The 144,179-nt window shown below is 38.1% G+C and overlaps 6 protein-coding genes across 7 annotated transcripts; 4 read left to right on the top strand and 2 right to left on the bottom strand.

The window, feature by feature from the left end:
• The first annotated feature begins 19,170 nt into the window (after positions 1-19,170).
• LOC104216616 (transcription factor MYB15-like) lies at positions 19,171-21,943 on the top strand. Its single transcript, XM_009766712.2, has 3 exons — positions 19,171-19,527; positions 20,013-20,142; positions 21,035-21,943. Exons 1-3 carry the CDS (start codon positions 19,395-19,397, stop codon positions 21,543-21,545), a joined length of 774 nt encoding a protein of 257 aa, XP_009765014.1. The 5' UTR covers positions 19,171-19,394; the 3' UTR covers positions 21,546-21,943.
• Positions 21,944-31,527: 9,584 nt separating this feature from the next.
• On the bottom strand, positions 31,528-34,722 carry LOC104216615 (cocosin 1-like). Its single transcript, XM_070158438.1, has 5 exons — positions 34,376-34,722; positions 33,737-34,007; positions 32,899-32,926; positions 32,438-32,862; positions 31,528-31,920 (listed from the first exon to the last, which is right to left on the bottom strand). The coding sequence occupies exons 1-5, from the start codon at positions 34,720-34,722 to the stop codon at positions 31,528-31,530; spliced, it is 1,464 nt and encodes a 487-aa protein (XP_070014539.1).
• A 39,411-nt stretch (positions 34,723-74,133) lies between these two features.
• Positions 74,134-82,451, top strand: LOC104216614 (PH, RCC1 and FYVE domains-containing protein 1). Its single transcript, XM_009766710.2, has 9 exons — positions 74,134-74,560; positions 76,356-76,442; positions 76,590-76,679; positions 76,770-76,856; positions 76,966-77,073; positions 77,199-79,265; positions 79,368-79,514; positions 80,084-80,505; positions 81,845-82,451. Exons 1-9 carry the CDS (start codon positions 74,513-74,515, stop codon positions 82,011-82,013), a joined length of 3,225 nt encoding a protein of 1,074 aa, XP_009765012.1. The 5' UTR covers positions 74,134-74,512; the 3' UTR covers positions 82,014-82,451.
• A 1,050-nt stretch (positions 82,452-83,501) lies between these two features.
• Positions 83,502-84,029, bottom strand: LOC104216619 (probable WRKY transcription factor 7). The gene has a single exon (XM_009766714.1). It carries the CDS (start codon positions 84,027-84,029, stop codon positions 83,502-83,504), a length of 528 nt encoding a protein of 175 aa, XP_009765016.1.
• A 13,881-nt stretch (positions 84,030-97,910) lies between these two features.
• LOC104216613 (11S globulin seed storage protein Ana o 2.0101-like) lies at positions 97,911-100,920 on the top strand. Its single transcript, XM_070158437.1, has 5 exons — positions 97,911-98,257; positions 98,797-99,067; positions 99,778-99,805; positions 99,842-100,266; positions 100,528-100,920. The coding sequence occupies exons 1-5, from the start codon at positions 97,911-97,913 to the stop codon at positions 100,918-100,920; spliced, it is 1,464 nt and encodes a 487-aa protein (XP_070014538.1).
• Positions 100,921-116,629: 15,709 nt separating this feature from the next.
• LOC104216612 (probable methyltransferase PMT3) lies at positions 116,630-124,118 on the top strand. Of its 2 annotated transcripts, none has more exons than XM_070155881.1 (8): positions 116,630-116,767; positions 118,300-118,727; positions 118,830-118,994; positions 119,098-119,280; positions 119,374-119,968; positions 120,553-120,665; positions 120,792-121,012; positions 123,522-124,118. In XM_070155881.1, exons 2-8 carry the CDS (start codon positions 118,467-118,469, stop codon positions 123,841-123,843), a joined length of 1,860 nt encoding a protein of 619 aa, XP_070011982.1. In that variant the 5' UTR covers positions 116,630-116,767; positions 118,300-118,466; the 3' UTR covers positions 123,844-124,118. The 2 variants fall into 2 exon arrangements, with proteins under 2 accessions (XP_070011982.1, XP_070011983.1); XM_070155882.1 differs by having other exon boundaries at positions 116,641-116,767; positions 118,397-118,727.
• Positions 124,119-144,179: the final 20,061 nt, after the last annotated feature.

Below are 144,179 nucleotides of genomic sequence, written 5' to 3'. Positions count from 1 at the left end.
ATTTTAACAGTTACTCATGGCCACTGAGGCGACTGCAAGTGTAATCATGGATTAATCATCAGTAATCAAACAAACATATTCAAACTATCAAGGAAATATTAACAATCAACAAGAGCAAAAACAGTAGAATTCATTGATAGAAAATATGATTCTGCCACAATCCACAAAAAGAAAGCAAAAATATTCAAAACATGAGCAAAAGAAAGAGAAATCCCTAATCTTGGTCACTGGAGGTACTAGACAAGGTCATGAAATGAATTCTAGAAGACCTAAGGCTTGGGAGACCTAGAGGGTTGGTTTTGGGCTTGGAGAAGGGTCAACATATTTTGAAGAATGACATCATTCTTCTCCTTTTCCTTGGTGAGCTCAGTTTTGAGAGCATCCCTTTCAGATTCAACCTCTGCTAAACAAGCCTTCAACCTTGCTATCTCAACATCTTTTACTCTACTCTCCTACACTAGGGCTCTAACTTTGCTGTTTATAGGTGTCTTCCTGGATGAACCAAGTTCATTGGGAATGACAGTGATCTCATAATCATAAGCAATCAAAGTGTTGATTCCAAAATGATCTTTATAGTCAGAATAAACCCATAAGGAGTGGCATGAGCCTTGGAGCCATTGATAACCCTGTCCAGTAGCTTGATAATAAATGCAGGCCAATTGATCTTCCTTCCACTTTCAAGACATTCCATCAGCACCAAGTCCATGTAATTAGCAGTGTGCCTTCTTTCCTATCTAGGCAGCAAACACTTGTTGACAAATTCAAACAAGACTTTGTGGTATGGCTTCATTTCACTCTTCTGCACAGCCTTAGCCTCATTCACTTCTGCAACATCACAGAATCTCCTAGTGATTGCAAAGGCAGTAGGGAGGGAGTCCAGACATGACCATCTTTGCCTTGTGTAGTCATCATACCCTTCAGAAGGGATGTCAAGGATCTCACTCAGCTCTTTTGCATCAAAGGTCACTTGAACTCCTTTCACTTGGCTGGTAACTCTGCCATCCTTGACCTCTGCATTTTTCATGAATTCAATGATCTCATTCTTGGCTAGCCTTCCGTCCATCTGAAGGACCATGTCCTTCCAGCCCTGAGCAGCTAGTGCATCCACCAATCGAACCATTCCTGGTTCCACCAAGTCTTTCAGCAATCTATCCTTCAAAAATTTTCTTTTGCCAATCTTGGCCAGCTTGTCTTATTTACCATCAGACTCACTCTATTCTTTACCACTCCATTCTTTATTCTCAACAATTCTAACCTATTTGTTTTTCATTGCAGACCTTGTCCTCTTGGCCAATGAAGGTTCAGCAGCCATAGACACAGATGAAGACTTCTTGGAAGAAGTCTTGGTATTTTTGGGCTTGGGGGTCTGAACCTCCACAGTTGTGGGTTCCTCCTGATGGACCTGTTCCATCTCCTTAACTTCAACAGCCTCAGAGGGCTCTGCAACCTTAGCTTTTCCTTTATCTATCCTTTTCTTTTTTCTTTCAGCTAAAGCATTTTGTAATTCACTCTCATTCTGTTTCACCATACTTCTTGTGGCTCTCCCCTTTGGCAAGGGAATTTCAGCAGTTGTTGGGGAATTGGCCTTTCTTTTCTTGGTATTCTTTGTAGTGCTTGGAACCTTAGGTGTTGGAGTTCTCCTTTTCTTAGGATTATAACTGGCACCTACTTTCTTCAGAAGGTCTGCTAGGGTTTCTTCAATAGATGAGCCGGGTTCATCCATATGAGAACTCAAATTTACCAAACCCTCAGCAGCCTCCCTTGATCCACTTCCCCATGTTTTCTTGCCACTTTCTCCTACAATTTTACCCCCAGTCCCACAAATTGCTGGTCTAATCATCTCAGAGGTGGGTGACAAGTCAACCACTTCTACCCTTGTTCCCCTCACATCACAGCTTGCACCCTCTCACTCTTTTCTTTTTCTTTTTTATTTTTTACCTCATCTCCTTCTCAACTCAGGCATTTTCACATCCCTGATAGACCCAACAAGAATAAACCTATTTTCTACACTTTCAACCAAAATAGAACGTACCTCAGAAGGGGAACTCTAAATCTTCTCAGAATCATAAGACCCAATTCTTTCCCCCTCACTTGCAGACTTGAAGGAATCATTTGAGTGTTCAGATTCTTGGGCTTGGCTAGCCTTCAATTGTGTGTTCAATCTTTTTTGACAGTGCACCTGTAGCCACAATTTTACGAGCGATCATCTTAACACATTTCATCCTATGCTGGGGGGTTGTACTGTCACGCCCCGAACCTGAGGAGCGAGACTGGCACCCAGTACCTCACCTATTTTGTCGTACCAACTTGCAAATAAGGGGCTCTGAACATATGATGTCATACTTTGGCCATGGACCACATTGTAAGATGACTGCGAATGCTGACTAAATGTCAATATAAAACTGGGTCGACAAGGCTGTCATATTTATTACAGCTGACAAACCAACCAAATATAGATACAAGGCCTGGAAGCCCAACATATTACACTAACTGACAGGATATGTCTACAAGTCAATACTGATGGACATACTGTGATCGGGACAACTGCCTGACCTATTCATAACATATATACATATATACACAAGATATACATAAAGCTCTAGACCCGACAACTCCGAAAGGCATGTAGCTTACCGATTAAGCTGAACGCAAAAAACACTTGATGAGGAAGTCTACCCGTCTGTCTGTCTGAACCTGCACGCATGAAATGCAGCACCCCCAGAAAAGGGACGTCAGTACGAAATAATGTACTGAGTATGTAAGGCAGTATACTGAAAGCTGAAACTGAACTGATAATATAATAACTGCAAGTAGTTGGAAGTCAAAGATAATCTGAAGATAAGCTTACCTGCTGATACTGACTCAACCCTCTCAATATAGTAAGTAAAATAGTTGTTCGGCCCTATAAGGCTCGGTATATATATATCTGCTCTGCCGTAGTAGGCTCGTTCATAAGCGCTCGGCCATACTAGGCTCTGTATCTCGACCAACTGGGCTCGCTCATAAGCGCTCGGCCACAGTAGGCTCGGTATATATATAACTGCTATGCCATAGTAGGCTCGCTCATAAGCGCTCGGCCATAGTAGGCTCTGTATCTCGACCAACTGGGCTCGCTCATAAGCGCTCGGCCACAGTAGGATCGTCATATAACTTACCATCTGATCAGAGGTTGCCCAATAGGGGCCTGCCCTTCGATTATAGCTCGATGGTAATGAAAATACTTTTAATACTATATATATGTAACTTCTCTGCTCTCTTGACTGGAAGAAAGAAATACTCAACTGAATATGAAGTCCCGTAGGAAAATATTATAACTTACAACACTAGGAAAATATACGCAATTTGCGAGACTAGCAAAATATACGTAAATTCCGGAATATGAATGTAATGATGAGATCATGCCAAATGAAAGAAGAGCTTAGCGTTAATATACCTGAAGTAGGGAAAAATCCGTATGATATTCTTGAAAAAGGTTGCACCATACTTCTTTAGAACCGCAAAATTTAATATTGCTATGATCCTAAAAATTCTCGCAAGAATTTCGTTGAAACTTTTTGCAAATCTCTTCAAATTTTGCCATCAAATAGAAGATGGCAACACTGTCTATGAATTGGTCTTGCTCTCCCTTAACCTCCTCCAAATTTAGGCTAGTCAACCGGTGAGTTTCATCTTTTTTTCTATATCAAATTCCATTCCTTCTTTTAATTATAGTTTTTGGTATTATTTTCTTCTTTCATTTCACCCAAATTTTCTGATCCCAACTAGTGATTGATTCTTCAAAAACACAACTTTTTTGCTTTGTAAGTCTTTAAAATGCAATCTTTTTAAGAGAGTGTTTCTGTGTTTGTCGAGAAAGTGGTTGAATTAACGGGTTGCTAATTGTAGGGAATGAATAATGCTTTGATCTTTGTCTTTTATATTCAAGACATTGTTATAAAAGTGGCTAAGTCTAGTTTTGCCACCTAGAAACGTATGAATGTTAGTCATTTCTTATAATGTCATTTCTTATAATGTGGCTAGTTGCCATGTTTCTTTTTTTTGGGGTAATTATTAATTTTTATCCACTTATTAGTTAATCGGGTAATGTCTCGTTACCCGATAATTAACCAATTACCCAAAAAATTGAGAATTATTCCCACTTACTTAAAATATTACTCACTTTTCACGTACCTTATACTCCTTTCTAGCATGGGCATGTAGTACCTTGCATGTCACTAGTCCATAAATACCAGGTATTTTAGCTCGGGCCGTATTTTATCCCAATATGCCAAACTTGGACGAAAAATTCATTTTCTTTGACTTGCTTCCCCTTTCACCTTTACGAATTTATTCATCACTCGTGAAATAGCATAATCCTTATAATCTCCAAATAATCTTTTACTTGGACTGATGTCAATTACCTTACGACAAATCCAACGTACAATACTACATGGTGCAACATCGTCGTAACTTAATACTGCGAAGCGTAGCATCACTGTAGTATAATACTGCAGGATGTAATATCATCGTAATATACTACTGCAGAGGGTAACATCATCGTAATATATTACTGCAGAGCATAACATCAACGTAATACTGCGGGGCGTAACATGTACTAGGTTGAGGAGATGTGGAGGAATCAGAAGAGGTGGGTTGTGGATGAGTGCCTGAGTTATCTTGAGTATTCGACATTGTAACTGATTTCATGAAAGAATTTGGGAGTATGACTTTTTGGAGAGAGAACAATTTAGTGTGAAAGAATTTTTGACAGTTTGGAATAATGACGATGGCAGAAGGTGATGATGAGATTTTAAAGAGAGAAACTTAGTGAATGACTAACGGTAGCTTTTGCAGTCAATTAGAAGTCCAATCAACTTGAAATTTCAGGTTGAATGAGCGGTTAAGCTTCCCTTGATTTTAGGCATTTTTTGTGGTGAGAATTCTAGTAGAGACGGAACTGGTTAAAAAATAAACGGATAGGATTTTCTGATGTTTTTGAACATAGGTAGGACTTTGCTCATGATTTCAATATTTATATTTCTAGTTGTGCAGAGTATAGAAAACATACCTCGTTATTCAGATGAACCAATACTGATGAACCATGTTCTTCATTTAGAATCCTCTTGATCATGCCTCAATTTACCAAAATAGAGAAAATTTTGTTAAAGATTGGTGAGTCATATCAACACATGTCACATGAGTATACTATTTTTAGTATGAAACTGAGTAAGAATTAATGTAGATATTTACACAAGTTCTAGATTTCCTAGCCAATTGTTTTTCCATTGTGCATTCTGAGCTGGTCCCATTAGGTGAGCTTAATCATCCATAATTCTAACTTGTTCCTTTCAAAGCTTTCTCTACTCAGTGCTTTAGTAAAGATGTCAACAATTTGTTTATCAATAGCATAGAATTCTATGCTAATTAATCCTTTCTCATAGTTGTCCCTTAAGAAGTGATGTCTATCATCTATGTGCTTAGTCCTCTTATGATGAACTAGGTTCTTAGTCATACTAATAGCACTAGTGTTATCACAAAATATGGAGATGCAACCAACTTCAATGCCAAAATCCATCAGCTGTTGTTTGATCCACATCAGTTGAGCACAACAAGAGGCAATAACAACATACTCAGCCTCAATAGTGGATAAGGCCACTGAATTATGCTTTTTAGTGGCCCATGATACCAGACATGACCCAAGGAAGTGTGCCATACATGAGGTGCTCTTCCTATCCACCAGAAAACCTGCATAGTCAGCATCAACATATCCTACTAGGTTAAAGTTACCACCTTTTGGATACCAAAGACAAAGATCAGTAGTGCCTTTCAAGTATCTCAATATTCTCTTGACAACAGTCAAGTGGGATTCCTTTGGATTTTCTTGAAATCGAGCACAAAGCCCTACACTGAAAATAATGTCAATTCTGCTAGTAGTAAGATACAAAAGTGAACCAATCATACCCCTATACAACTTCTAATCAACAGATGAACCAGGTTCATCTATGTCCAATTTTGTGGCTGTTGCAATAGGAGTGTCTATTTCTTTTGATTCTTCCATTTTAAACTTCTTAATCAACTCTTTTGCATATTTCTGCTGATGGATCATGGTTCCATTTGAGTTTTGTTTAATTTGCAAGCCTAAGACAAAATTAAGCTCACCCATCATACTCATTTCAAATTCACTCCCCATAAGTTTTGCAAATTCCTTACTTAAATTTTCAGTGGTTGCCCCAAAAATTATGTCATCAACATATATTTGTACTATAAGCAGGTCCTTACCTTTTTCCCTCAAAAATAGAGTACTGTCAATTTTACCTCTCTTGTAGCCACGTTCAAGCAGGAATTTGGACAGTCGTTCATACCATGCTCTAGGAGCCTTGTCTAATTTGTACATATGTTCCAGACACTCCTTGCTCTCAAACCCTGGAGGTTATTTGACAAACACTTCTTCCTTTAGGTAGCCATTTAGGAAAGCGCTTTTGACATCCATCTGATGAAGAGTAAATTCCATGTGTGCTGCAAAGGCTATGAGAAGTCTAATTGCTTCCAATCTTGCAACTGTAGCAAATGTCTCATCATAGTCTATGCCTTCCTCCTAACTGTAACCTTGAACCACCAACCTTGCCTTGTTCCTTGTAACAGTTACATCTTCATTAAGATTGTTTCTGAAGACCCATTTAGTGCCAATTACTGATCTGTCCTTGGGTATTGGAACCAGATGCCAAACTTGACTTCTTAAAAATTAATTGAGTTCATCTTGCATTGTATTTATCCAGTCTATATCCTACAAAGCCTCAGCAATATTTTTAGGTTCAATAAGAGATAAGAAAGCATAAAAAGCACACAGATTCTTTAACTGTGATCTAGTTTTAACTCCAGAGGTTGGATTAGTAATTATGTTCTCAATGAGATGAGAACTTTGATACCTGTAAGGTTTCACAACCAACTAGTTTCTGTTTGATGTTTCTCCCATGTTCTGTTGCTGAGAAACAGGCTCATGGATAGGTTCCATTTGGGTATTAGTTTCAATTCTTCTTTGTCAGTTCCCCCTGTCAGGTTGTCCTGGATGGAAGAACCTGTTCCATCATATGTTCCTTCTTTTGGTGCAGTTTCAGCTTAAGCTGTGCCTTCACCTAATTCTTTTACCAGCCCAATAGCTTCATTTTCATGTTCTTGTCTTTCAGAAAGAATTTTAGTTTCATAAAAAACAGCATGTACACTTTCTTCTATACACATAGTTCTTTTATTGCACACTTTATAAGCTTTTCTATGTGAAGAATATCCCAAGAATACTTCCTCATTACTTCTAGGATCAAACTTACCTAAGTAGTCCTTTCCATTATTGTGCACAAAGCACTTGCATCCAAATGCCCTAAGATGGGATATATTTTGTTTTCTCCCTTTAAGTAACTCATAGGGAGTCTTCTCTACAAGAGGTCTAGTCATGCACCTATTGATGATGTACCATACAATATTTACAGTCTCTGCCCAGAAGCTATGGGGCAGTTTACTAGAAAGAAGCATAGTCCTAGCCATATATTCAAGGGTCCTATTCTTTCTTTCAACTACTCCATTTTGTTGAGGAGTCCTAGGGGTAGAAAAATTATGATCTATACCATGATCATCACAAAATTCAACAAACTTAGCATTTTCAAATTCAGTTCCATGATCAGACCTAATTGATGCAAGTAGATTACCTAGTTGTTTTTGAGTTTTTCTAACAAAGGCAGTAAACATGTCAAATGCTTCATCCTTAGATGTTAGAAATAATGTCCAAGTAAACCTAGAGTATTCATCAACAAGCACCAGCACATATTTCTTACCACCTCTGTTTAATGTTCTCATCGGACCACAGAAATCCATATGAACCAATTCAATCGACATGGTCGTGCTTACTACTTTCTTGCTTTTAAAAGATGATCTTACCTGCTTCCCCCTTGCACAAGCCTCACAAACTTTGTCTTCCTTAAACTTGATGTTAGGCAGCCCTATCACTAGGTCCTTGAAGACTAATTTGTTGAGTTGAATTAGACTTGCATGTTCAAGTCTTTTGTGCCAAATGAGGTGATCATTGCCCAACACAATTAGACAAGTGAGTTCATTTTCTAAAAGAGTGGACAGATCTACAATGTATATATTGTTTACTTTTTTTTTCCTGCAAAACAATCTTGATAGTGGTAATATTTATCATAAAATATTTGGTAGAGGTGAATGCTACCAAGTTACCTCTGTCACACAGTTGTGATACACTGATTAGGTTATATTTTAAGCCATCTATCAAGTAGACCTTCTCAATGGAGTGTGAGTCTGTCTTACCTACCTTTCCAACCTCAATGATCTCACCTTTCTTATCATTTCCAAAGGAGACATTTCCTACTTTGAGGTCCTCAAGTGAAAGGAACTGGTTCTTGCTACCAGTCATATTCTTTGAGCAGCCATTGTCCATGTTCTATATTTGGCTGCTTCCCTTTACTTTGACCCGCAAGAGAAAATCAGGGGTTAGTCTTAGGAACCTAAACTAGTTTGGGTCCCTTTCTATAGGCAAAAGGGTGAATTAAATTCTTTTTAGCCCATCTTGGCAGCCTATTTTTCCCTTGAACAAAGGTTTTGTTCTTCTGACTGGCCTTTTCTTTTGCATTATATTCACTTTTAAAGTGACCAGTCTTTCCACAGTGTGTGCAAATTTTGTTTTCAGGAAGTGTGATATACTTGCTTTTGGGATCCCACTTAGGTGCTGGGGTCCCATAACCAAGTCCTCTTTTATTTCTACTGTGATGCTCTTGTAGATAGGATAGTGCGTCAGAGGACTTATTTCATTTGCAAGTTTTGTCTAGTTCATGCTTCACCTTGCCTAGATCTTCTTTTAGGACTCTTATCTGCTCATCTCTCTTGTACAACTCATCCTTCATTTTCCTAGATTTTCTTCTAAGGTAGGGTGTGTGTGATCAACTTTCTTTTTACCTGTTCCTAATTTTAGTTTTAAATTTTCAGATCTAAGTTCTAAGACTGTGGTGTCAAGTTCAAGAATCTGGTTCTTCAACTCAGTATTTTTACTATCATTTTTCACTAGCCTTGAGTTACAGATTTGTGCATTTAGCTTCTAGAATCACATATTCCCTAGAAAGCTGTTCCTTCTCATTGTTTATGACCTCAGACTCATCAATGAAATCTAGTAGTAACTCAGATAGCCTTTCTTTAGACAAAAATTTAATCTTGTCTTTGAGATGAGTCATACTTGCCTCTTGTTCATCATCTGATTCTCCAATGGCCATAAGTGCTTGTTCATCTCCATCTTCATCTTCTGAATCCTCATCTGAGCTTTCTCCCCAGCAACCATAGCCTTTGTTGATCCTTTGTTCTTTTTGGGTTGAACCTGTTCCTTCTTCCTGTTTTTTTCGTTCAGTCCTTTCTTTCTTCCATTCAATTTCCCACTAAGGACAATTCTTGACCATGTGGTTAGTCTTACCACATTTGTAGTAGCCCTCGTTGGTCTGTATTTCAAGAGCCCTTGGTTTGTTGAAGGTTGCACCTCTTGAAGACCCCTTTCCTCTCATTAGGTACTTCTTGAAATCCCTTGTGATCATAGCCATTTCATCATCCTCTAAGTTTGCACCTTCAGCTATTCTGAGACCCAGGCTTCTTTCCTTCTTGGGTGCATCCATCTTCATGGTTTGCCTTCTCAGTTCATAGGTTGTGAGATTTCCAATCAGCTCATCTATCTTAAGAGTAGAAATATTCTTTGATTCCTGAATAGCAGTGATTTTGCTTTCCCAAGTTACTGGCAAGACCCTTGTCAAGATTTTCTCAACCTTGTCTTCCTCAAGGATAAATCTTCCAAGAGACTTAAGTTCATTTGTTAGTTTTATGAACCTTGTGTACATCTCTTGGATGGTTTCTCCTTCCTTCATGGTGAAATTCTCATATTGAGAATACAACAGTGTTCCTCTTGATCTCTTTACTTGAGGAGTTCCTTCATGGGCCACTTGTAGAGTGTCCCAGATCTCCTTAGCAGTAGTACAACTTTTAATTCTGTTGTACTCGTCTGGACCTAGACCACACACAAGTCATTCTTGGCCTTAGAATTATTTTCCCACTTCTTCAAATCTTCAGTAGTACAGTCAGCTCTAGTCTTTGACACATCCACTCCTTCAGCATTCTTCTTTGTAGTAGCCAAGGGACCATCGGTAACAATGTCCCAAAGTTCATAGTCTTCTCCTATGATGTGGTCTCACATCCTGTTCTTCCACCAGGAATAATACTGGCCATTAAAGAGTGGAGGCCTAGTAGTGGATTGTCCTTCCCAGTTTCCAGCTGGTGCACTCATCTTAATCTGTTCCTAAGGTGTTAGCCTCTTCAAGGATAACCCACTCTGATACCAATTGTTGTTTTATACTTCAATACCACACAGGGGGGTGATTTGTATGGTACCTAATTTTCGCTTAGCTTGATTATAGAAGGACCTGGTTCTTCTATGTGTTCCAACTACTACTGTTGCGGAATAATAAATACAGAAAATAAAGAACACAGAGATTTTACGTGGAAAACACCTGGCTCAAAAGATGAAAAACCCACGACCTACTTTCTAGTAGGATTTTTCCAAACTCTCCACTAACATCATTGAGCCAAAAAACTGCATTTACAAAAACTCTTTTGTAAACCTAGGATTAACTTTAACCTCGTTGTGACACACAGCCTCAACTGTTGCAACAACTTCAAGTTAACTCTAATTTGAAAACTCTAAGTACCTAATACAATTACTTCTAAATAAGCTGAAAGGTACAGTGTAAGATCACCTACTACAATTGAACTAGAATAAAAAGACAGACGCTTGGAACTGGTTCTTTTATCTGGTTCAAGTAGCTTCAGGTTTGCATACTTGAATCACAGATAAATTGCTTGCAAAATTGCCTTGCTATTTTGCTCTCAATTCACGTTTAACTTCTGCTTATGTGAATTACCTATAAAAGAGAACAACACTGATATTTATGGAGTTAGTAAAAGAGATTGACTAGAATACAGATACTACTCTTCCTTGGTGGAAGAATTCTAGTTGGTCTGATCCTCTAACTCTATCCATTTCTTAAGCCATGTTTTTCTTTGTGTAGGGAGTCTTTCTCCTTGTCCAATATGCAACCTTTTCGATCATGATCAGGAGATATCACTTCTGATAAGTTAGGTTTATCTCCTTCACGTGTATCTCATATGTTTGAGCTTATCCATAACTGTGCTTCACAAGATGGACCTGGTCCATGTCTGAGTTCGTTTGTCAGTCTTCAAAACTTCACCTTTACTTGGGCCAACAACACGACATCACCCTTCATGCTTTTACTTTCAAATGATATGGCACGGCATCACCCTTCGTGCTTTTACTCTCAAAATGATATGGCACGACATCACCCTTCGTGCTTTTACTCCCAAATGATATGGCACAGTATCACCCTTCGTGCTTTACACTCTTCCTCACATGATAATATATATACAATGGCACGTCATCACTCTTCGTGCTTTACACTCTTCCTTACCAAGCATATGAATACCAATGAAAAACAAGGCAGGAAGCAAAAATAACATCAAGGGGAGTATTTTTAACGGATATTCCAAACAAATCCTAATCACAACTTTCCAAGCCAACTATGGTTAAATAAACCCTCAACAACTGTATTATTCAAATACTTCCACCAATCTCACAAATGATCCATAACACAAGTATAGAATCTGGTATCTCAAGAAGATCGGTTGTAGCAATATATTAATGATTACGCATAGGGATAACCGAATTAGATACATCAATGTATTCTCATAATCCCATCAAATTTGATCAAGTTATAATAGGCTAAGTCTTGATTTCTAACATTTAATACTATGTTCTTAATATCTAGAAGTCAAGTGAGGCATGAATCAAGAAGATCACGTAGTTCTACAAGGCATAATTATAACATAATTTACCCCCGAGCATGATTAACCTCGGCACATACATATACGCTCGTCACCACATATATGTATCACCCCTTCATGTAGAAAATAATGTCAAAGAGGAGGAAAAATTTCCTCAACAAAGTTAGGCAAAACACTTACCTCGAACGAGCCAATTACAATATCGAGCAAGCCAAGCGATGCTCCAAAAATACCATCACGCGAGTAGTGACCTCCGAACGGCTCAAAACTAGCTAAAAACAACTCAAATACATTAAATAAAGCCCATGGAAATAATTCCAAATGATAAAGATCGAATCCTAAATCAAATCCCAAATTCAGCCAAAAATCACACCCGGATCCATGCCTCAGAACCCGACAAAACTCACAAAATCCGACAATCCATTCAATTACGAGTCCGACCATACTAGTTTTACTCAATTCCGACTCCAAATCGATATTCAAAACTCAAAAATTCATATTATGAAACTTTAGGCCAGAACCCCCAATTTTCTCTTTAAAATTCATCAACTAAAAGCTAAAATCGAAGATAGATTCATGGAATATAACCAAAACTGAGTAGAGAATACTTACCACAATTCATATGGTGAAAAGTACCTCAAAAATTGCACAATACCGAGTTCCCCAACTCAAAATATATTAAATGAACAAAACCCTCATTTTAACACTATTTGCCTCGTTTCTTGTGCCAAATGATCTCAAAACTCACTTTTGATGCCTCCAATAAATTCCTTGTGAAATTCTAGTCAAGTTAGGCTCTTGAATTACTTAATTTGACCTTATATTGAAGGAGATATGTTTGTTTCAATATTTGGAAATAGTACAGATTTTTAAATACGAAGTCAGTGGCAATTTTCTCTCTACCCTTCGAGGTAGGGGTAAGGTCTGCGTACATATTACCCTCCCCAGACCTCACGTGTGGGATTATACTGGGTTGTTGTTGTTGTTGTTGTTGTTGAAGTCAGTGGCAATTTTGTAATTAATCTGAAAAATTTGGCAACCTAATTCTTACTAAAATGATCATAAACTCCTCATGATGTCCAAATTCGACGATTCTTTTTGCTATGGCTCCGTAATTACGACACAGATCTAATGCCTAAAAAGAAATTGGAGCTCATTTGCTTTATGTAGTACCATTTATGCTTGAAGAAATAACGTCGTAACATAATAAAAAATGAGTGCAACACAACCCAAATCTATCCGAAACTCACTCGAGCCCCTCGGGAATACGTCCAAACATACCAACAAGTCCCATAATATAACATGAACTTACTCGAGGCTTCAAAACACACATGACAACATCGAAACGACGAATCACACCTCAATCAAAAAATCAATGAACTTGAAACTTCAAACTTCTACAACCGATGTCGAAACCTATCAAATCACGTCCGATTGCCCTCAAATTTTGCACACAAGTTACATTTGAAATTACGGTCCTGCTCCAACTTCCGGAATTGATATCCGACCCCGATATCTAAAAGTCCTCTCTCGGTCAAACTTTCCAAAAATCCAACTTTCGCCATTTCGAGCCAAATTCAACTACGGACCTCCAAATCACAACCCGGACGCGCTCCTAAGTCCAAAATCACCCAACAGAGCTAACATAACTATCAAAATTTAATTCCGAGGTCAAATACTAAAAAGTCAAACTCGGTCAACTCTTTCAAATTTAAAGCTCCAGAGTTGAGAATCATTCTTCCAAATCAATCCCGAATAACCTGAAAACCAAAATCGACGATTCACATAAGTCAAACTACATCATACGGAGCTACTCACGCCCCTAAACTACCGAGCGAAGTGCAAATGCTCAAAACGACCAGTTGGGTCGTTACACCATAATTGTTGTTGATTCTTTTCTTTACAAAGAATTTTTTTTATTTTTCATCTTTTGAAAAAAAAAATCAAGGGTATTTTAGTCATTTTAACAAAAGAATAGCTTATCAGTATTTTTTTATGAAACACATTAACTGCTTATTATCAGTTTCAACACTTCTATCCAAACACATAAATGCTTATTTTAAAAATCAGATTCAACACTTAATTTTTTTTCCAGCACTTCAAACTTATCAGTTAATCCAAACGAGCTCTAAGTACAACTAATAAGTATTATTATTTACATGACTAAAAACTAAAAGAAAAATAAGTTATACATTTTATCTAAACCACGAAAAAACTAAAAAATAAATAGCCAACACTATTTTCATTCATAGTACAATTGAATTGAATGTCTTTTATTAGCATTAGTACTGATTTGATATTGGTTTAGGATTTATTTGAGTTACTAACATTTATGAACTATAAAACTTATTGGAGCATCCAAAAATTATAAGTCCAAGCTTGAAATAATACGTGAAAAGTTAAAACTATGAAAAAGCTTAAAAAATTATTTATAAACTACACTACAATAAATATTTTTATGTATTAAATATATTTAAAACTTCTATACATATAATATCGGGTTGGTTTGGTTTCGGTTTGATTTTTTTTTATTTAAAACCAAACCAAATATGGTCGGGTTTTTTTTACCAACACCAAACCAAATCAAACCAAGTCATAGTCGGGTTTTTTTTCTCGTTTTAACTCGGATTATCGGGTTGATGCGATTTGTCGGTTTCATTTGTACACCCTTAGTCCTATTTGTACAAATACCCTAGGCTAAATTCGAAGAGGAATCTTGGAACAATAGTAAAGCTTTCTCAGTATGACCTATAAGTCATGGATCTAAGTCGTGGAACCTGCGTGAATACGAAATGTCTTGTGTACCGAATTGCCCACCTAGGCTAAATGCATCACTTTCTTGAATCTTGACATATTACTTGGTTTATATTTTATTGCACCAAATAGAAAAAAAGGAATAACAAGATTAAACAAAAGCAAAACGGGAAGTACACAAGCAAACTTACCTTTTGTGTGCAACTGTAAAAGCTGTCGCCCCAAAATGTTGACTTTGACTAATTGGGTCAAAGTCGTCTCTTAGTGCTCTTTTTGCTGGCACCCTAAGTTCAGTTAGTAATAAGTACTAGTAATATTCAACATTTTGACCTGTATTTTAAAAAAAAAACAAAAAAAAATAAATACATCACATCAGACCAATGATTAAAAAGGCAATACATTCTTGCCCTGGTTTTTTATTTCAAAAGTCTTAGGCCTTATTTGTCCATAAATTGTTTTTCCTTTTTTTTTTTCAAAAAAAAAAAATATTAAAAATGCTTTTGTCCATAAAATTTTGCAAGTTTTTGGAAAAATTTCAAAAATGAGTTTTTCAAAAATCAAAAGTTGTTTTGACAATTTTTTAAAAATTTTCAGAAAAACTTTTCCCCACTCACAAAACTGCAATATTTTTTCAAGTGAAATGCATGTCCAAACATAATTTCAAAAATCCAAATACCATTTTTAACTTAACTCCAAATACTATATTTTTTTCAAAAATTACAATTATTATGTCCAAATGCCTATTTATAATGGAAAAATACACATTATAGTCGTCCCAAAAATAATAACCGATAAAATATATATTAATGTATACTATACATATTTTTATATATATATTTTTCTAGGGAATGTAATTATTTTGACTAGTCAACCAAATATGTAACTTACCTTTTTAAATTCACTTCATATTCAAGCAAAATATTTAGTAGATCGTCAACTAGTGATCCATTCAAAATTAGTGCGACAGTGTGTCCAGCGATAAACATTTTTAAAAAAATGAATTCTTGTATATATTGCTATAACGTGTTATTGACTATATTTTTAGTTACTAAAATAAAAGTACTACAATTACATGGGCATTAGTTCATCAAATTTATCCTTATAATACTATCCGAAATTATTTAATTTTGTTTTCCATTGCATTTTAAGTCTATTTATACTTTTGACGTTAGCAAAATTATCTCGTATTTGCTCTTGTCATTAACAAATTTCATTTCAAGTGCAAAACGGATGAATTCCACGTTTCTAAACTTTTTAAGAAAAAAAGGTCTACATTTACCTATTAACTTTTGACTATAGTTTAAAATTACTTTTAAGTTACAGTTTCATTAGGCGTCAAAGGCAAAAGGCAAACTTTTTTTCTTAACAGTGACTTATATCAGACAAAAAATTAAACGAGGGGGAAAAATTACTCAATTCTATTTTTTTTTGTAATTAATTTTTATTACCAGGAAAACTATTTACAAGTATAACAAAAACCTTATCACTATCCGCCTAGGTTTGGACATGGAGCAGTATATCTAGAATAAAACATGCGCGAAATAATCAATTATTGATCTAGAAATATATGGTGAGTGGACAAACTGTTATATAGGTGTAATTAGAGGCAGAGCTAGCTTATTAGGTACGAGTTCAGTCATATTCTATCGCTTTTGCTTAAACTTTGTAATTATATTAGAAAATTTATTAAATATGTAAGAATATTTAACTGTGAATCCAGTAATTAAAACGAATTATGAATTTTGTGACAAATTAATTCAGATCCTATAAACTTTAAATTCTAGATAGTATAATATAAACATATGACACGTGACTAATTACCACGTTGAGCTTTGATTAAAATTCAAGATCACTAAACTTTGATGAAATAAAAATTTATGCGAGTTGGTCTAGAATTCCAAAAAAGGTACCAAATGGAAAAGTATTTGTCCGAAAGGGAAATTCAAATTTAAACATTTTTATTGCTTTAGCTAGATTGGTGATAAAATAGATGAGTAACGATGTTTATATTGCATTTATCAAACTTTTAAACCTTTATATATATTTTAATTTATTATGCATAATTAATTTAGCGGATTTAATAGAAATGTAAACCACTCCATCCGGTCTACAATAAATAATTATTTTACCTATGGTACACCTATTAAGGAAATACGAACTCCTAAAAAAAGATGTATTGACTAAATTAATCTTAATTAATTCTTACCTTGACACACTGGGATATATAAATAAGGCAAATTTTAAAAAAAATAAAATTAATTCCTTCTTGATTATGTAAATGGACACTTATTTTAGACCAAAATAAAAAGGTAAAATAGTCACTTATTATGGATCGGACGGAGTAATTAGATATAAAATAGTTGTGTTACTACCTCCGGTCTACTTTAATTGATTTTTTTTTGGATATTTTCACACATTAAGGAATCTACCTTTTAGTATTAATTAACAATAAAATTGATCATATTAATCTTAATGCATTGATTGAAAATACAACAAATACTCCTAGGCTCTTTACTTTAAGAACAACGGTAGAAAAAAGTTAATTTTCTTTTAATATCAGAGAAAATCAAATATTATGGATCACAATAAAAGACTAAATTTTTTATTTAAAGTGGACCGAGGGAGTAGTAGGAAAGAATAAAGCAAGACTCTACAGACAAACATTGTTTTAAGACATTTAACTTCTCAGCAAGTCAAAGCAAATCAACATGCTGGTAGCTTTACATCAACTGATTGAGACATTTGAGTGGAAGTTGAAGTGAATCGCCATTGATTTCTCATAGGTTTCATTTACCATGCACTCGTAGGTTAGGGGGAAGTTTATGAATATTACTACAGCGCACTAGAGGGAGACTAGCAATTTAGGAGTTAGACTTAGGATGTTACTGATCAGCTACTGATGTAGGGCTGTATCTGTTGGATATTAGTATACCTTACATCATTTTCGTATTTCTTATATTTCTTATATTGTTGTTATTTTGTTATTTTATGTTATGTATTTTATGTTATTTACTATGAGTCTATTGATAGTACTAATATATTGTCTCTTGTTGCTCTCTTGAGCCGAGGGTCTCCTGGAAACAGCCTCTCTGCCCCTTGGAGTAGGGGTAAGGTCTGCGTACGTATTACCCTCTCCAGACCCCACTTGTGGAATTATACTAGGATGTTGTTGTTGTTGTTGTTGTTGTAGAGAATATTATTCAATTATTTAATGGGCCGTTTGGTTTAGAAGTAATTAAGTTATGCATGAAATAATAATCCATAGATTGTAATATTATGTAGAGATTGTAAAGGTTTGTAATCCGAGATTATAATGTAAGAATTAGTAATATAGGTGTCATAATGCAGGGTTATGATATAGGAATTGTAATGTAGCACGGGTGAAGCTACGTTGTCTTAAGGGTGGTCACTTTGTTGAAAAAGTACAATATATATATGTAAAATATTACTCTCTCTGTTTCAATTCAGATAACACACTTTTCTTATTAGTCCGTTCAAAAGAAAAATGACATATTTCTAGAATTGAAAATAATTCAACTTTAAACTATTTGTTTTATCCTTAATGAAAAGCTTTTATAACAACACAAATATCACGACCCCGCAAAGATTTTATACCCCTTAAGCTTTTAAGACTACAAATTTCAAAAGTCTTTTTTCTTAAACTCCGTGCCGAGTCAAACTACCTCATCTAAATTGAAACGGAGGGAGTAGGTTTTAGAGGTATATAATAGTGGTGTAGCCAGGAATTCCGTTAAGGGTGTTCAAACTTTAAATAAGTCAATAATTTATTTTTTTTGTCGATGACTAGTGTACACTTTTGTAGAGCTTGACTTTTAAATTATAAAATATATTTAAGAAATAACTTTTAGTTAAAAAATTACTTTTAAGATTAGTTGTTTATAAGTTTAAGTTTTGAGAGTTATTTTATTAGAATTTTTTTGGATTGCAAAAGAATCAAATAGACTATACATGGTGGTCTCCGTTTAGTTTTGACAAACAAAACGGGCAGAACTTTGAACTTGTGAACAACACGTCACTTTGAACTCCCTGAGTTGCTGGACTGCCTCACTCAATTGTATTAACGGTGTGCAAACTATAATATATAACCATATAAAGTAGTATTTAACTTATATATGCAGTGTAATTTTTCCGCGAATGGTGTGCGCTTGACCATCCTTAGCATATGGTGCTTACGCCACTATTATATAACATGTATTGAACATCCTTAATTAGGGAATCTTCTTCATTTTTTTTCAAGTTTGAACACGTTAAAAGGGAAATTCCTGGCTCGCCACTAAAAATATATAATTATATATAGTAAGCTTGGTCGTACACATGCTGGGATGTAAAATATGTAAACATGTAATTTACTTGAGGAGAATGAAAGAGATCCAACTTCCTGGAAATTGCAAGTAAAGACTTTTTGAATGCAAGGCTAACCTTTGACTATTCCTTTATTTTGTGTTTATAAATATGTAAAATAATCTCTAAAGAGGATAAATAAATACCCACTCGTGGCCTTTAATTTACTACACTCTTGACCCTAGCCTTTCAATATTTCACTCTTTCCTTTAGCACTGAAGAACCAGAGCTCTAATAGTTTGTCAAACACACACACACCCCACAAAAGAAGTAAACAAAAACCAATTGGTTGGTATCCATAGATTAAAAAAAAAAGAATCAAATTTTCTGCTACGTCCCGTCAATTGATCAGAGCACCGCCCTGTTAAGGCAAAAAAAAGGAAGATATTGATAAAAGAAAAAAAATGGTGAGGGCTCCTTGTTGTGAGAAAATGGGTTTAAAGAAAGGACCATGGTCACCCGAAGAAGACGAAATTCTCATCTCTTACATTCAAAGAAATGGCCATGGCAATTGGCGAGCGCTTCCTAAACAAGCCGGTGAGACCATGGTCCTTGTTGCAGTTTATGTAACTCTATTTCCTTTTGTAGTTTGTTCAAAAAACTTTCGAAATTTGAAAACAATTTAATTTACAATTTTTATTTTTTTCTTAATGATAAACTCGTATAGCCGGGATACATGTTATGTTGCGTTTAGAATCAAAAATTTCAAAAGTCTTCTAACTATACAAATGTTATGACATGTTTAACATTATAATTTTTTTAAATTTTTTTTTTTAAATTCCGTGCCGAGTCAAATATGATTAAATAAAATGAAACGGAGGGAGTAACTATTTCTTGGGCATTATATTCACCAAATTTTTATGAAGAAATTAATAGAAATATATGGTGGAAGGTGAAGAAAAATGATGTATTTAATGGATTTTGTTAAAGGATCAAAACCCCAGTTTTGGATTATATTTTTCTTGGGATTTTGACAAGTAAAGCTCATTTTTGGTCTAATTTTCGTTTTTTGGTTATTTTAGGACTATTAAGATGTGGGAAGAGTTGCAGGCTGAGGTGGATGAATTACTTGAGTCCAGATATAAAGAGGGGAAATTTCACCAAAGAAGAAGAAGATACCATCATTCATTTACATGAAAAGTTTGGCAATAGGTAAGTTTTACATTAAACTTCTCATATCAACATTTTTTTCAAACTCTTTTCTTTCTCCTAGTTTCTATTTCCTCGTTTGCTTTGATATGCCGTTGTTTGACTAGATACGAAATTTTTTAAAAAAATTAATTTTTTTCATACATATGTCATGACAAATCTGTAACTATTAAGGCATATTCAAAGGCATATTCAAAATTTTAAGTTTATGTGTTCTGGATTTTAATCGTTTGAAGTTATCGAGTTCTAGATTAATAATTTATACATATTCAATGAGCTTTTTAAGACAAATATAGAGTTCGAACAAAAGCTATTGGGTTCGGCAAAACCCGCTCCCTACACTCTAGCTCCCGTCCTGATGAGCATATCAATTAAGAATAATCGCATGCACACTTTGAAGGGAAGCCTTGGTGCAACAGTAAAATTATCTCTGTGTGACCTATAGGTCGCGAGCTTGAGCCATAAAATTAATTACTCATGCTTGAATCAGGATATGCTGCCTACATTACATCCTTTGGGATACGACCATTACCTGAATCTGCGTGAATGTGAGATACTCCGGCCTACTTTTTTTACATGCTCAATTCCACATCTCTGTTCTTGTTAACAATGTTTTTTTTTTCTTTTTTGGTTTCTTGGGAGTATTAATCTAAGTAGATGTGAAAAGATTCGATTAGATAAGTTGGTAAATAGAATATTAATTAATTCCTCTGGCAAATCTACTCAAATCAATGCATAAAGTATTAAAATAAATAAATGCACGTGACATGATCCCCATCTCCTTGGTTTGACACTATGATTTCATTTAATATCAAATCTCAACGCACTGTTTAAATTATAAAGAAATTATACTCTATATAATAATAATAATTAATTTCTTGATTTTTTCCCCCAGATGGTCTGCAATAGCATCAAGATTACCAGGAAGAACAGACAATGAAATTAAAAATATTTGGCATACCCACTTGAAGAAAAGGCTCAAAAATTATCAGCCTCCTCAAAACTCCAAAGGACACTACAAGAAAATCAATTCAGATTTCAGCACTTCTATTCAACACGAAATAAATAGTTTTGTGCATACTCCTAACTCGCCACAAATATCGACTACCGAAATATCAACCGTGACGGATGATTCATTGTCGGTCATCATACCTGTGACAACCGACAATCGAATAATGATTAAATTGGAAGAAATTATGGACTCATTAGAGTATTTTACCGAGATGCAAGAGAGTTTATGGACAGATGAATTTGCAATGAACAACGATATTTCCAATTTTGTTACTATGGCTAGTGAAGAATTTCAAAGTTTGGACATGTTTAATACAACAATGGAGGATGATATGGACTTTTTGTTCAACTTTTTCATAAGGACTGAGGATTTGCAAGAATTACCAGAACTTTGAGGGGTCGATTTTGGGTTTTATCATAAATTTGAGGTGGTGCTTTTCTTGCTAAAAGGTGGCCATTTTGGGGAAGACGGCAAGTTTGAAATTTCATATTTATTTCTTGACCATTTAAATATAGAGAGGACCACAAGAAAACTGAAGTTAGTGCTTTTCAGCTAGGATATTCTTTTATATTTTGTTACTTTTCTGTTGTCAAAATAGGATATTCTTTTATTCTTTTGTTACTATATTTTTAGTTTTGAACTTCTTTGTCTTTAGTTTTAGCATGGAGTATAAAGTTGATAGTGATGGGAAAAGAAAGTGGAAACTATTATATTGGCATAGGAAATTGTTCCTTATACAAATAGACATATTGGGGGACATTATGTAGGGGCAAAAACAAAAAAAGATTTTAGATTAAATGAAAATCTTAGAAGAAGTTTAATCAACATTCTCATATTGAGCTAACGTTTCTCTTTTCTACTCTTATTGAGTTCTTTTTTTTGTCAAGAGGATACTATATTATAATATTAGAATTAGTGTACGTGCGTTGCACGTGTATTATGCGTTATGCACAAAAGAGCGCATTTTAATAGGTAGAATAAGAAAGAATTAAGTATGAAGGTAATTGATGATGCAACAAACATTTAAATGGTAAGCTGCCAAAATAATGTATATGAAATTGAATAAGAATGAATTAAGTTTAATAGCAATTGATGATGCAAAAAAGTTATTACATTAACGAAATAGTTGTATTCAACGTGTAGACACTAAATTGAGTGTTACAACGAAGCTTGGATGTGGTGATGTTACTGGACCCATTAGCCGGACTGTTGCTTATCCTCTGTCATCTGTCGAAGAATATTGATGTGCGCTAGGAAGAATGTTGCTTTAATTGTTACTGGTAAGAGGAAGGCACCTCTAATATAAAACGGTATTGTCGACGCATTTAACGAAACAGTTAGAACCTATAAAATAAATATAATATATAGTTATAATATATGTAGAATTCATATATAATATGTATACTTAATTTGTGTATAGTTGAGGAGATTTCGTAAAAAAAAAAAAATATATTAACATATTATTATAGCTTTTCTATCAACCCTGAAATTTATAATTAAATATATTAATTACGAAGAAATATTTAACATTTTAAACTAAAACTTCTAACTTACATCTCGTTGATAAGCACTATCTCCCTTCATTTTTTTGCATCTTCTCCCATTGAGGGTTTAACATCCACTAAAATTCCAACTATATCTAAAAAGAATATTAAAACAAATATATGTATGTTACTAAAAAATTAATAAGGCGAATAGAAGTAAAATATTATTTATATATTTAGTGAAAGATTACTGGATGAAATTTAAAGAACTTACCAAAAATTGTTCCATTGGTGCAGTTTGATGCATCATCGAATGAAATAAAATTATTTGAAAAACCAATGGTCGAAAAGCGATTGTTGCTTTCTTCAACAAAAGTATTCTCCTTAAATCCAATCTCAAGCTCCTTGTGCACTGATTGAAAATTAGGATTAACACTATTAATGCCTCCGTTTATGATGTAACCGATCTTGTTTTGTGTAAATGTTCTTTCCACTTCTCAATATAACCACTAAAAGTGTAGCGTAAATTTTTGTTCCCCGTAAAAAGTTCCACTTTAAGTTTAATCCGATGGTTAAAACTAATATCAAAAGACATGAAATAAATTACTGATATAAAATAATATTTACCTCTTTATCAACTAATGTCACAATTTTTTCGGGTGCCTTGATTTATCTTATTGTTGAACTTTGTTACTATTCCACTCCTAAACACTAAGACTCGTATTACCCAATATAAAGAAGATACTCTTACACTATTAATTGGGACATATTGGTCTAACAATTCTTTTTCACTGGCCATTACAGGTGTACTTAAAATAAAACATGCGTAAGAGTTTTATAAGTTATCAAAGTGACTAAATCCATAATTGATTTTTTTAATGATATAAGGAAGATTGTTTACCTGAACGGATGTAATTGGTGAAACCTGAGTGAATCAAGCATGGAAATTGCAAATAACACAATTATAAATCATGTAGTATTAATATTACACAAAATTAAATGAGATAGTCTAATTTTTAATATTTTTTAAAACAAGCAACTTGAGATGGCATAACAATAAGTATTATTAATTATACAACAAAGAAAAAAATTACTAATATTTAAGTAATAAAACTTAGGTCAAATGTCTAACCAATCTCTGCGATGAATTGCAATTATTCAATAACCAGTATTAAATTTGTAAATTATGTGAGAGGTGAAATTAGCCACGTCTAAAACATGAAACAAAAAATTATATAGTAAAAATTTCTTCATGCAACACTAAAGATAAATTCTCGATGCAACATTAACAATTGATGCATGTAAATGTGCTTGCAAAATACGAAGTAGCAAAAGATGTTGATATTAGTAAAAGAAACAAAACCTGCAATCACGATGTTGGAATATGGCAAAGTTTGATGATTAAATTGTGACATTATAGCTTCTTTTATAGACACAATTTGACACATGACAGGAATAATATGCTCGTGGAGAATCTAATACTACTAAATTTTCTAGTTTAGATAATTTAACAAATAATGTCATTTGTTGAGGTTAGAACGAAGCACTAATAGTTTATGAAAAAAAGTTATTAACTTTTCTAGTGTACAAGAAAATTACCAATTATTTACTACTCCAAAAAATAAAGGGAATTTAACCAACTCCAATAGACATACGGTTATTTAATGAAAGTGAACCAAGTATATCTTTCCGTTTTTTTTTTAAAAAAAAACAAGTAGCGAAAGTTAAGATTTTTTATTTATTTATTAACTTTCCTTGTTTAAGAAACTTGAAGAAAAATTGATTTATTAACTTTCCTTTTGTGAGAAACGTGAAGAAAAATTATACCAAATAATTAAGGCAAAATTTACTAACAATTAATTCTAGCAAAATATACCAAAATAATACAAAATTAAGTAAATGAATATTTTTAAGTATTAATGAATAACTTAAATTACTATATTGTCCCATGTGAATTGTATATTTTAAAGGGTATAAAAGGCGAACGACATTTCGCTAAGGGCCTTCGTGCTTTTAATATAATATAGATTAATTTAAACTTGTTCTTATATTGGGTTGTTGAGGAGTTGCGCCCATTGTACCAAACAGTGAGTGGTCCAAAGCTACATTTACAATATTACAAATGTTACTGAGATAACAATACTATACTTGGGGGTTTTCCCTTCTATTGCTATGTGCAAGAATTCTTGGGGGTTTTCCCTTCTATTGCTATGTACAAGAATTCTGTAGTCTTGTTAATGGCCACTTTAAAGAGGACATGATCCTTTCTATGATTGAAACTATTGGTGTTCTTGATCAACCAAATTTGCCATAGACAAAAAGGGATTAGATGGCCCCATTTAATAAAGTCATTGAAAGGTTGGTGTTTAACTTTGTTAAAGGTGTACACCCAATTTGCTTGGTTGGTGACAATGTTTAGAATATTGAGGTTAGAGAGGCTTTGTTCATCTAGCTTCTGCCACAATTGGGTAGCATTGTCACATTTGAATAGCATGTGTTCTATAGTTTTTGTCCTCCTTGTTACAGAAGAAGCACATAGGATTTAGGTTCATACCCCTTAAGTGGAGGTATTGGTTTGTGGGAAGCCTGTCATGGGTTACTAGCCAAAGAAAAAATTTAATCTTGTTGGAAAGCTTTTGGCAACATGTCCAGTTGAAGTCTTTAACCGGGTTTTGGACATGATGATGGTTCAAAACCTTCCAATGAGAGTACATACTATTTTGATTGAGAAGATGCCACTATCAGTCAGGTTCTAGACCATCTTATCCTGGTTGCAGAGTTGGGATTAACAAAGATAGACTTTATAGTAGACACAACATCCTCAGATAGGTCAAAGGAGATATTAGTGATGTCCAAGTGGCCCTCATTGTAGTAAGTGCCTACCTTCAAACTCTTCTCCTCTTGGTTGAGGGGGGACATTGATAAAGCTTATAATGGACTCAATTCTATGGATCTATCTGTCACCATAAAAGTTGATTCTATTCCCCTTATGAACTACCCACCTAGTGGCCTTACTACAGATTTGCCAACCATTTTTTATTTGCCAAGTTCTAGAGGTAATGTGCTTAGAAGAGTTTCTGCTAGTACAATGCTTGTGGAATAGCACTCTGACCCACATATCATTTGTATTGTTGTACATCCTCCAGGCCAGGCCAGTGTGGGTGGCTTTGTTTATGTTTTCATTTGTCTGCACACCCAAACCCCCTTCCTTAGGCTTTGTTACAGTTTTCTACCAAACTAGGTGCATTTTCCTTTTTGCTATAGTGGTACCCCATATGAAGTTCCCCTGAATTCTGCTAATTTGGTTGAACACCTGAGCTGAGAGCTTTATATATTATATAATATGGCCAGGAATGCACCCAAGGGAAGATTTAGCTAGTATGGTTCTTCCAGCCATATTCATGAACTGGGTTTTTCAGCCTGCCAACTTAGTCTGCATGATGTCGATTATAAACTGGTAGTTTCTGTTGGTGGGTCTTTTGTAGAAGATGGAAAAATCCAGTTACTTTCCAAAAGATAGGCTGGGCTTAATTGCCAAAATCCTGGCTAGCCTATCTACTTCCTCTTTGTTACAGTTTGTGGAGAATATGACTTTGGATTTGTGGTTATTAACCTTTTGGCAAGATTTACAACTAAACTCCTGGAGAGTTGGTATTGTAATTCTTGGTGTTTGCTCTAGCAAAAAAGGTAAGATCATCAACAAAGAAAAGATGGGAGATTTTTGGGCCAGTTTGGCTGATTTTAATAGGGAACCATTTTCCATTTTGTACTTTAGCGTCAATGCTTCTGGAGAGTCTCTCCATACATATTATCAAGATGTAGGGAGATATAGGATCTCCCTGTCTGATGACCCTACTAGGTTTGAAATACTCAGTCCTGCTCCACTGACAAGCACTGAGATAGAAGATGTGGAAATACAGGACATAATCAGCTTAGTGGTATTGCTAGGGAAACCAAAGGAAAGCAAAGTGTCTCTGATGAAGGACATTCTAACCTATCAAAGGCCTTTTCTAGGTCAATCTTTAGGGTCAAGTTGGTATTTCTTCCTTTTATTTTCTTAAAGTGGCTAATGTATTCTTTCACAATAATGGCATTATTACAGGCCCATTTATTTGATAGGAAGCTGGATTGGCTAAGTCCTATGATCGAGGGCAACATAGGCTTCATTCTGTTGACAATGATTTTAATAATCAGTTTGTACATTGTATTACAAAGCCCAATTAGCCTAAATTTTTTCAACACAGTTGTGTTGGCGCACCTGGGGATCAGGCACATGTGGGTGGTGTTGACCTCAGGTTTCATTTCAAGCTTGTGGAATACTTGCTTATAGTAGTTTTTTTATTTTTCCCTCAAGAACAGACCAGTGCTTTTAGTAGAATATTGGGTGGAGGCCTATAGGAAGGCTTTGGAGGGTTTGAATAAGAATAAAGTAGTCTTTATCTCACTATTCCTCATAGGAGCACTAATAATGTTTTGATATCTATGGGAAAGGGTGTGAGAGACATGGGGGTAGTATCTCTACCCTTGATTGAGGATTGGTGATCAGTGGTGAACAAGGATGAGTAGAATTGGAAAATGGTATCTTCAATTCCTTTATGGTCATCTACCCATTCCACTACCTCATTTTGTAGGGCCAAAATCATATTCATTTCTTCTCCTATTGAGAATGGAGGTGTGAAAGAATTTAGTATTGGCACCCCCTTCCATAAGCCAGTTTATCCTAGACTTAGTTTTCCAGAGTTCCTCTTCACTTCTCAAAATGATTGAATAGTCTTCCTGGAGATGACCTTCTAATTGCTGGAGGTAAAGGTTGAAGGGATAAGCGGTGGATTTCTGGATACCTCCTAGTCTAGCTAGCAGATGCTTCTTTTTGTGGAAGATGTTACCAAAAAATAGTCCTGTTACAAGAGGTAACTTGGTGTTGGAATTTGGTAGTTCCCTCTAGGAGGCTACAACTTCCCTCATAGGCCTGCTGCACCACATTAGCGAGGAAGGGATGGCTAAACTACATGGACTCAAATCAAAAAGGTTCAGTGGGGTTACTGTGCCTAAACCAAAGATTAATGAGCATAGGGCAGTGATCAAAGTGAGTTCTATGGAGGTAACTAATTGTGCTTGAGGGGAACTCTTGGATCCATTCCTCATTAGCAAAACACTTGTCTAGTCTTTCTAAGATTAACTGACTCTTATTCTATATCTCATGTTAGTCTAGGTGTATTTTCTACCTTTGAAGCCAAGGTCAATTAGCTTATACTGATTAATGCAATGCCAGAAAAGATTTTCCTTTGGAGCAAAGATACAGTCCCCCCCCAACACATATATCTCTAGCTCTCAGGACTTCATTGAAGCCCCCTACTAGCTTGCTCCCCTGATAGTTGTATAGTTCTAAGTTGCTGCCAGAGATTCCTTCTAAGAGCATAAGTGTTACTAGCATAAACAACAGTAAAAAGCCAGGGATTGGAGGATGGGATTACCTGATCATGACATTAATGCCCTGGGATGTGGTGGATACTTCATCAATTTTGAGTATATCATCCTTCCACATAATGACAATGCCCCCAAACAGGCCAATAACTGGGCTTTGGATCTGCCTAGAGAAATCCAGCTCCTGAATCAGGTGCTTATGCTCTATCATCCTAGTTCTAAGAGGACTAGCACAGCTAGCTTGTGCATCTTGACCATTTCAGCACAGTACCTCCTAAACTCACTACTGTTGGCACCCCTAGCATTCCAAATGATGAAATTTATTAACAACTTGGGTTATGATGGGGACTTTCTTTTCATGCATTTTGTCTTCCCTTTTGCAGCGTTGGCCTTAAGGTTCTCTTGTACAGGTCTAATCTGTTTGGTCTCCAGGATCAGAACTGGGTTTAGCCTTATCGCTGAGTCTCTTGAGTTTGGATTTGAGGCTAACTTAGGCTTACCCCGCACAGTCTCATGCTCTTTGAGCATAGTGCGATAAGCATTTCTCCCCTGGACCTCTGAACTCTATTAACTCCTCCTGTTGTAGGAGCATTGCCTTTGTTTTTGGTACTCCCAGTTTTGGAATCAGTACCTCCAGCTCTGTATTGGAGGCTTGCAGGTGTTCGTGGACCTGTTCTGATCCTGCCTGGGTTTCCCTGGATGGTGGTGTCTTGGTCAACGTTGGAGTCCATTGGGAGAAGGGGGCTTGCAATCTCCTCCCCTGATGCCACTAGGGGGAAGAAGGGTAAGGAGTGGCTGATCTAGTCCATCAAAGCACTCAGTTGGTTTGGTGTCATTGTTTGTTGGTTGAGTGCTACCTGGGCTTGTACCAAGGTTGCCAGCCACAGTTGATGCCCATAGTCCAATATGGCATAGTTGAGGCATGTAGTGGCTACTTTGGCTAGGAAGTTTGGATTCTGGATCAATACAGTGATTGAAAGTGACCCTATTAAGAGGGTCAATGGAAAAGTTGTTCCCTGTAGTGCTATTTCCATCTAAGAGGTGGGGAGATGGTTTGGTGGCAATGGTGTTGCGGTCACCATTAGAGCTGCTTGTTCCTCCCCTGGTTTCATGGTCTAGGGGTAGTAGTTTGCATGTTGTTCTGGTTCTGGCTATTTTCTATCGGAGTGGAGTGGTGTGGAAGAGTAATGTATTATAGATAGCATTTCTGTATTAGTTCTTAAGCCATCCACTGCCTTAGTTGGGTTTTGTGCACAAGATTCCCCATCATTACAAATCTTTTGGGGATGCTGGAAACTGTCAGTCAATAGAAGAGTCAACGTGGGAGGGGAGAGATGAGTGAGGGTTGTTACCGTGTAGCTCTCTCAGAGAGAGACGCTCTCTTTCCCCTTTCTCAACTTTGAGGCTATCACCTATGGATTTGACCCCCTTTGTAGACCCCATGAAATGACCCTTAGAGAAGGTGATAGTTATCATTTTGGGGTTAGTAGCAGGTAAGTCTAACTTACCTCTATTAGCTGTTAATTCTTTCCCTTGGGTCACGTGGTTTTCTAGAAAAGAGTGTGTTTGGTTTTGGCTTGTGAGCTTCACGTGCCCATGATGGGGGTTGGGTTTGGGCACGTGTTCTGATTTTGGACCTGTTGTTTTAGTGTCAATAGGACTTGGTTTTTGTTCTGTATTCTTTTGACCATCTCATTGCAAACCCACTTTCGTTTGCCCATCTGTGCATAGGGTCTCAATATTGCAGTGCCATTCTCCTATCCATCTGTCTTCCCGCCTGTGAGTTTTCTTAGTGGTTTGTACATTCTTGATTTCTTTCTTGATCGTCTTGGGAAATCCATTATGATCCAATCACTCCCTCCCTTTAATTGTGGTTCCGCCGCCATGGATGATTTCGGCCCCCCCATTTGTTCAAGCATTAGTGTACTTGCGCATTTTCCCATTATGTGGCCTATCCTCCCGCACCCCTTACATAATATGCCCTCTCCCTCATATTCGATTTGTTGTCTATGCTCACCAATGACGACAGAAGTTCTAAGAGGAACATTTACAGGAACTTAGATGGAGATCTTTGAATACCTACCTCTGAGAGTGGCTGATGTGCAGGTGTCAATTTTCAGTAATTTCCCCACTTTCCTTCCCACTCGTTCTAGAATCTCCTCATCGTAGAATTCTATGGGCAGTTGGGGAAGCCTGATCCATATGGCAGTGGATTGGATCTTAGACTTTTAGGGTACAAAATTAGGTTCCCAATTTCGGACTGAGAGAAGTGGCCCATAACGAACCATGGGTCTTTGTGTAGGGCCTTTTTCATATTGATTTTTTTCTTGAAACTTCACAATTAAGAAGTCCCAACCCAAATCAATGATTGTTAGGTGCTCACTGGGGCACCATAGTTGTTGTAGTTTAGGTTTGAGAAGTTGATGGGAGATTTTCTTCCCAAAAACCTTGATGATAACTGAGAACCTCCACGGATAGTAGATTTTCATTTTTTGGTTATGGGTTTAGGAGGATTTCCTCCGCACTATCATCTTCCAATAGGGCTTTCAGGGCTGCCTCCACTTGGTGGTAACTTGTGAGATAGACGTTTGACTTCGTCAAGTGGTTGTCTTCCAGAATTTCTTTGAAGGAAGTCTTCGTTGAAGGAGCTTCGATATCCATTGGAGCTACCGTGAAATCCGGTGGATCGGGCGGTTTACGTAGCGTTGAGGGAAGTGGGTCCTAAGAAGGGGGTGGGGGGGGGGGGACTTAAAATAATTGAAGAGAGAAGTTAGAGTCTCTCTCTCCTCATCGCATACCTAATAAGAAAATTACTCTTATTCTTATTGAGTTTTACTTTATGTATATCGATAATGTAAATAAATATTTTATACATTATCCAGCACTTGCTTGTTTTATTTTTAAAATTACCAAAATTTCAGTTTCATAGAGAGTTACCTTTTATAGATATTTTTTGGATAATTTGGTCATAAATTTTTTTACACTGTCTATATTAAAGTTTGACAATAAATCCAATTGTTATTGGGTATTTATATTGAAACAACTCATAAACTTTAAATCCTGAATCTTTTTATAGAGAGTTACCTTTTATAGATATTTTGTGGATAACTTGATCATAAACATTTTTACACTATCTATATAAAAATTTGACTATAAACCCAATTGTTATTGGATATTTATATTGTAACGATTCATAAACTTTAAATTCTGAAACTCGTCTCTCAATACCACAATACAGACAGCCAACACGGAACACAATGAGGGTAAAGAAAAAGAAAATAGCAGTTGATTATAGTACATTTTTATTCACTCGAAGTTTAAACGCCACAATTCCAGCTTACAAAGTACTTAAAAGCCAAGATTCTAGAGATATTTTTTATTCTCTCAACATTACAAATCTTACTATTACTTCACATAGCATAAAACATAGGATTTGAGCACATTACATTACATTTGATTTTACATTTCTTAGGCATATTGTTGCCTACCAGATCTAGCTCCTGGTCCAAAAACATTCAACTCATCCCTATTATACTTCAAACTCCTTGCCTCTTGTCTCGAAATCTGGTACGAGTTCATCAGAACTTCCACGGGCATGGCTCGGATGGCGGACAACCTCCCGGCTAACGGGCTGGTCATGGCGTTGTCGTTGGTCTTGAACGTGATGTACTCGAGCCCTTGTTCGCCTGCCCTCTTCACCAACGCGAAGTTCTGAGGCACGACGAGTAGCTGGCCCTGCCTTACCTCGTCGTCAAACACGGATCGCCCGGCGTTTCCTACCACCTGAATTCGGCCGCTTCCTCGGATAATATAGATGATTGCGTGTGCGTTCATGTTCCAGTGTGGTGCCACTATAGCATTCTGCAAAACCATGCAACAATGTCACACATGACTTATATATATACACTGACTATATAAGTGTAGGTAAAATATTTGTACATTATTAGCAAAGTTTAAACTAGTTTGTAATAGTATGATCGAAAATAGAGGGCTTGAGCAACATACATTTAAATCTTGACCAATTGAATTAAGGTATTAGTGCTAGCTCTATAATAATTAATACAACAAAAATCCCTTTGTTTTTCTACCTTGTTCAAATAATATAGTTGTACTAGTAACAAATTGCATAGTTTAAAATTGCAATATATATAGTTTAACTTGTCGTAACAAATTGCTTTACGTATAGACAATAGCGCCAATTATCTTTTTAGAAAGTTTTGTGTTGTTATCCTTTCAGGGATCGTCACATGTTATACATGATTATAATATAAAGATTAATAATACAGGGATAAGAAATTAATATTTTTTATCGAGTTTTTGGTTCGTTATATTAAACTCTTGATATAATTTTCACGTTAAAGGATAATTAATGAATTACCCGGTAGAGGGTTCCTCTTTCAGCACTGAGTTGGAGGAAGTTAAGGACAGGGAGAGTCAAACCGTTGACCGTGCTAATGCGACCGCCACGTGGATTGTACACGTCAGCTCTAGTAGGATGGCCAATGTTTTCCCTCAACTTCATTGTGCAAAAAGTTTCCTCCAACCCATTCAAAGGCCAGCTTCCTCCTCTTCTACCTTGTTGCCATTGTTGTTGTTGTTGTTCTTCTTCTGATTCTTCGGGTTGGAGAAACCGAAGGTTCTCCGCCCGAACGATGACTCCCCTTTCCGGGGCTTGTTCTTGTAGTCTCCTAATTATTTCAGGATCGACGTTGAAAGCGTCGGACAAAAGCTGAGCGTCGAATCCGCTCAAGATGTTGCCTCCTCTCTCTTGTTCACCTCTTCTTCCTAGGCCAGCAGCTCCCTCTTGTTGTCTTCCTAACATTTGTTGTTGTACACCACGTTGAGGGTTTCCAGCAAGGAAGAATTTCTGCAAATTGAAATTCAGTCAAACAATTACCATGACTTTGTTACAATTTATGTCTAAAAAGTTAAAATTAGATCGGAGCATCTCATAGTCTACTTTAACATTAAAAATGATACTACTAAAAACATTGAATGGTTCTAGTGAAGGCCTTGTTATTGGTACCAAATAGTGTTACTCGAACTCTCTAAAACTGTTGTCACATTCATATCTTATATCGGATCCTCTAACTATGCATTCTTTTGGATAATCCGAAATACACTGGATGTTGCTCGAACTTCTCAAAAATAAGTCACACCTGATAAATTCTCCGAAAATGTACTTCCAAAAATATAATGCACCACTTTTGAGGATCCGACACACATTAGACGTTGCCCCGAAGAGGCGGATCCAGAATTTAAACTTTACGGGTTGATCAGATTCATAATTTTACCATATCTCATCTAATTTAATGAGTTCAAAATTTATTATTTATACATATTTAATGATTTTTTGGGCACAATATAGGGTATGAGCAAAAGTTATGGGTTCAACCCATAACATTTACAATTCATACGCCTCTGGTTGCTCAGCCTCTTCAAAAATGCTGCCAAATTAAATCCTTCCAAAATACACTACTTTACACGAATCAAATCCTTTCAAAATACACTACTTTTGGAAGATCCGACGCACGGGCATTTTAAGTGTCCCAGCATAACCATTTCAGTTTTCAGTGTTCTCTTTTAGTAATATTATTCTTCATTTTGTCTTCCTTAAAACACAAACTGAGTATAGAAAATGAATATTAAGACAATTCAAGAATCAGCAGTTACTTACCCTGAAGGTGAGATCAAGTTGATTAGCCTGGTTAGAAGTGTCAATAAGTGAGACACTAATAATTGGTTCTTCACCATCATTGTAAGTCCAATGAGTAACACCAGCAGGTAAAGCAAGAATATCACCAGCTCTAAAACGTCTAACTTTCTGGTGACGGTCATTGAATCTCTGTCCAGCTTCTCCTCTTTCTCCCCTTTCTCCCCTCCTCGATTGTGCCGACTCTGTCTCGAATGTCTCAGCACAACCCGGGAACACAGTCGAATGCACTCCACTTCCTGCATTCGATCAGATTTTTTAGTCACATAAATATTATAACATATTTATGACCACAAGTACTAACTAAACCCATAACACACATACTCCCTCTGTCCAATAATACAAACAATGGAAGATACAGGATTTCCACTAAGGAAGTTTAAAAAAAAATTAAAAAATTAAAAGAGATTGTAGTTAATGTGAGAACTCCCTCGACCACTAAACTTATGTTTTTAGGTTGTTACAGAGAGATTGAAAATATAATATATAGAGACACAAAACGAGTTTTGCGTTATATCTGCATTATATCTAAAGTGTAATTTTCGGGTGAAAGAGTTCGGATGAATTATGTCACATAAAATAAAACAGATAAAGCATATATACTGGCCTTGAATTATGTAAATGAGCTGGGGAGTGTTGCTGTAGTAAGGCAACAAAAGCCCGTTTCGTCGGATTTCATGCCTAAGGGCTTGAACTCCCGCGCACTCAAATTGTTCCTGAGTATGATCCCAGAACTCAGTGACACCCGCCTCAGACTCGAACCTACGAGTAGGTTCCTGAGCATTCAGGCGCTCGATCCGACATTCAGTTCTGGACCTGAGCGCCCGATGTTGCTGCTGCTGTTGAAGCCTCTGCCAGACTTGCTGGTGCTCAAAGATCTGAGCAAAAGTACCATGAAAAAGAAAGAGAAAACAAAGGCTAAAACAAATGAGAGAGGAGTTAGAAGCCATTGCTTTTTCTTGTTAATTACACTTACTCTTTGTGGGAAATGGAGAAGAGAAAGGTTGAGAATATATAGGGAAGGAATTCAAGATTAAGGTTTGACACGTACTTGTTTGCATGGATAAAAGGGTTGATTGCTTTACACATACGTAGAGGATTTGTGGAAATGTGGCGAATGGTTTCTGCATGTTTTTATCAAAACTTATGAAAGAGAGAACTAAAATTCACTTTGTAAAAAGTTTAAATTTTTTTTGAAGTAAAATGGAGTTTAATAAGAATAGCTTTTATTGGATTTAAGCAAAGAAAAGAAATCATAAAAAAGAATATGAAAACAAATAAAAAACAACAAAGCTAACAATATTTACGAGTATACATGATCTCTCAATTGTGTTTAGATTACACGTTTAGCAGAAGCGATTTGAACTTGTGACCGTAGCTACATCTGGTACTCACTTGGCCGTTGCTCTGCAACTTTTTTTTTTTTATGTCAAGTGAGTTCAGGTACTTTTATATATACGTATTTTATATTTTTCTGATAAAATTTGCATGTAAAAGTATATATATCGTGGGCCCAGGTCATCGAATCCGGACCGCCTAAAATTTTTTCGAACCATAAAAAACGACCTAAGGAAAAATAGACACCGCTCCGCTATGATCGTTCCTCATTTTGGGCGTTTTAGGGCCATAAAACGAGGATTCGGCCCCATTCCCAGATTTTCGTGTGCTATAACCCACCCCTTCCGTGTGGGTCTGGGCCACCTGATCTGGACTGCCTAAAGTTATTCCTGAACATAAAAAAACCAGCTAAGGAACAATAGTTATCGCCTCGCCATGACCGTTCCTCGGTTTTTGGCGTGTTAGGGCCATAAAACTGGAATTACGCCCGATTCCCAAATTTCGTAAGCTATAGCCCAAAATTCAAAAATAGCCAGATTTACAACTGGTCGTAAAAAATAGCCCAGTTTCAAAAGTAATCGAAATTTCGCCATTTTTCATGTAAAGATAAATCTGAGCGAAAACTGTTCAAAACCCGAAAAATACGCCAGTATATTATGCTGGAGTTCTAGCATAAGTATACTTGAACTCCAGCATATTATACTGGAGTTCCAAGATAAGTAAGCTGGAACTCCAGCATAATATGATGGAGTTCCGGCATAAGTACACTAGAACTCCAGCATAATATACTGGAGTTCCAGCAAGTATACCGGTCCAGCATAATATACTGGAGTTTGGAGCACTGGTGCTCCAGTCCCCAGTATATTATACTGGAGTCAGCAAAGTATACCGGTCTAGCATAATATGCTGGAGTTCATATACAGGTGCACCGAACTCCAGTATATTATGCTAGACCAGTCTCTACTACAACAAAATAGTGGCTATTATTCATTAACTTGGTAAACGCTGGCTATTTTTGAATGACCTGTCCGAAAACTGGCTATACCGTGCTATTTTTACCGCTTTTCGCGTGGGGCTGCGCCACCAGGCATTTACCGCCTAAAATTTTTTCGGACCATCAAAAACAAACTAAGGAACAATAGTCACCGCCTCGTTATGACAGTTCCTTGTTTTTCGGCGTTTTAAGGCCAAAAAAACGAGAATTCGGCCCAATTTCAAGATTTTTGTGTACTATAGCCCACGCCTACCGCATGTGTCTAGGTGCCCCGACCAGACCGCCAAATTTTTTTTTGGACTATCAAAAATGACCTAAGGAACATTATCCATCGTCCCGCGTGTTATAGCCTACGCCTTCCGCGTGGGTCTGGGCCACCGGACCCGGACCGCCTAAAATTTTTTCGGACCATAAAAAACAACCTAAGGAACAATAGTGACCGCCTCGCCAAGACCGTTACTCATTTTTGGCGTCTTAGGGCCATAAAATGAGAATTCGGTCTGATTCTCATATTTTCGTGTGCCCACGCCTTCCGCGTGGCCCGGGCAGCCGGAATCGGACCGTATCAAATTTTTTCAGATCATCAAAAATGACCTAAGGAACATTAGTCATGACACCGCTATGAACGTTCCTCGTTTTTTGGCGTTTTAGAGCCATAGAACTAAAATGACGCCTGATTCCCAGATTTTGGTGTGCTATTGCCCACACCTTCCGCATAGGCCCGGGCCACCAGACTTGGACCGCTTAAAATTTTTCGGAACATCAAAAATGACCTTTGGAACATTAGTTACTGCCCCGCCATGACCATTGCTCTTTTTGGCATTTTTGGACGATAAAACGAGAATTCGGCCCGATTTTTACATTTTCGTGTGCTATATCCCACGCCTTGTCCGTAGGTCCAGCCCACCCGACCTGGACCGCCTAAATTTTTTTCGAACCATCAAAAATAACCTAAGTAATATTAGTCACTGTCCCGTCATGAGCGTTCCTCATTTTTTAACATTTTAAGGCCATAAAATTGGAAATACTCCTGATTTCCTAATTTTCGTGTGTTATAACCCACGTCTTCCGTGTGGCTCGGGCCACCAGACCTGGATCACCTAAAACTTTTTAGGACCATGAAAAATGACCTATGGAACATGAGTCACTTCCCCGCCATGATCGTACTTCATTTATTTAGCATTTTAAGGACATAAAACTGGAATTATGCCCAATTCGCAAAAAGTTTTCGTGTTCTACAAGCCATCGAACCCGGACTACCTAAATGTTTTTCGGACTATATGAAATGATCTAAGGAATAATAGTCACCGCTCCTCCATGTCTGTTATTCGTTTTTTGGCATTTTAGGGCCATAAAACGAGAATTCGGCCCTATTCCCAGATTTTCGAGTACTATACCTAGGCCTTCCGCGTTGCCTCGGCCCACCGGACCCAGACTGCCTCAAGTTTTTGTGAACCATTAAAAATGACTTAAGGAACATTAGTCATCTCTCCGCCATGATCGTTCCTTGATTTTTGGCGTGTTAGGGCCATAAAACTTGAATTACGTCCGATTTCAATATTTTCGTGTGCTATAGCCCACACCTTTTGCGTAGGCCCGTGCCACCGGACCTGGACCGCTAAAAAACATCTTAAGGAATAATAGTCACCTCCATCTATAACCATTCCTCATTTTTGGTGTTTTATGGTCATAATACGATAATTCAGCCCAATTCCCAAATTTTCGCGTGCTATACTAGGACTCAATTCCCTTAAAAAAAATTCGGACCATCAAAAATGACCTAAGAAACATTAATAACAGCCGCGCCATGGCCTAAAAATATTTTGGACCATAATGACCTAAGGAACAATATGCACCGCCCCACCATAATCGTTCCTTATTTTTTGGTGTTTTAGGGCCATAAGACGAGAATTCGGCCCGATTATCATATTTTCGTGTGCTATGTCTCATGCATTTTGCGTGGGCCAGGAGCCGGATCGCCTAAAAACTTTTCGGACCATAAAAAACTACCTAAGGTACATTAGTCACTTCCCGCCATGACCATTCCTCATTTTTTGGCGTTTTAGGACTAGAATCTTGCCTGATTATCATTTTCTTGTGTGTTATAGCCCAAGCCTTCCGCGTGGGCCCGGGCCACCGGACCAGGACCACCAAAAGTTTTTTCGGATCATAGAAAATGACCTAAGGAATAATTGTCATCGCCCCGCCATGACCGTTCCTCATTTTTGGCGTTTTAGGGCCATACAACGAGAATTCATCCTGATTCTTAGATTTTCATGTGTTATAGCCCACGCCTTCTGTATGGGCCATGCCGCCGGACCCCGACTGCCTAGAAATTTTTCCAGACTATCAAAAATGACTTAAGGAACATTAGTGAACATCCTGTCATGACCATTTTTCTTTTTTGGCGTTTTAGGGTCATAAAACTTGCATTACGCCCAATTCCTAGAGTTTCATGTGTAATAGCCTATACATTTCGCGTGGGCTCAGGACCATGATTGTATAAAAAAATTTCGGACCACTCAAAATAACCTAAGAGACGTTAGTCACCACCTCGCCATGATTGTTCCTCGTTTGTTGGTGTTTTTGGGCCATAAAACGAGAATTCAGCCTGTTTCCCAAATTTTCGTGTGTTATAGCCCACGCCTTCCGCGTGGGCTCGGGCTAGCGGGACCGAACCACATAAATTTTTTTGGACCATCAAAAATACCTAAAGAACATTAGTCACAGTGTCGCCATGACGGTCCCTCATTTTTTGGCATTTTTGGGCAAGAAAACGTGAATTAAACATGATTCCCAGATTTTTCATATACTCCCACGCCTTCTGCATGGGCCAAGGCCACAAGACCCGGACTACCTAAAATTTTTCGGGCCATAAAAAATGACCTAAGTAACATTAGTCATCGTCTCGCCAAGACATTTCCTCAATTTTTGGCGTTTTAGGGAAAACGAGAATTTGGCTCGATTCCCATAATTTCATGTGCTATAGCCCACGTCTTCCACGTGCGCTCATGCTACCGGACCCGGCCACCTAAAATTTTTGTGTTCCATAAAAAAATGACATAAGAAACACTAGTCACCGCCCCGCCATGACCGTTCCTCGTTTTTGGACATTCTAGGGTCATAAAACTTGCATTACGTCCGATTCCTAGATTTTCGTATGTTATAGCCAATACGTTCCGCATGGGCCTGGGACCATGATTGCATAAAGAAATTTTGGACCATTAAAATGACCTAAGAAACATTAGTCACCGCCTCGCCATGACTGTTCCTCATTTTTTTTAGTTTTTGGGCAATAAAATGAGAATTTTGCCCGATTTTCAGATTTTCGTGTGCTATAGCCTACGCCTTCTGTGTGGGCCTGGGCCAACGGACCCGGACAACCTAAAGTTTTTTGAACCATAAAAAACAACCTAAGGAATATTAGCCACAGCCTCACCATGACCGTCCCTTGTTTTTTGGTGTTTCGGGCCAGAAAACATGAATTACACCCGATTTCCACATTTTCGTATTCTCCCACACCTTCTGACCGTCAAAATTTTTTCGTGAAATCAAAAATGACCTAAGGAACTTTAGTCACCATCCCGCCATGACATTTCCTCATTTTTTTGTATTTTAGGGCCATAAAATTGGAATTATGCCCGATTCTCAGATTTTCGTGTGCTATAGCCTATGCCTTCTGCGTGGGCCCGGACCACTGGATCCAGACATCTTAAATTTTTTTTGGACCATAAAAAATGACCTATGGAACAATAGTCATTGCCCCGCCATGACTGTTCCTCATTTGTTGGCATTTTAAGGCCATAAAATAAGAATTCAGCCCGATTCATCGATTTTCATATGCCATAGCCTATGCCTTCCGCGTGGGCCCACGCTAAGGAACCCGGGCTGCCTAAAAAAAATTTGTATCATCAAAAATAACCTAAGAAATATTATTCACTGCCCGCCTTGACCGTTTCTCATTTTTTGACGTTTTAGGGCCATAAAACTGGAACTATGCCCGATTCCTAGATTTTCATGTGTTATAGCCTACGCCTTTCGCGTGGGCCCAGACCACCGAACCTGAATAACCTAAATTTTTCTGAACCATCAATAATGACCTAAGGAACATTATTCATAGCTCCGCTATAACCGGTCATCGTTTTTTGGCGTTTTAGGGCCATACAACTGAAATTATGCCTGATTCCTAGTATTTTGTGTGCAATAACCCACACTATACACATGGGCCAGGGCTACGTGATCCGGACCGCCTAAATTTTTTCGGACCATAAAAAATGACTTAAGGAACAATAGTCACTGCCCTTTCATGATCGTTCCTCGTTTTAGGCTTTTTTGGGCTATAAAACGAGAATTCAGCCTGATTCCCAAATTTTATTGTCCTATAGCTAATGCCTTCTGTGTGGGCCTAGGCCACCGGAACCGGACTACTTAAAATTTTTTCGGGCCATCAAAAACTACCTAAGAAATAATAGTCACCGCCCGCCATTATCGTTCCGCATTTTTTGATGTTTTAGGGTTATAAAACAAAAATATTGCCTGGTTCCTAGATTTTCGTGTGCTTTAGCCCACACCTTTCGCGTGGGGCTGGGCCACTGGACCTGTACCGCCTAAAAATTTTCTTGACCCTCAAAAACAACATAAGGAACAATAGTTACCACCCTACAATGATCGTTCCTCGTTTTTTGTCGTTTTTGGACCATAAAACGAGAATTCGGTCCGATTCTCATATTTTCGTGTACTATAGCCTATGCCTTTCGCTTGTGCCCAGGCATCCGGATCCGGACCGCCTAAAATTTTTTTGGACAATCAAAAACTACCTAAAGAACATTATTCAGCGCCCCGCTATGACGATTCCTAATTTTTTGGCATTTTAAGGCCATAAGACTGGAATTACGCCCGATTACCATATTTTCGTGTCTATAGCTCACGCCTTCCACGTGGACCAGTGCCACCGAACCTAGACCACCTAATATTTATTCGAACCATCAAAAATGACTTAAGTAAAAATAGTCACCGCCTTGCCATGACCGTTCCTCATTTTGTTTTGGCGTTTTAGGGCCATAAAACTAGAATTATGCTTGATTCCCAATTTTTTGTGTACAATAGCCCACACTATATGTGTGGGCAATGCCTACCTGACCCGGACCGCCTAAAATTTTTTTGGACCATCAAAAATGACTTAAGGAATAATAGTCACTGCCCTGCCATGACCGTTCCTCGTTTTTTGTCCTTTTAGGGCCATAAAACGAGAATTCAACCTGATTCCTTGATTTTAATGTCCTACTTCTGCGTGGGCCTAGGCCACCGAACCCGGAATGCCTAAAAATTTTTTGGATCATCAAAAACAACCTATGGAACAATAGTCATTACCCCGGCATGACTGTTCCGCATTTTTTGGCGTTTTAGGGCCATAAAACAAAAATAAAGCCCGATTCTTAAATTTTCGCGTGTTATAGACCACGCCTTTATCGAGGGCCCAAGCCACCGGATCCGGAACGATAAAATTTTTCCTAACCATAAAAATTACCTAAGGAACATTAGTTACCGCCCTGCCATGACCGTTCTGAGTTTTTTGGCATTTTAGGGCCATAAAACTTGAATTACGCCTGATTCCCAGATTTTCGTATGCTATAGCCCATGCCTTTTGCGTAGGGCCGGGACACCGGACCTTTACTGCCTAAAATTTTTCTGTACAATGAAAAACAACATAAGGAGCAATATTTACTGTCCTGCGATGACCGTTCCTCGTTTTTTGTCGTTTTTGGGCCATAAAACGAGAATTCAGCCCGATTCCCATATTTTCGTGTACTGTAGTCTACGCCTTCCGCTTGTGCCCTGGCATCCAGATCCGGACAGCCTAAAAAAGTTTTTGGACAATCAAAAACGACCTAGGGAACATTATTCACTGCCCCGCTATGACAGTTCTTCATTTTTGGTATTTTAGGGCCATAAAACCGGAATTACGCCTGATTACTAGATTTTCATGTCTATAGCCCACGCCTTCTGTGTGGGCCTGTGCCACCGGACCCGAACCACCTAAAATATTTTCAAACCATCAAAACAACCTAAAGAAAAATAGTCACCGCCTAGCCATGACCATTCCTCCTATTTTGGCATTTTAGGGAATTTCCATATTTTCATGTGCTATTGCCCACCCCTTCCGCGTGGATCTAGGCGCCCAGAATCGGACCGTCTAAAATTTTTTGGACCATAAAAAATGACCCAAGGAATATTAGTTACCACCTCGCCATGACCGTTCCACGTTTTATGGCGTTTTAGGGCCATTGAACGGGAATTGCGCCCAATTCCCTAATTTTGGTGTGCCGCCTTCTGCGTGGCCCAGGGTCATTGGACCCGGACAACCTAAAATTTTTTTTGGACCATAAAAAATAACCCTATGAACAATAGGCAGCGCCCAGCCATGACCATTCCTCATTTTTTGGCGTTTTAGGGCCATAAAACAGGAATTTAGCCTGATTCTCAGATTTTCACGTGCTATAGCATGTGCCTTCCGTGTGGGCTCGGGCCACCGGATACGGACTGCCTAAAATTTTTTCGGACCATAAAAAATGACCTAAGGAACAATAGTTACCACACCTCCATGAGCGTTCATCGTATTTTGGCGTTTTTGGGTTATAAAGCGAGAATCTGGCTTGATTCCCAGATTGCATGTGCTATAACCCTCGCCTTTCACGTGGCCCCGGGCCACCTGACCCGGACAGCCTAAAAAATTTTCAGACCATCAAAAACGACCTAAGGAATATTAGTCATCGCCTCTCCATGAACGTTCCTCACTTTTTGGCATTTTAGGACCATAAGATAGGAATTACGCCTGATTTTTGGATTTTCGTGTGCTATAGCCGACGCCTTCCGTAGGGGCCCGGGCTACCGTACCCGGATCGCCTAAAGTTTTTTCAAATCATTAGAAATGACTGAAGGAACATTAGTCACCACCCCGCCATGACCGTTCTTCGTGTTTTAGCAATTTAGGGCCATAAAACTGGAATTTTGCTCGATTCCTAAATTTTCTTGTGCTATAGCCCATGCCTTCCATGTGGGCTAGGGCCACCGGACCGGAACGCCTAAAATTGTTTCGGTCCATCAAAAATGACCTAAGAAATAATAGTTATCGTCCTACCATGATCGTTCCTTGATTTTGGCCTTTTGGGCCATAAAACGAGAATTCAGTCTGATTCCCAGATTCTCGTTTGCTATAGCTCACGCCTTCCGCATGGGCCTAGGCCACCAGACCTGGATCGCCTAAAATTTTTTCGGACAATCAAAAATAACCAAAGTAATATTTGTCACCACCTCGCCATGATCGTTCCTTGCTTTTTGGCATTTTAGGGCTATAAAACTTGAATTATGCTAGATTATCTAACATTCGTATCCTATAGCCCACGCCTTCTGCCCGGCCACCGAACCCGAATCGATTAAATTTTTTTTTGAACCATTATAAACGACCTAAGGAACATTAGTCACCGCATCGCTATGACCGTTCCTCGTTTTTAGCATTATAGGGCCATATAAGTTGAATTATGCTTGATTCCCAAATTTTCATGTGTTATATCCCACGCCTTCCGTGTGGGACTGGGCCGCCGGACACTGACCGTCTAAAATTTTTTCGGGCCATCAACAATGACCTAAGGAATAATATGCATCGCCCTGTCATTACCGTTCCTCGTGTTTTGGCATTTTAGGGTCATAAAACGAGAATTCGACCTTATTCCCAGATTTTCATGTGCTATAGCTCACACCTTCTGCGTGGGCCCAGGCCACTGGACCTGGACCGCTTAAAATTTTTTAGACCATCAAAATGGAGCTAAGGAACATTAGTCACTACCTCGCCATAACCGTTCCTTATTTTTTGGCATCTTTAGGCCATAATAACCGGAATTAAGCACGATTCTGAGATTTTCGTATGCTATAGCCCACGCCTTCCGTGTGCGCCCAGGCTATCAGACCCGGACCATTTAGAATTTTCGGTATCATCGACAATGACCTAAGGAATATTAGTCACCGCCTAGTCATGATTGTTCCTCATTTTTTGGCGTTTTAGGACCATATAACGAGAATTCGGCCAGATTCCCATATTTTTGTATGCTATAGCCCACACCTTGTGTGTGGGCCCAGGCCACCGGACCTGGACTGCCTAAAATGTTTTACGATCATAAAAAATGGCCTAAGGAACATTACTCTCCGCCCCGTCATGACCATCCTTGTTTTTTGGCATTTTAGGGTCATAAAACAAGAATTCGCTGATTCCTGGATATTCGTGTGCGATAGCCCACCCCTTACGCGTAGACCCGGGCCACCAACACCGGACCGCCTAAAATTTTTTCGGACCATCAAAAATAACCTAATTAACAATAGTCACTGCCCTGCCATTATCGTTCCTCATTTTTTGGTGTTTTAGGGCCATAAAATGAGAATTTGGCCCAATTCCCAACTTTTCGTGTGCTGCAACTCATGCCTTCCATATGGGCCCAGTCCGTCAGACCCAAAATGCCTAAAATTTTTGGGACCATAAAAATGACATAAGGAACATTAGTCACCTCAATGCCATGACCGTTCCTCATTTTTTTGGTATTTTTGCAGCATAAAACTAGAATTACGCCTGATTCCCAAATTTTCGTGTGCTAGCCCACGCTTTCAACATGGGCCCCGACCACCGGACCAGGACTGCCTAAAACATTTTCGGACCATAAAACGACCTAAAGAACAATAATCACCGCCCTGACATGACTGTTCCTCGTTGTTTTGGCATTTTAGGACCATAAATCGAGAATTTGGCTCGATTCCCAGATTTTCGTGTACTATAGCCCACGCCTTCCGGTGGCCCCAGGCGACTAGACCCAGTTAACCTAAAATATTTTTGGACCATCAAAGATGACCTAAGGAACATTAGTCATCGCCCTGCCATAACCATTCCTTTTTTTGGGTATTTTAGGGGCATAAAACTAGAATTACGCCCGATTCCCAGATATTCGTAGGCTATAGCCAATGCCTTCCACATGGGCCCGATCCACAGGATTTGGACCGCCTAAAATTTTTTTGGACCATAAAAACGACTTAAGGAACAATATTCATCGCCCCGCCATGACCGTTCCTCGGACCATCTAAAATTTTCGTGTGTTATATCCCATGCATTCCGCGTGGAATATTACTCATCGCCCCGCCATGATCGTTCCTTATCTTTTTGCGTTTAGGACCATAAAAGTGTAATTACGTCCGTTTACCAAATTTCATGTACTATAGCTTATGCCTTTTGTGTGAGCCTGAGCCACTGGACCCGGATTGCCTAAAATTTTTCTGGACCATCAAAATGGCCATATCAACAATAGTCACCGCCCTCCCATGACTGTTCCTCATTTTTGGTATTATAGGGCCATAAAACTGGAATTATGCCCAATTCCTAGATTTACGTGTGTTATAACCCATGTCTTCCGCTTGGGCCCAGGCCATTGGACCCACGCTGCCTAAAAAAAATTTAGATCATCGAAAATGACATTAGGAACAATAGCTACCGCTCCGGCATGACCGTTCCTCGTGTTTTTGCATTTTATGGCTATAAAATGAGAATTCAGCCCGATTCCCAGATTTTCGTATGTTATAGCTCACGCCTTCTGCGTAGACATGTACCCCGATCTGGACCGCTTGAAATTTTCTCGTACTATTAAAAACGACCTTAGGAACATTAGTCACCCCCCCATTCATGACCGTTTCTCATTTTTGACGTTTTAGGGCCATAAAACTGAAATTACGCCCAATTCCTAGATTTTCATGTGTTATAGCCCATGCCTTCTGTGTGGGCCTAGGCAACAGGACCCTGACCACTTAATATTTTTCAGGACCATAAAAAATGACCTAAGGAACAATAGTCACCGCCACGCCATAACCTCCTGGTTTTTTGACGTTTTAGGACCATAAAACACGAATTTGACCCGATTTTCAAATTTTCGTGTGCTATAGCCCACGTCTTTTGTGTGGGCCGGGCCACCGGACCCAAACCACCTAAAATATTTGCGTACCATAACAAACTACCTAAGGAACATTAACTACCATCCCACCATGGCCGTTCCTTGTTTGTTGGCGTTTTAGGGCCATAAAACTGGAATTACGCCCTATTCCTAGATTTTCATGTGCTATAGCCCACGCTTTCCGCGTAGGCCCCGACGACTGTACTCGGACCACCTAAAATATTTTTCGAACTTTGAAAAATGACCTAAGGAACAATAATCGTTGCCCCTCTATGACCGTTCCTCATTTTTGGCGTTTTAGGGCCATAACAAGATTTCAACCCGATTCCTAGATTTTTGCTTGAAACAACCTATGCCTTCCACGTGGGCTCGGACCACCAGACCCGTACTGCCTAAAATTTTTTCGGGCTATCAAAAATGACCTAAGGAATATTAGTCACCACCACGCCATAACCGTTCCTCATTTTTTGGCATTTTAAGGCCATAAAATCGAAAATATGCCTGATTCCTAGTTTTTGTGTGGTATAGCCCACACGTTTCGCGTGGTCCCGGGCCACAGAACTGGACAGCCTAAAACTTTTTCGGACCATCAAAAATGGCTCAAGAAACAATAGTCACCGCCCCGAAATGACCGATCCTCATTTTTGGCAGTTTAGGCCATAAAACAAAAATTCATCCGGATTCCCAAATTTTTGTTTGAAATAGACAATGCCTTCTGCTTGGGCTGGGGCCACTGGACCCGGACTGCCTAAAATTCTTTTAGACCATCACAAATGACCTAACGAACATTAGTCATCGCACTACCATGACCGTTCCTCGTTTTTGGTGTCTTAGGGCCATAAAACTAGAATTACACCCAATTCCTAGATTTTTGTGTGCAATAACCCATGTCTTCCACGTGGGCTTGAGCCACTAGATCCGGACCGCCTAAATTTTTTTTGGACTACCAAAAAGGACCTAAGGATCATTAGTCACTGCCCCGCGGTGACCATTCCTCGTTTTTGGCGTTTAGGGCCATAAACTAGAATTATGCCTAATTCCTAGATTTTGTGTGCGATAAACCACGCCTTCTGCGTGGGCTCAGGCCACCGAACCCGGACCGCCTATATTTTTTCCAAATAACTAAAAAAGAATCTAAGGAATAATAGTCACTATCTCGCCATGATCGTTCCTTATTTTTTGGCGTTTTAAATCTATAAAACGAGTGTTCAGCCCGATTCTCAGATTTTTGTTTCCTATAGATAATGCCTTCTGTGTTAGCCCAGGCCACGCCACTGGACCTAGACTGCCTAAAAAAAATTTGGACTATAAAAATGACCTAAGAAACATTAGTCACTGCCCTGCCATGATCGTTCCTCGTTTTTTGGTATTTTAGGGCCATAAAACTGGAATTAAGCTCGATTCTAGATTTTCGTGTGCTATAGCCTACACCTTTCGTGTGGTCCTGGGCAACCAATCCCGGACTGCCTAAAAAAATTTTTGGACCATCAATAATGACCTAAGGAACAATAGTTACTGCTCCGCCATGATCGTTCCTCATTTTTAGGGGCCATAAAACAAAAATTCAGCCAAATTCTACAATTTTTGTATGCTATAGCCCACGCCTTCCGCGTGGGACCGAGCCACAAGACTCGAACTGCTTAATTTTTTTTTGGACCATCAAAAATGACCTAAGTAACATTGGTCACCATCCTGCCATAACTGTTCCTTGTCTTTTGGCGTTTTATGGCCATAAAACTGTAATTATGCCCGATTCCTAAATTTTCACGTGTTATAGCCCATGCCTTCTGCGCGGGCCTGAGCCACCAGATCCGAATTGCCTAAATTTTTTTCGAACCATCTAAATAGCCCAATGAACAACAGTCAAAGCTCTGCCATGAATGTTCCTGATTTTTTGGCATTTTAGGGCTATGAAACTAAAATATGCCCGATTCCCAAATTTTTCGTGTGCTATAACTCACGCCTTCCGCTTGGGCCCAGGCCATCGTACCCAGACCGCCTAAAATATTTTTGGACCATCAAAACGATCTAAGTAACATTACTCACCGCCCCTCCATGAACGTTTCTCGTTTTTGATGTTTATGGCCATAAAACTGAAATTATGCCCGATTCCAGATTTTCGTTATCTATAGCCCACACCTTCATCGAGTGCCCGGACCACCGGACCTGGACCGCCTAAAATTTTTTCGGACCGTAAAAAATGAACTAAGGAACATTAGTCACCGCCCTTTCACGACTGTTTCTCGTTTCTTAGCGTGTTAGGGCATAAACTAGAATTACACATGATTCTCATATTTTTGTGTGGTATAGCCCACGCCTTCTGCTTGGGCCCTATCCACCGGATCTGGACAACCTAAAATTTTCAGGCCCATTTAAAATGACCTAAGGAACAATAGTCTCCACCCCGCCATGACCGCTACTCATTTTTTGGTATTTTAGGGCCATAAAACGAGAATTCGCCAGATTTTCAGATTTTTTGGTGCTACAGCCTACGCCTTTCGCGTGGTCAGGGCCACCGACCCCGTATCAAGTAAAATGTTTACGGACCATTAAAAACGATCTAAGGCACATTAGTCACAGTTCCTCCATGTACGTTTCTCGTTTTCTGTCGTTTTAGGTCCATAAAATAGGAATTACGCCCGATTCCCAGATTTTTCGTGTCCTATAGCACCCACCTTCTGTGTGGGTCTGGGCCACCAAACCCGGACCGCCTAAAATTTTTCGGACCATCATAAATAATATAAGGAACAATAGTCATTGTCCTACCATGTCCGTTCCTCATTTTTTAGCGTTTTAGGGCCATAAAATGAGAATTCGGCTCGATTCCAAAGTTTCCGTGTGCTATAGCCGGTGGCTTCTACGTGGGCTCGGGCCACCGGATCCGGACCGTCTAAAATTTTTCGGACAATCAAATATGACCTAAGGAACATTAGTCACTGCTCCGCCATGATTGATCCCATTTTTTGGCATTTTAGGGCCACAAAACTGGAATTACGCCCGATTCACAGATTTTCGTATGCTATAGCCCATGCCTTCCACGTGGGCCTGGGCCACTGGACCCAAACCATCTAAATTTTTTGGTAACACTGTGAACTACCATTAATAACAACAATGAAGTATACAAACTAAAGAGCACCTAGCCACTCAACAAAAGTGATCTAGGTCTCAGAAACCAATCTACTATTTACGCAATAAGTCTCTGTATGAACCTTCTACTGCTATGCATCTTCCTGGATTCGCTAAGTTTTTCTATTCTTCCTAAAATTTCTATTTTAATCTGTGCAATTACCAACAATTTTGTATAATTTGCCCTCTAAATATTCTCTAGTTCCTAGCCCTCCATATGTGGTATATAATCACTTCGCAGCTACCACTTCTTTTTTACCTTACTTCTAGTGCTTCCTTTTTATATTGGCCGATACTTGCTGATAGTTACCAATCGAGATATAAATACTAGTCCATTAGAACAAGGAATTTCGAACTTTTGTTGCCTAATTACAGTCCATAAATTAGTTTTGATGACATTCCTCGACGTTATCATCACATAAACAGCAATTAGTATCTGCCACTGGAATATGTAGCTTGATTAATCTCTTCTTCAACTACAATTTACCTTGTAAAGCAAGCCAAGCTATGAACATGTGCTTAGGTTGAGCTACAACAGTCCAAAGAAGTCCTGTTGTCTCCACATTGTGATGTTGAAGAGTAATTCTCTCAAAAATCATCAAGATCCACATGAGAGAGGAGAACTGCCTTGTGATATCCAAAATATTAAACCTTAAATGGCTTTTGTGAATATATTATTGCTTTAATACAATTGAGTTCAGCCTAGTCATGCTTGATAAATGGTTTGGTTAATCTTCTTGGTCGTATTTAATGAATTAAAATTTAATTACTTATAAAAAATTACCAACTTTCTCAAACCAAACCCGACACATATTGTGGTTTGCTAATCATCTAATAGAGAGGGTACGATGGAGTTATGTTGGCCTAAGTGAACTTTGTTTTGATGATTGACAAAGGAACTCAAGCATGAACTAAGTTCATACACAATATGTACACAGACATGGGCAGGTTCGAGCACAAGGCATGTACGTGAAGGAGATAAGCTTAAGTGGTTATATATGATATCTCCTAAATGAAAAGTGCATAAGTGATAAGGAGAAGGATTCCTTACTCAAAGAGAACTCTATCATAGATACGAGAGGAGTTAGAAGTTGAAGATAACTTGAACTCTTCCACCATGAAAGATTAAAGCATTAGAATTCTAGTTATTTCCTATTCTACTAACTCTATATATTGCAGGATGTTCTCATTGTACAGGTACGCACACTGAAGTTAAATGTGAGTTGATAGCAAAATAGCAAGGCATTTTGCAAGTAATTCCTGTTTGATTCAAGTGTGCGAACCTGAAGCTACATAAACTAGATATAAGAACCAGTTCCAAGTGTCCATATTTATTCTAGTTTCATTATAGTATGGCTTTTGAGTTGCACCTTTCATCTTTATCTAGAAGCAATTGTACTAGATACTCTGAGTGTGGTATTCAAGTTAGAGTTTACTTGAAGTTGTCGCAACAGCTAAAGGCTGGTTGCCATAAAGGGTTAGAGGTAATCCTTAGGTTTACAACGAATTTTGTAAATATTATTTTTTGCTCAGTGATTAGTGAAGTGTTGGGAAAAATCCTACTGGATAGTAGGTCGTAGTTTTTTTACCTTTTGAGCTGGGTGTTTTCTACATAAAATACTTGTATCATTTACTTTTCGCATTTATTATTCTACAATAGTAGTGTAAGGAACACATAGAAGAACCAGGTCTTTCTATAATCTGTGCATGCGAAAAATTAGACACCACACAAATCACTCCTCCCTCCTCCGTGTGGTATTGAGGTATAAAACATCAATTGGTATCAGAGCGGGTTATCCTTGAAGATGATAACACCTTAGGAGAAGATCAAGATGAGTATACCACCTGGAAACTAGGAAGGGCGATCCACTGCTAGGCCACCACTTTCTAATGGCCAGTACTATTCTTAGGGTAAGAACAGAATGAGAGATCACATTCAAGGAGAGGACTATAAGCTATGGGATATTGTCATTGATGATCCACTGGTTACCTTGAAGAAAAATGCTGAAGGAGTAGATGTGCCAAAGACAAGAGCGGATTGCACTGTTGAGGACTTGAAGAAGTGGGAGAAGAATGCTAAAGCCAAGAAATGAATTGTTTCTAGACTTGGTCCATATGAGCACAACAGTATCCAAGGTTGTGCCACTGCTAAGCAAATTTGGGACACACTACAGGTGGCTCACGAAGGAACAACTCATGTGAAGATATCTAGAGGAACTCTACTGTACTCTCAATATGAGAATTTTGCTATGAATGATGGATAAACCATTCAAGATATGTACACAAGATTCATCACACTAACAAATGAGCTAAAATCTCTTGGAAGGATTATTCCTGAAGAAGAAAGAGTCGACAAGATACTTTCTAGGGTTTTGCCTATCACTTAGGAGAGCAAGATCATTTCCATCTAGGAATCAAAAAATATTGCCACTCTCCCACTAGATGAATTTAACGGAAATCTTACTGCCTATAAACATAGGAGACAACCCATGAAGATGGATGTGCCTAAGAAGGAAAGGAGAGGCTATGATCAAATGGCTATGAAATGGCTATGATCATGAAATGGCTTCAAGAAGTACCCGAGGAGAGGAAATGGTTCTTTAAGAAGTAGAAGCTACAGCAAGTCAAAAGCTCCTGAGAAGCAAACCAATGATGGATGGTACAAGTGTAGAAAGACTGATCACCACATCAAGAACTATCTTTTGTAGGAAATTGAATGGAAGAAGGAACGAGTTGAAGATGATGAAATGGCTATGATCTGGAAGTAGAAGGACAACCCATGGAGACAACCCATTTCTGATCTGGAAGATGATGAAATGGCTATGATCATCAAAGACTTCAAGAAGTACCTGAGGAGAGGAAATGGTTCTTCAAGAAGTAGAAGCTACAGCAAGTCAAAAGCTCCTGAGAAGCAAACCAATGATGGATGCTACAAGTGTAGAAAGACTGATCACCACATCAAAAACTATCTTTTGTAGGAAGTTGAATGGAAGAAGGAACAAGTTGAACGAAGAAACATGTTCAACCCAAGAAAAGCAACAACAAAGGATCAACCAAGGCTATGGTCGCTACTTTAGGAGAAAGCTCATATGAAAGCTCAGATGATGATGATGACAATGAACAAGCACTTATGGCCATTGGAGAATTTGATGAAGAAACTGAGGTAAGTGTCTTTCATCTCAAAGACAAGATTAAATTTTTATCTAAAGAAAGGTTATCTGAGATGCTACTAGAGTTAATTGATGAATTGGAGGATGTAAATAATGAAAAGGAACAGATGTCAAAAGAATGTGTGATTTTGAAAGCTAAGTGCAAAAACCTGAAACTTAGGGCTAGTGAACTGAAAGTGAAAATATTGTGTTGAAGAACCAGGTTCATCCACTTGCACAACCATCATAGAGCTTAGATCTGAAAATCTAAAATTGAAATTAGGAACAGGAAAAAAATACAGCTGACCACACACAACTCACTTTAGAAGAAAATGTAGGAAAAATAAAAGATGAGTTGTACAAGAAAGATGAACAAGTAAGAATCCTAAATGAGGATCTTAGCAAGGTCAAGCATGAGCTAGACAGAACTTGGAAGTGGAATAGGTCCTCTGATGCACTTTCATAGCTACAAGAATACCATAGTAGTAATAGAAAAAGACTTGGCTTTGGGAACCCTACACCTATGTGGGATCCCAAAAGCAAGTATCTCACACTTACTGAGAACAAGATTTGCACACATTGTGGTAACACTGGTCACTATAAAAGTGAATGCACAACAAAAGAAAAGGCAAGTCAAAAGAATAAAGATTTTGTTCAAGGGGAAAATAGGCTGCCAACTTGGGCTAAAAAGAATTTGATTTATCCTTTTACCTATAGAAAGGTACCCAAACTATCTTCGATTCCTAAGACTAATCCCTGATTTCCTTTTGCAGGTCCAAGTAAAGGGAAGCAACCAAGTATAGTACATGGATAATGGCTTCTCAAAGCATATGACAGGAAGAAAGAACCAATTTCTTTCATTTGAGGACCTTAAATGAGGTAATGTCTACTTTAGAAATGAGAAGAAATGTGAGATCATTGGGGTTGGAAAGGTAGGTAAGACTGATTCTCACTCTATTAATAATGTCTACTTGATAGATGGACTGAAGTACAATCTAATAAGTGTATCACAATTGTGTGATAGAGGTAACATGGTAGCATTCACCTCTACGAAATGCTTTGTGATTAATCTTACCACTGACAAGATAGTTTTATAGGGAAAAAGAGTGAACAACATATATGTGTGGATCTATCAACACTTTCAAATAATGAACTCACTTGCTTAAGTGTATTGGATAATGATCCCTTCCTTTGGCACAAAAGACTTGGACATACCAGTCTAAGCCAAGTCAACAAACTAGTCTCCAAGGACTTGGTGATAGGGCTGCCTAACATTAAGTTCAAGGAAGATAAAAGTTTATGAGGCTTGTGCAAGGAGGAAGCAGGTAAGATCCTCTTTCAAAAGAAAGAAAATGGTAAGCACCCCCAGGACGATGGAACTGGTCCATATGGATCATTGTGGACTAATGAGAACATTGAGCAGATGTGGTGTTATGGTGCTTTTAGATGATTACTCTAGGTTTACTTGGACATTATTTTTAACATATAAAGATGAAGCATTTGACATGTTCACTTCTTTTGTTAGAAAAACTCATAAACAACTAGGTAATCTACTTACATCAATTTGGTCTGATCATTGTACTGAATTGGAGAATGCTAAAATTTTCTAAATTTTGTGATGAGCATGGTATAAATAATAATTTTTCTGCTCTTAGGACTCCACAACAAAATGGAGCAGTTGAAAGAAATAATAGGGCATTGGAAGAAATGGCTAGGACTATGCTTCTTTCTAGTAAACTTCCCCATAAGTTCTGGGCAGAAGCTATGAACACTGTATGCTACATCATAAATAGGTGCATGACTAGACCTCTTGTTGAGAAGACTCCCTATGAGTTACTTAAAGGGAGAAAGCCAAATATTTCTCACAATCTTCTCTCCTCTTTTTAACATCAATTATTCCTTCTACCATCATCAATGGCTAACCTCTCTGAAAAACCCTCATCACCATCTAAAGAATTCACACCCACACCTTCAACCAACCTTACACCCAAGAAAGGACGAGTGAAGGCTATTGCTCGTAAGCCAGTGGCATGGAGTGAATTATCAAAAAGTTAGATGAAAAATTGAAAGCAAGCTAGGCACAAGAACCCCAAAAATCTGAAGAATCATTTAAGTCTGATACTGAGGAAGAAGAAACTGTTTCTTCTGAAACGGAACAAGTAACATCTTGTCCTAAAATTACATATGAAATTATCTCAGATGAATCTGGAAAATAGGTGGGTTGAAACCAATGACTCTTGGAAAATTAGTGGTAAAGATAAAAAGAAAAAAAAGTGAGGGGAATGAGCAAAGAAGTGGCTGAATCTTCACCCACTGCTGTTGGTTTGACTGAAGAAACAAGAGCTATGGTAGTGTGGAGTGAGAAATCTGATAGAGAGGAAGAAAGTTTGAGATAAAAAGGGGGTAGTGGGTCTGAAGGGTTGGTTAGGTTGGGGGAGAATGTTCAAGAACCCCTCAAAGACCTACTAAAATGCGTCTCTAATAGCTATAATCCAAAAAGAAAGAATAGTTCAGGAGTTAGAATCCCTAGAACTGCTATGGCAAACAAGAAAAGAAAGGCTGCCTCTTCTATCCCTATAGAGACTCCTCCCACAAGAGGAAGAGCTACAAGGAGTCAGAAGAAGCAGAGTGGGGCTAAACTTGAAAAGGCCTTGAAAGAAAGTAAAAGAAAAGATGCTGCGAAGGGAAAAAAAAGTGAGTGAGCCAGTTGAGGCAATTGTAATGGAGGAGATGGATCTGGTCCTTCGTGATGAAGAGGAGGTAGAAGAGGTGGAGGTTGTGACTCCAAAGGCAAAGAAAATAAAGACTTCCAAAAAGAAGTCTCCTTCAAAAACAAAGTCTGCAGAACATTCTACCTTGGCAAAAAGAACCAGGTCTGCCATGAAGTCTAGAAAAGTGAAAATAGTGGAGAAATAAGAGAGTGAACTAGAAGAAGAAGAAGAAGAAGAAGAAGAAGAAGAAGAAGAAGAAGAAGAAGAAGAAGAAGAAGAATCTGATAAAGAGCAAGACAAGATGATTAAGTTTGGTAAAAGAACCATCTTGAAGGGTAGACTCCTCTGGGACTTGGAGGAGGAAGGCATGATGGTGCTGCTGGAAAAACTACAACTGCAGGGTTGGAAGGACATGGTCCTTCAGATGGATGGAAAGCTTGCCGAAACTGAGATTATGGAGTTCATGGAAAATTGTAAGATCAAAAATGGCAAATTTACCAGTGTGGTCAAGGGGCGATTGTGAGATTGATGAAAAGGAATTGGGAGAAATTCTAGGAGTACGTACTGAAGGGTACAATGATTACAAAAAGTTAAAATGGCCAAGCCTAGAAAACTTCCCCACCTCACTTGCCATTACAAGGAAGTTTGCTGACAATGAGGAAGAGCTTCAGCCCAAGGTTGTATACAAAAGTGATATGAAGCCACCCTATAAAGTGTTATTTGAATTTGTTAACAAGGTTGTGCTGCCCAGGTAGGAAAGAAGGCACATTGCAACATTCATAGACCTGGTTCTTATGGAATGCCTTGATAGTGGGAGGCAGATCAATTGGCCTGGGTTTATTATCCAGCTCCTTGATAGGGTTGTAAATAGCATCAAAACTCATGGCATACCATATAATTTCATTCTCATCATTGTAATGGATCACTTTAAGGTTCCCTTAAAGAAATGGGATGTTAGTGCAAGCAAGGATCATTTCTGAGCAAACACCTTGACTGTTGTGACTATGAAGTCCATGTTACTGCTAAAGAACCTGGTTCATCCAAGAAGGTGCATGTGAACTCCAAAGTGAGAGCCTTGGTGCAAGAGAGTGGGGTTAAGGATGCTAAAATTGAGAGGCTGAAGAAGAGGCTGGCTGAAGTGGAAACCGAGAGGGATCCTCTCAAGGCTGAGTTTTAAAGGAGAAGGAGAAGAATGAAGGAATTCTTCATGATATGTTAAAGCTACTTCAGGCCAGAAACCAAGAACTTGTTCCTTCCCAGCCTTGAAACCTTCCTGGCCTAGTTATCCAATATCTTTATTTTTCTTTATGCTTTGTGGATGGCTAGTATCAATGTTAATCAACTGTTTTTCTGCTCTAGCTATTTGTTGATGTTTCGTAGATAGCTAATTAGATTGATATATAATGCTTGACTCCATGATTGCATTTGAAGTAGCCCCAGTGGCCATGAGTAATATTTATTAAAATCTGGTTATCTAACATAATTATGCAACTTTTTGATGATTCCAAAAGGGGGAAGATAGGTTGTGCTTTTTACATTACACTGTGATGTTTATAACCTAATAAACCTGGTCTTTGATGATTTTTGTCTTTAAAATGGAAAGTGTTCAAACATTGTCCCTGGGGCGATTCATCTCGAGGTCGTCCGATAAGAGCCACCGATATTTCTCGTTACTGAAGAAGAACCATAACTTCACATGGACCCCGGAATGCCAACGGGCCTTGGAAGAACTTAAATGATATATATTGAGCCCGCCTCTACTTCACACACCGAGGGAAGACAAACAACTATGCTTGTATTTGGCAGTATGGGAAATAGCGGTAAGTGGAGTCCTAGTTCGGGAAGAACAAGGTACCCAGTTTCCAATTTATTATGTTAGTAGGACCCTAGGTGAGGCTGAAACTAGATATCCTCACCTAGAAAAATTGGTGTTCGCTTTGCTAAGCGCCTCTAGGAAATTGAAACCGTATTGTCAGTGACATCCTATATGTGTTTTGATAACTTACCCATTGTGAAATATAATGCATAAACCCAAACTCTCGGGACGATTGCTCAAATGGGCCATAGAAATCAGCGTGTACGATGTTGAGTATAGACCCCAGATATCCATTAAGTCTCATATCTTGGCAGACTTCGTGGTCGACTTTACACTGGCTGTATACCCGAGATCGAAAGAGAGTTGTTGGTAAACTCGGGGATGTCTTCGAGAATCTGGACCCTCTTTATGGACCGCTCCTTGAACGCAAAGGGGTCCGGACTTGGCATCGTACTAAAGCCACCCTCAAGCCGTATAGTTAGACAATCTATTAGAACTGTGAAATTGACTAACAATTAGGCTGATTATGAGGCTATGATTGCAGGTCTTGAACTAGACAAAAGCTTGGAGGCAGAGGTAATCGAAGCTAAGTGTGACTACCTCCTTGTGGTGAACAAAGGTAATGGAATGTTCGAAGTCAGAGAAGAATGAATGCAAAGGTACTTAGATAAGTTACATGTAACAATACATCAATTCAAAGAGTGTACTTTGCAGTACGTACATTGTGATCAAAATAGCGAGGTCGATGCCCTTGCAAACTTAGGTTCATCAGTCGAAGATGACGAGCTCAACTCAAGGGCAGTCGTACAACTCGTGAGATCGGTAGTAGAAGAAGGTCATGTCAAAATAAACTCCACAAGCCTAACTTGGGATTGGAGAAATAAATACGTAGATTATTTGAAGATCGGGAAACTACCCTCATATCCAAAAGAATTGAGGGTGCTGAGCACAAAGGTAACCCGATTCAGCTTGTCCTAGGACGGAACCTTTTTAGAAGAATGTTTGATGGCCCGCTAGCAATATGTTTGGGACTGGTAGATACTGAGTACGTTCTGATGGAAGTCCATGAGGGCACCTGTGGAAATCATTCAGGCGCCGAATCATTTGTTCGAAAGGTAATCAAAGTCGTCTATTACTGGATTGACATGGAAAAAGATGCGAATGAGTTCATAAGAAAATGTGACAAATGCCAAAGACATGCTCTGATGATTCACCAACCCGGGGAATTGCTGCATTCGGTTCTTGTCACCATGGCCATTCATGAAGTGAGGAATGGACATCGTTGGCCTCTTTAATGGGCACCAGGTAAGGCTCAATTTATCTTATTTATGACTGGCTATCTAAGTGGGTTAAAGCACATGCGTAGAAGAAGGTCAGGGAGAAGGAAGTCATCGATTTTATTTGGGACCACATCATATGTCAGTTCGTAATGCCATCCGAAATCGTATATCACAACGGGAAATAGTTTATCGGCAGCAAAGTGACCAAGTTCCTCGAAGATCATAAGATCAAAAGAATCTTATCGACACCTTATCACCCTAGTGTAGGGCGGTGCACGGATCGGATCGGATTTAGCATATTTCGGATTCAGATTTCGGATTTTGGATTCTGAAAAGGGCAATCCAAATCCGATCCGAATTAACATTGGATTGGATCGGATTTTAAACTTTGGATCGGATAATTTTTCAGATTGTCAGATCGGATTGTCACTCATTGGAGTACTTGTTCGAAGTACATAAACAAATACTGGCAATTACTTTCCAAATACAAATTAAGCAATCACTTTCCAAATACTTGTTCGAACTTAACAATGTTCAATTTACACAACTGAGTACTCATGAAACTTAACAATGCAACTGAGTTCAATTTACACAACTAGGTAACAATGTTCGAACTTAACAATGCAAACAAAATATAATTCATATCCATTCATCTCCAGTTCGCCACACAACTGTTACTGGACAGTAAACACCATTCATCTCCAAACAAAACCACAATCTGAAATATTATATAATGCATCAATTGTCTTTCAAAGTTTCAAACCAAACCAAACTGAAGACCCCAAACAAAACACAATCAATTCTCTTTCAAACCATATTGTCATAGCAAAATAAAACAAACTAAATTACTAAGTCCCAACAGTTCTTCAACATATTACACAAAACAAAAAAGTTCCAAGTTCCAACTTTTGGGAAGCCGCAACAGTTAACACAAACCAGCAACACAACCAGCAACCAGGCCAAATGTAGCTCTCAATCTCAATTTGAGACAAGTTAAAAATCTGCAATTTCAAACAATTCAAATAGCATTTTCAGAGAAAGAAAAAGATAGCTCAAAGCTTCAAGCTATCCAAAATTTCAGATTCCAGAAACATACAACAAAACAAGGAGCAAGTCTATAATGAAATACCTCAGCTTATACAACAAATGGAAAATCACTATATGTCGACAATGAAAGGCTCTCTTCCCGTATTCATAAATTCTGTATAATAAGATTGTAACACAAGAAATTAGTTTAGAAGCAATCTAAATAAACATACAAATAAAGTATAAATTAAACACAAGTAATAAGATAGGCTTATCAGCTTCAAGTTGTTCAAGATTATCTAAATCTTCTTCAATTTTAACCGGAGTTGTTGATTCATTACGAAGCCAATCTTGGACACACACAAGAGCTTGAACCAATCTAGGAGTCAATGAACTCCTAAATGGATCAAGTATGCGTCCGCCGGTGCTAAAGGCTGATTCTGAGGCAACACTAGAAATCGGAATGGCTAGCACATCACGTGCCATCTCAGCAAGAGTGGGAAATCTAGGTGAGTTCAACTTCCACCACCCCAAAATGTTAAACTTTTCATGGTCTTCCTCAACATCTTCACCCAAATATTTATCTATCTCCATTTTAGAATCAACTCCACCACATTTCTTACGCTTCTTTAAATCCACATGAATTTTGAGAGCAATGATGAAGAAGATAGAGAAAATGGACCAGAAGATGAAGATGAACCAGAACCACTATTTTTCATTGCATACACATTAAACAAAGTATCCATGTATATCACATCCTCTTATATTTTCAAACCTATTATTTCTCCAAACATAGCACCAAGCGCAAATGAAAGAGTATTAAACTTATGGCGTGGATCAAGCACACATGAGATAAAAATTATTTTGTTCATCTTATGTGGATCTCCCCCAATACTTGTCAAATTTTTCTTTCATATTCTTTGCCATTTCTCTCAAGAAAGCATCTTCATTTTGCATCAACTCTTTCAAAGAAGAATCAACAACACATATTTCAAGAAAGTGCACATTAGACATAATATAAAGTGTACCTGATACTTTCAAGGTGAGTTCATAAAAAATTTCCAGAAACTTCACACTACGTCTTACACTATCCCAATCACTACTTAAAAGTGGACCTGCAAGTTGTCCATCCTCACAAATGCAGTTAGAAATACATGACATCAAACCACAATCAATATCACAATTTTATTAGAAGTCATCCTATCAAGATCACAACATTCTTTAAACTTTTTCCATCTTGCAGGAGATTGTCTTATGTACCTAACATCTTGTCTTATTCGTTCAACAGACACACTCCCATCTCTCAACCCATCTTGAACAACTAGATTGATGATGTGAGCCATACATCTCACATGAACATGCTTACCTTCCATCAAGTTAGTGTTCCATCTAGTAAATTGCTTGGATAACTCTCTAACCATCACATCATTAGAACTCGCATTATCAACTGTCACAGTAAATACTTTATCCACTCCCCATTCAAGTAAACACTTGGCAATACCACTAGCTAAATCTTGACCTTTATGACTAGTAATTGGACAAAAAATCAATATCCTTTTATGCAATTTCCAATTATTGTCAATGTAATGGGCTGTAACACACATATAATTAATTCTTTGAATTGAAATCCATGTATCAGTAATAATGCATATTCTCTGTTTTGATTCTTTAAGAATAGACTTCAAAGCAAGTCTCACTTCATGGTACATCTCAAGACAATACCTAGTCATAGTAATACGAGATGGAATATGAAATAAAGGTTGAAGAGTTCTCACAAAGTCTCTAAATTCATTTTTTTCAACAGAAATAAAGGAAAGTTCTTCTTTAATAATCATACGAGCTAAAGCCCTCCTACATGCCTCTTGATCAAATTTCCAAGGGATAACTAAAACATCACTTGTTAGACATTGCGGTTGAAAACCTAATGTTGTCTGGCTACCTTCTGCCTTGTAGGGATTGGTCGGACATTTGGGAATATGCAATAACAAATTGCTTGTGCTGCTATGCTTGGTATCAGCTACATATTCTTCTGAACAAAACTTACATCTCGCTTTTATCACACCCTCGGCATCAGTGAACTTGTTGAAGTAGAGCCAAGCCATTGATCTTTCTTTAACCATTTTTCTTTTCTTCGAACTAGGTTCAGATTCACTGTTGTTGGTTGTTGAATCAGTTGAAGCATTACTTTCACCAACGTTTTCAACAATTTGAAGTTCATTCACTGTCTCTGCCTCGTTTTCCATCTACCAAAACAAACAAAAAATCAAAATAAAATCAGAAATAGAAGAATAGAAAATGAAAGAGAGATAAAAACAGAACATAAAGACAAATCGATACATACATACAAAATTGAAAAAACAGCATGAAAATTCAAAATAAAGATGTTCTAATCTCTCTCTAACTCACACAAAAAAAAAGACACAAAAAACACAGATTATTAGATTTCTGCCATTAAATAAAAGGTGGAAAACATCACATTTGAGCTCTAAGAGAGAGGGGGTAAGCAACAATGAAACCAATAATAACTAATAGTTAGAGAGAATGCCAGGCTTACCGTCTATAAGGGTTTTGCGTCATTTTCTCTTGATTGGAAATCAAATGTGAAAACTTGAGAGTTGAGACTTCGAGATTAGTTTTCTACTTCAAGAGGACTTCGAGTTCACTAACTTGAGACTTCGAGAGGACTGAGATGAAGAGTGAAGACGAGAGGCGGAAGCTTGGTCGAACTGAGATGAAGAGTGAAGACTTCGAGAGGACTGAGTTGTGAAGAGAGGCAGAAAAGAGGACTGAACATCGATATAACCTAGGGTCAGTCTGATAAATGAATAAGCTTACTTAACCCTAAAATTTTAGGGTAGTATTTATATATAGGCCCATATAATTTCGGATTTTGGATTGGATTGGATTAAAATCATGCCAATCTGAATCCAATCCGAAAATCCAAAATTCGAATAGAGTCGATCGGATCGGATTTTGGATATCCGATCCAAATGCACAGCCTTACCCTAGTGAGAGTGGACAAGCCGAATCGACCAAAAAAAGCATACTCCAAAACCTTAAGAAAAGGTTAACCGACGCCAAAGGAAAATGGAAGGAGATCCTATCCGAAGTCCTTTGGGCATATCGTATGACCTCGAAGTCCAGTACCGGGCCCACTCCATTCTCATGGGTTTATGGCGCCGAAGTTCTAATACTGGTCAAAGTCAAGGATCCAAGTATCAGATTCCGATATGCAACAAAGGAAATAAATGGCGAGGCCATGAATACGATATTGGAGCTATTGGATGAAAGGCGTGAAGCCGCCCTTGTTCGGTTGGCTTCCAAAAAGCAACAGGTCGAGAGATGTTACAACAGAAGGGCCAACCTTTGATACTACAACGTTGGAGACTTAGTGCTAAGAAAGGTCACGCTAAACACCTGAAACCCGAGCAAGGGAAAAATGGGACCGAACTAGGAAGGGCCATATCATATCATCGAAATCACCGAAAAAGGATCCTACAAGCTCGGAACAATGGACGGCGAACAAATACCGAGCAATTGGAATGTATCTCACATAAAACGATACTACTACTAAGGTACGACCCCATTCATTTTCTTTTATTTTCTGGACTAACACTTGCAGGTGACCGACAAGAAGCAGTATGATATTTTAGGTTTGAAAGCACGCGTTGCATTCTTTTTCCCTTGAATCGGTTTTGTCCCAAATGGGTTTTCCAGCAAGGTTTTTAATGAGGCAATAGTGGATCATGCTAACTTAGAATAGAAGGTCGTTCATGAATCGGTGTTAAGGATCGCATCAATAGTATCCAAGGATTCTCTCTATGATCACCCTCGAATACTGGGGGGCATTACCCTCGGATATCAACTTTAGCAAGGAAATTACTTCGTGATGGAAGGTTCTCGATAGGTAGGATTTATTGTAAGGACCAAACATCAAATGAACCGTGCCCGTATAGATTACTCGAGCCCTAGCATAAAGCATGTACGCATGTATAACTGTTTTTCACAAGAATAAAGAGAAGCACCTTCCTTGCAATCATCTTGTCTTTTAAAATTTTCTTATTTACTTTTCTTAAGGAATTCCCTGCTTCTGATCCCCTAAAGGTAACAAGCTCAAGGGCCGTTTTAACCTTAGATCGAACAATCACTCTCTCACTCGGGACTGCCATCTGAAAACAAACTCGAACGGTTCAAGATATTAAACATCTGGGGCATAAGAACTATTAGGCAACCCCCAAATTTTAAAGGCCACGGCCATCCCATTCGGGGAATGTTATCTTAGGTAAGCCTGGATAACTCGGGAAAGCAAGCCCATCGGGCGACACCCAAACTAAAAGGGTACAACCATATTAACACGGCTCAGAGACTTCTAAGACCAATAATTAAAACAAGGCCTTCAAAAAGAAAATTGTCATAACCGGTTCTAAGGGCTACCCCCGACGAACTATAATCTCAGCTACTTACTTTGGGAGGAAGTTTTCGGTAACACCGAACCCCCCAAATGCCTTAAAATAGATTAAGATAAAGGCGAGGTTTGTTTGAACCTTGGAACATAACCTGATTATTTCGTGCTAAGGCATTTTGGATTTTTGTGAATATAAATAATAAAGCAAAGGGAAAAATTCGAAAGCCGTGAAAGGGAAAGAAAGCCTTATATTCATACAAAACTCTTTTTACAAGGGTCAAATAGCCTGATGAAAATTTATATAAAGGCCTAACGACCTCGACAAAATGCAAAAAATAAAAACATAAACATCTAAAGGCCTAAGTGGCCTGGTCCTCATCGGAGGCAACATCTTCACCCTCGGGATCTTCCCTGCCTTCAGACTCGCTTAAACTCTCGGGGTCATTATCATCCTTGGGATAAGCTAGCCTTTTAGCCTCAACTTCGAGCTCCTTAACGTTCTCGATCTCAGCTGACAGGTCGAAACCTCGAGCATAGATTTCCTCAAGGGCCTCCCTTCGAGATTGCCATTTATCATGCACGGTGATGTCTTTTGCTCGAACCTGAGCCGCCTTGGCATCGACCTTATAAACAGCCACCACCTCATCGACATTGTCCTTAACTACTTTTGCCTCCGATTTGGCCGCTTCAAGCTCCGTGGCCAGAATTTTTATCGATTAAAGTTGGCCGAATTCAGCTGGGACTGGAGCTCCTCGATCTTCTTGGCCTGCACCAAGGACTTCTCTTTTATACCTCGGAGCTGGACTTCAACAAAATCTAGTTGGGCCCGGGTCGTCTCCTTTTTTGAGGCTAGGCGGTCCATGTTCTTTTTCCATTTTTCAGCCTCAGCCTTTACCGAATCTACCTCTTCCCGAAGTTGCCTGATCTTGTTGATCTTCTATTGGGCCTACGGGTTCGGAGCATTAGTTCACCATGTCCGATTCATAATCACTAAATTCAAAAATTATTCTTACATGCTCAGCTAGGTCGGCATGCTCTTTCTGAGCCACCTCTAACTCAGTCCGGAGGCCCTTAGCCTCACTTTCTCTTTTCTCACTAAGAAGTTTGTAAGCATCTCTTTTCTCAGTGAGCCCTCAGATCTCAGCCTCGTACTAGTTCAACTCTTCCTAGTATTGGAGGAATGTTTCATGGTGGAGTACCGAAGCCTACAAACATAGGAGATGAATTACAATCATCTACAAAATAATCTAAATGCATACTAGAAATTATTAAGAGGTATCTGAGGTTACCCTAATTTAATGCTTGTTGGGCTTCGTCAAACAAACAAGTCACTTCCACATAATTCATCTTGGACTGATCCTCCTCGGTCACCAAGCACCAAAGATAATTGGCCAACCCCACCCGGGTAGAAAGAACCCAAGCATCTTCCGGAATGGACATAACAATTGGTCGCTTCTGGTCAAGATTCAAACTCAGGGCTAGGAACTAGTTGACTAATTTAGGGCTCGAGGTAGGTTCACTCAATGAAATCATCTTCGGCACCGGTATATCACCCAACCCGGTGATGTCCTCCGTAGCGGTAGAGTCTATACCATCAAAGAAGTTGTTAAAGGGGTCTACTGCCCCTTGTGGCTCTTCGGTGGATCGTTCTTTTAGCGCCTGAGCATCGACGATCATAGACTCAGTAAATAATAGCGAACCAGAGAGGTCTATTACTCCGGGTATGCCCTTCGGAGCACTATCTGCTGTCAGGGAAGAACCGACTGCAATCTCATTATCAGCATCCCTATCTCGATGTAGAGTGGCCTCGCCCCCTTCTGGTTTAGGAGCTTTGGCTAAAGCTCTCTCATCGACCTCCCCAAGTTGAGGCGATTCAGTTTCAACACCCGCTGGTTCAAAGGCCTCTCGTATCATGACACCTGACCATACATGGGCCACCAGCTTGGAATTCTCTTTTTCTTCTTCGAACTCATCCCTCAGCCGGTGGACTGAGTCTGAGGGTAGAACGCTAGTGCTTTCCTTGAGTTTGCGTGCCAGCCTCCTCTTCGGTTTTTTCTTTTTTGAGTTTGGAGAACGCAGGGCCCTCTCCCTTATCTTCTCATCACCTTGCCTCGGAGCAGGGGACTCAAGAGGCACATCTTCGTCACCAGATGGAGGCCTCATAGGAACATCCTTGGGGAGACCCTACAAAAGAAAATGTAACCAATGAAAACTCAACGGCACGAGGAAAAAAATCAAATATTATTAAATCGAAAAAGAAAACTTACCATGGGAACGGGCCTCCCACCGGCCATTAGATAGTTCGCGCCATGCACACTCGAAATAGGGTTTCTACAACACGAGGCCCTCGACCCACTCCTTGAGTCAAGGAACTGCATTCGACATTCGAGCAACGACTACACCACAAATGTCGATAATAAGGGATGAAAAGGAAAAACAATAAACAAAATCTTTAAGGAAAAGTTATACTTCTGCACATTCTATTTCTTAGGAAATGGCATGTTCTCGGACGAGATTAAATCCGAGGTCTTCACTCGAACGAATCGGCCCATCCAGCCTCGGTCCCGATCCTTGTTTATACTCGAGAATGGGGCTCTATTGGTCCGGCGGGAAAGTTCTATTAATCCCTCTCGATAGATTGGGGACTTTACAGGTGCATAAGATGATCGAGGATGAAGGGACACCCCTCAATTTTGTTTACAAAAAAGCAGAGGAGAATTACTATCCTCCAGAAAGAGGGATGAATTTGACCGAGGGTCACCTCGTACCTCTTGTAGAAGGTAATGATGATCGGGTCTAAGGGATCCAACATGAATGGATAAGTGTAAACACTTAAAAAAACCTTCCACGTGAGTAGCAATTGCTTCCTCAGTCGAAGGCACCACCATATGTTTATCAGCCCAGTTGCAATCCTTTTTGACCTTGGAGAGGAGATCATCGGTGATTGAGCATATATATCTCGAGACCGGCTCGCATCGACCCGATACCAAAGAAGTTTTTTCGGCATTGAAATCAGCACCGATCGAGCACCCACCAGGAATAAACTTTTCAGGGTGAGGTTCTGCCGCTGGTCCCTCCCCAAGAGATCGTGATGAAGAGGCAGTCTTTTTTTGCAGAACTGTCTTAGATGTTTTTGCCATTTTTCTTTTGAATAGAAATGAAGAAGAGGAAGTTAAAAGGTCACGCTTAACATTGTGGAATGAAGATAAGCGGAAATTCTTGCAAAAGCCTCAAGAAATCTAGTACAAGTGTTGGAGAATGCAAAGGTTTTTTAAGAACAAGAGTAGAAGAGGTTTAAACGTAAAGTTTGAATGAATGAAAGTTTGAATATTTATAGTTTGCAAATGACGATTCAGAACCCGTTATGGCCGACCATCAACTGATGAACATTAAATTCCATTAAAGACGTGACTAACGAGACGTTTCATCAGTTTCGTCATTTCTGGCACGAAGAATCGAGACGAAGATTGGGGGATCATATCGTTTCTTTTCGTTTACTCTGTGAAAAATGAAGGGACTATTTGTATACGATTGAAACTGGGCTCATCTATTGCATGACAAATCAGGTTTGAAACGTTGATAGGTAGGGATTTTGACCACTTATTTGCTCTCTTTTACTTGCATTTTATCTCAAAAATGCTTAAAGGTAGTCCCGAGAACTAATGAAATGTTCTTTCGTGCAGTAATATTGGGAAACGAGCCAAAGAAGTCAATATCAACTCATAAAGGAGTCAAAAGTGGACAATGACCAAAACAAGGAAAAAAGGCCTACAGTGCGGACCACATCATATATGTGCGGCCGTAGGATGAAAAGTGCGGCCGCATTCACAATTATGCAGTCAGAGGGCAAGGATCAGAGAGAGAGGATTTTAGAATCAAGAAGGAATGCGGACTGCACTATTTTTGTGCGGCCGCATAATCAAAAGCGCAGCTGCACTCAGAATTGTGCGGTCCGCAGAAGTCCCGCAAAAGCTAGAGCTCAAGTTCAAGGAGTGCGGACCGCACTATAATTGTGTGGCCGCAGAAGCAAGAGTGCGGCTGTACTTAGAAATGTGCGGTTCGCACAACCTCCGCGGGGGCATTTTTGTCAGATATTTTCACCTTAGTATAGATAGAACTTTTTGTCATTTTTAGGTTAAGTTTTGTTTTGGGAGAGCACCTAAGCCGTTTTTCTTTATTGCTTTAGTAATATTGTACTATAGTAGCTTCTAAACATTAGATTTTCTTTCTCTAATCAATTATTATGCATTCTATCTTAATTTCTTCTTGTATTTCTTCATTTTTCATGAGTAGCTAAAATTCTAGCTAGAGTTGTGGCCCAAACCTAGAGTGGATACTTAATGGTGTTTGATTTAGAGCTTGTCTGTGATTGGGATAGTGATATTTAGCCTAGTTCTTAATTGAAATCAAGAATTAATGGTTGCAAACATTGATTCATACCTATTAGACTTAGTCTCTACTTGAGAAAGAGAGACTAAGTCTAGGAAAACTTGGCTAACAAGGAATTGGGGTGAACTCAGGAAATTGATAGCCCCAATTAAAGGGTTGAATCTAGAGATAGTAAGACCCGACTTGGGCATTTATCACTTGTTTTGTGCAATACCCATTTGGATTTGAGAAAGCCAAATTGGGCAAAATCACTCAAACAACCGAGAGGTATAAAGTGGGTAATTGCGTGTGATTGCTATATTACAACCCCGACAAATCAAACTTGCCCTAGAGTTTATAACCTTTTAGGTAACCACGTAGGTGGATGTCATGACCCTGGATCTTTTATCAACTTGAAAAACAACCAAAACAAAAAAAAGATTGACTTCTAGTTTATAATTGCAATCAATAGCTTAAAGTAGAAGTAGAAACAACAAAAAAGAATGTGGTAGTGTCATTTGAGTCACATCATACAATTACACTAAATATATACCTAATCACAATTCTAACTCCCTGTGGATTAGACCCTGACTTGCATTTGGGTTTTTATTATTGCTTTGACCGCCTCACTACCTATATTTTTGGTGTGAGTTTGGGCGACATCAAATGTGATGGGTTAAAGATCAACCCCGGATTATATCGAACTAAGGCCAGAAGATTAGAGCACGTGTCTTCAAGACCATCGAGCCCGAAGCTCCGAAACTGACCCTGACTCTGATCAAGTTCAAGGAAATATCATCGGACCGAACAACGGAAGGCCAAAATATCTGTAACCGGTTGGATATCACGGCGGGAATCTCGGCACATATTAGTGAGCGACCAAGTAATTAGAAAATCATGACATTTTTTACCTTTTGTAGAATTATATCTAAAATAGGACTCCCCTACTATATAAAGGGGGTCTGATTATTTGTAATAGATATTGTAATACGCATACAAAGGAAATACACTATTATTTCTAATTCTTATTATCTTACTCTTCTGTTCTAATATCGATTGAGGCACTTTCTGGCTCGAGGATGACTAATCTTCAAGGTTATACTGTTCGATTTGTGCAGTTTGCATTCACTTTTCTATAATTGATTTCAATATTAGTCTATTTTCTCAATTTGTATTAAGTTATATCACGTATCCTTTAAATCGCGTATAAATTCAATTGTTATCCGATATTGACGGTAAACAATCATATCATGGATATTTTGCATAAGCTACCTTTTGAAAAATAATAAAGTATGTTATGAGATAGATCCAATAATCTCAAATAACCTCTATCAACTAGACCTTGTCTAGTGGTATAAGGAATCCTTTTGTAGATGTTTGCGATTCTTGATCGAATTTCTTCTGCACGATAGAAACATTTTTCTTTAAGGAATTCTTTTCATTTAATTTCTTAGCTAAACATGCATTCATTATACTTAGATACGTATTATAGTTTGATGTTTTATACCTTAATACCACACAAGGGGAGGAGGGTGATTTGTGTGGTGTCCAATTTTTCGCGCGCACAGATTATAGAAGGACCTGGCTCTTCTATGTGTTCCTTAAACTACTATTACAGAATAATAAATGCGGAAAGTAAAGGACACAAGTATTTTTACATGAAAAACACCTGACTCAAAAGGTGAAAAACCCACGGCCTACTACCCAGTAGGATTTTTCCAACACTTCACTAAATCACTAAGCCAAAAATAACATTTACAAAACTCTTAGTAAACCTAAGGATTACCTCTAACCCTTTGTGGCAACCAGCCTCTAGCTGTTGCGACAACTTCAAGTTAACTCTAACTTATATACCACACTCAAAGTACCTAGTACAATTGCTTCTAGATAAAGCTGAGAGGTACAACTCAAAAGCCCTACTGCAATGAAACTAGAATAAAAGAAAGACATTTAATACTGGTTCCTCTATCTGGTTCATGTAGCTTTAGGTTCTCACACTTGAATCACACAGGAAATGCTAGCAAAATGCCTTGCTATTTTGCTCTCAACTCATGTTTAACTTCAGCGTTTGTGCGTACCTGTACAATGAGAACATCCTGCAATATATAGAGTTAGTACAATGGGAAATAACTAGAGTTCTAATGCTATACTCTTCCATGGTGGAAGAGATCTAGTTATCTTCAACTTCTAACTCCTTCCTTATCTAGGATAGAGTTCTCTTAGAGTAAGGAATCCTCCTCCTTATCACTTATGCAACCTTTTCGTTCAGGGGATATCAGATATAACCACTTAATCTTATTTTCTTCACGTACATGCCTTGTGCTCGAATCTACCCATTTCTGTGTATACTGTGTATGTACCTGGTTCATGCTTGAGTTACTTTGTCAATCATCACTTTTTTGAGGCCATGTCGGCCCAATTCAAAGAGCCTAAGGGCCATTATATTTTTTGGGTTCGAGGATTCGCCCTCGCTCAAACGAAACCTATGTGTTTTTTCTACTCCTAGTTTGAGCAAGTACTCACTCGACTATAGACACTATAGTAATCCGATTTCAATAAAATTTCACAAGGCGACGAAGTGAGTCAAAATTTTCACAAGACCTAAAATATATCAGAATTATCATAAGGCGAAAGCAAAACAAAAATCAGAGACAAATCGGAAAGAGAAAGGATCTTTCATATATACAAAAGTATTTACAAAGACCAATCAGGATTTTACACGAAAGTCCAAAAAAGAAGAAAAAAATTCTAAGTGCCTAATCTTCCCCAGGAGCTCCATCTTCATCTTCTCCACTCTCAGATCTGCTCGCACTCCCGGAGTCATCATCATCAGAGAGCAAAGCTTTAGCTTCGGCCTCTAGCACTTTCGCATTCTTGATATCAGTCGTGAGGTCAAAGCCACGAGCATGAATCTCTTCGAGAGTCTCTCTTCGATACTAGCATTTAGCATGCTCGGCAACGCGGGATAATCAAACCTGAGAAGCATCAGAAATTTTCTTTGCTCGAGCATTAGCGATTTCAGCGTTGGCTCGGTAGATGGCCACGACCGCCTCCACATTGTCCTTTACTTTTTCTGCATACAGATTTGGCCTTTGCAAGCTCAACGGCTAGGTGAGTCTCGAGCTCTTCAATTTTCTTGGCTCGTGCCAAGATCTCTTCCTTCATGTTTTGGAGTTGACGCTCAGTCGAAGATAGCTGGGCCTGAGCTGTATCTTTCTCCGAGGCAAGACGGTCTATGTTCTGCTTCCACTCTAGCTTTCGAACCCAGCCTTCAAGGTTTGGGATTGCACGGGGCACCCAAGAAACCATTGTATCATAGGAAATAATGCCAATACGAAAAGATAAAAGAAACAAAACGGTAGACGGAAGCTATATGTGAGTTCGTGCTTACACTTCATGTTCCACTCTTCAGGGAACGACATCTTCTCGGCCGAAATTATGTTGGAAGTCCTTACTCGGACAAACCGGCCCATCCATCCTCTATCCTTGTCCTCATCTATGCTCGAGAACAGAACCTTGGTGACCCGGTGCTTAAGCCTTATCGACCTGCCTCGATAGAGATGGGGGTTGTATATTCTAATAAGGTGGTCGAGGGTAAAAGGCATCCCCTCGACTTGGCTCACGAAGAATCGGAGCAAAATAACAATGCGCCAGACAGACAGATAGATCTGGCCCATAATTATTTGGTATTGGCGGCAGAAATCAAGGATAACGGGGTCAACAAGACCCAGCATAGAAGGGTAAGTATAAACATTTAAGAACCATTCTACATAAGTGGTGATGGCCTCTTCAAGGGTAGGAATCACCACCTCTTTATTTTCCGAGTGACAATCTTTTTTCACCTGCTCGAGATCACCTTCAGCTATGAGCATATATATCTTGACATGGGCTTACATCGGCTAGGGACCGAAGAGGGTTTCTCGACTTTGAAGTCGGAGGTAAGATCGCACGCCCACGGAACACACTCCTCGATGCGTGGCTCTACCAGCGTTTTATCGCCGACCGGCCGCGATGAAGAAGATTTTTCCTTTTGGGGAACAGTTTTTGATGTTTTTGCCATTGTTATATGATTTTAAAGAAAGAAGAAGACGAAACGGGTTGTTTAAGAGAAGATTGGCAAACGGGATTTGAAGAACCTACAAAATTGAGAAGCTTGAAGGGAATAGAAGAGTTTTTGAAGATTAGGAGAAATTTTGAATGTAAAGTTTGAGAAAATTATAAAGAGGATCTATTTATAATATTGCTATGACGGTTTGAAAACATTAGTGGCCAACCATTAGCTGGCACTAATTAATTGTCTTGGGAACTGTGCAGACGCGACGCTTTAGTCGCCTCCGTCGCTTACATCACGGGATAACGTCATAATCGGTCGATGTACAAAGTCAGATACTCAGTTCGTTTCTTCTCATTACACTCTAAGAAACAAGGGGACTATCTGCATATGGGTAAAATCGGGCTTGCTCGATTTTGCCATTATTTCGAGATCAGAGAACTGCATCGAGGGTCAACCTCGTAATAGATCAGGCCTAAGCACGAAGACAAGGTACCGAGTTTGGTGATCGAGGTACCCATAGAGATCGAGGTCTCCGACGATCGAGACCAAATATGATCAGCTTCGAGCGGAACGCAATAACGGAAAGGTAAAATATCCGTAACCGGTCGGAGATCATGGTGGAAATCTAGGAACAGAGTAAATCAAGGGCGGTTATTTGTATCAATCATGAGATTTTCTTTTGTAATTAGAATTGTACCACAATTAGGATTCCTCCAGTATATAAAGAGGGGTCCCTATCATTTGTAAACACCTTACATTTACGAATATCAAGGAAATATAATATTTCTTTCTTCTGCTTATCAACTTACTGCTCTTGAACTGTTCTTGCTTCATTACTTTCCAGGGATCATCAGCTCGGGGGCATTGTGCAAGCATTGTTTGTTTTATATTCTTGTCAATACCCATCACTTATATCTAAATTAATCAATTGGTATTAAGTGAAATCACGTATCCTTAAAACCACATTACAAGTTTAATTGTTACTCGATTTTTAGGGTAAACAATATAGTTATATTGTTCAAGATGGCTTGAAAGCAGCTATTAGTAATTCACGGGGTAGATGTAGCTTGATGTTATCTGGTTCAGATGAACCCGGTACTTTCGACGCAGAGTATGAATTTATGTGTAAAAATTCACTAAAATTGTAATAAATAGTATATATAAACTCATAACTATTAAGATATAATGAGTTCAGTGCTAAAAACCTCAAAAATTGAACTCATATAATTTAAATTCTGAAGCTGCTTATTAGTAATTCCTTGTTTAGAATTAGAAAAAATGTTAAGAATGTAAAGGAATCAAATGGGAGTACAAAAAGCTTAAGCAATATGTTAGGCAAGTCAGAACGTACACGTCTTGGTTTACTTTTGGATTAATCAATTTTATGGAACTCAGCATATATATATTTGATGTAAAATGCACAAGCTCTGTGATAATTATGAAAACAACCAAAATAGAGAGTGATAATTAAGCACTGTACTATACACGGTATATAATACATAAATCAGATTAATATCTAAATATCATGCCCAATCAATCATTACAAAGAGAAAACCAGCCACAAAGTATCCCGCATTCACATAGGATCCAAGGAAGGGTCGCACCTCACGGGGATATGGTGTACGCTGTTTACGTACTCAAATGTAAATATCAGTAGTTAATTTTACGGTTCGAACCGGTGACTTATAGGTCACACGGCAACTTGACTGTTGCTCCAGGGCTACCCATGACCAGTGGCGAAGCCACATGGTCACAAGGGTGGTCAACTGACCACCCTTCATCGAAAAATTGCACTGTGTATATAAGTAAAATACTACGTTTTAGAGGTATATGACACATATTGAACACCCTCGTCGGAAATTGTTTTTCACTTCTTTCACATTTGAATACCCTTGGAAAAATTACTAGCTTCGTCACCGCTCCTAACACACTATAATTCAAAAATAGAGGAAGGAAGTTTTTTCCTTCTAAATAACTATACAATTTTCATATAGAGGGGAAAGAAGACAGAGTATGTGTGTGTGTGTTAAGTTTTATCACGTTCATAAATATACATAATATATAAGGTAGTTAAGGGCAGCCAAATAAGCGCGCCAAAATCGAAAATGTTTGGTTCCCCTAAACTTGCTGTCACTTATACTTTCTCTTTCTTTCATTTCTGTTTTCTTTCTCTTTTTGCTATCTCTGATCTATTCTTAATTATTTCCTAAAATTCTACATTACCCCTTTTGCACTCCATAGCAATCCAACATGAGTTCACCAAAATCTTGAATTTTTTTTATCTTTATTTGCTTTAATTAGGTGGATCAAGAAAAAAGCAGTGACGAAATTAAAATCTCAAATGTTATTTGAGATCTAATTAAGGGATTAGCTTAATTAAAAAAAAAAAAGACACAGTTGATGATCGGCCAAAGAAATTTGCATTGGTATCTATGATGATGGTTGGGAAAAATAGGCTTTTTTGGTGGATAGCCAAGAATTGTTTCAGATGGAATGGCAGATCCTGCTAACTATGGCAATCCTGACCGTGACATTGATCAGGTACGTATTTTATTTAGTGACGAAGTCAGAAATTTTGTTAAAGGCGTTCAAGATTATATGTATATGTAATTTTTTGACGAAGGGTGTTAACTCACCACCTTGTGATATATGTAGTTATGCCTTTGCCTTCTAAGTATGGTTGTGTCGTGGAAATTGGAAAATCGAATTGCTTAGTTCGAATTAATGCAAGAGTTTAAGTTTTATGCACCGATGATATAAAAAATAAATTTAAGCTATCATGTCATTCAGTATATTATAGATTTATAATCTAAATGAAATGGTAAGTAACCTACTATAACAGGTCAAATTTGGTATATTTTTTTTACATTGTCAGTACATATTACTTAAATCCGTTATGAAAATGTCTAATGTGTGCTTAGCATGACTAGATGAATTTAGCCAAATAAACTTGTTATTAAACAACTAAAAGTGTCATATGAGTAGATGATTTAAGTGAAATCAGCTCATATGTGTGAGTCCACTGTCTCTTTCCATCGTCGTGAGTTGAGGGTCTACCGGAAACAGCCTCTCTACTCCTCCGGTGTAGGGGTAAGGTCTGCGTACACACTATCCTCCCCAGATCTCACTTGTGGGATTCTAGTGGGTGGTTGTTGTTGTTGTTGAGCTCATATGTGTGAGTGTGTAACAGCTCAAACCCAACTGTTTCACGGTTTTGTCCCCTTGGGCTTTAACTCAAAAGGTGCCTCAATAGGAACTCGCCTTTTTGTGGCCCTAATAACTTTCGTCTCTCATTCCGTTGTGGGATTTTCCTAATGCAAGCTTCACAACAAAACCCCGTTCGAGTTCAATTGCGAGCAATATGTGGGCTGTTGTTACAGCATGCTTGAGAAAAAGAAAAGAAAGAAGAAATATGCAGCAAATTACAGAGTTATGATGATCTTTGTCTGTTGAAACTTTTAGGACACCAGATATATTTTTGACTAAACAACATATCATGCTAGGTGTGGGCTAAAAGATGATCCTTAACTTGTTGACTTAGTTGAGTGTTGTGTTACAATTAGTAACTTTACACATGAAGCATATTCCTATCATGACAATGTGGTAATTGCCTAGACTTTACTAAAATAACATCAAAATGCAACTATATATGGATGCGGGCTTAGATATATTATGATTGAAGCATCATAAAATGCCGGATTCAAAAGTTGACGGAGCCATGGCGTTTGAAAGCTAATTTTACTACTTACAAACAATTTGATTGAACCTATGTTTCCCGGACTCTCCGAAATATCTTTGGGTGCGTGTCGGATCCTATAAAAGTAGTATATTTTTTGAAGATCCGACACGAGTGCAACATTATTTTGGAGAGTCCGCGCAACATAGCATTGAACCAATGGCGGCAATACCAAAATGATACATTTACTATCTCAACTAGAATTAGCAATTTAAGAAAGAGAATCATTTTGCAAAAACATCCTTGTCTTCTCATGACTTTGCATATATAGAATTTTCATGTTGTTTTTCGTATACATGGTAAGCAACCTCCACTTCCAACCAAGAGGTTGTGAGTTCGAGTCTTCCCAAGAGCAAGGTGAGAATTTCTTGGAGGGAAGGATATCGAGGGTCTATTTGGAAACAACCTCTCTACCTCAGGGTAGGGGTAAGGTCTGCGTACACACTACCCTCCCCAGACCCCACTAAGTGGGATTATATTGGGTTGTTGTTGTTGTTGTTGTTCCGTATACACTACAGCATAATTATTGTAAAGTTCTTGATTGACCAGTGATCAATATGTCTGATAAGCTTATTTCCCACTTAAAACTTTCTTTTGAAGGGGCTAATCGCTTTGAAGAAAGGTACACAACTAATAAAGTATAGCCGGAAGGGGAAGCCTAAGTTCTGCCCTTTCAGAGTTTCTCCGGTAATTGATTGTGTTACTTACCAGCCTCATATCAACTAGCAATGTGCTTTTTGGTTTAGACAGCATTCGCAATATGAGAGTTTCTGCATGAAATTTAATCGTTATTTTTCTGCTTGAAGATTAAAGCTTTGTTGTTGGTAATTCCAGGATGAAACAACGTTAATTTGGTACTCTCGTGGAGCAGAAAGGAACCTAAAGCTATCTTCAGTTTCAAAAATTATTCCTGGCCAGAGAACTGTGAGTAGATTATATGTCTAGATTTTGTTCACCTATCGATAAGATATACTGAAAATATATAAACTTTTGCCGGTGGATATGTCTATGCAGCCGGTTTTTAAAAGATATTTGCGTCCAGAGAAGGAGTACTTGTCATTTTCCCTTATATACAACAATGGTGAAAGATCTCTAGATCTGGTTGGTGAACGGATTAATTTATTTTCGTGTTAACATTTTTTTCTGTCGTGAATGCTGTTTGGAATAAGGTTTACTAATGTGAAAGTTAATTATCATTTTCTTTCTGAAGATTTGCAAGGATAAAATTGAAGCAGAGATTTGGATTGCTGGTCTAAAGAATTTAATTTCAGCTGGCCAAGCTCGTAATAGTAGACGTACTCAGAGTGATATTTCTGATGTAAGTTTTCGAGCTTCATAGTTAAGGTCAAAAGAACCAGATATTTGTTTTGTCAGATCTATCTTGCATATTATATCGACGAGTGATTACAGATTTGACATCTCTCTATATGATTTTATATGCAGTTACAAAATACCCATCCATGTGGTTCAACATTAGATTTCAGCCAAACAATTGCTCGGGATTGGACATCTGCTGATCCCTATAGTGGTGAAACTTCCTTGAGTGTGCGAAGCTCAGATGTGGGGTCTGAACGTGGAAATATGCAAGTAAGAACAAGTTCGGATGGTTTCCGTATTAGTGTCTCTAGCACTCCAAGTTGTTCGAGTGGGGGTTCGGGTCCAGATGACATAGAATCATTAGGTGATGTTTATGTGTGGGGGGAGATTTGGTGTGATGGAGTGTCAAAAGATGGAGCCGGGAATCCAATTACCATTAAACATGATGTACTTAGTCCTAAACCTTTGGAGTCGAATGTGGTTCTTGATGTTCATCAAATTGCTTGTGGCGTACGACACATTGCTCTTGTTACAAGGCAAGGAGAGGTTTTCACTTGGGGAGAAGAATCTGGGGGCAGGCTAGGTCATGGAATTGAAAAGGATTTTAGTCGCCCTCGACTTGTTGAATTTCTGGCTGTTACAAACGTCGATTTTGTTTCATGTGGCGAGTATCATACCTGTGCTGTGTCTACATTGGGCGATTTATATACTTGGGGAGATGGAACTCACAATGCTGGACTTCTTGGGCATGGCAATGATGTTAGCCATTGGATTCCAAAAAGAGTTTCCGGTCCGCTTGAAGGGCTTCAAGTTTTATCGGTTGCATGTGGCACTTGGCATTCAGCTTTGGCGACTGCAAATGGAAAACTATTCACATTTGGGGATGGATCATTTGGAGTCTTAGGTCATGGAGATCGTGAAAGTATACTGTATCCCAAGGAAGTTCAATCGTTGAACGGACTCAAGACGATTAAAGTTGCGTGTGGTGTGTGGCACACGGCTGCTATTGTGGAAGTTACAAACCATAACTGTGGAAATGTGCCCACTAGAAAGTTATTCACTTGGGGAGATGGTGATAAGAATAGATTAGGTCATGGAAATAAGGAAATTTATCTGCTTCCGACCTGTGTCTCTGCAATTATCGATTACAACTTCCATCAGTTAGCATGCGGACATAATATAACCGTTGGTCTTACCACATCCGGTCATGTCTTCATCATGGGAAGCAATGCCTATGGTCAGCTAGGCAATCCACAGGCCGATGGAAAGGTCCCGTCCCTTGTACAAGATAAATTGGTAGGTGAATTCGTCGAAGAAATAGCATGTGGTGCATTCCATGTTGCTGTTCTTACATCAAGAAGTGAAGTCTTTACGTGGGGAAAAGGCGCTAACGGAAGGTTAGGTCATGGCGACACAGAAGATCGGAATGCTCCAACATTAGTTGAGGCCTTAAAAGACAGGCATGTGAAGAACATAGCATGTGGCTCTAATTACACTGCTAGTATTTGCATTCATAAGTGGGTATCTGGAGCAGATCAATCTGTTTGCTCGGGTTGTCGACAAGCATTTGGATTTACTCGAAAGAGACATAACTGTTATAATTGTGGACTAGTTCATTGTCATGCTTGCAGTTCAAAAAAAGCACTCAAAGCTGCACTTGCTCCGACACCAGGAAAACCACATCGCGTTTGTGACTCTTGCTACATGAAATTGAAAAAGGCTTCCGAAGGAAGTTCCTCATTTTATGCTAAGAAATTCAACTCCTCTCATCGACCTGAGAATAGTAAGTTAGACAGAGGCGAGCCAAAATCATCAAGGGTTTTGCTCTCGCCCACTGTGGAACCGATTAAGTACCTTGAAGTCAAGTCTACTAGGTCTGGTGTCAGATCAGATTCTCTAAATATAGTGAGAGCTTCACAAGTTCCATCACTTTTGCAATTAAAAGACATCGCTTTTCCAAGTTCACTTAGCGCTCTTCAACATGCATTGAAGCCTGTTGTGACTGCACCACCTCAGCCTCAATCTCAACCTCAACCACAACCTCCTTCGTCCAACTCTAGACCTGCTTCACCGTACTCAAGAAGACCAAGTCCTCCACGCTCGCCTGCTCCTGTTTTTTCAAGGGGTGTAATCGATAGTCTTAGAAAGACAAATGATGTATTACACCAAGAAGTTGCCAAATTGCAAAACCAGGTATGAGAACTCTTAACATATAAAACAAGAAGATTTTGCCCTTCTATTGATTAACTTAATGTCTAGAGCTATCGTTATTAGTTGTCTCGTTTATATTTGTAGATCAAAAGTTTAAAGCAGAAAAGTGATGGACAAGACGCTGAAATTAAAAAACTGAAGGAAAATTCTCAAGAATCATCTAGGTTGGTTGCAGATAGAGCATCAAAGTGTAATATCGCGGTGGAAACCATGAAGTCTATTACTGCTCAAGTAATGTTCAAATTGCTTCTCTTCTGTTTATGCTTGACTTATGATTTGTGTTATATCAATAAAGCAAAATGCACATATGTCCTGAACCCTGAACTGTTTACATAAAAGAAAATATAGGTATTTATGCTTATCAGACATGCATATAACTATGAGAACTAGGGCAGGGCAACCCGGTGCACAAAGCATCTCGCGTTTAAGCAGGGTCAAGGGAAGGGCCGCATTTCAAGGGGGTGTGATGTAGCATGCCTAGCCTAATGCAAGCATCGATGACTGATTTCACAGCTCGAACCCGTGACCTATATGTCACGCGGAGACAACTTGATCGTTGCTCCAAGGCTTCCCTTCGACTATGAGAATTAGGATAGAAGTTTTTTCATGAGCTTTGCCGCAGAAGATATATTGATTTTACATACCTAGGATTGAAACTTACATATTCTTCTTACAAAATATTAGAACTCATAGAAATTGTTCTGTCTTGTGTTAAAATTTTTGCTTATACTTTTTTATGCATTGGAAAAGTATTCATGTCACGATAATGGAGTGTTGTTATCGTGTCTTTTGTTATTCAGTTGAAAGAAATGACACAAGAACTACCTCCTGATATCTCTGAGAGTTCAGCCCTTAAATCCATACAAACTCAAGTGGAATCTTTTCTTAATACATTCGCGAATCAAGCATCCGAAGACAACGCTTCTCTGTCACCCAATATGTCTTATAGTCAACAGAAGCCAACACATAGAAATAATCTATCTTCTGAGTCTGTCATTAGAAATGATCAATGGGATGCTGCTGGAGTTCAAGAAACATCACATAATGCTGATGGAACTATACGTGAAAATCACGGACAATCAAGCACGGAAAGTGTCTCGGGGTCACCTAAAGCTCAGAGAGAGGGACAAAAGGAAGTTATTGAACAATTTGAACCGGGTGTCTACGTTACTCTACTTCAACTTACAAATGGCACCAAGATCTTCAAGCGCGTTAGGTTCAGGTATTTCACTAAAATCCCTTTGTTGCTAAACTAAAATTTGATAACTTGTATTCCATATGTCCCATTTTATGTGGCATACTTTCTTTTTTAGTCTATACTGGCAAAATGACACCTTTCTATATTTAGAAACAATCTAACTTTATACGTATAAAATAATGTATAGCAACAGAAATGCCTATGACCTGTTTTTGACCGCAAGTTTGTACTGTTGGTTGACATCTTTGTACATCAAACTTCAGTGTTTTAAGAATGAGTCCTATATAGTGTTTATTTTTATTTTCATTGTCCCATTTTATGTGACACACTTTCTTTTTTTAGTCTATACTAGCAAAGTGACACCTTTCTATATTTAGAAACAATTTAACTTTATACGTGTAAAATGATGTATAGCCACAGAAATGCCTATGACTTGTTTTCGACCACAAGTTTGTACTGTTTCTTGACATCTTTCTATGTCAAACACAACCATCACATAAACTAGGTACCAACAAAGTGACAACTCTCTACATTTAGAAACAGTTTAACTTTTTACGTGTAAAACGATGTATAACCACATAAATGTTTATGACCTGTTTTCGACCGCAAGTTTGTCCAGTTTGTTGACATCTTTGCATGTCAAACACAACCATCACATGGGTACCATCAAAGTGACATCTTTCTATATTTAGAAATAATTTAACTTTATACGTGTAAAACGATGTATAGCTACAGAAATACCTATGGCCTGTTTTCGACCACAAGTTTGTACTGTTTGTTGACATCTTTGTATGTCAAACATAACCATCACATAAACTAGGTACCAACAAAGTGATACATTTCTATATTTAGAAATAATTTAACTTTATACGTATAAAAATGATGTATACCCATAGAAATGCCTATGGCTTGTTTTCGACCACAAGTTTGTACTGTTGATTGACATCTTTGTATGTCAAACACAACCATCAAATAAACTAGGTACCAGCAAAATGACATCTTTCTATATTCAGAAACAATTTAACTTTATACGTGTAAAACGATGTATAGCCACATAAATGCCTATGACCTGTTTTCGACCACAAGTTTGTACTTTTTGTTGACATCTTTGTATGTCAAACACAACCATCACATAAACTAGGTAACAACAAAGTGATACCTTTCCATATTTAGAAATAATTTAACTTATATACGTGTAAAATGATGAATAGCCACAGAAATGCCTATGATCTGTTTTCGACCACAAGTTTGTATTGTTTGTTGACATCTTTGTACGTCAAACACAACCATCACATAAACTGGGACGGTGGGAGTACCTAATCAACATCTTTGTACTGTTTGTTGATTGGACAATTTCCTACAGTAAACGGAGGTTCGCGGAGCAACAAGCAGAAGAATGGTGGAAGGAAAACAAAGATAGGCTACTGAAAAAATACAGCCCTCCGAAGACAAACGTCGCATCTGCTGATTCATCATTTCCTCCACCACCAGCAACAGAGGAAAATAGTGAAACATCACAACAGTCTACATAGACTTGACTGCTAATTTTGTTAGCTTAGAGTTGTTAGCAGCAGAAGCAGGTATAACATTTAGATTCAGTGATTTTGAAGTGGATACATTTTATGCTTTGTTAACCTTTTTGGAGCAGTGGCGGAGCCACATTCAACCAACGGGTGTCGCAAGAAAATTACTCAGTATTGCTAGATAATTTTTTTTGATTTATGTATATTTACTATACGTTGACCCTCTTGACTTTTCAATGTATCTAATTTCTTATATTTGACACCCCTTAATGAAAATTGTGGTTCCGCCACTACTTTGGAGAACATAGATATTTAATATGAGCAAAAGAGCAATGTGAATGCTATTTATGCAAAAAATGTATATGCAGGACTTGCTTTTGACAGAAGGTAAGAAAGGAAAAAGAAAATAAGTATTGTTAGATAGAAGTCAGAATGTTGTTTTAAGGAAGAATGAGAAATGATTTAAGTATTTTCTTTTCACACATGTAATGTAGCAAAGAAGGATTGATCAGATGTATGATACATAATCTTTTTTTCCAATTTAAGTTTTGTGTACTATAGTGTATGGATGTTTTACACCATCCGGTTAAGTTAGTTACAAAATTTTTGTAAGTTCTTACAACAACAACAACCTAGTGAAATCCCACGTGTGGGGTCTGAGGAGGGTAGTGTGTATGCAGACCTTACCTCTACCTCGAGGGGGTAAAGAAGTTGTTTCCGAAAGACCTCCGGCTCAAGAAAATAGAAAGACGATTATAATTGAATGTCTTGTAAGAAAATTAATAGTTATATAAACAAATATTAGACCGGAATCTAACAATGTCTGAAAAGGGCAATTTTTCATTAGCTATATTTATAAGGATTTTTTCATTCATATACACTATTGGAAATTTTATTACTCTAAATGTTCATGTTTAGTAAATTACCCTACATACACAAGTTTTGTTTACAAAATATATACATTCCAGCTTAAAAGGCTCTCAATCCATTATTAGTGTCTTCAATTAAGGAAGGATTGTCAACCAAAAAACTACTAATTGGTAGAGGTCAAACCTACTTAATAATAAACTTCCAATCCCGTATTTACTTATTGTCAATATTAATTAATGCAGGGGCTTCTTCCATTAGTTTGACAAAAGTAAGCCAGCTCTTCCTTGACTTTGAAGGAATTGCTTAGTTTCTGCTACTTAACAATAAGGTCATCTTTCAGAAAATTCAGTAAATTATTCTATTCCTATGACAAAGATAAAGACACCACGTAGGATGAGAGCTATAGGAAAAATAATGATTAATATTTTTATGATGTTGATCCTTATATCCAAGAATGATAAAATGGTTCTTACTTTAATTTTTGCATGATGGTGGTTGTGCTGTGTTGAAGGTTCTGGTAAAGACACAACTTCTTTATATATGCTCCATACTGCAATTAGAGTATGAAAATTAAACAAGGACAGACAATTGGAAAATTAATGAATATTAACAAAACTTTAACGAATATTAAAAAACAGTAGAAATATTTGTTATTTGGAAACCAGAAGACAAAGACTGTTGCAAACTCTCTGTTTCTCCTGTTAAAGATGACATAAACAAATTTGCTGGAGAAGCAGAAGGAAAATTAATAGTTGTAGATGATTCTTTTCTCTCAATTGACCCATTTTTGACCAATTGAATATGGTTATGTGGTAAAGGAGGTAAATGTTGAATTGGTGTTGGACAGTAAATTTCGGGAATATTTGTTTGTGGCTTTTCGATTTCTTCTATTTGGAGGTTATGTATTTTGATATAGTTTTGATCTAATCTTTGTTGCTGGGGTTTAGGAGGAGGAAGAGGAGTAGAAATTGGACCTTTACGAAATCTGGCATGACCAGTTCTGTTTTTGTCGAGTAAAGAAATGAACTTTTTGAATTTGATAACAACAATATCAGCTACGGCTGTGTAATCAGCAGATACAGAGGAGTTTTGATCTAATCTCTGTTGTTGTTGTTGGTTTTGATGAGATTGAGAAAGCAAACAGATTAATTTCATCCAACTAATTATATATTATACAATTCATCTATAACTTTCACACATTATTTCTACCCAATTAGATACAACTACAATAACATACAACTTAAATACAAAATTGTATACAATATGTCTTTTGTATATTTTGTATCTGATTTATACATAGTAAAAATAAATTTCATACAACTAATTATATATTATACAACTTATCTACAACTTTCATACATTATTTCTACTTAGTTATATACAACTACAATATCATACAACTTAAATATAATTTTTATACAATGTTGTTCAACTTTCATACAATAGTTAAATAAATAAAAGAAAAATATATAAATAACAAAAAATAATTTTTTTATAATTTTTCTACAATTTTACTACAATTTCTGCAGTATAATGTATGTCATGTCTTCTTCTTCTTCTTCTTCTTTGAGTTTCAATCTGAAATTCTGCCAAAACCAAGTCTAATCTTCACCAAAACCCCTCAAAATTGAGATATAAACTCCAAACCATATTCCCAATTATTTGCAACAACACCCAATCCAAACAAATAATGATTTTTGAAAACCCAAATTTGAATTCAAAGCTTCAAAGCGTTTTAATAGCTGTCAATGGTGGAATTGCTGCTCTTTTTTCCTTTGCTTAACATTACTGAAATTTGGGATTGAGAGATAGAGAGAGACGTAGAGAGAATTCTCAATTCTTTGCAACAACATCCAACCCAAACAAACAATGTTTTTTGAAAACCCAAATTCGAATTCAAAGCTTCAAAGCTTTTTAATGGTTGTCAATAGTGGAATTTCTACTCTCTTGTGCAAGATACGTGGGATGGGGGTGGGATGTGGAGAGAGAAACGTGGGGGAGTAAAAGATATATTAGAGTAATTTTAAGACACTAATTATTATCATTAATTCGCTTAAAATATACATAAATGGTAATTGAGTATATAAAATGTAATTATAGTAAAACTTGAGTAGGAAGAGTAATATAGTTTCGTATAGTGTATAGGAATGTAAAAATTCCAATATGTAACCTTTTAAAATAGAAACAAAATCTAAACAGTAAACTAAAAAGGAGTCATTTGCGTAACCCAGCCCGGGGCAAAGGGACATAGACCGAAAGCGGTATAAGCCCAGCAAGCAGAGGGAATTGCGTCAGACCCGATCAAGTCCGTCCGCTTGGGGTAAGTGCACAAATAGTTATTCTCAGGGATGTTATTTAGAGATTAGCCAGTATTTATTTTATCCTGAAATTTTAAACTAAAAATCTTAATGTCAAGACAATTCAAGATATTTTTGTCCTGAAAAATCGAAATTCAGGACGCACTGGCTAATTCTTAAATAGAAGCTCTTTAGAGTGGTTACCTGGTGCCATTTCTACGTCCGGTTGTCGTGTCTAAGCATACGAGCGTGCAATATATGGAATCTTGTAAAAAATAACCGGCCTGATTCACTTGTTTATTTTTGTAGCTAGTATACATAAATTATATACTGATTATAGATGATTATATACATACTATTTATATGTTATATGTTCGCCGATAATTTTTAGTTAAGCAATTTGGTGAGTAGATATTTAGGTTAATTCTTCTTAAAAATATGTATTCCCTCAATTTCAATTTATGCGATATAATTTGATCGGGAAAGCAATTACATTTAAGAAAGAAAGAAAGTTATTTTGGAAATTGTAGTATTAAAAATACGATAAGATTTCTATGACAATATTTAAAATTAAGGGAGTAATGAGAAGTTTAAAAATTATATTATGAAAAATATCTTCTTCTTTTTTTTGTATTGAAATGGACTATTAAAATAAATAGTGCCATATGAAATAAAATAGAAAGAATGGTTAATTTTGCCATCTGAGTATGGCTGTCACGACCCTAAACCCAGAACCGATCGTGATGGCGCCTATCGTGAAACAAGGCCAGCCAACACAACTCCCCAATCCATTTGAACAGTTATAATAATTCAATTTAATTCATTAATAAGTAATAAATCCCGAGATTAAGTGAAATAGAACAAGTGCGGAAATCAATACAGCCCGACATCGGGGTGTCACCAGTCATGAGCATCTAAACAACCATCTAAAAGTAGGAAGAGTCTACATAGTCTACTACAAATCCAGTACAAATGTAAATAAAGATAGGAAGGAGAAGCACTGGGCTGCGAACGCCGAGCAACTACCTAGTGAACTCCGGACAGGCTGCTGGAAGCAATCAACCCTCGCTAGCAGGACCCGAGGCTCCTGAATCTGCACACGGGGTGCAGAGAGTAATGTGAGTACGCCAACTCAGTGAGTAATAAAAGTAAAAGCAGCTGAGCGATAAGAAAACATGTAAAGCACAACAAAATGCTACAAAGAGGCAGCATAAAACCAATACAATGAAATAAAATAGTGGAAACTTGTACAAAATACTTTAGTTCACTAGAAACCTCTTTAAAACATCTTTTAGTAGTTAAACAAGTGAAAGAAAAGAAGTGAGAAAAGATAGACACATAAAATTAGCTCCTCGGGCAAAAGACCAACAGAATTAGCCCCTCGGGCTATCTCACAATCACTCGAATCAGCCCCTCGGGCAATAACATGAAACAACATCAGCCCCTCGGGCTATATCACATCACAAACTAGGTACACATGCTCACTGGGGGTGTATAGACTCCGGGAGGGGCCCCTTAACGGCCCAAGCACAATAATCAAGCCATCTCGTGGCATAATCAAACAGGCTCTCGGCCTCATATCAAGCCACCTTGTGGCGTACAACTCAGGCCCTCGTCCTCATAATCATGAATCAACACAATATCGTTGCGGCGCGCAGCCCGATCCCATATTAACCTCACAACACAGGCCATCGATCCTACTCAGTAAGAAATCTCTAAAAGCCACTTGGGCACAGTAAAATATAATGTTCAGCTCAAAATATCATTTAAGAGGTCAAAATAGAGTAAACATGGCTGAGTTATGAAAACAGTAGAATATAGGATGACTGAGTACAAATATAAAGTCAAAACAATGAGGAGTAGTAGTAAATATCCCCTTAAGGGTCCAAAACAGTTGGCACGAGGCTCAAATATGGCATTCAGCCCAAGACATGATGATAGCAAACAGTTTTCAATCAAATACGCAGTTAAACAGTCATACGGGATGGACTAAGTCATAATCTCCAACGGTGCACGACCCCACGCTCGTCATCTAGTGTGTGTGTCACCTCAATAAAGCACAACGATGTGAAATCCGGTGTTTCATACCTTCAGGACAACATTTACAATCATTACTCACCTCTATCCGGTCCAAACTCTAGCCCGTGATGCCTTTGCCTCTCGAATCGGCCTCCGAATGCTCCAAATCTAACCAAAATCAGTGCACAACCATCAAAATATGCTAAGGGAACAAAGTCCACTCGAAAGTAATCAAATTACAACACCAATCCCGAAATTGACCAAATCCGACCCCCGGGACCATGCCTCGGAATCTGATAAAACAATTACATCAATCAACTCCTTATCACTCCCCGAGTTCATTCATATCAAAAGTACCAAAATCCAAACACAAATGACCCCTCAAATCCCTAATTTTAGGTCTTCAATTACAAGCCCTAGTTCTTCAATATTTAGGCTTAAATTCTACAAATTCCATGATTAATTAGGTAGAAAATACATTAGGATTGAGTATTAAGTCCATAAATCTTACCTCCAAGTGTTCCCCCTTGATTCCCTCTTCAATCCTCTTCAAAAAGCTCTACAATCTCCCAAAAATGGAGGAACTTAGACCCAAAATCGTGGAATTTGTCTTTTAAAACATTCTGCCCAACACTTAAAAATCCTTCATCGCGAACGCGGTCAACGCCTCGTGTTCGCGAAGAACAAATTTGAGTTGACCACTTTTCCTTCATCGCGGACGCGACGCCCTTCACACGAAGCGAAGACTTAGCCTCATAAACCATCGCAAACTCATTTTCCCTCTCACGAACGCAAAGATCACTGACCCCACCTCTTCGTGAACGGGGGACTCCCATCACAAATGCGAAGGCCAAACCTCCTGCCTCTCATCTTGACCCTTCGCGAACGCGAGGGCCCACTTGCGATCGCGAAGGCCAAAAGTTTACAACACTCACAACAGATTTTCTACAATCTTTTTCAATTTGAAATGATCCGTTCAACCACACGAAACTCACCCGAGGCCCTCGGGCAACCAAACATGCCAACATATCCCATAACATCATTCAAACTTGTTCCAACCTTCGGAACGCTCAAAACAATATCAAAACACCAGATTTGCATCGGATTCAAGTCTGAGAATTTCAAAAACTTCCAAATTCCGCTTTCGCTCAAAAAGTCTATCAAACCACGTCCGAATGACCTGAAATTTTGCACACATATCCAAAATGACACAACAGACCTACTGAAACTCCCAGAATTCCATTTTGACCCCTAAATCAAAATCTCACTTATCAACCGGAAAAAACCAAAATTCTAATTTCGCCAATTCAAGCCTAAATCTACTCCGAACCTCCAAAACACATTTCGATCACGCTCCTAAGTCCCAAATCACTTTCCGAAGCTATCTGAACCATCGGAACTTACATCTAAGCCCTTTTCACATAAGTCAACATCCGATTGACTTTTCCAACTTAAGCTTATTCAAAAGAGACTAAATCTATCAAACCTTACCAAAACCTCTCAGAACCCAAGCCAACCAACCCGATAATACATAATACGATTGAACAAGACAATACGAAGCAGAAATGGGGGAAACGGAGCAGTAACTCATGAAAAGACCGGCCGGATCATTACAATGGCAAATGGGACGAAGGGGATTATCTATGAAAAAGAGATACCGATAGATAGTGGATATGCTAAATTTAGTTAATTGAATTTTACATGTATAAGTATCAGTAATAGGTTATTTAATAAATAATTGTATATGTTAAAAATAATCTTATCTAATTAATTTATAACATAAAGTAAATTGAGACACAAATAATTTTATATTTGAATTAATTTAAATTAAAAATATTGCATCAATAAACTCCTTCTAGTGGTTTGAAATATAATATAATGCGATGATAAGAAATTCATTTTTTATTATAATTTTAAAAAATTGTGTGAGTTAGCATTATCGCTTGTTCTAACAGTGGCATTGATAAGTTATGCGTTTTTTGTTTTGATGATTTAACAAACTTCACGAGAGAACAAGATAAGGAACATGATACAATTAGTTCCCTTGCGTTTAGAGTAACTAGTCAGATGTCTGGTTCAATTCTCAATGAAATCAGATAAGGAAACATCAGAGAGAACAAATAGATATCAGTTCCCTGGTCATCGTACAGTCAACTCTACAGTTGTAAAAGCGGCTGCACTGTACTGTCTGGCAGGCTATTACATTATACCGTCTGGCAGCAGTACAACAACATAACTGTAGCTTGCTAAGTCCAAACTAAAGGGCACTTTATTGCATCATCCTTGATGACATCACACACACATATTATCAACATGAGGCAAGGGATTTCATCTCTCTAATACTTGCAAATCAAAAGATAATATTCTCTCAAGTGCTAGCTACCACCTCTCTCAAGAACAAAGTTGATGCAACCTTAAGGACCAGATCCAAAGATTGAAGATATCTTAAGTCCTTAAGTTTGTTGAGTCTTTGTTATTTTATTCTTCATTTGTAATCCTACACTACTTCAAGAAGTATCTTTGTAGGACAGACTTAAACCACTGTTTGGTTTAGTTTCTTGACTAGAGTTAGTCAAGTTTTGTTGCTTTGTAATAGAGTTATTGCAAAAGGCTTACAATAGAGTTATTGTAAGGGGTGAGGGTTTAAGAGTTTAATTCCTAGATTGCAATAGGTTGTAATCTGAAATTTGCTCAGTTTAGTAGAGTTGAAATCCTACTAGGGTATGTCGTGGTTTTTAATACCTTGAGCAAGGAGTTTTCCACGTAAATATCGCGTGTTCTGTACTTACTGTTGTTTTACTGTGAGAACAGATAGAGAACCTGGTTCCCTATACTGTTTGGTTTTACAGTCTGTTGCTTACTATGGGAACTGATAGAGAACCTGGTTCTTTATACAGTTTGGTGGACTCTTAGTTTTTATCAATTGGTATCAGAGCAGGTTCTTTCTAAAAGTTAACACCTAGAAAGGATCTACATGGTTGCTCCACCAAATTTTGAGGAAGGATAATCAACGTACAGACCACTAAGATTCAACGACCAATACTTTGGTTGGTGGAAAAGAAGAATGCACGACTTCATAATGGTTGAGGACTCCAAGCTTTGGGACATGATTTGTGATGGTCCCTTTGTCCCTATGAAGGTTGTTGGAGAGGGAAAAAGGACTATTCCAAAACAAGAAAAGAATACAATGGTGCTGACTAAAAAGCTGTTGAGAAGAACTTCAAGGCGAAGAAGATTCTTGTATGTGGTGTTGGACCAGACAAGTATAATCGTATCTCGGCATGTGAATTTGTCAAGAAAATCCAGGAAGCTCTTCAAACGACTCATGAGGGAACTACTCAGGTAAAGCAGTCCAAAATGGATATGCTTACAACTGAGTATGAACTTTTTAAAATGAAAGAGGATGAGTCCATTCAAGAGATGCATACCCGTTTTACCTCTATAATCAATGAGTTTCATTCACTTGGTGAAATAATTCCAACCAACAAGCTGGTCCGGAAGATACTCAGTGTTCTACCAGGTTCCTAGGAGAGCAAGGTTAATGCTATCACTAAAGCCAAAGACCTGCAGAAGTTGACTATTGACGAGCTTATTGGAAATCTCAAAACATATGAGATGAAGAGAAAGAAAGATCTTGAAAGAAGATAGCCCAATGAGGAGACGAACATGGTTCTCAAAGCTGCCCAGACTGACTTAAGTAGTGATGAATCTGACATGACGTATCTCACTCGAAGATTTCAAAATATGGTTTGTAAAAAGGGTGAAATCCCAAAGAAAGGAAGTTCCGGCAAGAATTTCAAAGGAAATGATTGATGTCATAAGTGTGGAAAGTCTGGACAATTCATTAAAGACAACCCTATTCATAAGCAAGATAATTACAAAACCAACACTGACAAGGCAGCTAAGAGGAACCAGGTCCCTAACAGGAAATTCAAAAGAAGAAATGTTGCTGACAACGTGGTGAAGTAAGCTTTGGCTGACTGGGGAGATTCCTCCAGCGAATCTGAAGGTGAGGATGACCAAGGAGATGCATCTATGATGGTTGTTGATAATGAATCTTCAGAATATGAGTCAATCTTTGAACTCATAGCTAAATCTGATGATGACGAGGACAAGGAGGAAGATGAGGTAAGTTTTCTTGATTTTCAAAGAAATTTAAAAACTTACTCTAAGAAAAAATTGATGTCCTTAGCAAATGTGTTGATTGATGCCTATCATAGCCTCATTAATGACAAAAATGCTCTAATTAAAGAAATTGGTAATATAGAACAAGAGAGGGATGTTATGATAGTTTTCATTATAGATTTGAAGGAACATGTGAAAGAAGTAACCATAGAAAATACCTTATTGAAAAAATAAATGAAAAAATAGATGGACACCCCTAAAGGAAAAGAAGCGACTAGTGAGGCTCAACTTGAGCTTGAGAGTGAACTTAAGAAAGTTAAAACAAGTCTTGTTATTGAGTTTAAAAAGAATAGACACCTTCAGGAGGATATGAAAAGGGTTAAAATGATCTTGATAAGTCACTTAAATGGACCCGATCCTCCGATGTAATAACGTCTATGTACAAGAGTAATGGTGGAAACAGGCAAGGAATCGGGTTCCAAAAGGCTAAAACCTCCTATAATCCCTATAGCAATTATGTAACTGTGGCTGATAATAGGTTGTGCACTCACTATTATCAAACTGGTCATTACAAGGACTCTAGCAAAATTAAAATTCAGTATCTACAGAAAAATAAAGTTTTTTGTTGAAAAGTAACATACTGTTGAGGAACCTGGTCCTCTAAGAGGAAAATATATGTTTCCCGCATGGGCGAAAAGAAGTTTAATCCGCCCATTCTATCTTTATAAGGGACGCAAGCTGGTTTGGGTTCCTAAGTCTAATTAGTGATTTCATGTACAGGCTGGAGTGAGAGGTAGTAGTCAAAAATGGTATATGGATCGCGTCTGCTCTAAGAATATGACTAGAATAATAGATGATTTCCTCTCACTCTAGGCCTTCCAAGGTGGGAGTATGTTCTTTGAAAATGGCAAGAAGGGCTATATTCTTGGTGTTGGCAAAATTGGCAACACACTCTCCCATGCAAATTGAAAATGTGTACCATGTGAATGGTTTGAACTATATCTTGTTGAGTGTGTCTCAAACCTGTGATAAGGAAAAATAAAGTAAAGTTCTTGTCCAAATTTTGCACTATCACCAATCTCAAAACTGGTGAAGTGGTGTTGATAGCCGAAAAGTTCAAGAACATCTATGTTGCAGACCTTGATTCACTGAATGGTGGTGATCTAATAAGCCAAAGTGTCATTGATGATGATCCTGAGTTATGGTGCAGACGACTGAGGCATGTGAGTTTTTATTTGTTGAACAAGTTGGTTATGGAGGACCTGGTTCGTGGGCTGAAGCAGTCAACACTGCCTGCTATTTGATTAACAAGTGCATGATCAGTTCCCTTCTTGTGAAGTCTCTCTATGAACTGATCAATGGGAGAAAACCAAGCTGACTTACCTGAGAGCCTTTGGATGCAAAATGTTTTGTTCTCAACAATAGAGAAAAAGGGTCACATACCAAAGAAGATGAAGATGAAGAATTTACAAATGCTCCAGGTGAAGCTATAGATATTGCAAATTGAAAGACTGATTTGATGTGTGAGGTCAAGTAGAGTGATGAAGAAGATGCAGCGGAATCTCCAAAAGGCACAGAAGAACCTAGTCCCTCTATCACCTCGACTAAAGCTGAACATAGGGTTACTGATATTGCATCAGGTACTCCTGATGCAGAACAAAGAAGTGGAAGTCATAATTCTATTGATGTCAATGATGTTTCAAAAATGGAAGAACCTGGTCTTTCAAATTCTGAAGTTTAAGTACTTCAAAAAGCTGCTGAAAAGATTTAAGATGGAGAATGCTAAGACCATTGATACACCTATTGCCACTACTACCCGTTTAGACATGGACGAACTTGGTACTCTTGTCAATGAAACTATATATAGGGGTATCGTTGGATCTCTTCTGTACTTGACTGTTAGCAAAGCTAATATTGTTTTTAGTGTTGGGTTGTGTTCTATGTTCCAATAAAGCCTAAAAGAATCTCACTTGAAGGTTTCCAAAAGAATTTTGAGGTATCCAAAGGGAACGTAGGACCTGGTCCTCTTCTATCCTTCAGGAGATAATTTTGACTTGGTTGGATATGCTGATGCTTATCATGTTGGATATCTAGTGGATCAAAAGACAACATCTGGAATGGCACATTTTCTGGTTCATGTTTGATCTCTTAGGGTACAGGAAACAAAACTATGTGGCTCTTTCTACTATTGAAGCTGAATATGTGGATGTTTCCTCTTGTTGTGCTTAACTACTATAAATCAAGCAACAATTAGAAGATTTGGGTGTGTTTACAGAGTGTGTGCCATTGTTATATGATAACACAAGTGCTCTAAACATGTCAAAGAACTTGGTACATCACAATGGGACAAAGCACATTGATGTGCGACATCACCTTTTGAGGGATAAATGTCGAAAAAAGGTCTGATTTGTATAAAGTTTTGGAAGATGGAGAACCAGGTAGTAGACATATTCACCAAGGCACTGAGCAGAGAATATTTTGAAAGAAATCATCTGGAGTTGGGGTTGATTAAGCTCAACTAAGGAACTGATCCCTCGATGATTGACTATGTTAAGAAGGAAAGGTACAATACTAAAAAATATTTTTCGGCGACATCTAACTCAAATCTATACAGTTATATGTATATACACATGGAAGTTTCAAGACAAAACAAGTAAGAGTGACATTGCACTTCTAGAAGTCTTTGCTCAGATTTTCAAAAAATCGTCGAGGAACCTGGTTCCTGCGACTCAGATTAGTAGTCTCTCCAAAACTTATATACCTTTTTAATCTGCTGAGGTGTCATGTCATTAAATTATTCCCGCCTCTCTCCTAATTTTTGAAGTCCAAAATGTTAAACTTTTTCTGAACTGACCCGTTGACCCAAAAAATCACTTCCTTCTCTTACACCAATCAAAACCGATTTTCTTCTTCAAAACCAAAATCAACCTTGTCTAAAAAGAATCCTTCTCTCCAAATATACCAGAAGTGAACCCAACTCTGTCACATTCCAAAATCCTAACTCCATCTGAATCAAAAACCCAAGAAGTCTTTGGTAGATTTTAATGGGAGTTTAACTGAAAGGGAACAGGGTAGAGCTAATATTCTAGATCGTGAGGCTGAAATTGTTGGTGGGTTTGTATAAGACTTGAAGGATGGAGAAATTAGTGAATGTGTGCAAGAGGGGGAACTGAATGAGGGACCTAATCACTCAAGTCCTTCTTAGGATATTAATTCTAATGATGATCTTTCTTTTTAAGTTCTGTTTTTTAAACGAACTTTCGATCTAGTGAAAATGATTGATGAAACGTAGGCTAATTGATGATGAAGTGGTTTGACTTACTAATGTGGTTATTGTGGAAGACAAAATGAAGTGGAAAAATCTTCACTTGTGAGAAAAAAATGGAGAAAAGAAGTTGGCTGAGGAAGATGCAACAGATGATAAGGGTAAACAGATTGAGAAGAAGAAAAGTGAGACATGGTCGCTCAGGGAAATAAAGGATAGTGTGAGTGAAGAACCTAGTTCCTTACAGAATCAAAAGGTTGATTTATCGGGTTTGAAGAGGTAGAAGACTCTAAAGTCTCAAAAAGTGTTGTTAGGCAGAGTGTTGACTCTGATATTTCTAAAAAATGGAGGAACTTCTTGACATTGTTGAGTTCCAAAAATAGAAGCACCTCTTTGTTCCTCCAAGTCCCAACGTTTATGACGAAGAAGTAGAAACTTCAATGTTGTATGTGATACTATGATGCTATATGTAACATGGAACTAAGTTTGTTCTTTATTAGGAGAAGCTTGGGGAGATTCTTGGTGATCTGGTTGATGGTTCAGCCTACTTAGATAGGTAGAGAACTAGGTCCCCGTGGACCCTTGGCAGAATAGAATGTTAAGTTGAAGGCTGAGAATGAAAGATTGAGGAAATAGGTAGAGGACCTAAGAGAGCAGATGATCATTAATCAAAGGATTATGAATGAACGAATAGACTCATCAACGCCTTAGCCCCTTACTTTTATTCCTGCCTAGTGATCAATGCCTTTCACTCCTTCCAAATTCCCTTGAATTCCTATCTTCTTTTGATCCCTATGTTTGATGACATTGGTACTTTAGTTGTTTAAATTGTCATATTCTGTATTGTTGAAACTACTGTGCTTTTATTATAATTACTCTACTATGGGCAATCACTCTAATTTGTACAATGACATTCACTTGCTATTCTTATTATTGTTTATGCCGTGTTGCACAAATGGCATGAGTTAATGTTGTTGAAATTCATTTTGGTTGTGCTTCTTCTATTATTCTTTTCAATGATGTCAAAGTTATATAGGTGTCAACATGAGGGAGGAACATAATCGAATTGATATGTTGTGCTGTGCCTGAAAGATATTTCTGCTTCGCAGGGGGAACGTTGCTAATAACATGTTGATTATAGTTCTGATCTACATAGAAACATGTGAGGAATTCAAAAAGGGGGAAATTGCTCTAAGTTACGATGTTTCATGTTTTGATGATTTGTCAAACATTCTCAAGGAACCAAGTACGGACCAGATGTGATCCGTACATGTAAAGAATCTGATTCTCATAGGGGAATATCAATTCTAAGTTTGTCATCATTAGAAAGGGGAAAATTGATAAGTTATGCTATTTTGTGTTTTGATGATTTGCCAAACAATCTCGAGTAACCAGTTGTGATCAATTTCTTTGGTTTGGTTCTCATGGGGAATATGGTTGATTCGTAGGGGGAACAATGTGGAGATCTGATTCTCAGGGGGAATATCAATTCTAAGTTTGTCATCATCAAAAAGGGAAAATTGATAAGTTATACGTCTTTTGTTTTGATGATTTGACAAACTTCATGAGAGAACAAGATAAGGAACCTGATACAATTAGTTCTCTTGCGTTCAAAGTAACTAGTTAGATGTCTGGTTCAATTCTCAATAAAATCAGATAAGAAAACATCAAAGGGAACAGATAGGGATCAGTTCCCCTAGTCGTCGTATAGTCAAATCTATAGTTGTAAAAGTGGCTGCACTGTACCGTCTGGCAGGCTGCCGCACTGTACCGTCTAGCAGTAGTACAACAACACATCTATAACTTGCTAAGGCTGAACTAAAGGTCACTTTATTGCATCATCCTTGATGACATCACACACACATATTATCAACATTAGGCAAGAGATTTCATCTCCCTAATACTTGCAAATCAAAAAGTTAATATTCTCTCAAGTGCTAGCTACAACCTCTCTCAAGAACAAAACTGTTGCAACCTCAAGGACCAGATCCAAAGATTGAAGATATCTTAAGTCCTTAGGTTGTTGAGTCTTTGTTATTTTGTTCTTCATTTGTAATCCTACACTTTCAAGAAGTGTCTTTGTAGGACAGATTGAAACCATTGTTTGGTTTAGTTTCTTGACTAGAGTTAGTCAAGGTTTGTTGCTTTGTAATAGAGTTATTGCAAAGGGCTTACAATAGAGTTATTGTAAGGGGTGAGAGATTAAGAGTTTAATTCCTAGATTGCAATAGGTTGTAATATGAAGTTTGCTCTGTTTAGTAGAGTTGAAATCCTACTAGGGTAGGTCATGATTTTTAATCCCTTGAGCAAGGAGTTTTTCACGTAAATATCACGTGTTCGTTATTTACTGCCGATCTACTGTGGGAACAAATAGAGAAATTGATTCCTATACTATTTAGTTTTACACTCTGATGCTTACTGTGGGAGTACTGATAGAGAACCTCTATACAGTTCTTAGTTTTTATCAGGCATGTTGTTCCGTTTGAATATTTACGCCGCTAGACTGTAGAGCGAGAATGCCGTCAGTTTTTAACTGCGTTAAATCAAGAAATTTTCTTTTAATTGAAATGTAAAAGTTCTAGCAACTAATAACATGGCATCAATCCCATTTGAATATTTCTCAGATCTTACCTTCCAAATTTCTTCTTTTAATTCCGCTTTCATAAAAAATAAGATCGACAACCTAACTTTCTTTTTTCAATATTGTCATCACCCGATAGATATTTACAGATAATTTTCTTCTCTTTTTTCAATATTGTCATATCACCAAAAAGATATTTACAGATAATTTTACTTAATAAGTAGAATCTGTAATTCCGAAAATAGAACAAGTACTTTAACTATATACTGATAGTGTAAGAAATTTTTATATTTTCAAGTCACTTTTATCCCTTATATTTTCAAGAGTAGAAATTTCACTTTTTACGAAGGATTTTCAGTAAATAATTTTTGGATAATTTTAGTGTAAAAAATTTATTTATATTAACGATGTATATAAATTGAGAGGACAAGGTAATTATTACAACGAGGAAATGATAGATGAATATATTAGTTGAAACTTCTAATCAAAAGCGAAAACAAGTGTTAGTGAAAAAATACAAATCACATGCAAATACAAACACAAAAGAAATGTCTCTTTTCTGCATGCAGAAACCATTCGCCACATTACCACAAATCCTCTACGTATGTGTAAACCAATCAACCCTTTTATCCATGCAAACAAGTACGTGTCAAACCTTAATCTTGAATTCCTTCCCTATATATTCTCACCCTTTCTCTTCTCCATTTCCCATCAGCACAAAAACAGTAAGTGAAATAGAGCAAAAAACAATGGCTTCTAATCCCTCTCTCATTTGTTTTAGCCTTTGTTTCCTCTTTCTTTTTCATGGTACTTTTGCTCAGATCTTTGAGCACCAGCAAGTTTGGCGGAGGCTTCAACAGCAGCAGCAACATCGGGCGCTCAGGTCCAGAACTGAGTGTCGGATCGAGCGCCTGAATGCTCAAGAACCTACTCGTAGGTTCGAGTCTGAGGCTGGTGTCACCGAGTTCTGGGATCATACTCAGGAACAATTTGAGTGCGCGGGAGTTCAAGCCGTTAGGCATGAAATCCGACGAAACGGGCTTTTGTTGCCTTACTACAGCAACACTCCCCAGCTCATCTACATAATTCAAGGCTAGTATATATGCTTTATGTGTTTTAGTTTATGTAACACAATTACTTTTCACACTTTTGTTTGACCACAACTCCCTTTCATATTTATGAAATATTTTATATAACTAAATACTAACTATTGTGACTATTTTGTGTAATCAGGGGCGGAATGGGTTCACCGAACTCCTTTCGCCCCAAAATTGCACTGTATATATAACGAAAAATTCGTTTTGTGCCTCTATATATTATATAAATTACTTTACAAAGGCCCAAAAGCAAACCTCAATGGTCAATGGGTTCAGAATTTTTGGAGGCCATTGGTTCAATTCTCACTTGACAAAAATTTCTTTTAACTTTTTTTCTGAAACCCCCTGAAATTCTGTCTTCGCCTCTGTTTGTAGTATGTATTTACTGTTTAAAAATATTTGTATTTGAGTAAAATATTTTCACATAAAATGGGACAGTGGGATAGAGAGAGCATGTGTGTTATGGTTTTTTCTTTGTAATGGTTGTAAATATGTCATAATTTTTGCGTGACTAAAAAATCTGATCGAATGCAGGAAGTGGAGTGCATTCGACTGTGTTCCCGGGTTGTGCTGAGACATTCGAGACAGAGTCGGCACAATCGAGGAGGGGAGAAAGGGGAGAAAGAGGAGAAGCAGGACAGAGATTCAATGACCGTCACCAGAAAGTTAGACGTTTTAGAGCTGGTGATATTCTTGCTTTGCCTGCTGGTGTTACTCATTGGACTTACAATGATGGTGAAGAACCAATTATTAGTGTCTCACTTATTGACACTTCTAACCAGGCTAATCAACTTGATCTCACCTTCAGGGTAAGTAACTGCTGATTCTTGAATTGTCTTAATGTTCATTTTCTATACTCAGTTTGTGTTTTAAGGAAAACAAAATGAAGAATAATATTACTAAAACAGAACACTGAAAACTGAAATGGTTATGCCGGGACTCTTAAAATGGCCGTTCGGTGTGTGTCGGATCCTTAGGAGGATTTGATTCGGGTGTGACAGCATTTTTGGAGAGGCTGAGCAATGTCCTATGTGTGACGGATCCTCCAAGTAGTGCATTTTTGGAGGATCTGATATGGGTGTGGTGACAGTACAATCCTCCGAAAGCTTTGATTCGGGTTTGGCAGCATGCAGTATTTTTGGAGAGGCTGAGCAACGTCCGATGTGTGTCGGATCCTCCAAGTAGTGCATTTTTGGAGGTGTATTTTTGGAGGATCTGATATGGATGTGGTGACAGAGTTCCAGCAACATCCAGTGTGTATCAGATTATCCAAAAGAATGCATATTTAGAGGATCCGATATAAGATATGAATGTGACAACAGTTTTAGAGAGTTCGAGTAACATAGAACGACACTATTTGGTACCAATAACAAGGCCCTCACTAGAACCATTCAACGTTTTTAGTAGTATCATTTTTAATGTTAAAGTAGACTATGAGATGCTCCGATCTAATTTTAACTTTTTAGACATAAATTGTAACAAAGTCATGGTAATTGTTTGACTGAATTTCAATTTGCAGAAATTCTTCCTTGCTGGAAACCCTCAACGTGGTGTACAACAACAAATGTTAGGAAGACAACAAGAGGGAGCTGCTGGCCTAGGAAGAAGAGGTGAACAAGAGAGAGGAGGCAGCATCTTGAGCGGATTCGACGCTCAGCTTTTGTCCGACGCTTTCAACGTCGATCCTGAAATAATTAGGAGACTACAAGAACAAGCCCCGGAAAGGGGAGTCATCGTTCGGGCGGAGAACCTTCGGTTTCTCCAACCCGAAGAATCAGAAGAAGAACAACAACAACAACAATGGCAACAAGGTAGAAGAGGAGGAAGCTGGCCTTTGAATGGGTTGGAGGAAACTTTTTGCACAATGAAGTTGAGAGAGAACATTGGCCATCCTACTAGAGCTGACGTGTACAATCCACGTGGCGGTCGCATTAGCACAGTCAACGGTTTGACTCTCCCTGTCCTTAACTTTCTCCAACTCAGTGCTGAAAGAGGAACCCTCTACCGGGTAATTCCTTATCCCTTAACGTGACAATTATATCAAGAGTTTAATACAACGAACCAAACACTCAATAAAAAATATTCATTACTAATCCCTGTATTATTAATCTTTATATTATAATCATGTATAACATGTTTCTCAATCAAGACCCCTGAAAGGATAATTAACTACACAAATATATATATATGAATGTTATAAATTGGGATATCAATGACAAGTGGAGCTAGTATATATGAATGTTTGACATTTTGTTGCATGGTTTTGCAGAATGCTATAGTGGCACCACACTGGAACATGAACGCACACGCAATCATCTACATTATCCGAGGAAGCGGCCGAATTCAGGTGGTAGGAAACGCCGGGCGATCCGTGTTTGACGACGAGGTAAGGCAGGGCCAGCTACTCGTCGTGCCTCAGAACTTCGCGTTGGTGAAGAGGGCAGGCGAACAAGGGCTCGAGTACATTACCTTCAAAACCAACGACAACGCCATGACCAGCCCGTTAGCCGGGAGATTGTCCGCCATCCGAGCCATGCCCGAGGAAGTTCTGATGAACTCGTACCAGATTTCGAGACAAGAGGCAAGGAGTCTGAAGTACAACAGGGATGAGTTGAATGTTTTTGGACCAGGAGCTAGATCTGGTAGGCAGCAATATGCCTAAGAAATGTAAAATCAAATGTAATGTAATGTGCTCAAATCCTATGTTTTATGCTATGTAAAGTAATGTTAGGATTTGTAATGCCGAGGGAATAAAAAATGCCTCTAAATCTTGAATTTTAAGTACTTTGTAAGCGGGAGTTCTGGTGTTTAATCTTTGAGTGAATAAAATTGTGCTGACTATTTAATATCTTGTGTGTGGGCTTTACTATAAGCCACTGCTTCTTTTTTTTCTTTCTTTTCCTTCACTTTTTTTCCTTTTGACAAAGGCAAACCTACCCTTTGGGTAGGGGTTCACCTGTTCCCAATAACTTCGAAAAAATATATATGTATACATGTGTATTAGTCTCTATAAACGTATTCCCAGTCAATTTCAGTCAGTGCCAAAAAATTTAGGTGATATTATTTGTAGTTACATTACGTTTGTTTTATGAGGTATGAAAGTGTTATATAGTGTAAGATTGTATCCTACATTAGGGATTAAGTGACCTATTTACAAATATAAAAATATTGAAAATTGTTATTACATAAAATTAAATAAGAGAATAGATCAGTCTTGTGGAATAAGAATATTTAAATTTGTGCAATGAAATTTATTCGTTAGATAAAATGGTGGACTTATGCTAATTTGTATGTACATACACTTGCATCTAAAATATGAATCCTTCTGGGATAATTTTGAGATATATAAAAGTCCAACATATTAAAAAAATTGAGTATGGATTTGAGGGGCGGGGAGGCGCTCAAACTACTTGTAAAGAAAGTTTACATTCATTATTGTATATGGTCGAAATCGGGCTCATCTATTGCATGACAGATCGGGGTTGAAACGTGATGGGTTAAAGATCGATCCCGGATTATATCGAACTAAGGCAAGAAGATTAGAGCATGCGTATTCAAGACCATCGAGCTCGTAGCTCCGGAACCGACCCCGACTCCGATCAAGTTCAAGGAAATATTATCGGACCAAATAATGGAAGGCCGAAATATCCGTAACCGGTCGGATATCACGGGGGGGAATCTCGGCGCATATCAACGAGTGACCGACTAATTAGCAAATCATGAGATTTCTTACCTTTTGTAGAATTGTTTCTAAAGTAGCACTCCCCTACTATATAAAGGGGATCTGATTATTTGTAATAGACATTGTAATATGCATACAAAGGCAATACACTGTTATTTGTAGTTCTTATTATCTTATTCTTCTGTTCTAATATCGATTGAGGCACATTCTGGCTCGAGGGTGACTAACCTTCAAGGCTAACATTGTTCAATTTTTGCGGTTTGCATTCACTTTTCCGTCATTGATTTCAATATTAATCTGTTTTCTCAATTGGTATTAAGTTATATCATGTATTTTTAAAATCGCGTATAAATTCAATTGTTATCCAATTTTGAGGGTAAATAATTTGGCGCTCATCGTGGGGCTAAGGATAATAGTGGTTACTTGGTACAAACTTTCATAACACACACTATTTTACACTTGTTCTTTGGAGTGTCTTTGATTCCAAGACCAAAATGTTGAACTCTCAGTTAGCACCCCTATACTTTGATAATGATTTTGGCCATCACGGCGAAAATAATAACATATCATCGAGGAACGACGTACCCCCGGTCGATCTCGATGGAGTCCCGGATGTAGATCCAATCGATATCAGCTCACATGTAGCCATCAACGTAAATTTTGCCACCAATCCGGAGGACAGCGTCCGTGGGATGTTCGATCAGCCGCCCAAAGCACACATGGCAACGAAGATGGCGGAATCAACTTGCAGGTGATTTTCGAAATGTTGCAGGCTTAATAGGCGGCAATAGCCCAGCTCCAGAACCAGAATCGTCCACCGAGTAGGATTGAGCCTGAGCCATCCTAGGAAGTTGTCTACAAAGCTGAATCGGTCTCAAGGAGATTGAACGAGAAAGAATCGGGGACCAATCCTGTAATCATGAAGATGCTCGAGGAACTGAAAAAACGAATTGATTTGGGGGAAAAGAAGATTGAGGCAAACGACAAGAAGGTGAAAACTTACAACTCTAGGGTCGATCAAATCCCGGGGGCACCGCCGATATTGAAGGGCCTGGACTCCAAAAAGTTCGTGCAAAAACCTTTTCCCCCGAGTGAGGCTCCTAAGTCGATCCCCAAGAAGTTTCGCATGCTCGATATTCCTAAATACAATGGTACGACTGACTCGAACGAGCATGTCACCTCTTACATATGTGCCATCAAAGGGAATGATCTAGAGGATAATGAGATCGAATTTGTCCTACTAAAGAAATTCGGAGAGACTATGTCAAAGGGAGCTATGATATGGTATCACAATTTACCACCTAATTCTATTGACTCATTTTTTATGCTTGCAGATTCTTTAGTAAAAGCACACGTCGGGGCCATCAAGGTAGAGACAAGGAAGTCAAACCTTTTCAAGGTACGACAGAAGGACAATGAAATGCTCCGAGAATTCGTGTCTCGATTTCAAATGGAACAGATGGACCTACCACCGGTCACTAATAATTGGGCCGTTAAAGCCTTCACCCAAGGACTCGTTATTCAAAGCTTGGTGACTTCACAACAGTTAAAGCAGAATCTGATAGAATACCCAGCTATTACTTGGGCTAATATGCACAATCAGTACCAATCAAAGATCAGGGTCGAAGACGATCGACTTGGGGCTCCTTCCGGGTCTGTTTATCCTGTCAGACCCATCGACAGAATCAAGAGAGATATTGACTTAGAACTGAGGTCGAACAGAGATCGTTACCTTCCATATAATGGAGATCGTAGAAGCAGCAGATCTGGGTGAAGTTCTATGAGAAATGAAAGGAGAAGCGATCCAGGTCAGAGCTCTCGAGGGCTCATGAGAAAGAATGGCTTTGATAGGCCTATCGGACCTAAAGAAGCACCACGATTATTGGAATACAACTTTAATGTTGATGCGGCTGCCATCGTACCGGCTATCGACTATATCAAAGATACCAAATGGCCTCGACCTTTACAAACCGATCCAGCCCAAAGCGATCCCAACCAAATGTGCAAATATTATGGCACTCATAGCCACATAATGGAGGATTGTCAACAATTGAGAGAAGAAGTAGCATGGTTATTCAACAACGGGCACCTTCGAGAATTCCTGAGCAACTGAGCCAAGAATCATTTCAGAAATAGGGACTCTAACAAACAAACCGAACCAGAAGAACCTCAACACATTATCAACATGATCATCGGTGGAGTCGATGTCCCTCAAGGACCGATGTTGAAATGCACCAAAGTGTCCATCACAAGGGAAAAATGGACTCGAGATTATATACCGGAAGGAACCTTGTCTTTCAGAGACAAGGATGTAGAGGGGATCGTGCAACATCACAACGATGCTCTAGTAATATCTGTACTCATAAATAAATCTCGGGTTAAGTGTGTGTTAATTGATCCAGGTAGCTCGGCCAACATTATCCGATTGAGAGTCGTAGAACAACTCGATCTACAAGATCAAATCATGCCCGTAGTCTAAGTCCTGAATGGATTTAACATGGTATGTGAAACCACTAAAGGGGAAATAACATTACCAATCAATGCCACTGGGACCATACAGGAAGCCAAGTTTTATGTGATCAAAGGTGACATGAGATACAATGCCCTGTTTGGGAGGCCATGGATCCACAACATAAGGGCAGTAACTTCGACCTTTCACCAAGTGTTGAAATTCCCGACGCCGGGAGGATTAAGATGATCGACAAAGAACAACCAGACGCAAAGGAGATGTTTGTTGTCGATGAAGTAATTTCGACATCAACACTCTTGTCGTCAAAGGAAACAAGTGCAGAAGCAAAATAGGAATCCAAATAGCAATCATCGATGCCAGCCTCGACCCAACCAGACAAGTAGGGGACTGACAAAGACGATGACTACTCGGTTTCTCGATCCTTTATAGTCCCTGATGATTCCGATGCAACTAAGTCAACGGTCGAAGAGCTAGAGCAGGTCATATTGATCGAATATCTGCCCGATCGAAAGGTATACCTAGGCACAAGGTTAACTCCCGAGCTCAGAAAAAAACTCATTCAATTTCTTATAGCTAACATAGATTGTTTTGCTTGGTCCCATCTCGACATGACATGGATCGCACTGGAGATCACCACTCACAAGCTGAGATTGGACCCAAAATTTCATTCGGTCAAGTAGAAAAGGAGATCCCAGTCCGAGATCAAACATGCTTTCATCAAGGACCATATAACTAAACTCCTTAAAATAAGGTCCAATCGGGAAGTCAAATACTCGGAATGGTTAGCAAACGTAGTAGTAGTCACTAAAAAGGGAACAAACTGAAATGTGTGTGGATTATAAAGATTTAAATAAGGCATGTCCTAAGGACTCTTTCCCTTTTCCTAACATCGATCACATGATCGATGCCATGGTCGGTCACGAGATCCTCAGTTTTTTCGATGCCTACTCCGGGTACAACCAAATAGGAATGAACCCGGATGATCAGGAAAAGACCTCCTTCATCACAAAGTATGGCACATACTGCTATAACGTAATGCCATTTGGATTAGAAAATGCCGATGCCACTTACCAATGCCTAGTAAACCGGATGTTCGAAAAACAAATAGGGAAATCCATGGAGGTTTACATTGATAATATGTTAGTTAAGTCCCTACGAGCAGAGGATAATTTAAAGCATTTGCAGGAAACCTTCAGTATATTGAAGAAGTACAATATGAAACTGAATCCGGAAAATGTGCGTTTGGAGCCGGATCAGGTAAATTTCTCAGGTTCATGGTATCCAACCGAGGGATCGAGATCAACCCCAACAAGATCAAAGCTATCGAGGATATCATGTTAGTGGACAACATGAAAGCCATGCAAAGGCTAACCATTAGGATTCTCGAGGGTTAGAGTTATCGAAAACTTTGTTATGCCTTAGCATAATTTTGTTCGAGAGTTCGAATAATTTAGTACCCCTTAAGGTTTTCGAGGGTTGATGCTATCTCAACCCTTTGTAATTTTGCCGAGGGTAGCCTTGTTTAACCAATTTTGTGAAAATATTTGAAGGCCTGTTTTATTACAGAATTCGGACGTCTTCGAACCGTGTTAGTTTGGCCGTGGCCTTTAACTTGATATTCCATTGGACTTGTTTATCGATTATACTTCACACTTGTTCGAAGTATTAGTCCCCCGAGTGGGGTGGCCGTGGATTATAAAATCGAGGATTGCCTTTTTAAGATCTTAAGATTTTGAAGTTTAACAATTCGAGCGTGTCAATTTTCGGACGACAGTCCCCGAGTACGGGTTTAATTTCTCGGGCATCAGTTGCGATTGGCTCTTGAGCTTGTTTCTATAAAATATCGTAAGTACAAAATTGTAAAGTAAAAACTTCACTAAGGCATGGAACATCTAATAAGGAAAAAGTACTTCTTCCAATAAATCATTCATGCGTACATGTTTTGTCATTAGGGCTCGGGCAATCTACATGGGCAAGGTTCGTTTGACTGATTGGCCTTTTATAAAATTATCCTATCGAGACCCTGCTGATACGAAACATCTTTTTTGAAAACATAGCATCCGAGGGTGATTCTCCCCAGTATTCGAGGTTGATTGTAAAGAAGCCTCAGATACTGTTGAAATGTCCTCATGTATCACATATAATTGTTGCCTCGTTGAAAACCTCGCCGAAAAAACCCATTTGGGACAAAAACCGATCTAAGGGGAAAAGAGTGCAACGTGTGCTTTAAAACCTGAAGTCTTTGTGTTGAATCGGCGGGTATCCCGAATCGGCATACGATGTGATCCTAGATGAAGTCTATAACTTCATTCCCTCTAACTTTCTCGAAAGCCTGTGCTTCAACCCATTTACAGAAATAATCAATCATAAATAAAATGAATTTAGCTTCACCTAGGGCTGATGGCAGAGGATCAACGATGTCCATCTCCTATTTCATTAATGTCCACGGTGATAAGATTTAATGCAGTTGCTCTCTGGGTTTGTGGATCATCGGCGCATGCCTTTGGCATTTTTCACATTTTCGAATGAACTCCTTAGTATCTTTTTCCATACTGTCCCAATAATATCCTGCTTTGATGAATTTGTGAACCATTGATTCAGCACCGAAATGGTTCCTGCAAGTGCCCTCGTGAATTTCTTGTAGGATGTAGTTGGTGTCTCCCGAACCCAAGCATATTTCCAACGGACCATCGAACATCCTTCTGTACAATGTTCCATCTTCGGCCAATGTAAATCGTGCAGTTTACGTTTGAAGGGTCCTCGATTTCTTAGAGCCCGATGGAAGCTTCCCATTCTTTAGATAATCGATATATTTGTTCCTCCAATCCCAAGCCAGGCTTGTGGAGTTTATTTCGGCATGGCTTTCTTCGACCATCGATTTTGAAAGTTGTACGATACTTCCCGAGCTAATTTCATGATCTTCGACTGATGACCCTAAGTTTGCCAGGGCATCGGCCTCACCATTCTATTCTCGATTACATGCTGTAAGGTCCATTCTTTGAACCGGTGTAAGGTTACCTGCAATTTATCCAAGTACCTTTACATTCGATCTTCTTGGACTTCAAAGGTTTTGTTGACCTGGTTAACCAGGAGCTGGGAATCACACTTGGCCTCGATGACCTCTTCTCCTAAACTTTTAGCCAGCTCGAGACCTGCAATCATGGCCTCATTGTTAGTCAACTTAGGGGTTTTGATAGATTGTCTAATTGTATTGCATGTGTGTGGCTTCAGAATGATGCCTAGCCCAGATCCCTTCACATTTGAAGAACCATCTATGAAAAGGGTCCACACCCCCGAGGATATGCTCGATTTTAGCAATAGCTCCTTTTCGACCTCAGGCACGAGGACTGGTGTGACGTTGGCCACGAAGTCTGCTAAGATTTGAGACTTGATGGCCGTTCAGGGTTAATACTCGATATCGTACCCACTAATTTTGATGGCCCATTTGGCTAGTCGACTCGAGAGCTCGGGCTTGTGAAAAATGTTGCGAAGGGAATAAGTGGTTACAACATAAATTGGGTGACATTGAAAATATGGTTTTAATTTTCCTAGAGGCTCTTAGAGCAAGCTCTAGTTTTTCTAAGTGTGGGTACCGAGTCTCTATTTCACCTAAAGTTCGGCTAACATAGTAAACAGGAAACTTGTGTGCCTTGTTCTTCTCGAACTAAGACACCACTTATTGTGACCTTCGAGACTGCCAAATATAAGTAGAGTTTGTCGTCCGCTTTCGGAGTATGAAGCAATGGTGCGCTCGAAAGGTACCACTTTAATTCTTCCAATGCATGTTGGCATTCCGGGGTCCAAGTAAAATTGTTCTTCTTTTTTAGAAGTGAGAAGAACCTATGGCTTCGATCAGAAGATCTCGAGATGAACTGGCCTTAATCAGCTATCCGTCCTGTTAGCCTTTGTACGACTTTAACACTATCCACGGCTGTGATGTCTTTGATTGCCTTGATTTTATTGGGGTTGATCTTGATTCCCTGATTTGATACCATAAATCCAAGGAACTTGCCTGAACCAACTGTGAATGTACATTTCTCGGGGTTGAGCTTCATGTTGTCATGTCTCAATATGTCGAAGGTTTCCTGGAAATGTGTCAAATGGTCCTCTGCGCGCAGGGACTTAACTAGTATGTCATCAATATAAAGCTCCATTGATTTACCTATTTGTTATTCGAATATACGGTTCACTAGGCATTGATAAGTAGCACCAACATTTTTTAGCCCAAACGACATTACATTATAGCAATAAGTACCTTACTTAGTGATAAACGAGGTCTTTTCCTGATCCTTGGGGTTTATTTTTATTTGGTTGTACCCAGAGTAGGCATCAAGAAAGCTGAGGATCTCGTGGCCGGCCGTGGCATCGATCATGTGATCGATATTCGGTAGTGGAAAAGAGTCTTTAAGGAATGTTTTATTTAAGTCTTTGTAATCTACAGACATTCTAAGTTTATTCCCCTTCTTGGGGACTACAACTATGTTCTCTAACCACTCGGGATATTTTACTTCCTGGATGGACCCTATTTTGAGAAGTTTGGTTACCTCGTCCTTGATGAATGCATGCTTTACCTCGGACTATGGACTTCTCTTTTGCTTTACCGGTCTGAACTTCGGGTCCAAACTCAATCGATGAGCGGTGATCTTCAGTGGGATCCCTGTCATGTCAAGGTGGGACCAAACAAAACAATCCATATTTTTAATAAGGAATTTACCGAGTTTTTCCCTAAGCTCGAGAGTTAACCCCATACTCAGGTATACCTTTCGATCAGGCAGATGCTCGATCAGTATGACTTTCTCCAACGCTTCGACCGTCGATTTTGTGGCATTGGAATCATCGGGGATTATGAATATTCGAGGTATCATACAATCATCATCTTCGATAATTTTCTGTTGTTCCAATCTGGTCGAGGTCGGCGACTGTGGTTTCTATTTGACATCTTATGTTTCCTTTGATTATGGTCCCTTTACTGATGTTAGTGCCGATACCGGTATTACTTCATCAATTGCAAACATCTCTTTGGCTGCTGGTTGCTCGTTGTACACCATCTTGACTCCTTTCGGTGTTGGGAACTTCAAGACTTGATGAAGCATCGAAGGTAATACCCTCATATTATGGATCCAAGGTCTTCCGAGTGGCGCATTATACCTCATATCTCCTTCAATCACGTGGAACTTCGTTTCTTGGATAGTTCCGACCACGTTTACTGGCAACATGATTTCCCCTTTGGTGGTTTCACTTGCCATATTGAAAACGTTTAGCACTCGAGCTGCAAGCACGATCTGATCCTGAAGAGTGAAGACCGAGTAGCTCCACGATCCTCGATTGAATAATATTCGCGAAGCTAACTGGATCAACCAACACACGTTTAACTTGAATTTTATTCATAAGTATAGATATTATCAGTGCGTCATTGTGAGGTTGTTCCATTCCTTCTGCATCCTCATCGTTGAAAGATAAGGTATTTTTTGGTACGTAGTCCCGATACGCTTCTCCCTTGTAATAGTGACTTTGGTGAGTTTAAATGTCGGTCCACGAGGGATATCGACCCCCCCCCCCCGACGATCATATGAATCACGTGTTGTGGTTCCTCCTGTTTGTTTTTCCTGTTTGCATCCCTATCTCTAAAGTGATTTTTTGATCGGTCACTCAAAAATTCTCGAAGATGACCCTCGTTGAATAAACGAGTTACCTCCTCCCTTAATTTTCTGCAGTCCTCGATTCTGTGACCATGGTTTCCATGGTACTTGCACATTTGATTCGGATTCCTTTGAGCTAGATCGGTTTGCAGGGGTCTAGGCCACCTAGTATCCTTGATTCATCCAATGGCCAACATAATACCTGAAACATCGATGTTGAAGTTGTATTTCGATAACTGTGGTGCCTCCTTAAACTAGACGTTTTTATCAAAGTCATTATTACTCATGAGCCCTAGAGAATTTTGACCTCGATCATTTTAAACAGGATTACGTCCCGGTCTATTGTTCCTTCATCTGTGCTATATGATTGGTATCAATCTCTGTTCGATTAGGGCTCTATGTCGATGTCCCTTTGAATCCTGCCTTTGGACCTGTTTGGGTAAACGGAACCGGATGGAGCTCCCAACTGTTCATCCTCGAATCTGATCTTTGATTGGTACCGATTATGCACGTCGGCCCAGGTCACTGCTGGATATTCAATCAAATTCTGCTTTAGGTGATGTGATACTATCGAGCTTCGCTCGTTCAAAGTTTGAGTAAAGGCTTGGACGGCCCAATCATCTGTAACCGGGGGTAGGTCCATGTGTTCCATTTAAAATTGAGATACGAACTCCCTTAGCATTTCATTGTCCTTCTATCTCACTTTGAAGAGGTCCGACTTCCTGGTCGCGACCTTTATTGCTCTGAGGTGTGCCTTTACGAATGAATCATCGAGCGTGGCGAAAGAATCAACAGAATTGGGTGGCAAATTGTGGTACCATATCATTGCCCCCTTCGATAAAGTTTCCCCAAATTTTTTCAACAAAACAGATTCAATCTCATCATCTTCTAAGTCATTTCCCTTTTATTCCGCTTGCGTATGAAGTGATGTGTTCATTAGGATCGGTGGTACCATTGTACATAGGTATGTTCGGCATACGAAACTTCTTAGGAATGGGTTTCGGAGCCGCACTTTTAGAAAAAGGCTTCTACACGAACTTCTTCAAATCCAAACCCTTTAGGATCGGGGATTCCCCGGTATTTGGTCAACTCGTGAGTTGTACGTTTCCACTTTTTTGTCATTGGCCTCGATTTTCCTTTCACCTAATTCTATCCATTTAATGAGCTCCTCGAGCATTCTCATGATGGAGGGGTCAGTTCCTAATACATTATCGTTCAATTTCTCCTGTACAAAATTGACCCTATGAACAACTTCCTGTGACGTATCGAGTTCAATTCTGTTTGGTGCCCAATTCTGGAGTTGCGCTATTGCAGCCTGCTGAGTTTGTAGCAAGTCAAATATCATTCGAAGGCTAATTCCGCCTTCTTCACCATTTTGCAAGTTCTGTTCGGTTTCCCGAGCGTCTCTGCGGATGTTGTTTTCAGGGTTGGCGCCTAAATCTCCACAAAAGGCGACACATGAATTGACATCAATCCGATTTACGGCCTATGGTGCGTCGGGATTGATCGGAGGCACTCCGTTTCCCGGGGCGACTATGTGGTCATTTTTACCATGAAGACCAAGGCCGATATCAGTATGAGTGGGTACTACTTGAGAGTTCGACATGTTGATTCCTGAAATAAAAAATACTCACAAGAACAAGCGTAAAAGCAGTGTGTGTTATGAAGGTTGATATTAAGCAATCACTATTATCCTTAGCCCCGTAGTGGGCGCTAAACTGTTTACCCTAAAACTCGAGTAACAATTAAACTTTTAATGTGATTTTAGGGATACGTGATTTCACTTAATACCAATTGATTGATTTAGAGATAAGTGATGGGAATTGACAAGAATATAAAATAAACCAATGCTTGGACAATACCCTCGAGCTGATGAACCCTTGAAAGTAATGAAGCAAGAACAGTTCAAGAGCAGTAAGTTGATGAGCAGAAGAAAGAAATATTATATTGCCTTGATATTCGTGAATATAAGATGTTTACAAATGATGGGGACCCCTCTTTATATACTAGAGGAATCTTAAATGTGGTAAAATTCTAATTATGGAAGTAAATCCCATGATTAATACAAATAACCGCTCTTGATTTGATCTGTTCCGAGATTTCCACCTTGATCTCCGATCGGCTATGGATATTTCACCTTTCCGTTATTGCGTTCCGCTCGAAGCTGATCATATCTGGTCTCGATCGTCGGGGACCTCGATCTCGATGGGTACCTTGATCTCCGAACTCGGTACCTTGTCTTCGTGCTCAGGCCTGATCCATTACGAGGCTGACCCTCGATGTAGTTCTCTGATCTCGAAATAATGGCAACCCGATTTTACCCGTATATATATATGCTGAAATCCTCCCTTTGCCATTAAAAGAAGAATATGATTATTTTTGCCACAATTTTCTAGTGAGCAACAAATACCCATACTCCTCTAATTTTTCCACATATTTCATCTCCAGTGAATATACTCCCTGAAGTTTGCTTTCACAAGCTAGAATCACATAAAAGACTACTGTGGTTAGCCCTCCAAGGCCACTGCAAGTGGTATAAAATGTGGGATTCATCCGAAGCTTATGTGCCAGCAGTAGGCAAATGTTTTTTGTCTCATCCACGATATTACGAAGATTTATCACGAATTGGTACATTCTGTGTTAGTTTCCACTTGCCAATCTATCGCAACCCTATTTCTTTATTTGGCCCGGCCTTGAGACTGATAGTGTTACACAGATCCCCTCTTGAACAATCAATTACAAAAATATGAGTGGAATAACGCAAATGGAAGAACTAGTCATTGCATAACAAGTCCTTTTGCAAATTATGATGTTCTTTTAATATATTATGCATATTTTTATTGGCAGGGGAATTATCCAAAGTCACTGAAACGACGTCTTATCAATGTCCTATAATCTCAAACAAATATATAATCGGAGCCACTTCAACTATACCTTAAGCATGATGCATAAGATAAAGAAATCACAATTTTTACATGAATATTCAGCCAAATTTATTATTTTACCTTTTTTAAAAACCAATTTATATAGATTATATACTAATTATATATGGTAATACACGTATATTACACGAATTAGACATATATTATATATTCTTCAACTATTTTTAAACCAAGCGGTTGGATGAACGACTATTTAAGTTAATTTTTCCTTTACCTTTTCTTTCTATAAAAAAGGTAAAAATTGCACGGGGCGCCCTATTTGGTCGCCCCCATTTAACCCATACCCATATTTTTAAAATTATTTAACCTATACTCTAATTTTTACAACTTCAGGTGCCTCCTTCTTCCTGCGCTCCTTTCTTCCTCGTTTCTTTTCCTCTTCCGCAAATGAAACTCTCATGTTTTGCCTAGCTGACCAAGGCGATGCTTTTTCCTTCCTACCCCATACTACCCTGGGTATGTTACGTTACATTAATTATGTTACTAGTCCTTCCTACAAAATAACTACTACTCCCCTCGTTAATGACTATTCATTCTTTACTGATGGTTCTTTTGCATTATGCAATGTAGATTTGACAGAGACCTCAAATGGAGAACTGGAGCTGAGATTATGCAAATATAGTGCACAAGTTCAAACTTCAGCTAAAATATGCTGAAGTTCAGCAAATAAAGAACAAAACTTCAGCTAGTAGAATGCTTAAGTTCAGCAATTACAAACAAAAACTTTAGTCAACACTAAGTTTACGCGAATAACTTCAGCTAAAATATGCTGAAGTTCAGAAAATAGAGAACAAAACTTCAGTTAGTAGAATGCTTAAGTTCAGTAATTACAAACAACTTCAGGCCCGTCTACTAGAATGCTGAAGTTTGCGTGATTGCCTTTGCTACTTCAGGCCCGTATGCCTGAAGTTTACGCAAAAAGTGGGTATGCTTGCAACTTTTTTTGCAAAGCGGGTATAAGTTAAAACGTGACACAAAAAGGGGTATAGATGCAAATCCTCCAAAAAAAGGCATTATTCTGATTTCCCTTTTGGATTGGACCTTTTAACAGGTCCAATATGTTCTGAGCCCAAAACTTTATTGGACTGTGACCGGCTCGATATGGTGACCCGGCCCAATTGAAAACCTCCGACGGGCTTTGATGTTTATGTTTTACTCTAGTTCGGGGAAATGTATCACTCATTATAAATGTTTTTAGATTGAGTTTAAATCATTTACGTGCGAAGAATTTTATATTATCAGATAACTAAAAGGATGTTTATAGGTAAATTTTTTTAAAATGTGAAATTATTACTCTTCAAATAAAATAAATTATCTGTTATAACATGTAAAGATAACTTGATGTGTAAAAATTTCTTATATTGGCTGTGTATACAGAGACGAATTTACGTGGAGGGGGGTGGGGTACATGCACCCATTCTTCCCTCCCTAGGCTATGTATAAAATACTAATTTTTTCAATTATATGGTGAAATATATTTGTGATCACCCATGCTCAAGTGATTGGTTTGGGGCATTGGTGACTAAGTGCTCCTCTTATCTCCTTTTTGTCCCCAAGGTCAGGGTTCGATCCCCACATAATTCTTTTTAATTAATTCCTTTTATAATTAGTTACAATAAATAAATTACCAATTTTCCACACCCTTTACAATTAACAACATATCCCTATGCCCTTTCTTTCTTTTCAATTAACAAATAAATACATCTTTTTACTTTTGTACAAAAAATTCCCTTTTGCCTACGCCTTTTTTATTTTCTTCCCTTAATCATTCTTTTGAGTACAAAAGCTTTGAAATTCCTAAAAATAAAGTACTCATGACTCGTGCACCCATGGTATTAAAATTTTATAATGAAACCAAATATCTATCTTAAAGATAAAGTACACCCATAGTATTAAAATTCTGGATACGCTATGTGTGTATATAACTTAAAATCTTTTAGATTGTATGACCATTTCTACGAGAGATTAATAAAATATATCACGGGCAAAATGAAATAAGGAAATCCTTATAAAGACATTTTTTTCTAGTCAAATTAAACGGGATCATTTCCTTTCACTCTAATTCGTGCAACTTACTCATCCAAAAATGTGAATAAGCTTACACACACACACACACACACATATATATATATATATATATATATATATATATATATATATATATATATATATATATATGATTTAAAACTTTTCGGCTTTCCTTTTAGTTTTCCTAAATTGTTCCTTTTAGAGTTTTTCATTGCAAAGGTTTAAAAAAAAAAGGATTTTCATCTGAAAAAAAATGTCCAAAAAGGAACCAACAAGGATTATGATGGAGCGGTAAATACCCATCATCCTTAACCAAAGGTCTCGGATTCAAGCTCTGAGTTAAATAGTTGCCTTTGTTAGAGAGTATTTTACCCCCTAATCTGGGATTCTACAGCTTGAATCTGGATTTAGTTGAGTTCTAATGCGGATATTGAACACCGAATAGAAAATGACCAAAAAAGTGGAAAAATGAAGTTAATTTTTTTTCCCTAAGTATCTCGTGATTTAGCATGCAATTTAACTCGAACACCACAATTATACAAAAAGAGAAAAAAAATTACTCCCCCATTCCAGTTTATGTGAACCTATTTCCTTTTTGGTCTGTTCCAAAAAGAATGACCCCTTTTTAAATTTGGAAATAATTTAGCTTAAACTTTCAATTGTACCCTTAATGAGAATCTTTTATAACCACACAAATAATTTGGCCCCCTTTTCACTTATTTATAGCCTGTTTGGCCAAGTTGGAGAAATCAGCTTGTTTTGAGAAGTGTTTTTTTCAAAAGTACTTTTGAATTTGTGTTTGGCTAATCAGTCTGAAAAGCACTTTTGAGAAATAATTTGTGTTTGGCCAAGCTTTTTAGAAAGTGCTTTTAAGTGTCAAATTACGATTAAGGACATGAATAGATTTACTTAATAATTAATATTATAAGTAAATAAATAATATCAAAATTTTGTTATTACATGCAATAATTAAAAAAATTTATTTTATTTAAGTAAAATATGAAAATAAAATTTAAAAGTACTTAATTCTTTTAATATAAATTAAATATATTAAAATTCCTTCAACAAATATAAAAGCATTCACCCCTAAAGTCACTGTATATTAGAAAGTTTTCCTAAAAATAAGAAGAAATATTTATAAATTAATATCCTAAGTATTAGATTTAAGGGTTATTTTGGTATATACTATATTTTGTTAAGGGTATTTTAGGTAAGAAAAAAAGCCAAAACTACTTCTGCTTCTGCTTTTGGAAAGAACCTACTTTTTTCTGCTTCTGCTTCTTCCCAAAAGTATTTTTTTTCCCAAATAAGCTTGGCCAAACACCTCAAATTAGGAAAAAAAAGTGTTTTTCTCTGAGAAGCTTGGCCAAACAGGCTATTAGAATTACAAATTTCAAAAATTTTCATTTTTTGTTTAAGCTTCGTGCCACGGGTCCACGTCATATACAAAAATGGCAATTTAGCAAAAGAATTCCCAAAAGTTTTCACACTACAAAATCTCAGATCTAATCCACCGTCACTCTCTCTCTCCATTTATTCCTCTGAAAAAACACGCACACGCGCGCACACACATACACACTCGCCCCTTCTCTCTCTTCATATATCCATTCCTTTTTTATACCAACTTTTTCCCACTCATCAGATCTCTAGAACCCTTCTCTACATTTATTTGGGTTCCCTCCTTGTTCCCCAATCCTCTTCTCAATTTTTTCCAAATTCAGATCCGTACAAATCCCTACTCCAATCTTGTAAGTTATTTTTTTTCTTGGATCTAATTGAATTTTTGCTGTTTTTAATATAAAAGCTCCTCTTTGCTCTAATTATAGTAATTTTATTTGATATATAAACGAATGATGCAACTCAAGCACTTAAAAAGGTGTCGTTTTCTCTTTTTTGCTGTAGTTAATTATTCCCCTTTGAATGCAAAGATTAAGTTTTTTTTTTGGTGATCTCTGTTTGTAAATCATAAATTCTTCAGTATATGATTCCATATTCAGATCTGTGTTTCATATTATGTTTTAGTGATTCATATAGGTACTCTTTTATGTTTTTTCGAAACTAAAGAAAAATATTTTGTTTTTAGACTTTGGCATTACATTATATTTTCATGAAATTTTGGTTTTGATTCATCATTTAGTATGGAAAATACTGAGTAAAAGTGTTCCTTTAAAAGTAAATGCTACTGTAGTTAATATATATTCTTTCAATAATGATCTACACTTGGTTTATAAAATTGCTTATGATTGATTACACGCATAGGTGTGCAATAACTAAGTGATTCGCACTCGAATCGAACTGTGTGGTTTTCTTTAACAATGCAATGACAACTATACAAGCTTGAATTTCAGAATTTCAACAATTGATTTTTAAGGTTATGGATCCTAAGGGGCAGTAATTAGAGTTGAGATTCATGAAAATTGTAAAAGAAATGCCTCTGTTATCCCTTTTGATTTTCACTGACCATGCTTCTTCGTTTAAGCTCAACTCATGTCATTATCATACCAAATAAAAATGAAGTAAAAAATAAGTTTTATATATTAAGTAATAGTAATATTAATGACAATGAGCCCGTTTGGCTTAGCTGATTTAGAATAGCTGATAAGCATTAGGTGCTGAAAAGCACTTTTAAATGCTGAAGCTGATTTAAAAAATAAGCAGTTACGCGTTTGGATAAAAGTGCTGAAATTAATAATAAGTAGCTGAAGAACTGGGTATACAAAGAGTTTTATTTTAAAAGAAGTATTTTAGGGATAGAATAGTAAATATTTTGGTCAAACTTAAAGTGCTTATAAGCTGAAATTTGATAAGTTGGGGGAGACCAACTTATGGCTTTTGGCTTATAAGCACTTTTAATTTTACCAAACGCGTAGATAAGCCAAAAAGTGCTTATAAGCCAGTTTGACCAGCTTATAAGCTTAGCCAAATATATTAAATTATTAATAGGTTTTAGTCTTGTTAGTATGTTAATTTTGAAACTGTGTGAGCTTGCTTACATTGCCGGTCACAAGCTCGGATAAAATAGGAGGGTTGCGGTAGGCTGACAGCCAATATAAAACTTACCAACTCATGTTGAATCCTCATAGTACAGAATTTGTTCACAAAGTTGGCATTTTGAGTGAGTGGTGCTAAAATGTGTTGCACTAGCTTTCTAAGACTGCTGCCAACCTTAATATGTTATGCAATTTTTCTGCGTGAGTTGATCTTTTTTGTTTTTCGTTCTTTTTTTTTCCGGCCTACACTACTTGATTAGTTCTGACGGTTCATGCATTTGATTTCATAGGTTGCTTACTCAATGTTATAGATCCATTTGTTGTGAGAGTCAAAGTTGTTCAATCTCCTAAATTTGGAAACTTGGTTCCAATTCTTCCCTTGTTTAGACAATTATGATTTCAAAGAGCTGAAGTAGAAAAGAGAGAAGTTAATTTGCGGACACAACAAACTACCCAAATGATGCGAGGGAGGTCAGATGGAGCGCAGAAGAAGCGGTTGTTGACTTCTGTAGGTATTGGGGCAGTCCTCGTTGTTTTCCTGTACATGTATTTCGGATCCAAGAGCAATGGTGAGTCAGCTCTTGAGTATGGCAGCCGTTTGAGGAAATTGGGATCATCTTATTTGGGTGGGGATGACAACTCTGATCTCAGCAGCAGGCAAGACGAGAAGTTTGCACTGGAAGATGGTGACGGTGTCATCATCCCTAAGAGCTTCCCAGTAAGTCTTCTTTCTTCATTTCACGGCCTGATATTAAGTCACAAAGTTTGGTTGCTTACTTTGTTTGCCTTGTTAATTTTTTGCTGGTCTTTGAATTTGAAGGTTTGTGATGATCGCCATTCAGAACTAATTCCGTGTCTAGACAGACATCTCATATATCAAATGAGATTAAAGTTGGATTTGTCATTGATGGAGCACTATGAAAGACATTGCCCCTTACCCGAAAGACGTTTCAATTGTCTGATTCCTCCTCCTCCTGGATACAAGGTGAAGATGCTGAAGCTGTAGTGAAGTTAACACTAGACATATTACCAGTTTTACATTTTTCCTTTTAACAGACAGTTAAATTTCTTATTTCTCCCTGTTATAGGTGCCAATTAAGTGGCCAAGAAGTAGAGATGAGGTTTGGAAAGTGAACATTCCTCATACGCACCTTGCACATGAGAAATCTGACCAGAATTGGATGGTTGTTAAGGGTGAAAAGATAATATTTCCTGGTGGAGGCACTCACTTTCACTATGGAGCGGATAAGTACATTGCCTCGATTGCAAATGTAAGGACTTCTTCTATTTTTCTCAGATATTTGCAGAAAGGTAAAAAAAAAAAAGAACTAAGTAATTAGCCATTACGAAATGATAAACTGCAGATGCTGAACTTTTCAAACGATAACTTGAACAATGAGGGAAGGATACGCACAGTGTTTGATGTTGGTTGCGGTGTGGCCAGTTTTGGTGGTTATCTTCTATCCTCTGATATCATAGCAATGTCCTTGGCACCAAACGATGTGCATCAGAACCAAATCCAGTTTGCCTTAGAGAGAGGAATTCCTGCATATCTTGGTGTCCTTGGAACAAAAAGGCTTCCGTATCCAAGCAGGTCATTTGAATTTGCTCACTGTTCTCGTTGTAGGATTGATTGGCTTCAAAGGGATGGGATCCTCCTCCTTGAGCTCGATAGAGTACTTAGACCCGGAGGCTATTTTGCGTACTCATCCCCTGAAGCATATGCACAGGATGAAGAGGATTTAAGAATATGGAGAGAGATGAGTGCACTTGTCGAACGCATGTGCTGGAGAATTGCAGCGAAAAGGAACCAAACTGTCATTTGGCAAAAGCCTCTAAACAATGATTGTTACATGGAAAGACCTCCTGGTACCCAACCACCGCTCTGTCGGTCTGATGATGATCCCGATGCTGTTTGGGGTGTGAATATGGAACCATGCATAACACCTTATTCTGAACGTAAGTGCTTACCCCTCTTGTCTATCTTTCTTTTAGTGTCCCCTAGTACAACAACTATAACACAACTATGCCTCAATAGCAAGCTAGTTCAGTCGGCTCTTCTAAAGTTCATTTCATGACCAAAGAGTTTGGAAATAATAGCATAATATAGTAAATGAGTCTCCAGCTAACTGCAAAACACCAGTTCTGGCTTGAATTCTGTGCTCTAAATTGTTTTTCTACCCTGATTTGGATTATCTATTTTTGACTAATTTTGAGGGCTAGTTTGTGATTGCGACTTAAGCAATTTGAAGTTGTGATATTTTATTTTAATTTTCTTAAAGGGTCCCACATAGGTTGATGGACCTCATAACTGCATGTTTCTTGTGTTTTTTTAATATGTATGGAGTATTTTCTCGAATGGACACATTTGAAATACCGTTGCAGTAGTCTTTCTAAGATATACATGAAGCAGTAAGTTTTAGTTGCATTAATTATTAAAATGATACATCTTTTGTTTATTGAAGGTCGTAAGAAACTTTAAAGTTGATTACTATTAGTTTTCCTCAAAACCTTAATTTCCTTATTGTCATATTCTCTCTCAGATGACCACAAAGTCGGTGGAAGCGGACTGGCTCCTTGGCCAGCTCGATTAACTAGTCCTCCTCCCCGTCTTGCTGATTTTGGGTATTCAAATGAAATGTTTGACAAGGACATGGTAAGTTTTTAGTAATCTCGGTCAACTTGTACCATTTGATTCCGCACACGAGCTTAAGTGCTCCATTGCAATTGAGTAAGAGAATTGAGAACTTAACAACTCGTTGCATTCTTGGCTTATCAATAGGAAACTTGGAGGCAGAGAGTAGACCAATATTGGAGTCTGTTAAGTCCAAAGATTTCATCAGACACCTTGAGAAATATCATGGACATGAAGGCTAACTTGGGGTCATTTGCTGCTGCTCTGAAGGACAAAAATGTGTGGGTCATGAACGTCGTATCGAAAGATGGACCCAACACTCTCAAGATTGTATATGACCGAGGCTTGATTGGCACAACTCACGATTGGTAAGTGGATAAGATTTTTTACTTTGTATAATTTCGCTTTTAGTCTTTGGTTTAGTAAGGTGTATGCCAGCATACTTTAGGACATTAAACAATGCATATCTCTAAACATCTTAATATCAGCTTGTGGTATGTGTTACAATGTGCATTGTTGAAAATGCGTAATAACTTTTTCTTGCCATTATCCAACTTTATTTTTTTATAAAACTAATGTAGCGGTGCAGTGTTGATTTAGTCTTTTTGTGGTTGAGGAGATCTGACATCAGTATTCGTCTTATTTTTTCCCCAGTGGAACCAAAGGTGGATGTAGCCTTTCGGTATCAGGTTCATTTGAATCCAGTACTTTTGGTGCAATACATAAATGTGTGTAAAAGTTTGCTAAAACTGCAACAACAACAACAACAACAACAACGACCCAGTATAATCCCACAAGTGGGGTCTGGGGAGGGTAATATGTACGCAGACCTTACCCCTACCCCGAAGGGTAGAGAGGCTGTTTCCAGGAGACCCTCGGCTCAAAAGAACAACAGGAGCCGATATATTAGTACCATAAAAATGCATAATAAAATAACAACAATATATAAGAGATATGAAACACAGAATACGAAATACGAAATAGATGGCTGGTATAGTAAAACTAGAAGGTAAAGCCCTGCATCAATAGACGACCAATGACATTCTTAGTCTAACTCCTAACTGGCTAGTCTCACTCTATTGTGCCGTAGAAATATTCACAACTCTCCCTAACCTACAACCTTAATGCTCGACCTCCATAATTCCCTGTCAAGGGCCATGTCCTCAGTAATCCTAAGTCGCGCCATGTCCTGTCTGATCACCTCTCCCCAATACTTCTTAGGTCGTCCTCTACCTCTCCGCGTGCCCACTACAGCCAGTCGCTCACACCTCCTCACCGGTGCATCAGTGCTCCTCCTCTGAATGTGCCCGAACCATCTGAGTCTTACTTCCCGCATCTTGTCCTCCATGGGGGCCACACCCACCTTCTCTCGAATATCTTCATTCCTAATCTTATCCATCCTTGTATGCCCGCACATCCACCTCAACATCCTCATCTCTGCTACTTTCATCTTCTGGATGTGTGAGTTCTTTACCGGCCAACATTCAGTTCCATATAACATGGCAGGCCTAACCACTGCTCTATAAAACTTACCTTTTAGTAACGGTGGCACTTTCTTGTCACACAAGACTCCCGACGCTAACCTCCACTTCATCCACCCCACCCCTATACGGTGTGTGACATCCTCGTCAATCTCCCCGATCCCCTGAATAACCGATCCAAGGTACTTGAAACTACCTCTCTTGGGAATGACTTGAGAGTCAAGCCTCACTTCAACTCCCGCTTCCGTCGGCCCAACTCCAAATTTGCACTCGAGGTATTCCGTCTTCGTCCTGCTCAACTTGAAACCTTTAGACTCAAGAGCATGTCTCCAAATCTCTAGCCTCTCATTGACGCCGCCTCTTGTCTCGTCAATTAGAATAATGTCATCAGCAAATAACATGCACCATGGCACCTCCCCTTGTATATGATGAGTCAGTGCATCCATCACCAGGGCAAATAGGAATGGGCTGAGCGCAGATCCTTGGTGCAACCCCGTAATAACTGGAAAGTGTTCAGAGTCGCCTCCTATTGTCCTAACCCGAGTCTTAGCTCCATCATACATGTCTTTAATCACCCTAATATAGTCAATCGGGACCCCTTTATCCTCTAAGCAGCTCCATAAGACCTCCCTAGGAACCTTATCGTACGCTTTCTCCAAATCAATAAACACCATGTGAAGATCCTTCTTCCTATCTCTGTACTGTTCCACCATCCTCCTAATAAGGTGGATAGCTTCTGTGGTAGATCGTCCCGGCATGAACCCGAACTGGTTGTCTGAAATAGACACCGTCCTTCGCACTCTCATTTCTACCACTCTCTCCCAAACTTTCATGGTATGACTTAGTAATTTGATGCCCCTATAGTTGTTACAGCTCTGTACATCACCTTTGTTCTTATACAACGGGACCATTGTACTCCACCTCCACTCTTCAGGCATTCTATTAGTCTTGAATATAACACTAAACAATGCAGTAAGTCATTCCAAGCCTGCTCTACCCACACACCTCCACAGTTCAACCGGAATTTCGTCTGGCCCGGTAGCTCTGCCCCTTCTCATCTTTACGCATTGCCTCCATGACTTCATCGATCTCAATGTCCCTACAATTACTTAATTCATGGTGACTGTCGGCATTCCTCGATTCCCCAAGTATAATATCCTGATCCCCTTCTTCACTTAGAAGTTTATGAAAGTAGGTCTGTCACCTCCTCTTAATTTGGTCATCTCCCATCAAAACTTTGCCGTCATCATCTTTTATGTAAATATAAACCCATAATTTAAAGATATAATGAGCTCAATACTAAGAAACTTAAATTCTAAATCTGCTTCTGCATGGAACACGCTCGTAGCTGTGGTGTTCATCTGTAATATTAGTTGCTTACACTTATTTTGTGCAGGTGTGAAGCATTCTCAACATATCCCAGGACCTATGATTTGCTCCATGCATGGACCGTCTTCTCTGACCTTGAGAAGAAAGGTTGCAGTGGTGAGGACTTGTTACTCGAGATTGATCGCATACTAAGACCTACAGGTTTTGTCATCATCCGTGATAAACAACATGTTATCGACTTTGTAAAGAAGCATTTATCGGCATTGCACTGGGAAGCAGTTGGATCAGCCGATTCCACCTCAGATCCCGAGCAGGAGGGCGATGACATTGTTTTAGTCGTGCAAAAGAAGTTGTGGCTCACAAGTGGAAGCATCAGAGATACAGAATAGACAGTGAAGTTTGAACACTTTTTCCTGATTTATTTTCTCTCTGCCTTTAGGGATTAAGAAAACAAAAGTATACCATAAAATTCAGGGAGATATCAGTTTGATTTTGTATTGTGCGTTATATTTATTTCTTTTATACCTTTTTCCACGCCTTTTCATGTAGTTGACAAACTGTTGGACTACATAATGCATTCATAGGCTATTATTTATTATTGGAAAAATAACACTGTACAGTCGCTGAAAAAATATTAGCCCGAAAAATTTATAAAGTTTGTATACTTTTGTGTGTGTATATATATATATATATATATATATATATATATATATATTGTATGTTATATACAAAAATTATGCAAAATTTATACACTTTTTCGGTTACCAAATGTAAATAGTTTTTAACGGTGGCAAAAAGTGATTATACCCCTTTATTATTTAACCTTACCACAAATAAATTACTATGAAGAGGCGTGTTGCCGCTTTGCTAATTATTCAAAATAGTTGCCTACCCAACTGCTGAAAATGTATAAATAACCATATATAATTTATGTATATTAGTTTTTTAAAAAAATAGTGAATTTGGATGGCTATTTATGTAAATATCCCGTTATTTAGGTATTTGGATGAACTTAAAATAACAGGATCTTTACATCAAATGGTTAATGTTAGAAATGCTGACTTGATGAAGAAATAATATTATGGAAGGGTTATCGATTTCCTTTTTCGGATATCAATTTTCACTTTTTTGCGAGCATAACCAAAGAGCTTTTTTGGCTATATCTGCTTTTTCTGCTTTTATTTGTTAAACTTTTATTAATCTCACCTAAGACGAGCATCCCCGACCCTAGCATACGCTAACCTAAAATTAGAGCCTACTCGAATTTAATTAAATAAAGGATTATATCACAAGCGAAGCATTTTGATAAAAAATATATACTTATATTCGAGCCTAAAATTGGCCTAGCGCTTTTGGAAAATATTTAACTATTTATTAAAAGCGATTGAGTTTTCAAATTAATTAAACAAAGAGATTTTTACCTTCCTATACTACATATAAAACTTTATTACCCTTTATAATCAAGTTTTAACTTAATTATATGGACATATACAATTTACCAATTATATACAATTAGTATTAATGAGTAGCCCTTTATATTAGTAATTAAATAGGAAAATATTTATTTCCCATTCGTGCTCTCTCTCTTTGTCTCTCTTTCTTTTTCTCTCTCCCCGTCTCTCTTTCTCGCTCACCGTCTCTCTCCATCTCTCTCTCTTTCTCCTTCTCTGTTCTTTTTTCAATTTTCTTCCTTTGTTTTTCTCTGCTTTTTATCCTCACTTTTTTTTCCAGGGAATTCATCGGTGAATTTTTCAATATAGAGTTTTAATTTAGCAATTTCCTTTCATGTTGCACAATTGATGTTCGAATTGAAATTGTCAATCAATAAATTTTGAAGGTATTTGATTCTCCACCATTGACAGCCATTAAAAGCTTCAAAGCTTTGAATTCGAATTTGAGTTTTCAAAATCTATTGTTTGTTTGGATTGGGTGTCATTGCAAACAATTGAAAATCTTCTTTGAAGTTTATATCTCAATTTTGAGAGCGTTTGGTAAAAATTAGACTTGATTTTGACTGAATTTCAGATTTTGGCTGAAGAAGAACACATGACATACAATATACTTACAAAATTGTATTAAAGTTGTATGTAAATTGTATCTAAGTTATATTTTGTTGCAATTATATATTTTTTATTTGCATGTTTGAAAGTTGAAAAATACTTGTATAATGTATGAATCGTTATATGAAATTTGTATTTAAGTTACAAATACTATTTTTTTTTACATAAAGTTGTTGATATGTATCAAAATTGTATTAAGAGAGAAAGTTTTGATTAGAATTTCAGAGAGGAAGAAGAACACACCACTTACAAAATATATACAAATCATATATAAAATACATACAAAAAGACATTGTATAAAATTTATATGAAAATTGTATTTAAGTTGTATGATGTTGTAGTTATATTTAACTGTATAAAAATTATGTATGAAAAATATAGATAAATTATAAGTAAGTTGTATACTATATAATTAGTTATATAAAATTTATTTTTAGTTTATACGTTGTTGTAAATATATCAAATTTGTATCAAATACTTAAGGGACCTCTTCTCTCCAATTTTTAAAAGTTAAGAAAATATCGTTCTCAGTTGAATATTTCGTTCCTCGATGTTCTTACCTTTCGAGTAAAACCTTGGTGCCAAGCAGTTTGGTTGACGAATTTGGTGTCTGTTGCTTTATTAGAAGACACTTCATGACAATCCTACTATATTTCAAAAGAGTGTAACCAAATCTCCTGATCTAAGACACTAATAATGGATTGTACATCGAGAGAGACAACATAAAATAGGGAAAGAGGAGTAGAGAGAAAAAAGGAAAAAATATATAACATAATTCCCTAATTTAAGACACTAATAATAAATTGTATATAAATTGTAAGCAAACCTTGTTTCGGGCTAGTAATATACAAAATTAGGACAATTTTAGTAAATTCATTTCAAATATTGTATAGGAACGAAAAAATCTTTATGAATTTTTGCTTTTCTAATGTTACATTTGTCGTTTTACAAATATGGTATTGAGGAAATGATCTCCTATGGCCACTTACATAATTTTAATAGAAGAGAATGAAGCTTTTAGATCTCTTGTGTGTTATTTTCAGATATGTTATATGTAAAAATAAATATCTCCTCCCAAAAAAGACATAAAGCTTTAAATAAATCAGTAACAACAACAATCCAGTATAATCTTACGTGTGGGATTTGGGAAGGGTAGTATATACGCAAACCTTACTCTTATCCCGGAGGGTAGAGTGGCTGTTTCCGAAAGACCTTCGTCACAAGGAGATGAAAAAAAGGCAATAGAATAATAACAACCACATACGTCAAGAAGACAGTGCCAGCAACCTAAGAATCAACAACCTAAGACAGTGCCAACAACCTTTAGTCATAAATCGAACAGTATTTTCATACTAACTGACCGAACCGAACGACGTCCATTTCTAATTCACATCACATATCTTTTTTGTTATTTTTAGTTTTCCTAAATTCTTCCTTTTACAAATTTTTTTTTTTTTTTGCAATTTAGCGAAAGTTTTTCACACTACAAAATCCGAGATCTAATCCACCGTCACTCTCTCTCCATTTACTCCCCCAGAAAACACACTGACACACACATTCCATTTATCTCTAATCACTCTTCGATAACACACACAATCCATGATTTCATAACACACACAATCCATGATTTCATTCATTAATGTGAATAATACGAAAAACAGTGGAAAAAGTAATCTCAAAATAATATCCCAATTAAGTACTAGCATTACTAACATCCTGTTTCAACCATACCAAACGAACCCTTATCATTATTTTCTCTTCCAGTCGGTGCATTTGACCACTGCCTATTGGAATATCGCGATGCCAGGGATCGAAACCTCTGGAAGAGCCTTTAGTTCTTCCGGTATATGAGCTGAATAAAAAGTAAAATTGTATTAATATATATAATATAATGGACATTTGTCAATTAAGCATTATTGCCTATATATATATATATAATACGCGCGTTGCGCATGAATCTTATCTAAGTGGATTATTTTAAAAAAAATTATATTAATAATATATTAAAAATTATAGTTGAGTTATTATAAATAAAAGTGTATGTTCCTAAAATTTTAAAATATTAATCCCACATACCTAACTTTACAATCTCATTTCTAATTCGTTCTTCTCCCTCAAGAGCCGCCATCGTTTTCCACTTCGATATCAGACTCTGTGGCAGCAACGGTTGCTGTTGAGAGATACTTTGCCTATGCTTGTATTTTTTCAGCGTGACAGCGATGGCTTGAGACAGTGACAGAGTAAGAGGAGTTGTAAGAGAAAACGTCACCGAAATATTTCCCAAACTAGGAGAGTGCAGAGTGATTGAAATCTCGGGAACGACTGGACAAACTACGGAAATGGCTACCCAGAGAGGCCATAAGGGAAAACTGAGGGAAAAAGGGGAGGTGGAGATTGCGCGAAAGCTTGAACAAGGTAGACGGGAAGGGAGAGGTAAAGGATGAGTGATGTAGAGAAATTTGGAGATGGTTGCATGGCCAGAGCGAGCCATATAGCAAAAGAGAAGGGGGAGATTATGACGAGAGGAACGAGGATATTCCATGAAATAAATCTGTCCATTTTGGACGATTGCTTGTGGAAAATGGACGAGTCCCTCTCCATGTTTTCCTTCAGTTGAACACCATACTTAACTTGCTCAAGTCTTTCAAAATCCCTTATTAGCAATCAATAGTTGATTAAATTGCAGAAAATCGACAATCAACGCCAATATCACCGTAAGAAACTGAGTTACAAATTGGAACATGATAAAGATAATCAATCAAACAAAGGTAAAATAGAAATTTGGAGGATTGCACTGATAATGAATCATTTCAATCAATCAATTAACAAGCACGTTGATCTTAAAAGAAGGGACTTGTCACTATCTTATCCCTTACACTATATATTGTAATTGTTCTCACCCAGCAAATATGAATTGAAAACCCTTTATCTTTTTGCCCTAAATTTCTTTTATCTTTAGCCGCAACTTCTTTTCTTCGTTTCATTGATTTTTCATTATTGTTTTAACACAGCCAGCAAAAACTGCAGCGTAATTAAAAATACAAGTCACAAAAATGTCCAGCAACTTAAATCATTGTTATCAAAGGTGAAAAGTGCAAAAAAATCTTTAAGGTCTGTTGAGACTTTAAGCGCAAAGCGCAAATAAAGTATGGACTTTAATGAAGAAAGGCGCAAATGGAAAAGAACTATAAATATGTATGTGTAGTCTAAGACTATTATCTATAAGCATGAATACCAAATATATGGACAAAGAAATTGAAGAAAATTTACGATAAAGTGAAATATCAATTGTTTAGTGTCACCTCTTCAGGATTACGCTCATTGGCAAGGAAAAATGTGCCTTAGAGTCATGAGGACCAGGGGCGGATCCACACTTAGCGAAGCGGTGTCACGCGACACCGCTTCGTCGATATTTTTTACTAATTATATGTATTAATATTGTGAGGAAACGGATAAGTAGGAAAAAATGATACCATTTGACATAAATTATCTCTTGGTATGTTGGTTGTGTGCTTGATTTTGCTTTAAGAGGTCAAAGGTTCAAACCGCAACTAGTACATCTTTTTTGCAAATATTTGAGAGAGCCTCTGTGGTTAAAAATAGTGATGATGTAGAATTGAACTCATGAGCTTTTCTGCTTAAAACTCAACAAAACCAATAGACTAAGATCATTTCTTGTTTAGAAGTATGATAATTAATGCTATTATTCCCGTTCTTCTATAAATTTCGACACCGCTTACGAAAATTCCTGCGTACCCCTTGTTGAAGACAACACAAAAGCGCCCGGCGAAGCGCTCAGCGTGTTTTGAACCTCGCTTAGAGCGTAAGCGCGCTTTATACGCTGTCTTTGATAACACTAACTTAAATACGAATACAAGATGCAAAATGCAAGCTAGCAATGAAACATGAATGAACAGCTCCTAATTCGGCCAACAGAAGTCTCGTCATTCAACATTCTAGAGAAATTAATTATATGAGTGAACTAAATTTTGGTAACTAAAATATTTGTTCGACTATTTCAGAGAAAAAAAGAATCAGAAACATTTTAAAATATTGTTCCGCTGGAGTAGACGATCGATAAACTAATGCAAAATTGAATCAATGATGAAAATTGAAGATTGAAGAATGGAAATTCTTGAGTTTTGGCCGGTTAAGAACTCTCATATCCAGAAGATGAAAATGACAGAGATGAAAATGTTGAGGTGGATCTACGGGCATACTAGGTTGGATAAGATTAGGAATGAAGTTGTTCGGGAGAAGGTGGACGTAGCTTCTATGGAGGACAAGATGCGGGAAGCGAGACTCATATGTTCGGGCACGTGCGGAGGAGGAGCCTTGATGCTCCGGTGAGGAGGTGCGAGAGTTTGGCTTGGCGGGAACGAGAAGAGGTAGAGGATAACCTAAGAAGTATTGGGGAGAGGTGATCAGACAGGACATGTCGCTGTTGCAGATGTCGAGGACATGGCCCTTGATAGGAAGGTGTGGAGGTCGAATATTAGGGTTGTAGGAAGGACGTAGTCGAGCCCGGGAGTAAGGCTAGTTCGATAGGGGCGGCCTTAGACTACTAGGGTGTTCTCACTATTCTTAAATTTTCACAGCATCAGAGCTTATTTTCTGATTTTGTTATTGCATTTCAACTATTTTCTAGTTCTTATGATGCTATTATTATTTTTTTGATTTCTGTCCGATGGTACTAGTATATTGTCCCTTCCCTTCTATTCTCGTCTTTTTCGTCTTCTTAAGCCGAGGGTCTTTCGGAAACAGCTTCTCTACTCCTTCGGGTAGGAGTAAGGTGTGCGTACACACTACCCTCCCCAGACCCCACTTGTGAGATTTTACAGGATCGTTGTTGTTGTTGTTGTTGTTGTTGTTGTTGAAGAATAAAAATTCGTGGACCTGTTGCAGAATTGAAGATTAAAGATTGAAGAATGGAGGCCAACAATGATCAAACAAACAATCGCCGAGGAGAGGAGTCATCATCGCCGAGGTCGTGAGGTCGTGAAGTAGCGTGAAAAAGAAAAGAAATTTGGTCTTAGATGGATACGGTTCACTTGGGTGGGCTTCTCTTTAGGCCCAATAAATGGGCTCTCAATGCCAACGGACTCTGCTCTCTTATGAGTTGTTTGGTTGACTTACTAATTTTGTGAGAATTAGGAGTCGTTGGGTAGGGTGTATAAAACTAATGCTTTTCATGACCCGAATTTTTCTACCGTCGAGACCGTGATGACGCCTAACATTTTACTCTATAGGCAAGCCAACGTTTCAGAATATTTTTCCTTTATCTTTTAATAATTTACAAGTTAACAAAAGTAAATCAGTGAAATAAATGGGGAAGAACAGAATTTAACAGATTTTCTTAATACAAATATGAACCGCAATAAAACTCCACCCAGAACTGGTGTCACAACTCACAGATAGTCTACGAATACTATAAATAATGGTCTGCACAAGGAAATATACATATGTCTCGAAAGTAGATAAAATAGAAAAGAAATAGGATAGAAGGGGACGACAGGGCCTGCGGATGCTTGCGGGACTACCTTGGGTCTCCAATGGACTGAAGGCAGCCACCCAAATCTACTCACAAGGTCCGGCACCGAGATCTGCACAGAAAGTGCAGAGTGCAGTATCAGTACAATCGACCCCATGTACTGGTAAGTGTCGAGCCTAACCTCGGTGAAGTAGTGACGAAGCTAGGACATGACAACCAACATAAACCTGTGCAGTTAAACAATATACTAACAGATTAATAATAATAGAAGTTAAACTGAATTAACGAGAAGGGGCAACATGCTATGAGGGTACCAAAATAAGGAATCACAGTAGTAACGGAAATTAAACAGTTAAAGCATTTTAACTGATAACAACAATTAATCACAGCAAACAAAAAATGCACGACATCACCCTTTGTGCTTTTACTCTCAATCCTCGCCATATGAATAATAGAAATTTGCACGGCATCACCCTTCGTGTTTTATCTCTCTTCCTCACCATATGTATCAATATAAATGTAAATGTGTACGGTATTACCCTTCGTGCTTTATCACTCTTCCTCACCATATGCATAAGTATAAATGTGCACGACATCACCCTTCGTGCTTTACCACTCTTTCCTCACCCAAACAATAAAAAAATAACATCCCGGCAAGGGAATCGGCTATAACCAATCTCGTTTCAACAGTTAAATTCACAATGTAAGTCTCTACTTGATTCAACACTCAACAATTACCCAATAACAAGAAAACATAACCAAACTTGTTCAACATGAAGAGTAACAAGCTTAAGTATGAACAATACGTGATAAGAGACTCAACGATTACAAGTATAAGGCTCAGTTGCATGCTATGTCCCAACAACAATGTATAGATACTCATCACCACACCTATACGTCGTACTCAAGAATTAAACACGTAGCAAGTAAGACAACAATATCATACCTATTCCTTCAAGCTAAGGTTAAACCAAACACTTACCTCGATTCCACGACCAAACTCAAGCCTCAAATACTGTTTTCCCCTTAGTTTCCACTTCCAATCCGCCCGAATCTATTCATAATTAACTTATTAACACCAACTGAAGCCAAAGAACCAATTCAAATGAAAAATTATAGATTTCCCAACATTCTTCCTAAAAAGTCAAAATCCGACCCGGGCCCACTTGGTCAAAGCTCAAGGTTCAAACCAAAACCCATTCACTCATTCACTCACGAGCCCAAATATGTAATTAGTTTCGGAAATCCGACCCCAAATCGAGGTCTAAATTCCCAAATTTGTAAAGTTCTCAATTCCTCCCAAATCCCTAATTTCTATCCTTTAAGAACAAGATTTAAGCCTAGAAATCTAATAGGTGTTGATGGAAAATGAAAGAAATGAGTTTAAGAACACAAACCTATAATTTGGTGTTGAAATCCCTCTTGAAAAATCGCCTAAGGTCGAGTTCTATGGAAGAAAATATGAAATTTTGAGCAAATCCCGACTTAGGTTCTGTTTTAAAATTGTTGGACAGGTTTTCTTCGCGTTCGCAAGAAGCCTGTCGCATTCGCGAAGCATTGGCCAGAAGAGCCTTCTCATTCGCGAAGGTTCATCCCCCCGACCTCCGCGTTCGCGAGCCGTTTGTCGCATTCGCGTAGATATTTCACCCCTCCCCCAGATCCCTGCCAAAATGGCCTTCGCGTTCGTAATAGCCAGGTCACGTTCGCGAAGGGTAACCCCTCCAATGCTCCACGTTCACGACCTGTGCCTCGCGTTCGCGTAGAAGGAATTTTCCCTCAGACAATTTTACTTTTCACGTTCGCGAGAGTTCCATCGCGAACGCGAAGAAGGATACATCTGTGCACCTGCAATTGCAAAACAACAGAAATCTCTAAGTCCAAAACATCCCGAAACCTAACCGAATCTCACCCGAGCCCTCGGGGCTCCAAACCAAACATGTACATAAGTCTAAAAATATCATACGGACATGCTCGTACGATCAAATCGCCGAAATAACATCTTAAACAACATATTTAGCATCAAAATCATTGGAATTCTCAAGAACACTTAAAGTTTCTATTTTCACAACCGAAGGTCCGAATCACGTCATATAAACTCCGTTTCTTACCAAATTTTACAAACGTAACTTAAATACCATATTAAACATGTACCGGGCTCCAGAAGCAATATACGAGCCTGTTAGAAACTAAGCATCCACCAGACTGTATAGAGAACTAGATTCTCTATCTGTTCCTACTGTAAGCAACAGACTGTAAAATCAACCAGTATAGGGAATTAGGTTCTCTAATTGTACCCACAGTAGCTTGGCAGTAAATAAAGAACACAGAGGATTTTTACGTGAAAAAATCCCAACTCAAGAGGACAAAAACCACGACCTATACTTGTAGGCTTTCAACTTCACTAACTTGTAAACACCTATTACAAGCCACTTTGTAATGACTCCATTACAAAGAATTCAACTCAACTAACTTGTGGTACTCTCACCACAAGCCACTTTGTCACTCTCTAGTTACAAAGACTTTAACTAACTTGTGATACTCTTATCACAAGCCACTTTGTCACTCTCTAGTTACAAAGACTTTAATCACTCTAACTTGTAATAATACTATTACAAGACACTTTATTATAACTGTATTACCAAGGCTTCACAACTTAACTAACTCTAGCCAAGACACAAATACAAGGGTTTATGATTTACAACGGGTTTCCTACACAATTCTTCTAACTAAGCTAAGTAGGAGTTACAAATGAAGAACAAATAACAAATACTCAACAAACCTAAGGACTTAAGATATCTTCAATCTTTGGATCTGGTCCTTGAGGTTGCAGCAGCTTTGTTCTTGAGAGAGGTTGTGGCAAGCACTTGAGAGAATATTTTCTTTTTGATTTTTCAAGTGTTGGAGAGAATGTCTTTGTGCCTTGCACCAGGTTTATACTACAAAAGACATCACCATGGTGATGTCAATTCACAATGGTGATGTCAATTCTTTGTTAGTACATGCCTCTTCCCAATGGGAAGTGACTGTTGCATTGCCTGCTGCACTGTTGCGTGCATAGTTGTAGGCAGTCACTTTCTGCAGTTGCTTTCCAGCTGTATAATTGACTTATACTTATGTAAGGGGAACACCAAGGGATCAGGTCCCTAATCTGGTTCTTGTGAATCTAAAGGCACACTTGAATGATTGTACCAGGCATGCTTCAGGTCCTTTATCTGGTTCTCTCATGAAGTAAGTTGTTTTACCTTCCTTGATTGTATTTATACGTGTGTGACATCACTTACAATGATGTAAGTAAGGTAGGTAAAAAGCCTTCCACAGAAAGTTGACTATTGCACTATTCCTGTGTAGTAGCCTGTGTAGGCAGCAACTTTCCTGCTAGAGAGTTGACTTCATACAGTCTCCTCGGGAACTGGTAAAGACCTGTTCCCTCAGCTGTTCCTTCCACTCTGAAGAGTGAGTTATAACCCACGCTGGATCCCAACCTGGAACTTTGTGATCTCAAGGTCTTGTAAATGTGTAACAGGTTCCTTATCTGGTTCTGGATGGTAAGTCTGTTAGATCATCAAAACATAAAGTAAATTACTTATGCCCAAGGTACTTGTAACCTATCAATTTCCCCCTTTTTGATGATTACAAACTTAGAATTGATATTTCCCCTAAGAACCAAATCTCCACATTGTTTCCCCTACGAATCAGCCATATTCCCCATGAGAACCAAACCTAAGGAGCTGATCACAACTGGTTGCTCAAGACTGTTTGGCAAATCATCAAAACTCAAAGTATCATAACTTATCAATTTCCCCCTTTCTGATGAATGACAAACCCATAATTATTCCCCCTAAGAATCAGATTCCTTACATACACTGATCACATCTGGTCCGTACCTAGTTCGTTGAGAACGTTTGTCATCATCAAAACATGACATAGTGTAACTTAGAGCAATTTCACCCTTTTTGATGATGACAAACCCAAAATTAATATTCATCTTGAGAACCAGATTTCTCACATGTTTCCCTGCGGATTAGACCTATAATCAACATATTATCAGCAATGTTCCCCCTGCGAAGCAGAGCTATCTTTCATGCACAACAGAACATATCAATGCGATTATGTTCCTCCCCCATGTTGACACCTATATAACTTCCCCCTTTTGGAATCATTGAAAAGAATAACAGAAGAAGCATAACCAAAAAGAAGTTCAGCAACATTAACTCATGCCACTCGGGCAACACAACATAAACAATAACAAGAACAAGTGTATGTCATTGCACAAAATAGAGTGATTGCCCAAAGTGGAGTAATTATAATAAAAGCACAGTAGTTTTAACAATACATAATATGACAATTTAAACAACTAAAGTACCAATGTCATCAAATATAGGGATCAAAAAAAGATAAGAATTAAGGGGAATTTTGAAGGAGTGAAAGACATGGATCACTGGGCAGGAGAAAAAGTAATGGGCTAAGGCCTTGATGAGCGTGTCCATTCGTTCATTCACTCTCCATTGATCAATGATCATCTGCTCTCTCAGTTCCTCCACATGTTTTCTCAATCTTTCATTCTCACCCTTAAACTTAGCATTCTATTTTGCCAATGGTATATAAGGACCTGGTTCTTAACCTATCTGAGTAGGTTGAACCATCAATCAGGTCACCAAGAATCTCCCCAAGATTCTTCTCATCAAGAAAAAACTCAATCCCTATAGCATCGGAGTATCACATAAAACATAGAAGTTTTTACTTCTTCTTCATAAACGTTAGGACTTGGAAGAACAAAGAGGTGATTCTATTTTTGGAACTCAACAATGTCAAGAAGTTCCTCCATTGTTTCAGCAATATCAGAGTCAACACTCTGCCTAATGACACTTTTTGAAACTTCAGAGTCTTCTACCTCTCCAAACCTGATGACTCAACCTTTTGGTTCTGTAAAGAACCAGGTTCTTCACTCACACTACCTTTTCTTTCCCAGAGCGTCCATGCCTCCCTCTTCTTCTTCTCAATCTGTTCACCCTTATCATCTGCTGCATCTTTCTCAGCCAACTTTCTTTTCTCTATTTTCTTTTTGAATTCTTTCTCACAAATGGAGATTTTTCCACTTTATTCTCTCTTCCACAGTCACCACATTAGCAGGTCACACCACTTCATCATCAATCAGCCTCCTTTTCTCAATCCTTTTTACTGGATCGGAGGTTCATTTAAGCACAAAACTCTAGAGAAAAAAGATCATCATCAGAATTGACATCCTAAGAAGGACTTGAGGGATTAGGTCCCTCATTCAGTTCCCCCCTTTTTCAGCACATTCACCAATTCCTCCATCCATCAAGACTTCTACAAACCTAGCAACAATTTCAGTCTCACGCTCTAGAATATTAGATCTACCCTGTTCCTTTTCAGTTAAACTTCCATGAGAATCTACCGAAGAATTCTTGGGGTTTTGATTCTGATGGAGTTAGGATTGTGAAAAGTGAGAGAGTTAGGTTCACTTCTGGCATATTTGGAAAGAAGAATTATTTTTAGACAAGGTTGATTTTGGTTTTGAAGAAAAGAATCGGTTTTATTTGGGTGTAAGATAGAGAAGTGCCTTTTTGGGGCAACGGGTCAGTTCAGAAAGAGTTAACATTTTGGACGTCAAAAGTTAGGAGGAGAGACAGGAGAAAGGCAGAAACAAATTAATGACATGACACTTCAACAACTTAAAAAAGCATATAAGTATTGAAGAGACTACTAACCTATGTCACAGGAACCTGGTTCCTTGACGGTTTTTGAAAATTTTGAGCAAAGACTCCTAGAAGTGCAAAGTCACTCTTACTTGTTTTTGTCTTGAAACTACTATATATGTATACCTGTAACAGTATATATTTGAGTTAGATGTCGTCGAAAAATAACTTTTAGTATTGTACCTTTCCTTCTTAACATAGCCAATCATCGAGGGACCAGGTCCCTCTGTTAAGCTTGATCAACCCCAACTCAAGACGATTTTTTTTCAAAGTGTTCACTGCTCAGTGCCTTGGTGAAGATGTATACTACCTGGTCCTCCTTCTTCAAGATGTTGCTTGATCTATAGCAGTTGAGCACAACAAGAAGCAACAACCACGTATTTAGCTTTAGCAATAGAAAGAGCCACACGTTTTGTTTCTTGTACCCCATGAGATCAAGCATGACCCCATAAAATGTGCCATTCCAGATGTGCTTTTCTATCCAACAGCTATTCAATATAATCAGCATCAACATATCCTATTAAGTCAATGTTATCTCCTTAGGGATAGTAGAGAACCAGGTCCTGCATCTCTTTGAGATATCTTAGGATTCTCTTGGCAGCTTTCTGATGAGATTTCTTTGGATTGGATTGAAACCCGACACACAGGCCCACACTAAAAACAATATCTAGTCTGCTACAGAAGTGACCCTATGATACCTTTATACATGGTCTGATTTATAGGTGCACCAGATTCATTCATGTCTAGACAAGTAGATGTGGCGATTGGAGTTTTTTGTGTTTCCAATTTGGGACTGAAGTTTGATTGGTAGGGGAACTGGGCAAATTAGATGGATTTCCCTGCACTCCTTGTTCTGCTACTTATGGAGTGCTTTGCACTGCATCTCCAACTCTTTCTTCAGCTTCAGTAGTAGTAATTAGGGTACCAGGTTCCTCTTGAGAAGTGGAAGAGGATGTGACATTGTCTTCACTTGCCTCCTTCATCTGGCTCATCATATCAGCCTTGCCATTTGAACCATCAGATATTTCTCTTAGCACATACATCACATACTCTGTGCTCCTTGAAATTTTAATTTGGCAGACCGCAAACCAGGTCCTTTTGTATCAATTTATTCAGAAGTGAGAAGCTTGCATGCCCCAATCTTCTATGCCAAAGTTCTGCATTATTATCAACTGCCTTCAAGCAACTCATATCACCACCTTGTAGAGAATCAAAGTCAGCAACATAGATATTCTTGTATCTTTTGGTTACTAAGACCAATGTTCCAGTTATCAGATTAGTAACTGTGCACACTTTAGACAAGAACTCTACTTTGTTCCCTTTATCACAAATTTGAGAGACACTCAAGAGACTGTATTTCAGACCATCCACATAGTACACGTTCTCAATTGAGTGTGAAAGAAACTTTCCAACCTTTCCGACACCAAGAATGTACCCCTTTTTTTATTTCCAAAGGATATATTCCCTCCCTACAGGGCTTTCAGTGAGAGAAAATCCATGGTGTTTCCAGTCATGTGCTTTGAACATCCACTGTTCATGATCCATTGCAGTTCACTTCCTTTCACTGTTTCCTGCACATATAAATTATGGGTTAGATTTAGGAACCCAAACTAGTTTAGGTCCCTTGTAATGAGGAAAAGGGTGGATAAGAGCTTTTCTAGTCCATACAGGCAATGTGGGATTTTTATGAGTGGTACCTGGTCCCTCTTTAGTAGTCACTTTTTCAGCAAACACTTTGTTTTTCCAAACAAATTGAACCCTGACCTGGAAATTTTCTTTGAAGTGCACATTTCAGTGGGTACAAAGCCAGTTATCAGGAATAGTGACATACTTGCTGTGAGGGTCGTAAGGAGTTTTATCCTTTTCGAACCCGATTCCTTACCTGTTTCCACTATTGTTGAAGTACATGGCAGTGACAGCATGTGAGGACCAGGTCCACTTAAGAGATTTTTCAAGATCAATTTTTACTTTTTCCAATTCAGCTTGAAGTTGCCTATTTTTCTCGAGTTCACCACATAAACTAGTTTTCACATTATTTAATTCCTTTTCAAGCTTTATGTATGACTCACTAGCTACTTTCTTCCCTTTCTCAATATTTACAGGCCTATGTTCTGATTTGAGTCCCTCAGTTATTTCCTCTAGGTGTGTAATTATCACCAAAGATTCATCCCTTTCTTTCTCAGTAGCTGCTATTTTTTCTACTAGAGTATTCTTTTCTTTGCTAAGGTTCTCTATGGTTTCCTTCAAGTCAACAACCACTACCATCAAATCATCTCTCTCATTTTCTACACTATCTATTTTTTTTAGTTAGAGCTTCTTTTTCTTTTTCAAGATTGCCTATGGTCTCATTTAAATCAACCACATAGACTACCAGATCATCTCTAGATTGTTCAGCATCTCCTAGCTCTATGATTAGGGCATTATTATCATTAACAAAACTATAATATGCATCAATCAGAACATTTGCTAATAACATCAATTTCTTCGAAGAGTAGGACTTCAGATTTCTCTGAACATCACTGAAATTTACCTTAAAATTGTCATCCCCTTCATCCTCATCAAACTAAGCCATCAATGCAAACAATGAATCATATTTCTTTGCTTCATTTTCCACTGTCATCATGGAGCTGCTTCCTGCATCTGGTTCCTCTTCTGATTCACTGGAGGAGTCTCCCCATACAGCAAGAGCTTGCTTCACAACATTGTCAGCTGCACTTTTTCAACTGAATCGTTTGTAAAGAACCGGGTTCCTTTTTGCTACTTTGTTAGAGTTGTGTTTGTAATTCTCTTATTTCAGAAGTGGGTAGTCTTTGATGAAATTCCCTGGTTTTCCGCACTTGTGACAACAATCGTATCCTTTAGTGTTTCTGCTAGAACTACCCTTATTGGGAGTGCCTCTATTTCTACGAACCATTTTCTGAAATCTTTGTGGTCTATTGGTTGATTGACTTTCCTCGAAGTTTGGTGGAGCAGCCATGTAGATCCTTTCTAGGTGTTAACCTTTTAGAAAAAACCTGTTCTGATACCAATTGTTAGAAACTAAGCGTCCACCAGACTGTATAGAGAACCAGATTATCTATCCGTTCCCACTGTAAGCAACAGACTATAAAATCAACCAGTATAGAGAATCAGGTTCTCTAATTGTACCCACAAAAGCTCGGCAGTAAATAAATAACACAGAGGATTTTTACGTGGAAAAATCCCAACTCAAGGGGACAAAAAACACGACCTACACTTGTAGGCTTTCAACTTCACTAACTTGTAAACACATATTACAAGCCACTTTGTGATGACTCAATTACAAAGAATTCAACTCAACTAACTTGTGGTACTCTCACCACAAGCCACTTTGTCACTCTCTAATTATAAAGACTTTAACTAACTTGTAATACTCTTATCACAAGCCACTTTGTCACTCTCTAGTTACAAAGACTTTAATCACTCTAACTTGTAATAACACTATTACAAGCCACTTTGTAATAACTATATTACAAAGGCTTCACAACTCGACTAACTCTAGCCAAGACACAAACACAAGAGTTTATGATTTACAAAGGGTTTCCTACACAATGCTTCTAACTATGCTAAGTAGGAGTTACAAATGAAGAACAAATAACAAAGACTCAACAAACCTAAGTACTTAAGATATCTTCAATCTTTGGATCTGGTCCTTGATGTTGCAGCAGCTTTGTTCTTGAGAGAGGTTGTGGCAAGCACTTGAGAGAATATTTTCTTTTTGATTTTTCAAGTGTTGGAGAGAATGCCTTGTGCCTTGCACTAGGTTTATACTACAAAAGACATCACCATGGTGATGTCAATTCACAATGGTGATGTCAATTCTTGGTTAGTACACGCCTCTTCCCAATAGGAAGTGACTACTGCACTGCCTGCTGCATTGTCACGTGTACAGTTGCAGGCAGTCACTTTTTGCAATTGCTTTCCAGCTATATAGTTGACTTATACTTCTGTCAGGGGAACACCAAGGGATCAGGTCCTAATCTGGTTCTTGTGAATCTAAAGGCACACTGCCCAGATTATCTTGAGTCGATTAACTTGAAGGATTGTACCAGGCATGCTTCAGGTCCTTTATCTGGTTCTCTCATGAAGTAAGTTGTTTTACCATCCTTAATTGTATTTATACTTGTGTGACATCACTTACAATGATTTAAGCAAGGTAGGTAAAAAAGCCTTCCACAGAAAATTGATTGTTGCACTATTCTTGTGCAGTAGCATGTGCAGGCAACAACTTTCCTGCTGGAGAGTTGACTTCATACAGTCTCCTCGGGAACTGGTAGGGACCTGTTCCCTCACCTGTTCCTTCCACTCTGAAGAGTTGAGTTATATCTCACGCTGGATCCCAAAACTAGAACTTTGTGATCTCAAGGTCTTGTAAATGTGTAGCAAGTTCCTTATCTGGTTCTGGATGGTAAGTTTGTTAGATCATCAAAACATAAAGTAAAGTACTTATGCCCAAGGTACTTGTAACCTATCAATTTCCCCCTTTTTGATGATGACAAACTTAGAATTGATATTCCCCCTAAGAACCCCAGATTGTTCCCCCCCACGAATCAGCTATATTCCCCATGAGAACCAAACCTAAGGAGCTGATCATAACTGGTTCCTCAAGACTGTTTGGCCAATCATCAAAACTTAAAGTACCATAACTTATTAGGGCCCGATACCATCAAAATCAATCATTGTTAAATTTCTAAAAACCATCATATTTTCAGTTAAACAATTTTCTTCAAAAATTTCTTTTTCGGGCTGGGGACCTCGGAATTCGATTCCTGTCATACGCCAAAGTCCCATATTTTACTACGAAACCGTCGGAATACGGGTCCGGGTCCGTTTACCCAAAACATTGACCAAAGTCAATAAAAATTATCTTTTAATCCAAAACTCATTATTTCTTAAAAATTTTCACATAAGGGCTTTTCGGATATATGTCCGGACTGTGCACGCAAATCGAGAAGAAAGAAAATGAGGTCTTGAAGGCCTCGGAACCCCGAATTGGGTTCTAAAACACGAGATGACCTTTTTGGGTCATCACAATGCTGAATAAGATATATTAGTAATGTAGGAATAAGTAATGCATGGGTAAGAAATGCAAGCATTAGTTATCCAAAGATAATTTCTTATCCATTATTTGGTGTGGTGTATTAAAAATTAAAATACATTGCATAATTTTTAAGAAATTAATTATTTACAAAAATGTCCTCCATATTCTTTAGCTTTAAGTGATTTTAAGGATAATTGTGTCTTTAATCATGCTAATGCATGCATTAATAGCTTTGGCATTGCTAATACTAGGAGTGTTCATGGTTCGGTTTTGTACCGGTTTTTCCTAAAAAGAAACCAAACCAAGTGAGTCGATTCTTCAAATATTAGAACCAAATAAAATCAATTAAGTCGGTTTTTGTTGGTTTTTCGATTTTTTTGGTTATTTATCAGTTTTTTCCCTTAAATATGAGACATACATTATCAAACACATATTGCGGAGACTACATTTTTAACGTAACACTATCAAACCAATTGCTTTTTGAGAAATCTATTATTTACCAAGATATATTGATGATAATTAAATCAAATAGTGATGAATAATTTAAACACTCAATTAAAAATCGATTATTTTTAACATAAAATAAATTCTTGTACTTAGCAAAAGAAAACTGCCAATCAAACTAGAATGTAAAGACAAATGAATTAGATTTTTTTTTTGGTAATTAAATGATTTTATTTACCAAGTGCAAATATTTACAGCATAGCGAAAACTGAAGTCCTGCTTTCTATACTCCCACTGGACATGCAGCCCCAGTTAGGATTTTACTACCCTTCCTACTCTTCTCCATTTCTATGTTTAGCACTGTTACAATACATCAGGGTACCAATTCAAAGTGCTCATCGTCCTTCCTAGCCTAGGGAATATGGTAGCTCTAACATGAATTTCCTGGATGATTGATCTGATTATGGCTTTAGCTGGTCTATTTTTCTATTGGAAAATAACATTATTCCTTTTTTGCCAGATATGATAAACTGCTGCTGCTAAGGACATTCTGCATAGTTCTGCTCCTCCACTTCTACCTTTAGCTCTTCTTTCTATCCATGTCAGCTCTTCCTTCCAGCCTAACTTTGTTCTTTGGATTCCTTGCCATTTTAAGAGTTGCTGCCATATGGTTGTTGTCACCTCACATTCAAAAAATAAGTGTTACACTGTTTCAATCTCTCTTTGAGATAGTGAGCATGTGGTATCAATCTGTATCACCCATCTTGCTAGCCTTTCTTTTGTGGCTAGCCTTTCCTGTATTGCCAATCTTAAAATCAACTTCCACTTTGGTAATCCATAGTTGTTGCAGATTAATCTCCTCCATGGTACTTTTTGAAATTCCCCTTGCATAGCTTTGTACATGTGCTTTATAGAGAAACTTTTCATCCTCTTCACCTCCTCCTCTGTATATCCAGTAGTGTCAAAATACCTTCTTTCCTTGAAGATCTGCTGTATGAACCATGATGCATTCTTTGGTGTTGTGTCCCATATTGGTTTCCCCTTTATGTAATATATATTGACCCATTGAACCCAGATCTTGTCTTTTTTTTGCATATATTCCATAGTAGCTTACATATAACTGCTTTATTCCATAGCTCCACATTGATGAAGTTTAAGCCACCTGCTACCTTTGGCCAGTATAGTTTTTCCCATGCAATTAGTACCTTCTTTGTAGGTTCTGCATTGCCTGACCATAAAAATCTTCTACATATAGTGTTGATGAATTGAATGATCTTCTTAGGAAGGATGAAAATCTGAGTCCAGAAGTTTTGGATTAAAACCAATACACTCTTGATTAACATTTCTCTTTCAGCATAGGATAGAAACTTTATTGTCCAACATTGTATTCTACTCAGCATTCGATCGATTAGAGGCTCACATTGGATTATTGATAGTTTCTTGGTGCTCAATGGTACCCCTAGATATCTGAAGGGTAGTTCTCCCTTACTATATCCCAACATGTCCATGATTTTCTTTTGATTCATGATATCCATACCACCAAAGTATATGCAGCTCTTGTTTGTATTTACAATTAGCCCTGATGCTCCAGAAAAAGTTTTAAATTGTTGGTGTAATGCCAGTACTGATTTTATATCTCCTCTGCAAAAAAGTAACAAATCGTCACCAAAACCTAAGTGTACTAAATTGACTTTAGCACACTTAGGGTGGTATTTGAATTCTGTTCCCTGCTTTAAAGACTTCAGCAGCCTACTTAGATATTCCATTGCCATCACAAACAGAACTGGTGACAAAGGGTCACCCTGCCTAAGTCCCTTTTTTACCTCAAAAGGTTTTGTTGGTTGTCTATTGATTATTATAGTATAGGCTACTGTACTTATGCACACCATTATCCATCTTACAAACTTCTCAGGGAACCCCAGTAGCTTCATTACTTGTTCAATATATACCCATT

This window comes from Nicotiana sylvestris, chromosome 9 (assembly GCF_000393655.2).
Source record: "Nicotiana sylvestris chromosome 9, ASM39365v2, whole genome shotgun sequence".
NCBI lineage: Eukaryota > Viridiplantae > Streptophyta > Magnoliopsida > Solanales > Solanaceae > Nicotiana > Nicotiana sylvestris.
This window is presented reverse-complemented; position numbering and strand designations above follow the sequence as displayed.

Excerpts from the sequence above, each read along its gene's own strand:
- LOC104216616 (XM_009766712.2), top strand. The coding sequence starts at position 19,395 with ATGGTGAGGGCTCCTTGTTGTGAGAAAATGGGTTTAAAGAAAGGACCA. Across the intron at positions 19,528-20,012 it reads AGCGCTTCCTAAACAAGCCG|GACTATTAAGATGTGGGAAG; the intron begins GTGAGACCATGG and ends TGGTTATTTTAG. Across the intron at positions 20,143-21,034 it reads CATGAAAAGTTTGGCAATAG|ATGGTCTGCAATAGCATCAA; the intron begins GTAAGTTTTACA and ends TTTTTCCCCCAG.
- LOC104216615 (XM_070158438.1), bottom strand. The coding sequence starts at position 34,722 with ATGGCTTCTAACTCCTCTCTCATTTGTTTTAGCCTTTGTTTTCTCTTT. Across the intron at positions 34,008-34,375 it reads ATTTACATAATTCAAGGCCA|TGGAGTGCATTCGACTGTGT; the intron begins GTATATATGCTT and ends GAATGCAGGAAG. Across the intron at positions 32,863-32,898 it reads CCTTGCTGGAAACCCTCAAC|AGGGAGCTGCTGGCCTAGGA; the intron begins GTGGTGTACAAC and ends GAAGACAACAAG.
- LOC104216614 (XM_009766710.2), top strand. The coding sequence starts at position 74,513 with ATGGCAGATCCTGCTAACTATGGCAATCCTGACCGTGACATTGATCAG. Across the intron at positions 79,266-79,367 it reads TTGCCAAATTGCAAAACCAG|ATCAAAAGTTTAAAGCAGAA; the intron begins GTATGAGAACTC and ends TTATATTTGTAG. Across the intron at positions 80,506-81,844 it reads TTCAAGCGCGTTAGGTTCAG|TAAACGGAGGTTCGCGGAGC; the intron begins GTATTTCACTAA and ends AATTTCCTACAG.
- LOC104216619 (XM_009766714.1), bottom strand. The coding sequence starts at position 84,029 with ATGAAATTAATCTGTTTGCTTTCTCAATCTCATCAAAACCAACAACAA.
- LOC104216613 (XM_070158437.1), top strand. The coding sequence starts at position 97,911 with ATGGCTTCTAATCCCTCTCTCATTTGTTTTAGCCTTTGTTTCCTCTTT. Across the intron at positions 99,068-99,777 it reads AACTTGATCTCACCTTCAGG|AAATTCTTCCTTGCTGGAAA; the intron begins GTAAGTAACTGC and ends TTCAATTTGCAG. Across the intron at positions 100,267-100,527 it reads AAAGAGGAACCCTCTACCGG|AATGCTATAGTGGCACCACA; the intron begins GTAATTCCTTAT and ends ATGGTTTTGCAG.
- LOC104216612 (XM_070155881.1), top strand. The coding sequence starts at position 118,467 with ATGATGCGAGGGAGGTCAGATGGAGCGCAGAAGAAGCGGTTGTTGACT. Across the intron at positions 118,728-118,829 it reads TCATCCCTAAGAGCTTCCCA|GTTTGTGATGATCGCCATTC; the intron begins GTAAGTCTTCTT and ends TTGAATTTGAAG. Across the intron at positions 119,969-120,552 it reads CATAACACCTTATTCTGAAC|ATGACCACAAAGTCGGTGGA; the intron begins GTAAGTGCTTAC and ends ATTCTCTCTCAG.